This window comes from Haliotis cracherodii, unplaced genomic scaffold (genome assembly GCF_022045235.1).
Source record: "Haliotis cracherodii isolate W230 unplaced genomic scaffold, xgHalCrac1.p SCAF_4, whole genome shotgun sequence".
Classification (NCBI taxonomy): Eukaryota; Metazoa; Mollusca; class Gastropoda; order Lepetellida; family Haliotidae; genus Haliotis; species Haliotis cracherodii.
In genome coordinates, this window is record NW_027266297.1 from 58,158,313 (window position 1) to 58,292,309 (window position 133,997).

At 43.4% G+C, this 133,997-nt stretch overlaps 6 protein-coding genes across 8 annotated transcripts; 5 read left to right on the forward strand and 1 right to left on the reverse strand.

Annotated features, from left to right (window-relative positions):
• Window positions 1-586: 586 nt before the first annotated feature.
• On the forward strand, window positions 587-2,131 carry LOC139480033 (uncharacterized). Of its 2 annotated transcripts, XM_071263006.1 has the most exons (3): window positions 587-1,304; window positions 1,403-1,635; window positions 1,984-2,131. In XM_071263006.1, exons 1-3 carry the CDS (start codon window positions 826-828, stop codon window positions 1,992-1,994), a joined length of 723 nt encoding a protein of 240 aa, XP_071119107.1. In that variant the 5' UTR covers window positions 587-825; the 3' UTR covers window positions 1,995-2,131. The 2 variants fall into 2 exon arrangements, with proteins under 2 accessions (XP_071119107.1, XP_071119106.1); XM_071263005.1 differs by having other exon boundaries at window positions 1,403-2,131.
• Window positions 2,132-3,691: 1,560 nt separating this feature from the next.
• LOC139478231 (ATP-dependent RNA helicase glh-2-like) lies at window positions 3,692-4,294 on the forward strand. Its single transcript, XM_071260635.1, has one exon. The coding sequence runs from the start codon at window positions 3,692-3,694 to the stop codon at window positions 4,292-4,294; it is 603 nt and encodes a 200-aa protein (XP_071116736.1).
• Window positions 4,295-8,019: 3,725 nt separating this feature from the next.
• On the forward strand, window positions 8,020-50,495 carry LOC139479524 (uncharacterized). Its single transcript, XM_071262368.1, has 11 exons — window positions 8,020-8,046; window positions 9,205-9,408; window positions 13,617-13,820; window positions 18,050-18,253; window positions 25,558-25,761; window positions 29,904-30,137; window positions 34,262-34,465; window positions 38,666-38,869; window positions 43,102-43,305; window positions 47,498-47,701; window positions 50,421-50,495. The coding sequence occupies exons 1-11, from the start codon at window positions 8,020-8,022 to the stop codon at window positions 50,493-50,495; spliced, it is 1,968 nt and encodes a 655-aa protein (XP_071118469.1).
• A 5,718-nt stretch (window positions 50,496-56,213) lies between these two features.
• On the reverse strand, window positions 56,214-61,563 carry LOC139480318 (diisopropyl-fluorophosphatase-like). Its single transcript, XM_071263371.1, has 6 exons — window positions 61,499-61,563; window positions 60,512-60,704; window positions 58,990-59,130; window positions 57,932-58,063; window positions 57,006-57,222; window positions 56,214-56,476 (listed from the first exon to the last, which is right to left on the reverse strand). Exons 1-6 carry the CDS (start codon window positions 61,561-61,563, stop codon window positions 56,214-56,216), a joined length of 1,011 nt encoding a protein of 336 aa, XP_071119472.1.
• Window positions 61,564-61,747: 184 nt separating this feature from the next.
• Window positions 61,748-120,939, forward strand: LOC139478488 (rapamycin-insensitive companion of mTOR-like). 2 transcript variants are annotated; one of them, XM_071260972.1, is made up of 35 exons: window positions 61,748-61,803; window positions 61,895-61,945; window positions 67,758-67,917; window positions 69,822-69,953; window positions 72,667-72,857; window positions 73,368-73,540; window positions 75,621-75,685; window positions 76,735-76,802; window positions 77,778-77,860; window positions 79,287-79,374; window positions 79,864-79,954; window positions 81,728-81,794; window positions 82,559-82,639; window positions 84,196-84,296; window positions 85,726-85,903; window positions 86,523-86,627; window positions 87,493-87,539; window positions 87,655-87,790; window positions 88,578-88,637; window positions 90,249-90,397; window positions 91,163-91,289; window positions 91,957-92,121; window positions 99,354-99,509; window positions 99,639-99,745; window positions 105,203-105,290; window positions 107,543-107,635; window positions 108,371-108,477; window positions 109,286-110,533; window positions 111,979-112,138; window positions 113,386-113,461; window positions 114,013-114,144; window positions 114,355-114,513; window positions 115,567-115,690; window positions 117,417-117,555; window positions 120,591-120,939. In XM_071260972.1, exons 1-35 carry the CDS (start codon window positions 61,749-61,751, stop codon window positions 120,708-120,710), a joined length of 5,082 nt encoding a protein of 1,693 aa, XP_071117073.1. In that variant the 5' UTR covers window position 61,748; the 3' UTR covers window positions 120,711-120,939. The 2 variants fall into 2 exon arrangements, with proteins under 2 accessions (XP_071117073.1, XP_071117075.1); XM_071260974.1 differs by lacking the exons at window positions 61,748-61,803; window positions 61,895-61,945; window positions 67,758-67,917; window positions 69,822-69,953 and adding an exon at window positions 70,154-70,206.
• On the forward strand, window positions 107,697-108,341 carry LOC139478317 (uncharacterized; the record flags this gene model as incomplete). The annotated part of the gene is made up of 1 exon (XM_071260742.1): window positions 107,697-108,341. A coding segment is annotated over one exon (645 nt), but the record flags the coding sequence as incomplete, so codon positions are not given.
• Window positions 120,940-133,997: the final 13,058 nt, after the last annotated feature.

A 133,997-nucleotide genomic window follows, 5' to 3' on the forward strand; every position in this document is an offset into this window, starting at 1 on the left:
ACCCCAGACCCGATGGAACGCGCACGACCTGCAAAGTGCGAGGGTTCACTTTGAATTACCGAAACCAACGCCATCTCAACTTTGACACCATGAAAGGACTGATACTGGGACAACGGTCTGGGAAAGAGGAGGAAGAGAAAATCAGTTTGGATTACCCTCATCAGATCATTCGAAAAGGACCTCGGCACGAAAACGCACTCGTGACCCGTCCCACCCGAAAAGACTATCGTACCGTGTACGACAAGCGACGTGTCGTCTACGACGAAACCACAGGCCTACCTGTAGACACGCTCCCCTTTGGGTACAGAGACGACTTTCTATAATTTTTTTGCATGACAAGGGGATCGAAACTGAATCGACATGAACCTCTTACAGAAAAAAAAAAAAAACGGATCGAAATCGGACCAATCCGAAGCCTGGGTTGTCGACCAATCAGAGACCGTGCTCGAGCCATGGTGGGCTCTGATTGGTCGAACCGAGGTTGTGCTTTCTCTCTCACGCTACAAGCCTAACCCTATGGAAAAGAAACACAAGGGTCGGTCCAGTTTGGAAAAATGGAGACTCAGACCAGACACAGGAACGGACCAATCAGAAAGCAGGACCTCCGTGGCTTTTAATACGCCCGATGCTCTCCGGTCATCACTTTTCACTGAACGGACCAAGCAACCACATCGCCCCCCTCTGATTGATGTTCCTCACGTTGTGTTGGTTGTTGGCGTTTTATCTGGAAGAAACACGTGTTTGGAGAGAGTACCATCAAGTGTTGACACACCTCCGTGAAGACTTGGAAAGAAACAACAACGAACAGAACATCCGGACAACATCATGTCGAAACGATTGAATGACAAGACACGAAGCGACATGAGTGGCCAAGGAAGCAGTGGAGATGGGAACGGTGACATGACTGCTGAACTATGGGGTGAAGTGTACGACTTGCTGTGTTTAAAGATGAAGACCGACGACGCGTACGCCAAGTTACGTGCGAAGGGCGACAACCTGATGTGCGAACAGATACGTTCAAAGATGAGGAAGCTGACTGAACCCGAGAAAGGCACATCGAAGAAGACGATAAAGAAGATCCAGAAGAAAAAGACAAGCAAGCCCACAGTCGTTGTGGTCCCCACAGCAGCAGCAACACCCACCACCACCACCACCACCACCACCACCACAGCAGCAACAGCAACAACGGCTGCAGCGACCACAGACATCGAAACGATGGGGACATCCTTTTTGAAACCTGCAACGCCTGCAAAAAGACGATCACGGAAGAAATTATCTCTGAAGATCTCTCCTCAAGAACAGCTGTAAGTACCCTTGCTCTTCTTTGTCTCAGTCATTCTTGATGTGATTCATATTCATGACCTATTCCTATGATAAATGGACTCTGTCCTATGATTGACAGGACCCCTGATGTCAGTTCAGTCCAGGGCGTGCTAGAACAGTGGTGGGAACAAACCCCTCGGGAGCCCACCTATTCACCGAATGCCCCTGCTGTGACGATGGCGACGGGTGACCGTGAGGATCATGAAGCGCTCAAGCTGGCCACTCTCCCTTCCATGGATCTGGACACGCTCCCCCTGCTTGAGGCTTCTTGGTCACCAACATCCCCGGAAGATGTTCATGTCTACTCCTCAGGTACGCCCCTGGTTTGCGATGATAATGAAGATGACAACGACGTTGACCCGGATCCTTATGGAGAAGCTCAACTCACTCCCCTACAACGCGGATGTCATATTTGCCGACACAACAACATGTTAAGATACATCAGTTGCAACAGCGGGCAAGTGATGTGTCATACCTGTGGTCTGGAGCTCATAGACTGTACTTGTAGTATGTTGACCTATGACCGCATAATGACACATGATGACATGCCTATCACATCTGCTGAGGATCACATCTTATGGTGATCCTCCTCTTCACTCGAAGAACTTGTCAACACGTAAGCTGCAACCGTGATCAAGTGATGTGTCATGTCTGTTTCAGGGAGACCATAGACTGTACGTGTTGAACGGATGGACCTCTCACAGGGTTGAGGGAGGACCACCTCTTATGGGCTTGAAGATGGAAGAGGAAAACGTTGTCGCGTTATTGTTGTTGTTGTTGTGGTTGTTGTAGGGACATGCAAAGCACTCCCTCCTCCATTGACTTTTCGTATTTCCATTGTATCTGGTTGTGATTGGGTTTTTTCATGATTAAACAGTGATTGATTGAACTGACTCTTTGTGTCTTGATTGATCTCAACTCCAATAGAGTGCCGAACCGAGGGTAGAGGTTGAGTTGAGATGTCGTTGACGTTGTCTGTCCGTCTGTCTGTGCATCTGTCATGTCAGTGCACACCCAAGTGTAAAATTAAAATAAAAAATAGATAAAAGAGAAAGGCCATGCTTGAAAGATCAGCTGCCTGGTGTCGGTCATTCCAGTACGCATCGATCCCCACACCCCCTCCCCGTGTACCATGTCATGTCATGGATCGTGTCACGAATCATGCCGTGTGTCCGTCAACCCAAACACAGGATGACGTCACGTGATGAGGTGAAGGAGGTGGAGGAGGTGGAAGCTAAGGTCATGACCTTCCGTGGAAGGGAGTAGGGTGGAGAGTTTCATAAAAGCAGGCGAACCCTCAGACCTTCTTTCAGTGAAGTCACCGTCATCATGGAGCAAAGACGTTCTATGAATGCCATGTCATCCTCCCGAGATGTCGTCACCGATTCCGAGTGGGTGTCTGAAAAGGCGAGAGAACAAGAAGCGAGAAAACGTTCCCTCTTTAGGGACGACACGTGGCGACTCAGTGACATTCTGGAGGGACCTTTTCCTTCTTACACCCTGTGTCATCCTTCTCATCCTCACTATGATTCATTTCAAGAACGTCTGAGATCTTTTAAAACGTGGCCTCAACAGATGACCCAGACCCCGTATGACATGGCCATGGCTGGCTATTTCTATCCAGGACAAGGTGATTGTGTGACCTGTTATTGCTGCGGTGTGGCACTCCGCCAATGGGAAGCCACAGACCAACCCTGGAAAGAACATCTGAAGCACGCCAAAGTGCCCTGCGAATACTTGTGTGTGTTTTGTCCTGATGGAGAAGTGAACGAAAAATACAGACGTTTGGTGTCCCAAGAAGCACGGAAGAGAAGAGTCGAGTGTCTTGTTCACCCCAAGTGACAACGTTTCTTTTTTCAAAGTGTACAGACGTTCATACCCCCAGTGTTCACAAAAGTCACAGGGACGGCCCCCCTCATCCTGTGACTTTTTGTTTTGTGGTGTTGGTTCATGTGAGCGAGGGGATTAAATTTTTTTTAAAAACTCATAGTCGTGTTCTGTGGTCTGTAGGATGAAGAAAAACAAAACAGGATCGAAATGCACACCCCGATAAAAAAAAACCGGATCGAAATTGGACCAATCCGAAGCCTGGGTTGTCGACCAATCAGAGACCGTGCTCGGGTCATGCGGGACTCTGAATGGTCGAACCAGGGGTTGTGCTTTCTCTCCCATGGTAAAATCCATTTCCTATGGAAAAGAAACACAGGGGTCGGTCCGTTTTGGAAAACCGAGGTGCAGACCAGGCCCCGAAACGAACCAATCGGGGGCGCGGCCTGGGGAACCAATCAGGAGGGTGGGTGTCAGTGACTCTCCTATAAAAAACAAAACAAGAGCGAAGCCACTCACACACACACACACACTGCATTCTATGAAACCCATCATGCCAGCTCGATACAGTTGTATGAAGTGCCAGACCGACAGTCACAGTTACCTGTACTGCCCTGAAGTGACATGCCTCGAGTGTGGCACTCAAGGTCACCGTCACTATGTCTGTCCGAAGATGAACAGTCAAGAGAAGCAGGAGAATCGGAACCTGGGTCCCTGTTACAACTGTGAAGCCATGGGTCATTTCGCTGCAGATTGCCCAGAACCCAGTCGAAAGAAGACTCCCCATCGCCTGGACCACTGTTACAACTGTCAAGCCCTGGGTCATTTCGCTGCAGATTGCCCAGAACCCAGTCGAAAGAAAACGTCAGCAACACCGTCCACGTCGACACCCGTGGCACCCGTGACACCCGTGACACCCGTGACACAAGTGGTTCATCTCATCGAAGACGTGCACGTCGATGTCCTCGACCTAAAAGAATGCCTCGCACAACTCCGGGCGGACATCACACCTCTTGTAGAGAAAAGAAAACGGGCCAGAAGCCTCTCAAGAAAGCACGCTTCAAAGCGCCGACGACACCTTCAGTCCGAGGATGAGATGGAAGTAGAGGATGAAGAAGAGAGATCATCTGAACAAAGTGACTAACGCATGGGGTCATGCTACCCCACTGTTTTTTACCAGTGTCCCATCGTTTGCAGTTTTTCCAGTGTTCCAGTGTTCCAGTGTTCCTGACGTTTCCTGTCGTTTCCAGTTTCCAGTTTCCAGTTTGTTTTCCAACGGCCCTTTTCAGGGCCACCCATCTCTCCCGAAAGACAACTTTCCTCCTTTGCTTTGACGACCCTCCCACCCACACCATGAACCCGTCTCCTCCTCCTTTCCTCCCTCCCTCCCTCCCTCCCTCAATTCACCACCACCACCACCACCACCACCACCCTCCTCCCTCCCTCCCTCCACCACCGCCACCCCTGGAGGCGCGCGCCACCGGACACGGAAGCACCACCCTCTTGGAGGCGCGCGCCTCCGGACACGGAAGCGACGCCCTCTTGGAGGCGCGCGCCTCCGGACACGGAAGCGACGCCCTCTTGGAGGCGCACGCCACCGGACACGGAAGCGACGCCCTCTCGGAGGCGCACGCCACCGGAAACGGAAGCGACGCCATCTTGGATGCGCACGCGCAGAGTCCCATCATGCACTGCGCAGGTCACGTGACCGGAAGTGACGTCACAGAGGATGTGCCGCCATCTTGGTTCCATAATCCTGAGTGGTTCCATAATCCTGAGGGGGTTCCATACCGAGGTACTTAACTACTGACGAGGACGAGGATGATGACAGCTTCGTGGAGGACCGAGAGGTTCATCCTCTGAGGAAGGCGCTGAGGAGAGTGGCTGCCTTCTGGGGGAGAATCTTCTCGTAGATTTCTCATCCAGTGTGTGTGTGTGTGTGTGCGTGCGTGCGTGCGTGCGTGCGTGCGTGCATGCGTGCGTGCGTGCATGTGTGTGTGTGTGTGTGTGTGTGTGTGTGTGTGTGTGTGTGTGTGTGTGTGTGTGTGTGTGTGTACGAGTGTAAATGTGCAAATGTGTTAGGATGTTTTTTTGCATGTGTGATAGATAGTGTATGTGTGAGAGGATGTGTTTTTGCATATGTGGTTGAGTGTCAGTGTGTGTGTGTGTGTGTGAGAGAGAGAGAGAGGGAGGATGTGTTTTTGCATGTGTGACAGAAAGTGTAAGTTTGTGATGTGTGTGAGTGTGTGTTTTGAATGTGTGGTTGGGTTTAAGTGTGTATGTATGAGTGTTCGTTTCACATGTGTGTTTGGGTGAGTGTATTCATGTGTGTATATGGGAGTTGGAGTGTTTGCATCTAGTAATGTGTGTAAGTGTGTATGTGTGACGGCATGTGTTTTGCATGTGTGTTTGATTTTAAGAGTTCATGTGCGACAGGATGTCTCTGGCGTGTGTTTTGAGTATATGCATAAGAGGATATGTTTTGCATGTGTGTTTGTGTGAGAGGGCGTGGTTTGGTGCCCCTGTAATAAAGCATTTCTCCCGTTTGGACTGTTTTGGCTACACCCTTTGGGTTTATGTTTGGACACACTCTTTCGATCTTCTTTTCATTTGTTTTGGCTCACCCTTTGACTGACATTTCTAAGTTGATTCCGTTCTCTGATATATGAGAACCGTTTTTGTGCTCACTTTTGGCCCTGCTTTAAATACTTTTTTGGACACAGAATATTCCATTTCTTAAATATATCTAAATAAAAATGGATTAATGGTATACTCATGAGTCTGTTTTCCTTCCTTGGATCTAACAACGACTGGGTGACAGCAACACAGCAGGAAAGGCAGGTGACCCGAGTCTGGTGTTAATATAATTTGAAGTTGTTATAGCGAGAATATTTATGATCAAGTTAAGATATTAAGGGGCCATTTGCCCTGAACCGTTGTGTTTCTGTCTTCTAGCCCAATTTCCCATGGAAAGTCCGAACTCCATACCCATGGATAGCTGTTATATAGCTTGGAAGCCGGTGTAGTAACGCTTGGTAGTTTACGATCACTTTTTCACTTACTGGTGGGTACATGTATGGCTGAAAGATCGAGAGTTATCTCCCTTCGCCGTCTGCCGATGTTTCTCCTATCATCGATTCTTCAGATATATCTACAGATATTCCCTTTCGTTTATGGGTAGCTGGTTGGAAAGTAAATATAGCAGTTTAGGCACACATGATCAGGAAAAAAATGGTGATAAAAAAAAATTGAAACGTAAGTTTCTTAGAAAACTAAGACTTAAAGGGCGACGTACTGCTCTTCTGTGTCTGGCGCCAGTTTCAGTTCAGGTCTACACGTTGTAAATAATGCTAATGGACACCTGGGTCAATCAGAGTACTCGTGAACTCTTACATTGATATAAATCATGAAATTGGAGTCAACAGACAAAGTGAGTTGTGTTTGAACGACCTGAACCAAACTTACCAAAGCAGCCAATCTGCCCGGGGATAGTCGCCCTTTAAATGTTGGAACTCGAAAATCGCATGGAACCCATATGAGGGTGAAGGACACCTTGCAGGAATGGACTTTAGGATAAGCGTTTATACCTGGAATGGAACCTGGGCCTTAGGCGCGATGAGCCAACGCCTTAGCCACTCAGTTACATCCTCGCCCCCTTATGTCATCTATATGCGAGGCCCGAGAAGATCGGGGCTGCAATAGGTCTTCAGCAACCCATGCTTGCCGTAAGAGGCGAATATGCTCGTCGTAAGAGGCGAATGCTGCTGAGTGCGGTGTTGAACAACAAACAACAAACAACAACATCTATGCAAAGTACGATACTAATATATAATCATTACTGCAACATGAACGGCTACCTTCATACCGATGCACAAGTACTTCATCTAAGTGTTCATTTCTCCACCCACACTGACAAGATACACATTGTTTGTGTCTTTGTTGTTTAACGCCGCACTCGGCAATATTCCAGCTTTATGACAGCGGTCTGTAAACAATCGAGTCTGAACCAGACAATCCAGTGATTGGCATCATGGAGCATCGATCTACGCAATTGGGATACGATGATATGCATCATTCAAATCAGCGAGCCTGACCGCCCGATCCCATTAGTCGACTAGCTCTTACGACAAGCATAGTCGCCTTTTACGGCAAGCATGGGATGCTGAATACCTATTCTAACCCGAATCTTCACGGTCGCCTTGACACGTGGAGGAGCTTGGATGTATATGCTTGCTGACTTGTACATATTATAATTATGTGTGTGTATGATGCAGTGATGTATGTTCTCTGCATGTGTCACTGTGATTTTTTAGAATAAAATTGTGTTCTGTTCTGATATATAGCTTGGGTTATGCTGTGGGGCCGGCGTTAATTTCTTACTCACATCATGTAAATAATAAACAAAAAAACACACTGATTGAACAAGCAGCCAAGACGGCTTTTATCTTCCGTGTATGTGAGGGGAATGGGCTTCATTTCTACCAATGAACAAAGGGAGACCACCCATGTCAGACTATTTCTTCGAGTGTATCAGTGGCGATGCTAGCACGGGATTTCCAAGGCGACTTGCGCAGCCTGTCGTTCCGCGGCAATAAAGTGCGGACGACCCGCCAACAACACACATCGTGCCTTATACACACCAGCAAACAGTCCCCAGTAAGACGAACGGTCTTTTCCAGCAAACATTTTCATAATTAATCCAGAGAATGCTCAGGGACAAAACAAACTGAACCTGCCCTTCTTTTTATCAACGACGGTAACCACGGCAACGACCACCACAACTTTATCTGCTTCCCCTTTTTAACATGTTTAAGTCTTTGGCACCCACGACATGCAGCCGTACAGATTCAGCTTTGCCGGAAATGGACGATGACGCCTCGTTCTGACTTCGTCTCCGTAACGTGGTTACCGTTGTCGTGGCCAACGTCCCCTCTGTTTTGAACAGATTCACTATCGCTCTTGCTCCATATCGCTCTGCATTTCGTTGACTACAGCATCGTTTCAAGATCTTCAACTGACAAGATGTTTACAAGGCTGCATATTCAGGGTATTTAAGAATGCAATTATTGTATTTTAAAGTGTTTAGAACGTAGATAAGTACTGAAATTGGCCGTAGTTTGACAGCAGTACCGATGGTGATGACACTGGCCGCCATTTGCAATTGTTTTGATTCAGAAATGGGTGTCTTCTGAATCTCTTGTCTGCTCTGAAATGAGAGCGGGCCGGATATAAATATGACGGACGATGTTGTTCAAACATTATAGATCAAATGTGTGACATTGTATAACTTTGATATCTATTTAAACGTAAACTACACTTTCAAACGAACGGGCTTGAAATGACATGACTAAAACACATGAACACAATGATGAAATGCTCATAGTATCGATAGCACTCTCTACTCCTAATCCACCTGTCTGTCTGTCCGTCCGTCCGTCAATCCATTCAGGTTCTGAAGAGTAAATAAGAGCTGTACAAGTTTTTGTAGAGATGTGTTGCAAAATATCTACATCTATATTTGTTGACTAGAGGCTGGGCGATGTCTTTTATCAAAGTTGTACAGTGTAACCTCGTTAACTCGAACTCCTTAACTCGATATATTCATTGAACATGTATTTTAATGTATTATTAAACTTGTTTATTTTTCTTTTCAGCACGGGAAGACATGATCCGGTATCATGTCACTCCTGCTGCGAGTTTATGGCCGTCGCTGGATGAGGAATCCGACTGTGTATGTAGTTTATCTACATCTGTTTCGGATTTGGCCGCCGAATAGATCACTTAAGTGCTTTTGTCGATGTCCCCCACGCACACTATTGACATTGCCCATTTTCTCTGTGTGTTATTGTGTCCTGAAAAATAACTGCATGATCCCCCTCCTCTAATTGCATGATTCAAACAGTCGATCAGAATTTCTGTCTTGTTGTAGCGCCTTATTGCATGTGTAACCTGTGTGTCACACTGACTTTCTTTTCCACATTGTTATTTGAAAACCGCCTATATACCTCGCCCACTGACCCTCCTTTCTCCCTCCCTCCCCACTCGCTGATGTAGCATCCCCAGGCTGCGTCCCCGACCCCCTCTCCCAACCCTCTGAGTGTTTTCACCCCCTTCTGGGCCCGCCCTGACCACGGTGAGACGCTCCCCGCCCCAGTCACCATCACCTACGTCGACCATTATCCTGCCCCTAGTGATGACGACAGTGACTACTGGGTCGACGAGGACGAGGATGATGACAGCTTCGTGGAGGACCGAGAGGTTCATCCTCTGAGGAAGGCGCTGAGGAGAGTGGCTGCCTTCTGGGGGAGAATCTTCTCGTAGATTTCTCATCCAGTGTGTGTGTGTGTGTGTGTGTGTGTGCGTGCGTGCGTGCGTGCGTGCGTGCATGCGTGCATGCGTGTGTGTGTGTGTGTGTGTGTGTGTGTGTGTGTGTGTGTGTGTGTGTGTGTGTGTGTGTGTGTGTGTGTGTGTGTGTGTGTGTGTGTGTGTGTGTGTGTACGAGTGTAAATGTGCAAATGTGTTAGGATGTTTTTTTGCATGTGTGATAGATAGTGTATGTGTGAGAGGATGTGTTTTTGCATATGTGGTTGAGTGTCAGTGTGTGTGTGTGTGAGAGAGAGAGAGAGAGGGAGGATGTGTTTTTGCATGTGTGACAGAAAGTGTAAGTTTGTGATGTGTGTGAGTGTGTGTTTTGAATGTGTGGTTGGGTTTAAGTGTGTATGTATGAGTGTTCGTTTCACATGTGTGTTTGGGTGAGTGTATTCATGTGTGTATATGGGAGTTGGAGTGTTTACATCTAGTAATGTGTGTAAGTGTGTATGTGTGACGGCATGTGTTTTGCATGTGTGTTTGATTTTAAGAGTTCATGTGCGACAGGATGTCTCTGGCGTGTGTTTTGAGTATATGCATAAGAGGATATGTTTTGCATGTGTGTTTGTGTGAGAGGGCGTGGTTTGGTGCCCCTGTAATAAAGCATTTCTCCCGTTTGGACTGTTTTGGCTACACCCTTTGGGTTTATGTTTGGACACACTCTTTCGATCTTCTTTTCATTTGTTTTGGCTCACCCTTTGACTGACATTTCTAAGTTGATTCCGTTCTCTGATATATGAGAACCGTTTTTGTGCTCACTTTTGGCCCTGCTTTAAATACTTTTTTGGACACATACTATTCCATTTCTTAAATATATCTAAATAAAAATGGATTAATGGTATACACATGAGTCTGTTTTCCTTCCTTGGATCTAACAACGACTGGGTGACAGCAACACAGCAGGAAAGGCAGGTGACCCGAGTCTGGTGTTAATATAATTTGAAGTTGTTATAGCGAGAATATTTATGATCAAGTTAAGATATTAAGGGGCCATTTGCCCTGAACCGTTGTGTTTCTGTCTTCTAGCCCAATTTCCCATGGAAAGTCCGAACTCCATACCCATGGATAGCTGTTATATAGCTTGGAAGCCGGTGTAGTAACGCTTGGTAGTTTACGATCACTTTTTCACTTACTGGTGGGTACATGTATGGCTGAAAGATCGAGAGTTATCTCCCTTCGCCGTCTGCCGATGTTTCTCCTATCATCGATTCTTCAGATATATCTACAGATATTCCCTTTCGTTTATGGGTAGCTGGTTGGAAAGTAAATATAGCAGTTTAGGCACACATGATCAGGAAAAAAATGGTGATAAAAAAAATTGAAACGTAAGTTTCTTAGAAAACTAAGACTTAAAGGGCGACGTACTGCTCTTCTGTGTCTGGCGCCAGTTTCAGTTCAGGTCTACACGTTGTAAATAATGCTAATGGACACCTGGGTCAATCAGAGTACTCGTGAACTCTTACATTGATATAAATCATGAAATTGGAGTCAACAGACAAAGAGAGTTGTGTTTGAACGACCTGAACCAAACTTACCAAAGCAGCCAATCTGCCCGGGGATAGTCGCCCTTTAAATGTTGGAACTCGAAAATCGCATGGAACCCATAGGAGGGTGAAGGACACCTTGCAGGAATGGACTTTAGGATAAGCGTTTATACCTGGAATGGAACCTGGGCCTTAGGCGCGATGAGCCAACGCCTTAGCCACTCAGTTACATCCTCGCCCCCTTATGTCATCTATATGCGAGGCCCGTGAAGATCGGGGCTGCAATAGGTCTTCAGCAACCCATGCTTGCCTTAAGAGGCGAATGCTGCTGAGTGCGGTGTTGAACAACAAACAACAAACAACAACATCTATGCAAAGTACGATACTAATATATAATCATTACTGCAACATGAACGGCTACCTTCATACCGATGCACAAGTACATTCATCTAAGTGTTCATTTCTCCACCCACACTGACAAGATACACATTGTTTGTGTCTTAATTTGTTGTTTAACGCCGCACTCAGCAATAATCCAGCTTTATGACAGCGGCCTGTAAACAATCGAGTCTGAACCAGACAATCCAGTGATTGGCATCATGGAGCATCGATCTACGCAATTGGGATACGATGACATGCATCAATCAAATCAGCGAGCCTGACCGCCCGATCCCATTAGTCGACTAGCTCTTACGACAAGCATAGTCGCCTTTTACGGCAAGCATGGGATGCTGAATACCTATTCTAACCCGAATCTTCACGGTCGCCTTGACACGTGGAAGAGCTTGGATGTATATGCTTGCTGACTTGTACATATTATATGTGTGTGTATGATGCAATGATGTATGTTCTCTGCATGTGTCACTGTGATTTTTTAGAATAAAATTGTGTTCTGTTCTGATATATAGCTTGGGTTATGCTGTGGGGCCGGCGTTAATTTCTTACTCACATCATGTAAACAATAAACAAACAAACACACTGATTGAACAAGCAGCCAAGACGGCTTTTATCTTCCGTGTATGTGAGGGGAATGGGCTTCATTTCTACCAATGAACAAAGGGAGACCACCCATGTCAGACTATTTCTTTGAGTGTATCAGTGGCGATGCTAGCACGGGATTTCCAAGGCGACTTGCGCAGCCTGTCGTTCCGCGGCAATAAAGTGCGGACGACCCGCCAACAACACACATCGTGCCTTATACACACCAGCAAACAGTCCCCAATAAGACGAACGGTCTTTTCCAGCAAACATTTTCATAGTTAATCTAGAGAATGCTCAGGGACAAAACAAACTGAACCTGCCCTTCTTTTTAGCAACGACGGTAACCACGGCAACGACCACCACAACTTTATCTGCTTCCCCTTTTTAACATGTTTAAGTCTTTGGCACCCACGACATGCAGCCATACAGATTCAGCTTTGCCGGAAATGGACGATGACGCCTCGTTCTGACTTCGTCTCCGTAACGTGGTTACCGTTGTCGTGGCCAACGTCCCCTCTGTTTTGAACAGATTCACTATCGCTCTTGCTCCATATCGCTCTGCATTTCGTTGACTACAGCATCGTTTCAAGATCTTCAACTGACAAGATGTTTACAAGGCTGCATATTCAAGGTATTTAAGAATGCAATTATTGTATTTTAAAGTGTTTAGAACGTAGATAAGTACTGAAATTGGCCGTAGTTTGACAGCAGTACCGATGGTGATGACACTGGCCGCCATTTGCAATTGTTTGGATTCAGAAATGGGTGTCTTCTAAATCTCTTGTCTGCTCTGAAATGAGAGCGGGCCGGATATAAATATGACGGACGATGTTGTTCAAACATTATAGATCAAATGTGTGACATTGTATAACTTTGATATCTATTTAAACGTAAACTACAGTTTCAAACGAACGGGCTTGAAATGACATGACTAAAACACATGAACACAATGATGAAATGCTCATAGTATCGATAGTACTCTCTACTCCTAATCCACCTGTCTGTCTGTCCGTCCGTCCGTCAATCCATTCAGGTTCTGAAGAGTAAATAAGAGCTGTACAAGTTTTTGTAGAGATGTGTTGCAAAATATCTAGATCTATATTTGTTGACTAGAGGCTGGGCGATGTCTTTTATCAAAGTTGTACAGTGTAACCTCGTTAACTCGAACTCCTTAACTCGATATATTCATTGAACATGTATTTTAATGTATTATTAAACTTGTTTATTTTTCTTTTCAGCACGGGAAGACATGATCCGGTATCATGTCACTCCTGCTGCGAGTTTATGGCCGTCGCTGGATGAGGAATCCGACTGTGTATGTAGTTTATCTAAATCTGTTTCGGATTTGGCCGCCGAATAGATCACTTAAGTGCTTTTGTCGATGTCCCCCACGCACACTATTGACATTGCCCATTTTCTCTGTGTGTTATTGTGTCCTGAAAAATAACTGCATGATCCCCCTCCTCTAATTGCATGATTCAAACAGTCGATCTTTGTCTTGTTGTAGCGCCTTATTGCATGTTTAACCTGTGTGTCACACTGACTTTCTTTTCCACATTGTTATTTGAAAACCGCCTATATACCTCGCCCACTGACCCTCCTTTCTCCCTCCCTCCCCACTCACTGATGTAGCATCCCCAGGCTGCGTCCCCGACCCCCTCTCCCAACCCTCTGAGTGTTTTCACCCCCTTCTGGGCCCGCCCTGACCACGGTGAGACGCTCCCCGCCCCAGTCACCATCACCTACGTCGACCATTATCCTGCCCCTAGTGATGACGACAGTGACTACTGGGTCTACGAGGACGAGGATGACGACAGCTTCGTGGAGGACCGAGAGGTTCATCCTCTGAGGAAGGCGCTGAGGAGAGTGGCTGCCTTCTGGAGGAGAATCTTCTCGTAGATTTCTCATCAAGTGTGTGTGTGTGTGTGTGCGTACGTGCGTGCGTGCGTGCGTGCGTGCATGCGTGCATGTGTGTGTGTGTGTGCGTGCGTGCGTGCGTGCGTGTGTTCGTGCGTGCGTGCATGTGTGTGTGTGTTCGCGCATGTATGTGTGTGTGTGTGTGTGTGTGTGTGTGTGTGTGTGTGTACGAGTGTAAATGTGCAAATGTGTTAGGATGTTTTTTTGCATGTGTGATAGATAGTGTATGTGTGAGAGGATGTGTTTTTGCATATGTGGTTAAGTGTCAGTGTGTGTGTGTGTGTGTGTGTGAGAGAGAGAGAGGGAGGATGTGTTTTTGCATGTGTGACAGAAAGTGTAAGTTTGTGATGTGTGTGAGTGTGTGTTTTGAATGTGTGGTTGGGTTTAAGTGTGTATGTATGAGTGTTCGTTTCACATGTGTGTTTGGGTGAGTGTATTCATGTGTGTATATATGGGAGTTGGAGTGTTTGCATCTAGTAATGTGTGTAAGTGTGTATGTGTGACGGCATGTGTTTTGCATGTGTGTTTGATTTTAAGAGTTCATGTGCGACAGGATGTCTCTGGCGTGTGTTTTGAGTATATGCATAAGAGGATATGTTTTGCATGTGTGTTTGTGTGAGAGGGTGTGGTTTGGTGCCCCTGTAATGAAGCATTTCTCCCGTTTGGACTGTTTTGGCTACACCCTTTGGGTTTATGTTTGGACACACTCTTTCGATCTTCTTTTCATTTGTTTTGGCTCACCCTTTGACTGACATTTCTAAGTTGATTCCGTTCTCTGATATATGAGAACCGTTTTTGTGCTCACTTTTGGCCCTGCTTTAAATACTTTTTTGGACACATAATATTCCATTTCTTAAATATATCTAAATAAAAATGGATTAATGGTATACACATGAGTCTGTTTTCCTTCCTTGGATCTAACAACGACTGGGTGACAGCAACACAGCAGGAAAGGCAGGTGACCCGAGTCTGGTGTTAATATAATTTGAAGTTGTTATATGGAGAATATTTATGATCAAGTTAAGATATTAAGGGGCCATTTGCCCTGAACCGTTGTGTTTCTGTCTTCTAGCCCAATTTCCCATGGAAAGTCCGAACTCCATACCCATGGATAGCTGTTATATAGCTTGGAAGCCGGTGTAGTAACGCTTGGTATTTTACGATCACTTTTTCACTTACTGGTGGGTACATGTATGGCTGAAAGATCGAGAGTTATCTCCCTTCGCCGTCTGTCGATGTTTCTCCTATCATCGATTCTTCAGATATATCTACAGATATTCCCTTTCGTTTATGGGTAGCTGGTTGGAAAGTAAATATAACAGTTTAGGCACACATGATCAGGAAAAGAATGGTGATAAAAAAATTGAAACGTAAGTTTCTTAGAAAACTAAGACTTAAAGGGCGACGTACTGCTCTTCTGTGTCTGGCGCCAGTTTCAGTTCAGGTCTACACGTTGTAAATAATGCTAATGGACACCTGGGTCAATCAGAGTACTCGTGAACTCTTAGATTGATATAAATCATGAAATTGGAGTCAACAGACAAAGAGAGTTGTGTTTGAACGACCTGAACCAAACTTACCAAAGCAGCCAATGTGCCCGGGGATAGTCGCCCTTTAAATGTTGGAACTCGAAAATCGCATGGAACCCATATGAGGGTGAAGGACACCTTGCAGGAATGGACTTTAAGATAAGCGTTTATACCTGGAATGGAACCTGGGACTTAGACGCGATGAGCCAACGCCTTAGCCACTCAGTTACATCCTCGCCCCCTTATGTCATCTATATGCGAGGCCCGTGAAGATCGGGGCTGCAATAGGTCTTCAGCAACCCATGCTTGCCTTAAGAGGCGAATGCTGCTGAGTGCGGTGTTGAACAACAAACAACAAACAACAACATCTATGCAAAGTACGATACTAATATATAATCATTACTGCAACATGAACGGCTACCTTCGTACCGATGCACAAGTACATTCATCTAAGTGTTCATTTCTCCACCCACACTGACAAGATACACATTGTTTGTGTCTTAATTTGTTGTTTAACGCCGCACTCAGCAATATTCCAGCTTTATGACAGCGGCCTGTAAACAATCGAGTCTGAACCAGACAATCCAGTGATTGGCATCATGGAGCATCGATCTACGCAATTGGGATACGATGACATGCATCAATCAAATCAGCGAGCCTGACCGCCCGATCCCATTAGTCGACTAGCTCTTACGACAAGCATAGTCGCCTTTTACGGCAAGCATGGGATGCTGAATACCTATTCTAACCCGAATCTTCACGGTCGCCTTGACACGTGGAAGAGCTTGGATGTATATATGCTTGCTGACTTGTACATATTATATGTGTGTGTATGATGCAATGATGTATGTTCTCTGCATGTGTCAATGTGATTTTTTAGAATAAAATTGTGTTCTGTTCTGATATATAGCTTGGGTTATGCTGTGGGGCCGGCGTTAATTTCTTACTCACATCATGTAAACAATAAACAAACAAACACACTGATTGAACAAGCAGCCAAGACGGCTTTTATCTTCCGTGTATGTGAGGGGAATGGGCTTCATTTCTACCAATGAACAAAGGGAGACCACCCATGTCAGACTATTTCTTTGAGTGTATCAGTGGCGATGCTAGCACGGGATTTCCAAGGCGACTTGCGCAGCCTGTCGTTCCGCGGCAATAAAGTGCGGACGACCCGCCAACAACACACATCGTGCCTTATACACACCAGCAAACAGTCCCCAGTAAGACGAACGGTCTTTTCCAGCAAACATTTTCAAAATTAATCTAGAGAATGCTCAGGGACAAAACAAACTGAACCTGCCCTTCTTTTAAGCAACGACGGTAACCACGGTAACGACCACCACAACTTTATCTGCTTCCCCTTTTTAACATGTTTAAGTCTTTGGCACCCACGACATGCAGCCTTACAGATTCAGCTTTGCCGGAAATGGACGATGACGCCTCGTTCTGACTTCGTCTCCGTAACGTGGTTACCGTTGTCGTGGCCAACGTCCCCTCTGTTTTGAACAGATTCACTATCGCTCTTGCTCCATATCGCTCTGCATTTCGTTGACTACAGCATCGTTTCAAGATCTTCTACTGACAAGATGTTTACAAGGCTGCATATTCAAGGTATTTAAGAATGCAATTATTGTATTTTAAAGTGTTTAGAACGTAGATAAGTACTGAAATTGGCCGTAGTTTGACAGCAGTACCGATGGTGATGACACTGGCCGCCATTTGCAATTGTTTTGATTCAGAAATGGGTGTCTTCTAAATCTCTTGTCTGCTCTGAAATGAGAGCGGGCCGGATATAAATATGACGGACGATGTTGTTCAAACATTATAGATCAAATGTGTGACATTGTATAACTTTGATATCTATTTAAACGTAAACTACACTTTCAAACGAACGGGCTTGAAATGACATGACTAAAACACATGAACACAATGATGAAATGCTCATAGTCTCGATAGTACTCTCTACTCCTAATCCACCTGTCTGTCTGTCCGTCCGTCCGTCCGTCAATCCATTCAGGTTCTGAAGAGTAAATAAGAGCTGTACAAGTTTTTGTAGAGATGTGTTGCAAAATATCTAGATCTATATTTGTTGACTAGAGGCTGGGCGATGTCTTTTATCAAAGTTGTACAGTGTAACCTCGTTAACTCGAACTCCTTAACTCGATATATTCATTGAACATGTATTTTAATGTATTATTAAATTTGTTTATTTTTCTTTTCAGCACGGGAAGACATGATCCGGTATCATGTCACTCCTGCTGCGAGTTTATGGCCGTCGCTGGATGAGGAATCCGACTGTGTATGTAGTTTATCTACATCTGTTTCGGATTTGGCCGCCGAATAGATCACTTAAGTGCTTTTGTCGATGTCCCCCACGCACACTATTGACATTGCCCATTTTCTCTGTGTGTTATTGTGTCCTGAAAAATAACTGCATGATCCCCCTCCTCTAATTGCATGATTCAAACAGTCGATCTTTGTCTTGTTGTAGTGCCTTATTGCATGTGTAACCTGTGTGTCACACTGACTTTCTTTTCCACATTGTTATTTGAAAACCGCCTATATACCTCGCCCACTGACCCTCCTTTCTCCCTCCCTCCCCACTCACTGATGTAGCATCCCCAGGCTGCGTCCCCGACCCCCTCTCCCAACCCTCTGAGTGTTTTCACCCCCTTCTGGGCCCGCCCTGACCACGGTGAGACGCTCCCCGCCCCAGTCACCATCACCTACGTCGACCATTATCCTGCCCCTAGTGATGACGACAGTGACTACTGGGTCTACGAGGACGAGGATGACGACAGCTTCGTGGAGGACAGAGAGGTTCATCCTCTGAGGAAGGCGCTGAGGAGAGTGGCTGCCTTCTGGGGGAGAATCTTCTCGTAGATTTCTCATCCAGTGTGTGTGTGTGTGTGTGTGCGTGCGTATGTGCGTGCGTGCGTGCGTGCGTGCGTGCGTGCGTGCATGTGCATGTGTGTGTGTGTGTACGAGTGTAAATGTGCAAATGTGTTAGGATGGTTTTTTGCATGTGTGATAGATAGTGTATGTGTGAGAGGATGTGTTTTTGCATATGTGTTTGAGTGTCAGTGTGTGTGTGTGTGTGTGTGTGAGAGAGAGAGAGAGGGAGGATGTGTTTTTGCATGTGTGACAGAAAGTGTAAGTTTGTGATGTGTGTGAGTGTGTGTTTTGAATGTGTGGTTGGGTTTAAGTGTGTATGTATGAGTGTTCGTTTCACATGTGTGTTTGGGTGAGTGTAATCATGTGTGTATATATGGGAGTTGGAGTGTTTGCATCTAGTAATGTGTGTAAGTGTGTATGTGTGACGGCATGTGTTTTGCATGTGTGTTTGATTTTAAGAGTTCATGTGCGACAGGATGTCTCTGGCGTGTGTTTTGAGTATATGCATAAGAGGATATGTTTTGCATGTGTGTTTGTGTGAGAGGGCGTGGTTTGGTGCCCCTGTAATAAAGCATTTCTCCCGTTTGGACTGTTTTGGCTACACCCTTTGGGTTTATGTTTGGACACACTCTTTCGATCTTCTTTTCATTTGTTTTGGCTCACCCTTTGACTGACATTTCTAAGTTGATTCCGTTCTCTGATATAGGAGAACCGTTTTTGTGCTCACTTTTGGCCCTGCTTTAAATACTTTTTTGGACACATAATATTCCATTTCTTAAATATATCTAAATAAAAATGGATTAATGGTATACACATGAGTCTGTTTTCCTTCCTTGGATCTAACAACGACTGGGTGACAGCAACACAGCAGGAAAGGCAGGTGACCCGAGTCTGGTGTTAATATAATTTGAAGTTGTTATAGCGAGAATATTTATGATCAAGTTAAGATATTAAGGGGCCATTTGCCCTGAACCGTTGTGTTTCTGTCTTCAAGCCCAATCTCCCATGGAAAGTCCGAACTCCATACCCATGGATAGCTGTTATATAGCTTGGAAGCCGGTGTAGTAACGCTTGGTATTTTACGATCACTTTTTCACTTACTGGTGGGTATATGTATGGCTGAAAGATCGAGAGTTATCTCCCTTCGCGGGTCTGCCGATGTTTCTCCTATCATCGATTCTTCAGATATATCTACAGATATTCCCTTTCGTTTATGGGTAGCTGGTTGGAAAGTAAATATAGCAGTTTAGGCACACATGATCAGGAAAAGAATGGTGATAAAAAAAATTGAAACGTAAGTTTCTTAGAAAACTAAGACTTAAAGGGCGACGTACTGCTCTTCTGTGTCTGGCGCCAGTTTCAGTTCAGGTCTACACGTTGTAAATAATGCTAATGGACACCTGGGTCAATCAGAGTACTCGTGAACTCTTAGATTGATATAAATCATGAAATTGGAGTCAACAGACAAAGAGAGTTGTGTTTGAACGACCTGAACCAAACTTACCAAAGCAGCCAATCTGCCCGGGGATAGTCGCCCTTTAAATGTTGGAACTCGAAAATCGCATGGAACCCATATGAGGGTGAAGGACACCTTGCAGGAATGGACTTTAAGATAAGCGTTTATACCTGGAATGGAACCTGGGCCTTAGGCGCGATGAGCCAACGCCTTAGCCACTCAGTTACATCCTCGCCCCCTTATGTCATCTATATGCGAGGCCCGTGAAGATCGGGGCTGCAATAGGTCTTCAGCAACCCATGCTTGCCGTAAGAGGCGAATATGCTCGTCGTAAGAGGCGAATGCTGCTGAGTGCGGTGTTGAACAACAAACAACAAACAACAACATCTATGCGAAATACGGTACAAATAAATAATCATTACTGCAACATGAACGGCTACCTTCATACCGATGCACAAGTACATTCATCTAAGTGTTCATTTCTCCACCCACACTGACAAGATACACATTGTTTGTTTGTTTGTTTGTTGTTTAACGCCGCACTCAGCAATATTCCAGCTTTATGACAGCGGTCTGTAAACAATCGAGTCTGAACCAGACAATCCAGTGATTGGCATCATGGAGCATCGTTCTACGCAATTGGGATACGATGACATGCATCAATCAAATCAGCGAGCCTGACCGCCCGATCCCATTAGTCGACTAGCTCTTACGACAAGCATAGTCGCCTTTTACGGCAAGCATGGGATGCTGAATACCTATTCTAACCCGAATCTTCACGGTCGCCTTGACACGTGGAGGAGCTTGGATGTATATGCTTGCTGACTTGTACATATTATATGTGTGTGTATGATGCAATGATGTATGTTCTCTGCATGTGTCACTGTGATTTTTTAGAATAAAATTGTGTTCTGTTCTGATATATAGCTTGGGTTATGCTGTGGGGCCGGCGTTAATTTCTTACTCACATCATGTAAACAATAAACAAACAAACACACTGATTGAACAAGCAGCCAAGACGGCTTTTATCTTCCGTGTATATGAGGGGAATGGGCTTCATTTCTACCAATGAACAAAGGGAGACCACCCATGTCAGACTATGTCTTTGAGTGTATCAGTGGCGATGCTAGCACGGGATTTCCAAGGCGACTTGCGCAGCCTGTCGTTCCTCGGCAATAAAGTGCGGACGACCCGCCAACAACACACATCGTGCCTTATACACACCAGCAAACAGTCCCCAGTAAGACGAACGGTCTTTTCCAGCAAACATTTTCATAGTTAATCTAGAGAATGCTCTGGGACAAAACAAACTGAACCTGCCCTTCTTTTTAGCAACGACGGTAACCACGGCAACGACCACCACAACTTTATCTGCTTCCCCTTTTTAACATGTTTAAGTCTTTGGCACCCACGACATGCAGCCGTACAGATTCAGCTTTGCCGGAAATGGACGATGACGCCTCGTTCTGACTTCGTCTCCGTAACGTGGTTACCGTTGTCGTGGCCAACGTCCCCTCTGTTTTGAACAGATTCACTATCGCTCTTGCTCCATATCGCTCTGCATTTCGTTGACTACAGCATCGTTTCAAGATCTTCAACTGACAAGATGTTTACAAGGCTGCATATTCAAGGTATTTAAGAATGCAATTATTGTATTTTAAAGTGTTTAGAACGTAGATAAGTACTGAAATTGGCCGTAGTTTGACAGCAGTACCGATGGTGATGACACTGGCCGCCATTTGCAATTGTTTTGATTCAGAAATGGGTGTCTTCTAAATCTCTTGTCTGCTCTGAAATGAGAGCGGGCCGGATATAAATATGACGGACGATGTTGTTCAAACATTATAGATCAAATGTGTGACATTGTATAACTTTGATATCTATTTAAACGTAAACTACACTTTCAAACGAACGGGCTTGAAATGACATGACTATAAAACACATGAACACAATGATGAAATGCTCATAGTATCGTTAGTACTCTCTACTCCTAATCCACCTGTCTGTCTGTCCGTCCGTCCGTCAATCCATTCAGGTTCTGAAGAGTAAATAAGAGCTGTACAAGTTTTTGTAGAGATGTGTTGCAAAATATCTAGATCTATATTTGTTGACTAGAGGCTGGGCGATGTCTTTTATCAAAGTTGTACAGTGTAACCTCGTTAACCCCCTGGATGCCAGAGGGACATATATGTCCCTCCTCTACAGCCCTCACTTTGAAGTCGAATAAAATTCAAAATACATCACCCACACAACTACACTTTACAGTTCTAAATAAGGTGTGAAATTCCCTGTTCTGTGATATCATCCACTGGTATTTTAGGCCAAGCAAAAGTACTGAACATGACCTCTGAAAATTAGGTACATCGTAAATGTCGCCATTTTTTACACATTACTAAATCACCACTCACGGCGTTATTTACAGCATGTTTTGAAATCTAAATTTCGCATATTTAGTCGGAGAAATGAATTTCAAAAATAGCATATTAGTGATCACGGGTTTTTGTCTTTTATGAAATCACCAATGATCATTCCAAACCGTCCCCGATAACCCTAGAATCGTTTAGAATGTTTTGGAAAAAACGAAAACACGAACGCCGAAGTGAACTTTCCGCCATATTGGATAGTGTTTACAAAATCACGTTTCAGGTGCACCGGTTATGAGACGCCTGTAACATCAAGTATATTTCAAACTTATCTGCGATACCTACATCCTTGAATTCCTCATACATTTTAGAATCAAATGACCAGTGGTCTTTGTCACCAATACGAAGTGGCTAGATGAAATTAAGCAAAATAATTTAGGTGTGAAAACGAACGCTGTGCTCGAAAAACTGCACATGGTTGCAATGTAAACAAAGCAAAATTCAGATTTTACACAGTGTAGCATATTCTCCTATTTTGAGCTATCCATTCGTCTATTCGTTCAAGATATTGGCTCAACATTTTCAGAATATGCATGGGAAGAGAATCGGAGGAAGAATTGGGGAATTTCAAATAGATACATTGCAATGATTTGATATTTTCAACAGAAGTTGTCAAAGTCACCATTCTGGTTGACGCCATGACTGACGCAAAATCACGCACAACGACAACGGTATTTATCGGAATTTCTGACTATTTCCGTTTGTTTCAATGAAAATTATGACAACAAATAACAGTACATAGATTGTCAGAATGTTTCTGATTACTTACATGTCACATTTATGTTTATACGATCCCTGAATCAACGAAAGTCCCCTCGTACAATCCCGCGGACTGTTGAAAGTGTACACGCCATTTTGTAAAAGTGGGTCACAGGTAGTGATGTCATACGTCAACATTGTTGTACATATTTGGTAATTTCTTTGAGGTGAAGGTCCTTGAATGAGAGTGCACACGATCACTGTATCATGCTGTTTACAGTCTCAGTGATGATGTATATTTTGCCTGTCTTTTATAAAAAAATTCACACAATTAATTTCACTTTGGATATTTGTCAATGTTCAAAATGAAATCATACGTACATATAGGCCACAACATGTATGAACGAACCTTTGATAATCTCCTGTTTGTTTGAACATTGTTTACATAACAATGTGATAGGTTTATAGTGTCGACTACGATATTTCTTTCCTTTGGACAAGTGTTACAAGATGAAGTGTAAATGTAACTGTAGCATGTACGTATTTCTTGGGATATGTAATAAGTCAATATTATAAGTTCATATAACCAATGTCCATGAATAGCCGTTTCATTTTATTTTATAACTAAAACTGAATATATTACTTTAACAAAATGGATAATATTTTTCGGTAAAATATATACACACATTCCTGAAATGTCTTAGTCTTGGATTTGTTTTTTATGTCGTTGAATACAGAGAACAGTGATATCTAACGATTCGCCAGGTGCGCGTTAGTCTCGTTTTGCATTATATAATCAATGGTTACATTATTTTTTCAATATTGTGATCACAGGATAGTAAACAGTTTACTTTATTCCTCCAGGAATTGTAAAATGATTAAAGATACCCCCGTTGGTTCAAACGTATACGGTTATCCTGATAATTCTATACCAATAGAGCTTTCTTTGCATCTTTTATTGTGTAAGAAAAAATAACATAATCATGAACAAATATATGTCCCATATTGAATATAATTTTGGTTGTTTTGAAATATTCTTTAGGGAATTTCATTACGTAAGCTGATGCCAAACAGGTGCGTGTCTTGTCCAATTAAGATACACGATAAACTATCTAATTGTTTACATATTCAAGACATTATTTACTTAGTGAGAGCAGTCATTTTATGTTGGGTCGAAAAAGCGTCAAATTCCGTTCCACACATCGATATTTTCCATACCATGAACGAAAATTAGGGGAGATATATATTAATCAAAATACCAGTGTCGTCTTTTTCCGACGTTATCAAAGACATAAAACCAACCATGACGTCAAAAGGAATCGTGTTATTTTTAGGGTATTTCATTACATTTGATGATAAGGCTTGTGCTCCATTAATAATGAAGCAACATTAGTCAAATTACACTTACACAATCAGGAGAATGTTGGAATGTAAGGACTAAGTTATAGCTTAGATAAGGCCATCCATTTCTCTATTACCTCCTTTTTATGAAGTACGATTTCATCATTTCTTACGGGTATATTTTATAACTAAACGTGTACAGTTTCAATATCGATATTTGTGTTGGAATAGTTTGGTTCCTCCAGAACAAAACACCACGAAAATATATTGTCCGTTCCCACAGCTAATTCTCACCAAGTGACCTGAGTTACAACAAAGTAGAGCTAAGCATAGCGGAGTTATGCCCCCTTTTCTTTGTACGTGTGTAACCTCTCTGTCACCTTTTGACGTCATAGAGAAAAATCAGTTTTCGTCATTTACGGCGTGCTATTTTTGGAATTGAATGTATGTCTTTATACATACGTATATAACTCCATTTGATATGTAGTTATGTCGTTCAGATATCAGGCAGTATTTTGTTCGCTCACAGTTTCCGTAAAGGTTCTTAATAAAAAAATTTGTCGCACAGTACTTTTATCGGTGTACGATAAAAAGCGGAGAAATTTACTGATTTTCGACGCAGAATAAATTCTCGGACAACACTTAGGAGTGTCTTTTTTAAAAACCGGTTTGATATTTACAGTTATATTTACACCATCAAATAAGAAATTTAATATTCTCCACTTCTGCATAATTTTATAGCTAGAGGTAGATCCAGTGCCGCGTGAGCGCAATTCTCGCACAACCTTCACTTTTCCGATCATAGGAAAATGTGCGTCAGAAAAAGGAATAACTCGAACTCCTTAACTCGATATATTCATTGAACATGTATTTTAATGTATTATTAAACTTGTTTATTTTTCTTTTCAGCACGGGAAGACATGATCCGGTATCATGTCACTCCTGCTGCGAGTTTATGGCCGTCGCTGGATGAGGAATCCGACTGTGTATGTAGTTTATCTACATCTGTTTCGGATTTGGCCGCCGAATAAGATCACTTAAGTGCTTTTGTCGATGTCCCCCACGCACACTATTGACATTGCCCATTTTCTCTGTGTGTTATTGTGTCCTGAAAAATAACTGCATGATCCCCCTCCTCTAATTGCATGATTCAAACAGTCGATCAGAATTTCTGTCTTGTTGTAGCGCCTTTTTGCATGTGTAACCTGTGCGTCACACTGACTTTCTTTTCCACATTGTTATTTGAAAACCGCCGATATACCTCGCCCACTGACCCTCCTTTCTCCCTCCCTCCCCACTCACTGATGTAGCATCCCCAGGCTGCGTCCCCGACCCCCTCTCCCAACCCTCTGAGTGTTTTCACCCCCTTCTGGGCCCGCCCTGACCACGGTGAGACGCTCCCCGCCCCAGTCACCATCACCTACGTCGACCATTATCCTGCCCCTAGTGATGACGACAGTGACTACTGGGTCTACGAGGACGAGGATGACGACAGCTTCGTGGAGGACAGAGAGGTTCATCCTCTGAGGAAGGCGCTGAGGAGAGTGGCTGCCTTCTGGGGGAGAATCTTCTCGTAGATTTCTCATCCAGTGTGTGTGTATGTGTGTGTGCGTGCGTACGTGCGTGCGTGCGTGCGTGCGTGCATGTGTGTGTGTGTGTGTTTGTGTGTGTGTACGAGTGTAAATGTGGAAATGTGTTAGGATGTTTTTTTGCATGTGTGATAGATAGTGTATGTGTGAGAGGATGTGTTTTTGCATATGTGGTTGAGTGTCAGTTTGTGTGTGTGTGTGTGTGTGTGAGAGAGAGAGAGAGGGAGGATGTGTTTTTGCATGTGTGACAGAAATTGTAAGTTTGTGATGTGTGTGAGTGTGTGTTTTGAATGTGTGGTTGGGTTTAAGTGTGTATGTATGAGTGTTCGTTTCACATGTGTGTTTGGGTGAGTGTAATCATGTGTGTATATATGGGAGTTGGAGTGTTTGCATCTAGTAATGTGTGTAAGTGTGTATGTGTGACGGCATGTGTTTTGCATGTGTGTTTGATTTTAAGAGTTCATGTGCGACAGGATGTCTCTGGCGTGTGTTTTGAGTATATGCATAAGAGGATGTGTTTTGCATGTGTGTTTGTGTGAGAGGGCGTGGTTTGGTGCCCCTGTAATAAAGCATTTCTCCCGTTTCGACTGTTTTGGCTACACCCTTTGGGTTTATGTTTGGACACACTCTTTCGATCTTCTTTTCATTTGTTTTGGCTCACCCTTTGACTGACATTTCTAAGTTGATTCCGTTCTCTGATATATGAGAACCGTTTTTGTGCTCACTTTTGGCCCTGCTTTAAATACTTTTTTGGACACATAATATTCCATTTCTTAAATATATCTAAATAAAAATGGATTAATGGTATACACATGAGTCTGTTTTCCTTCCTTGGATCTAACAACGACTGGGTGACAGCAACACAGCAGGAAAGGCAGGTGACCCGAGTCTGGTGTTAATATAATTTGAAGTTGTTATAGGGAGAATATTTATGATCAAGTTAAGATATTAAGGGGCCATTTGCCCTGAACCGTTGTGTTTCTGTCTTCTAGCCCAATTTCCCATGGAAAGTCCGAACTCCATACCCATGGATAGCTGTTATATAGCTTGGAAGCCGGTGTAGTAACGCTTGGTAGTTTACGATCACTTTTTCACTTACTGGTGGGTACATGTATGGCTGAAAGATCGAGAGTTATCTCCCTTCGCCGTCTGCCGATGTTTCTCCTATCATCGATTCTTCAGATATATCTACAGATATTCCCTTTCGTTTATGGGTAGCTGGTTGGAAAGTAAATATAACAGTTTAGGCACACATGATCACGAAAAAAATGGTGATAAAAAAATTGAAACGTAAGTTTCTTAGAAAACTAAGACTTAAAGGGCGACGTACTGCTCTTCTGTGTCTGGCGCCAGTTTCAGTTCAGGTCTACACGTTGTAAATAATGCTAATGGACACCTGGGTCAATCAGAGTACTCGTGAACTCTTACATTGATATAAATCATGAAATTGGAGTCAACAGACAAAGAGAGTTGTGTTTGAACGACCTGAACCAAACTTACCAAAGCAGCCAATCTGCCGGGGATAGTCGCCCTTTAAATGTTGGAACTCGAAAATCGCATGGAACCCATAGGAGGGTGAAGGACACCTTGCAGGAATGGACTTTAAGATAAGCGTTTATACCTGGAATGGAACCTGGGACTTAGACGCGATGAGCCAACGCCTTAGCCACTCAGTTACATCCTCGCCTCCTTATGTCATCTATATGCGAGGCCCGTGAAGATCGGGGCTGCAATAGGTCTTCAGCAACCCATGCTTGCCTTAAGAGGCGAATGCTGCTGAGTGCGGTGTTGAACAACAAACAACAAACAACAACATCTATGCAAAGTACGATACTAATATATAATCATTACTGCAACATGAACGGCTACCTTCATACCGATGCACAAGTACATTCACCTAAGTGTTCATTTCTCCACCCACACTGACAAGATACACATTGTTTGTGTCTTAATTTGTTGTTTAACGCCGCACTCAGCAATATTCCAGCTTTATGACAGCGGCCTGTAAACAATCGAGTCTGAACCAGACAATCAAGTGATTGGCATCATGGAGCATCGATCTACGCAATTGGGATACGATGACATGCATCAATCAAATCAGCGAGCCTGACCGCCCGATCCCATTAGTCGACTAGCTCTTACGACAAGCATAGTCGCCTTTTACGGCAAGCATGGGATGCTGAATACCTATTCTAACCCGAATCTTCACGGTCGCCTTGACACGTGGAGGAGCTTGGATGTATATGCTTGCTGACTTGTACATATTATATGTGTGTGTATGATGCAATGATGTATGTTCTCTGCATGTGTCACTGTGATTTTTTAGAATAAAATTGTGTTCTGTTCTGATATATAGCTTGGGTTATGCTGTGGGGCCGGCGTTAATTTCTTACTCACATCATGTAAACAATAAACAAACAAACACACTGATTGAACAAGCAGCCAAGACGGCTTTTATCTTCCGTGTATGTGAGGGGAATGGGCTTCATTTCTACCAATGAACAAAGGGAAACCACCCATGTCAGACTATTTCTTTGAGTGTATCAGTGGCGATGCTAGCACGGGATTTCCAAGGCGACTTGCGCAGCCTGTCGTTCCGCGGCAATAAAGTGCGGACGACCCGCCAACAACACACATCGTGCCTTATACACACCAGCAAACAGTCCCCAGTAAGACGAACGGTCTTTTCCAGCAAACATTTTCAAAATTAATCTAGAGAATGCTCAGGGACAAAACAAACTGAACCTGCCCTTCTTTTAAGCAACGACGGTTACCACGGTAACGACCACCACAACTTTATCTGCTTCCCCTTTTTAACATGTTTAAGTCTTTGGCACCCACGACATGCAGCCGTACAGATTCAGCTTTGCCGGAAATGGACGATGACGCCTCGTTCTGACTTCGTCTCCGTAACGTGGTTACCGTTGTCGTGGCCAACGTCCCCTCTGTTTTGAACAGATTCACTATCGCTCTTGCTCCATATCGCTCTGCATTTCGTTGACTACAGCATCGTTTCAAGATCTTCAACTGACAAGATGTTTACAAGGCTGCATATTCAAGGTATTTAAGAATGCAATTATTGTATTTTAAAGTGTTTAGAACGTAGATAAGTACTGAAATTGGCCGTAGTTTGACAGCAGTACCGATGGTGATGACACTGGCCGCCATTTGCAATTGTTTTGATTCAGAAATGGGTGTCTTCTAAATCTCTTGTCTGCTGTGAAATGAGAGCGGGCCGGATATAAATATGACGGACGATGTTGTTCAAACATTATAGATCAAATGTGTGACATTGTATAACTTTGATATCTATTTAAACGTAAACTGCACTTTCAAACGAACGGGCTTGAAATGACATGACTAAAACACATGAACACAATGATGAAATGCTCATAGTATCGATAGTACTCTCTACTCCTAATCCACCTGTCTGTCTGTCCGTCCGTCCGTCAATCCATTCAGGTTCTGAAGAGTAAATAAGAGCTGTACAAGTTTTTGTAGAGATGTGTTGCAAAATATCTAGATCTATATTTGTTGACTAGAGGCTGGGCGATGTCTTTTATCAAAGTTGTACAGTGTAACCTCGTTAACTCGAACTCCTTAACTCGATATATTCATTGAACATGTATTTTAATGTATTATTAAACTTGTTTATTTTTCTTTACAGCACGGGAAGACATGATCCGGTATCATGTCACTCCTGCTGCGAGTTTATGGCCGTCGCTGGATGAGGAATCCGACTGTGTATGTAGTTTATCTACATCTGTTTCGGATTTGGCCGCCGAATAGATCACTTAAGTGCTTTTGTCGATGTCCCCCACGCACACTTTTGACATTGCCCATTTTCTCTGTGTGTTATTGTGTCCTGAAAAATAACTGCATGATCCCCCTCCTCTAATTGCATGATTCAAACAGTCGATCAGAATTTCTGTCTTGTTGTAGCGCCTTATTGCATGTGTAACCTGTGTGTCACACTGACTTTCTTTTCCACATTGTTATTTGAAAACCGCCGATATACCTCGCCCACTGACCCTCCTTTCTCCCTCCCTCCCCACTCACTGATGTAGCATCCCCAGGCTGCGTCCCCGACCCCCTCTCCCAACCCTCTGAGTGTTTTCACCCCCTTCTGGGCCCGCCCTGACCACGGTGAGACGCTCCCCGCCCCAGTCACCATCACCTACGTCGACCATTATCCTGCCCCTAGTGATGACGACAGTGACTACTGGGTCTACGAGGACGAGGATGACGACAGCTTCGTGGAGGACCGAGAGGTTCATCCTCTGAGGAAGGCGCTGAGGAGAGTGGCTGCCTTCTGGGGGAGAATCTTTTCGTAGATTTCTAATCCAGTGTGTGTGTGTGTGTGTGTGTGTGCGTGCGTACGTGCGTGCGTGCGTGCGTGCGTGCGTGCGTGCGTGCATGTGTGTGTGTGTGTGTGTTTGTGTGTGTGTACGAGTGTAAATGTGGAAATGTGTTAGGATGTTTTTTTGCATGTGTGATAGATAGTGTATGTGTGAGAGGATGTGTTTTTGCATATGTGGTTGAGTGTCAGTGTGTGTGTGTGTGTGTGTGTGAGAGAGAGAGAGGGAGGATGTGTTTTTGCATGTGTGACAGAAAGTGTAAGTTTGTGATGTGTGTGAGTGTGTGTTTTGAATGTGTGGTTGGGTTTAAGTGTGTATGTATGAGTGTTCGTTTCACATGTGTGTTTGGGTGAGTGTAATCATGTGTGTATATATGGGAGTTTGAGTGTTTGCATCTATTAATGTGTTTAAGTGTGTATGTGTGACGGCATGTGTTTTGCATGTGTGTTTGATTTTAAGAGTTCATGTGCGACAGGATGTCTCTGGCGTGTGTTTTGAGTATATGCATAAGAGGATATGTTTTGCATGTGTGTTTGTGTGAGAGGGCGTGGTTTGGTGCCCCTGTAATAAAGCATTTCTCCCGTTTGGACTGTTTTGGCTACACCCTTTGGGTTTATGTTTGGACACACTCTTTCGATCTTCTTTTCATTTGTTTTGGCTCACCCTTTGACTGACATTTCTAAGTTGATTCCGTTCTCTGATATATGAGAACTGTTTTTGTGCTCACTTTTGGCCCTGCTTTAAATACTTTTTTTGGACACATACTACTCCATTTCTTAAATATATCTAAATAAAAATGGATTAATGGTATACACATGAGTCTGTTTTCCTTCCTTGGATCTAACAACGACTGGGTGACAGCAACACAGCAGGAAAGGCAGGTGACCCGAGTCTGGTGTTAATATAATTTGAAGTTGTTATAGGGAGAATATTTATGATCAAGTTAAGATATTAAGGGGCCATTTGCCCTGAACCGTTGTGTTTCTGTCTTCTAGCCCAATTTCCCATGGAAAGTCCGAACTCCATACCCATGGATAGCTGTTATATAGCTTGGAAGCCGGTGTAGTAACGCTTGGTATTTTACGATCACTTTTTCACTTACTGGTGGGTACATGTATGGCTGAAAGATCGAGAGTTATCTCCCTTCGCCGTCTGCCGATGTTTCTCCTATCATCGATTCTTCAGATATATCTACAGATATTCCCTTTCGTTTATGGGTAGCTGGTTGGAAAGTAAATATAACAGTTTAGGCACACATGATCACGAAAAAAATGGTGATAAAAAAATTGAAACGTAAGTTTCTTAGAAAACTAAGACTTAAAGGGCGACGTACTGCTCTTCTGTGTCTGGCGCCAGTTTCAGTTCAGGTCTACACGTTGTAAATAATGCTAATGGACACCTGGGTCAATCAGAGTACTCGTGAACTCTTAGATTGATATAAATCATGAAATTGGAGTCAACAGACAAAGAGAGTTGTGTTTGAACGACCTGAACCAAACTTACCAAAGCAGCCAATCTGCCCGGGGATAGTCGCCCTTTAAATGTTGGAACTCGAAAATCGCATGGAACCCATATGAGGGTGAAGGACACCTTGCAGGAATGGACTTTAAGATAAGCGTTTATACCTGGAATGGAACCTGGGACTTAGGCGCGATGAGCCAACGCCTTAGCCACTCAGTTACATCCTCGCCCCCTTATGTCATCTATATGCGAGGCCCGTGAAGATCGGGGCTGCAATAGGTCTTCAGCAACCCATGCTTGCCGTAAGAGGCGAATGCTGCTGAGTGCGGTGTTGAACAACAAACAACAAACAACAACATCTATGCAAAGTACGATACTAATATATTATCATTACTGCAACATGAACGGCTACCTTCATACCGATGCACAAGTACATTCATCTAAGTGTTCATTTCTCCACCCACACTGACAAGATACACATTGTTTGTGTCTTTGTTGTTTAACGCCGCACTCAGCAATATTCCAGCTTTATGACAGCGGTCTGTAAACAATCGAGTCTGAACCAGACAATCCAGTGATTGGCATCATGGAGCATCGATCTACGCAATTGGGATACGATGACATGCATCAATCAAATCAGCGAGCCTGACCGCCCGATCCCATTAGTCGACTAGCTCTTACGACAAGCATAGTCGCCTTTTACGGCAAGCATGGGATGCTGAATACCTATTCTAACCCGAATCTTCACGGTCACCTTGACACGTGGAGGAACTTGGATGTATATGCTTGCTGACTTGTACATATTATATGTGTGTGTATGATGCAATGATGTATGTTCTCTGCATGTGTCACTGTGATTTTTTAGAATAAAATTGTGTTCTGTTCTGATATATAGCTTGGGTTATGCTGTGGGGCCGGCGTTAATTTCTTACTCACATCATGTAAACAATAAACAAACAAACACACTGATTGAACAAGCAGCCAAGACGGCTTTTATCTTCCGTGTATGTGAGGGGAATGGGCTTCATTTCTACCAATGAACAAAGGGAGACCACCCATGTCAGACTATTTCTTTGAGCGTATCAGTGGCGATGCTAGCACGGGATTTCCAAGGCGACTTGCGCAGCCTGTCGTTCCGCGGCAATAAAGTGCGGACGACCCGCCAACAACACACATCGTGCCTTATACACACCAGCAAACAGTCCCCAGTAAGACGAACGGTCTTTTCCAGCAAACATTTTCATAATTAATCTAGAGAATGCTCAGGGACAAAACAAACTGAACCTGCCCTTCTTTTTAGCAACGACGGTAACCACGGCAACGACCACCACAACTTTATCTGCATCCCCTTTTTAACATGTTTAAGTCTTTGGCACCCACGACATGCAGCCGTACAGATTCAGCTTTGCCGGAAATGGACGATGACGCCTCGTTCTGACTTCGTCTCCGTAACGTGGTTACCGTTGTCGTGGCCAACGTCCCCTCTGTTTTGAACAGATTCACTATCGCTCTTGCTCCATATCGCTCTGCATTTCGTTGACTACAGCATCGTTTCAAGATCTTCAACTGACAAGATGTTTACAAGGCTGCATATTCAAGGTATTTAAGAATGCAATTATTGTATATTAAAGTGTTTAGAACGTCGATAAGTACTGAAATTGGCCGTAGTTTGACAGCAGTACCGATGGTGATGACGCCGGCCGCCATTTGCAATTGTTTTGATTCAGAAATGGGTGTCTTCTAAATCTCTTGTCTGCTCTGAAATGAGAGCGGGCCGGATATAAATATGACGGACGATGTTGTTCAAACATTATAGATCAAATGTGTGACATTGTATAACTTTGATATCTATTTAAACGTAAACTGCACTTTCAAACGAACGGGCTTGAAATGACATGACTAAAACACATGAACACAATGATGAAATGCTCATAGTATCGATAGTACTCTCTACTCCTAATCCACCTGTCTGTCTGTCCGTCCGTCCGTCAATCCATTCAGGTTCTGAAGAGTAAATACGAGCTGTACATGTTTTTGTAGAGATGTGTTGCAAAATATCTAGATCTATATTTGTTGACTAGAGGCTGGGCGATGTCTTTTATCAAAGTTGTACAGTGTAACCTCGTTAACTCGAACTCCTTAACTGGATATATTCATTGAACATGTATTTTAATGTATTATTAAACTTGTTTAATTTTCTTTTCAGCACGGGAAGACATGATCCGGTATCATGTCACTCCTGCTGCGAGTTTATGGCCGTCGCTGGATGAGGAATCCGACTGTGTATGTAGTTTATCTACATCTGTTTCGGATTTGGCCGCCAAATAGATCACTTAAGTGCTTTTGTCGATGTCCCCCACGCACACTATTGACATTGCCCATTTTCTCTGTGTGTTATTTTGTTTTGAAAAATAACTGCATGATCCCCCTCCTCTAATTGCATGATTCAAACAGTCGATCAGAATTTCTGTCTTCTTGTAGCGCCTTATTGCGTGTGTAACCTGTGTGTCACACTGACTTTCTTTTCCACATTGTTATTTGAAAACCGCCTATATACCTCGCCCACTGACCCTCCTTTCTCCCTCCTTCGCCACTCACTGATGTAGCATCCCCAGGCTGCGTCCCCGACCCCCTCTCCCAACCCTCTGAGTGTTTTCACCCCCTTCTGGGCCCGCCCTGACCACGGTGAGACGCTCCCCGCCCCAGTCACCATCACCTACGTCGACCATTATCCTGCCCCTAGTGATGACGACAGTGACTACTGGGTCTACGAGGACGAGGATGACGACAGCTTCGTGGAGGACCGAGAGGTTCATCCTCTGAGGAAGGCGCTGAGGAGAGTGGCTGCCTTCTGGGGGAGAATCTTCTCGTAGATTTCTCATCCAGTGTGTGTGTGTGTGTGCGTGCGTGCATGCGTGCGTGCGTGCGTGAGTGCGTGCGTGCGTGCGTGCATGCGTGTGTGCGTGCGTGCGTGCGTGTGTGTGTGTGTGTGTGTGTGTGTGTGTGTGTGTACGAGTGTAAATGTGCAAATGTGTTAGGATGTTTTTTTGCATGTGTGATAGATAGTGTATGTGTGAGAGGATGTGTTTTTGCATATGTGGTTGAGTGTCAGTGTGTGTGTGTGTGTGCGTGTGAGAGAGAGAGGGAGGATGTGTTTTTGCATGTGTGACAGAAAGTGTAAGTTTGTGATGTGTGTGAGTGTGTGTTTTGAATGTGTGGTTGGGTTTAAGTGTGTATGTATGAGTGTTCGTTTCACATGTGTGTTTTGGGTGAGTGTAATCATGTGTGTATATGGGAGTTGGAGTGTTTGCATCTAGTAATGTGTGTAAGTGTGTATGTGTGACGGCATGTGTTTTGCATGTGTGTTTGATTTTAAGAGTTCATGTGCGACAGGATGTCTCTGGCGTGTGTTTTGAGTATATGCATAAGAGGATATGTTTTGCATGTGTGTTTGTGTGAGAGGGCGTGGTTTGTTGCCCCTGTAATAAAGCATTTCTCCCGTTTGGACTGTTTTGGCTACACCCTTTGGGTTTATGTTTGGACACACTCTTTCGATCTTCTTTTCATTTGTTTTGGCTCACCCTTTGACTGACATTTCTAAGTTGATTCCGTTCTCTGATATAGGAGAACCGTTTTTGTGCTCACTTTTGGCCCTGCTTTAAATACTTTTTTGGACACATAATATTCCATTTCTTAAATATTTAAATAAAAATGGATTAATGGTATACACATGAGTCTGTTTTCCTTCCTTGGATCTAACAACGACTGGGTGACAGCAACACAGCAGGAAAGGCAGGTGACCCGAGTCTGGTGTTAATATAATTTGAAGTTGTTATAGGGAGAATATTTATGATCAAGTTAAGATATTAAGGGGCCATTTGCCCTGAACCGTTGTGTTTCTGTCTTCTAGCCCAATTTCCCATGGAAAGTCCGAACTCCATACCCATGGATAGCTGTTATATAGCTTGGAAGCCGGTGTAGTAACGCTTGGTATTTTACGATCACTTTTTCACTTACTGGTGGGTACATGTATGGCTGAAAGATCGAGAGTTATCTCCCTTCGCCGTCTGTCGATGTTTCTCCTATCATCGATTCTTCAGATATATCTACAGATATTCCCTTTCGTTTATGGGTAGCTGGTTGGAAAGTAAATATAGCAGTTTAGGCACACATGATCACGAAAAAAATGGTGATAAAAAAATTTGAAACGTAAGTTTCTTAGAAAACTAAGACTTAAAGGGCGACGTACTGCTCTTCTGTGTCTGGCGCCAGTTTCAGTTCAGGTCTCCACGTTGTAAATAATGCTAATGGACACCTGGGTCAATCAGAGTACTCGTGAACTCTTAGATTGATATAAATCATGAAATTGGAGTCAACAGACGAAGAGAGTTGTGTTTGAACGACCTGAACCAAACTTACCAAAGCAGCCAATCTGCCCGGGGATAGTCGCCCTTTAAATGTTGGAACTCGAAAATCGCATGGAACCCATATGAGGGTGAAGGACACCTTGCAGGAATGGACTTTAAGATAAGCGTTTATACCTGGAATGAAACCTGGGCCTTAGGCGCGATGAGCCAACGCCTTAGCCACTCAGTTACATCCTCGCCCCCTTATGTCATCTATATGCGAGGCCCGTGAAGATCGGGGCTGCAATAGGTCTTCAGCAACCCATGCTTGCCATAAGAGGCGAATATGCTCGTCGTAAGAGGCGAATGCTGCTGAGTGCGGTGTTGAACAACAAACAACAAACAACAACATCTATGCAAAGTACGATACTAATATATAATCATTACTGCAACATGAACGGCTACCTTCATACCGATGCACAAGTACATTCATCTAAGTGTTCATTTCTCCACCCACACTGACAAGATACACATTGTTTGTGTCTTTGTTGTTTAACGCCGCACTCAGCAATACTCCAGCTTTATGACAGCGGTCTGTAAACAATCGAGTCTGAACCAGACAATCCAGTGATTGGCATCATGGAGCATCGATCTACGCAATTAGGATACGATGACATGCATCATTCAAATCAGCGAGCCTGACCGCCCGATCCCATAAGTCGACTAGCTCTTACGACAAGCATAGTCGCCTTTTACGGCAAGCATGGGATGCTGAATACCTATTCTAACCCGAATCTTCACGGTCGCCTTGACACGTGGAGGAGCTTGGATGTATATGCTTGCTGACTTGTACATATTATAATTATGTGTGTGTATGATGCAATGATGTATGTTCTCTGCATGTGTCACTGTGATTTTTTAGAATAAAATTGTGTTCTGTTCTGATATATAGCTTGGGTTATGCTGTGGGGCCGGCGTTAATTTCTTACTCACATCATGTAAATAATAAACAAAAAAACACACTGATTGAACAAGCAGCCAAGACGGCTTTTATCTTCCGTGTATGTGAGGGGAATGGGCTTCATTTCTACCAATGAACAAAGGGAGACCACCCATGTCAGACTATTTCTTCGAGTGTATCAGTGGCGATGCTAGCACGGGATTTCCAAGGCGACTTGCGCAGCCTGTCGTTCCGGGGCAATAAAGTGCGGACGACCCGCCAACAACACACATCGTGCCTTATACACACCAGCAAACAGTCCCCAGTAAGACGAACGGTCTTTTCCAGCAAACATTTTCATAATTAATCCAGAGAATGCTCAGGGACAAAACAAACTGAACCTGCCCTTCTTTTTAGCAACGACGGTAACCACGGCAACGACCACCACAACTTTATCTGCTTCCCCTTTTTAACATGTTTAAGTCTTTGGCACCCACGACATGCAGCCGTACAGATTCAGCTTTGCCGCCGGAAATGGACGATGACGCCTCGTTCTGACTTCGTCTCCGTAACGTGGTTACCGTTGTCGTGGCCAACGTCCCCTCTGTTTTGAACAGATTCACTATCGCTCTTGCTCCATATCGCTCTGCATTTCGTTGACTACAGCATCGTTTCAAGATCTTCAACTGACAAGATGTTTACAAGGCTGCATATTCAAGGTATTTAAGAATGCAATTATTGTATTTTAAAGTGTTTAGAACGTAGATAAGTACTGAAATTGGCCGTAGTTTGACAGCAGTACCGATGGTGATGACACTGGCCGCCATTTGCAATTGTTTTGATTCAGAAATGGGTGTCTTCTAAATCTCTTGTCTGCTCTGAAATGAGAGCGGGCCGGATATAAATATGACGGACGATGTTGTTCAAACATTATAGATCAAATGTGTGACATTGTATAACTTTGATATCTATTTAAACGTAAACTACACTTTCAAACGAACGGGCTTGAAATGACATGACTAAAACACATGAACACAATGATGAAATGCTCATAGTATCGATAGTACTCTCTACTCCTATTCCACCTGTCTGTCTGTCCGTCCGTCCGTCCGTCAATCCATTCAGGTTCTGAAGAGTAAATAAGAGCTGTACAAGTTTTTGTAGAGATGTGTTGCCAAATATCTAGATCTATATTTGTTGACTAGAGGCATGGCGATGTCTTTTATCAAAGTTGTACAGTGTAACCTCGTTAACTCGAACTCCTTAACTCGATATATTCATTGAACATGTATTTTAATGTATTATTAAACTTGTTTATTTTTCTTTTCAGCACGGGAAGACATGATCCGGTATCATGTCACTCCTGCTGCGAGTTTATGGCCGTCGCTGGATGAGGAATCCGACTGTGTATGTAGTGTATCTACATCTGTTTCGGATTTGGCCGCCAAATAGATCACTTAAGTGCTTTTGTCGATGTCCCCCACGGAAACTATTGACATTGCCCATTTTCTCTGTGTGTTATTGTGTCCTGAAAAATAACTGCATGATCCCCCTCCTCTAATTGCATGATTCAAAAAGTCGATCTTTGTCTTGTTGTAGCGCCTTATTGCATGTTTAACCTGTGTGTCACACTGACTTTCTTTTCCACATTGTTATTTGAAAACCGCCTATATACCTCGCCCACTGACCCTCCTTTCTCCCTCCCTCCCCACTCACTGATGTAGCATCCCCAGGCTGCGTCCCCGACCCCCTCTCCCAACCCTCTGAGTGTTTTCACCCCCTTCTGGGCCCGCCCTGACCACGGTGAGACGCTCCCCGCCCCAGTCACCATCACCTACGTCGACCATTATCCTGCCCCTAGTGATGACGACAGTGACTACTGGGTCTACGAGGACGAGGATGACGACAGCTTCGTGGAGGACAGAGAGGTTCATCCTCTGAGGAAGGCGCTGAGGAGAGTGGCTGCCTTCTGGGGGAGAATCTTCTCGTAGATTTCTCATCCAGTGTGTGTGTGTGTGTGTGTGCATGCGTGCGTGCGTGCGTGCGTGCGTGTGCGTGTGTGCGTGCGTGTGTGCGTGCGTGCGTGTTTGTGTGTGTGTGTGTGTGTGTGTGTGTGTGTGTGTGTGTGTGTGTGTGTGTGTGTGTGTGTGTGTCTACGAGTGTAAATGTGCAAAGTGTTAGGATGTTTTTTTGCATGTGTGATAGATAGTGTATGTGTGAGAGGATGTGTTTTTGCATATGTGGTTGAGTGTCAGTGTGTGTGTGTGTGTGTGTGTGTGTGAGAGAGAGAGGGAGGATGTGTTTTTGCATGTGTGACAGAAAGTGTAAGTTTGTGATGTGTGTGAGTTTGTGTTTTGAATGTGTGGTTGGGTTTAAGTGTGTATGTATGAGTGTTCGTTTCACATGTGTGTTTGGGTGAGTGTAATCATGTGTGTATATGGGAGTTGGAGTGTTTGCATCTAGTAATGTGTGTAAGTGTGTATGTGTGACGGCATGTGTTTTGCATGTGTGTTTGATTTTAAGAGTTCATGTGCGACAGGATGTCTCTGGCGTGTGTTTTGAGTATATGCATAAGAGGATATGTTTTGCATGTGTGTTTGTGTGAGAGGGCGTGGTTTGGTGCCCCTGTAATAAAGCATTTCTCCCGTTTGGACTGTTTTGGCTACACCCTTTGGGTTTATGTTTGGACACACTCTTTCGATCTTCTTTTCATTTGTTTTGGCTCACCCTTTGACTGACATTTCTAAGTTGATTCCGTTCTCTGATATATGAGAACCGTTTTTGTGCTCACTTTTGGCCCTGCTTTAAATATTTTTTTGGACACATAATATTCCATTTCTTAAATATATCTAAATAAAAATGGATTAATGGTATACATATGAGTCTGTTTTCCTTCCTTGGATCTAACAACGACTGGGTGACAGCAACACAGCAGGAAAGGCAGGTGACCCGAGTCTGGTGTTAATATAATTTGAAGTTGTTATAGGGAGAATATTTATGATCAAGTTAAGATATTAAGGGGCCATTTGCCCTGAACCGTTGTGTTTCTGTCTTCTAGCCCAATTTCCCATGGAAAGTCCGAACTCCATACCCATGGATAGCTGTTATATAGCTTGGAAGCCGGTGTAGTAACGCTTGGTATTTTACGATCACTTTTTCACTTACTGGTGGGTACATGTATGGCTGAAAGATCGAGAGTTATCTCCCTTCGCCGTCTGCCGATGTTTCTCCTATCATCGATTCTTCAGATATATCTACAGATATTCCCTTTCGTTTATGGGTAGCTGGTTGGAAAGTAAATATAACAGTTTAGGCACACATGATCACGAAAAAAATGGTGATAAAAAAATTTGAAACGTAAGTTTCTTAGAAAACTAAGACTTAAAGGGCGACGTACTGCTCTTCTGTGTCTGGCGCCAGTTTCAGTTCAGGTCTACACGTTGTAAATAATGCTAATGGACACCTGGGTCAATCAGAGTACTCGTGAACTCTTAGATTGATATAAATCATGAAATTGGAGTCAACAGACAAAGAGAGTTGTGTTTGAACGACCTGAACCAAACTTACCAAAGCAGCCAATCTGCCCGGGGATAGTCGCCCTTTAAATGTTGGAACTCGAAAATCGCATGGAACCCATATGAGGGTGAAGGACACCTTGCAGGAATGGACTTTAAGATAAGCGTTTATACCTGGAATGGAACCTGGGCCTTAGGCGCGATGAGCCAACGCCTTAGCCACTCAGTTACATCCTCGCCCCCTTATGTCATCTATATGCGAGGCCCGTGAAGATCGGGGCTGCAATAGGTCTTCAGCAACCCATGCTTGCCGTAAGAGGCGAATATGCTCGTCGTAAGAGGCGAATGCTGCTGAGTGCGGTGTTGAACAACAAACAACAAACAACAACATCTATGCAAAGTACGATACTAATATATAATCATTACTGCAACATGAACGGCTACCTTCATACCGATGCACAAGTACATTCATCTAAGTGTTCATTTCTCCACCCACACTGACAAGATACACATTGTTTGTGTCTTTGTTGTTTAACGCCGCACTCAGCAATACTCCAGCTTTATGACAGCGGTCTGTAAACAATCGAGTCTGAACCAGACAATCCAGTGATTGGCATCATGGAGCATCGATCTACGCAATTAGGATACGATGACATGCATCATTCAAATCAGCGAGCCTGACCGCCCGATCCCATAAGTCGACTAGCTCTTACGACAAGCATAGTCGCCTTTTACGGCAAGCATGGGATGCTGAATACCTATTCTAACCCGAATCTTCACGGTCGCCTTGACACGTGGAGGAGCTTGGATGTATATGCTTGCTGACTTGTACATATTATAATTATGTGTGTGTATGATGCAATGATGTATGTTCTCTGCATGTGTCACTGTGATTTTTTAGAATAAAATTGTGTTCTGTTCTGATATATAGCTTGGGTTATGCTGTGGGACCGGCGTTAATTTCTTACTCACATCATGTAAATAATAAACAAACAAACACACTGATTGAACAAGCAGCCAAGACGGCTTTTATCTTCCGTGTATGTGAGGGGAATGGGCTTCATTTCTACCAATGAACAAAGGGAGACCACCCATGTCAGACTATTTCTTCGAGTGTATCAGTGGCGATGCTAGCACGGGATTTCCAAGGCGACTTGCGCAGCCTGTCGTTCCGGGGCAATAAAGTGCGGACGACCCGCCAACAACACACATATCGTGCCTTATACACACCAGCAAACAGTCCCCAGTAAGACGAACGGTCTTTTCCAGCAAACATTTTCATAATTAATCCAGAGAATGCTCAGGGACAAAACAAACTGAACCTGCCCTTCTTTTTAGCAACGACGGTAACCACGGCAACGACCACCACAACTTTATCTGCTTCCCCTTTTTAACATGTTTAAGTCTTTGGCACCCACGACATGCAGCCGTACAGATTCAGCTTTGCCGCCGGAAATGGACGATGACGCCTCGTTCTGACTTCGTCTCCGTAACGTGGTTACCGTTGTCGTGGCCAACGTCCCCTCTGTTTTGAACAGATTCACTATCGCTCTTGCTCCATATCGCTCTGCATTTCGTTGACTACAGCATCGTTTCAAGATCTTCAACTGACAAGATGTTTACAAGGCTGCATATTCAAGGTATTTAAGAATGCAATTATTGTATTTTAAAGTGTTTAGAACGTAGATAAGTACTGAAATTGGCCGTAGTTTGACAGCAGTACCGATGGTGATGACACTGGCCGCCATTTGCAATTGTTTTGATTCAGAAATGGGTGTCTTCTAAATCTCTTGTCTGCTCTGAAATGAGAGCGGGCCGGATATAAATATGACGGACGATGTTGTTCAAACATTATAGATCAAATGTGTGACATTGTATAACTTTGATATCTATTTAAACGTAAACTACACTTTCAAACGAACGGGCTTGAAATGACATGACTAAAACACATGAACACAATGATGAAATGCTCATAGTATCGATAGTACTCTCTACTCCTATTCCACCTGTCTGTCTGTCCGTCCGTCCGTCCGTCAATCCATTCAGGTTCTGAAGAGTAAATAAGAGCTGTACAAGTTTTTGTAGAGATGTGTTGCCAAATATCTAGATCTATATTTGTTGACTAGAGGCATGGCGATGTCTTTTATCAAAGTTGTACAGTGTAACCTCGTTAACTCGAACTCCTTAACTCGATATATTCATTGAACATGTATTTTAATGTATTATTAAACTTGTTTATTTTTCTTTTCAGCACGGGAAGACATGATCCGGTATCATGTCACTCCTGCTGCGAGTTTATGGCCGTCGCTGGATGAGGAATCCGACTGTGTATGTAGCGTATCTACATCTGTTTCGGATTTGGCCGCCAAATAGATCACTTAAGTGCTTTTGTCGATGTCCCCCACGCACACTATTGACATTGCCCATTTTCTCTGTGTGTTATTGTGTCCTGAAAAATAACTGCATGATCCCCCTCCTCTAATTGCATGATTCAAAAAGTCGATCTTTGTCTTGTTGTAGCGCCTTATTGCATGTTTAACCTGTGTGTCACACTGACTTTCTTTTCCACATTGTTATTTGAAAACCGCCTATATACCTCGCCCACTGACCCTCCTTTCTCCCTCCCTCCCCACTCACTGATGTAGCATCCCCAGGCTGCGTCCCCGACCCCCTCTCCCAACCCTCTGAGTGTTTTCATCCCCTTCTGGGCCCGCCCTGACCACGGTGAGACGCTCCCCGCCCCAGTCACCATCACCTACGTCGACCATTATCCTGCCCCTAGTGATGACGACAGTGACTACTGGGTCTACGAGGACGAGGATGACGACAGCTTCGTGGAGGACCGAGAGGTTCATCCTCTGAGGAAGGCGCTGAGGAGAGTGGCTGCCTTCTGGGGGAGAATCTTCTCGTAGATTTCTCATCCAGTGTGTGTGTGTGTGTGTGCATGCGTGCGTGCGTGCGTGCGTGCTTGTGCGTGCATGTGTGTGCGTGTGCGTGCGTGCGTGCGTGCGTGTGTGTGTGTGTGTGTTTGTGTGTGTGTGTACGAGTGTAAATGTGCAAAGTGTTAGGATGTTTTTTTGCATGTGTGATAGATAGTGTATGTGTGAGAGGATGTGTTTTTGCATATGTGGTTGAGTGTCAGTGTGTGTGTGTGTGTGTGTGTGTGTGAGAGAGAGAGGGAGGATGTGTTTTTGCATGTGTGACAGAAAGTGTAAGTTTGTGATGTGTGTGAGTTTGTGTTTTGAATGTGTGGTTGGGTTTAAGTGTGTATGTATGAGTGTTCGTTTCACATGTGTGTTTGGGTGAGTGTAATCATGTGTGTATATGGGAGTTGGAGTGTTTGCATCTAGTAATGTGTGTAAGTGTGTATGTGTGACGGCATGTGTTTTGCATGTGTGTTTGATTTTAAGAGTTCATGTGCGACAGGATGTCTCTGGCGTGTGTTTTGAGTATATGCATAAGAGGATATGTTTTGCATGTGTGTTTGTGTGAGAGGGCGTGGTTTGGTGCCCCTGTAATAAAGCATTTCTCCCGTTTGGACTGTTTTGGCTACACCCTTTGGGTTTATGTTTGGACACACTCTTTCGATCTTCTTTTCATTTGTTTTGGCTCACCCTTTGACTGACATTTCTAAGTTGATTCCGTTCTCTGATATATGAGAACCGTTTTTGTGCTCACTTTTGGCCCTGCTTTAAATATTTTTTTGGACACATAATATTCCATTTCTTAAATATATCTAAATAAAAATGGATTAATGGTATACACATGAGTCTGTTTTCCTTCCTTGGATCTAACAACGACTGGGTAACAGCAACACAGCAGGAAAGGCAGGTGACCCGAGTCTGGTGTTAATATAATTTGAAGTTGTTATAGGGAGAATATTTATGATCAAGTTAAGATATTAAGGGGCCATTTGCCCTGAACCGTTGTGTTTCTGTCTTCTAGCCCAATTTCCCATGGAAAGTCCGAACTCCATACCCATGGATAGCTGTTATATAGCTTGGAAGCCGGTGTAGTAACGCTTGGTATTTTACGATCACTTTTTCACTTACTGGTGGGTACATGTATAGCTGAAAGATCGAGAGTTATCTCCCTTCGCCGTCTGCCGATGTTTCTCCTATCATCGATTCTTCAGATATATCTACAGATATTCCCTTTCGTTTATGGGTAGCTGGTTGGAAAGTAAATATAACAGTTTAGGCACACATGATCACGAAAAAAATGGTGATAAAAAAATTTGAAACGTAAGTTTCTTAGAAAACTAAGACTTAAAGGGCGACGTACTGCTCTTCTGTGTCTGGCGCCAGTTTCAGTTCAGGTCTACACGTTGTAAATAATGCTAATGGACACCTGGGTCAATCAGAGTATTCGTGAACTCTTAGATTGATATAAATCATGAAATTGGAGTCAACAGACAAAGAGAGTTATGTTTGAACGACCTGAACCAAACTTACCAAAGCAGCCAATCTGCCCGGGGATAGTCGCCCTTTAAATGTTGGAACTCGAAAATCGCATGGAACCCATATGAGGGTGAAGGACACCTTGCAGGTATGGACTTTAGGATAAGCGTTTATACCTGGAATGGAACCTGGGCCTTAGGCGCGATGAGCCAACGCCTTAGCCACTCAGTTACATCCTCGCCCCCTTATGTCATCTATATGCGAGGCCCGTGAAGATCGGGGCTGCAATAGGTCTTCAGCAACCCATGCTTGCCGTAAGAGGCGAATATGCTCGTCGTAAGAGGCGAATGCTGCTGAGTGCGGTGTTGAACAACAAACAACAAACAACAACATCTATGCAAAGTACGATACTAATATATAATCATTACTGCAACATGAACGGCTACCTTCATACCGATGCACAAGTACATTCATCTAAGTTTTCATTTCTCCACCCACACTGACAAGATACACATTGTTTGTGCCTTTGTTGTTTAACGCCGCACTCAGCAATATTCCAGCTTTATGACAGCGGTCTGTAAACAATCGAGTCTGAACCAGACAATCCAGTGATTGGCATCATGGAGCCTCGATCTACGCAATTAGGATACAATGACATGCATCATTCAAATCAGCGAGCCTGACCGCCCGATCCCATTAGTCGACTAGCTCTTACGACAAGCATAGTCGCCTTTTACGGCAAGCATGGGATGCTGAATACCTATTCTAACCCGAATCTTCACGGTCGCCTTGACACGTGGAGGAGCTTGGATGTATATGCTTGCTGACTTGTACATATTATAATTATGTGTGTGTATGATGCAATGATGTATGTTCTCTGCATGTGTCACTGTGATTTTTTAGAATAAAATTGTGTTCTGTTCTGATATATAGCTTGGGTTATGCTGTGGGGCCGGCGTTAATTTCTTACTCACATCATGTAAATAATAAACAAAAAAACACACTGATTGAACAAGCAGCCAAGACGGCTTTTATCTTCCGTGTATGTGAGGGGAATGGGCTTCATTTCTACCAATGAACAAAGGGAGACCACCCATGTCAGACTATTTCTTCGAGTGTATCAGTGGCGATGCTAGCACGGGATTTCCAAGGCGACTTGCGCAGCCTGTCGTTCCGCGGCAATAAAGTGCGGACGACCCGCCAACAACACACATCGTGCCTTATACACACCAGCAAACAGTCCCCAGTAAGACGAACGGTCTTTTCCAGCAAACATTTTCATAATTAATCTAGAGAATGCTCAGGGACAAAACAAACTGAACCTGCCCTTCTTTTTAGCAACGACGGTAACCACGGCAACGACCACCACAACTTTATCTGCTTCCCCTTTTTAACATGTTTAAGTCTTTGGCACCCACGACATGCAGCCGTACAGATTCAGCTTTGCCGCCGGAAATGGACGATGACGCCTCGTTCTGACTTCGTCTCCGTAACGTGGTTACCGTTGTCGTGGCCAACGTCCCCTCTGTTTTGAACAGATTCACTATCGCTCTTGCTCCATATCGCTCTGCATTTCGTTGACTACAGCATCGTTTCAAGATCTTCAACTGACAAGATGTTTACAAGGCTGCATATTCAAGGTATTTAAGAATGCAATTATTGTATTTTAAAGTGTTTAGAACGTAGATAAGTACTGAAATTGGCCGTAGTTTGACAGCAGTACCGATGGTGATGACACTGGCCGCCATTTGCAATTGTTTTGATTCAGAAATGGGTGTCTTCTAAATCTCTTGTCTGCTCTGAAATGAGAGCGGGCCGGATATAAATATGACGGACGATGTTGTTCAAACATTATAGATCAAATGTGTGACATCGTATAACTTTGATATCTATTTAAACGTAAACTACACTTTCAAACGAACGGGCTTGAAATGACATGACTAAAACACATGAACACAATGATGAAATGCTCATAGTATCGATAGTACTCTCTACTCCTAATCCACCTGTCTGTCTGTCCGTCCGTCCGTCAATCCATTCAGGTTCTGAAGAGTAAATACGAGCTGTACACGTTTTTGTAGAGATGTGTTGCCAAATATCTAGATCTATATTTGTTGACTAGAGGCATGGCGATGTCTTTTATCAAAGTTGTACAGTGTAACCTCGTTAACTCGAACTCCTTAACTCGATATATTCATTGAACATGTATTTTAATGTATTATTAAACTTGTTTATTTTTCTTTTCAGCACGGGAAGACATGATCCGGTATCATGTCACTCCTGCTGCGAGTTTATGGCCGTCGCTGGATGAGGAATCCGACTGTGTATGTAGTGTATCTACATCTGTTTCGGATTTGGCCGTCGAATAGATCACTTAAGTGCTTTTGTCGATGTCCCCCACGCACACTATTGACATTGCCCATTTTCTCTGTGTGTTATTGTGTCCTGAAAAATAACTGCATGATCCCCCTCCTCTAATTGCATGATTCAAAAAGTCGATTTTTGTCTTGTTGTAGCGCCTTATTGCATGTTTAACCTGTGTGTCACACTGACTTTCTTTTCCACATTGTTATTTGAAAACCGCCTATATACCTCGCCCACTGACCCTCCTTTCTCCCTCCCTCCCCACTCACTGATGTAGCATCCCCAGGCTGCGTCCCCGACCCCCTCTCCCAACCCTCTGAGTGTTTTCACCCCCTTCTGGGCCCGCCCTGACCACGGTGAGACGCTCCCCGCCCCAGTCACCATCACCTACGTCGACCATTATCCTGCCCCTAGTGATGACGACAGTGACTACTGGGTCTACGAGGACGAGGATGACGACAGCTTCGTGGAGGACCGAGAGGTTCATCCTCTGAGGAAGGCGCTGAGGAGAGTGGCTGCCTTCTGGGGGAGAATCTTCTCGTAGATTTCTCATCCAGTGTGTGTGTGTGTGTGTGCATGCGTGCGTGCGTGCGTGCTTGTGCGTGCATGTGTGTGCGTGTGCGTGCGTGCGTGCGTGTGTGTGTGTGTTTGTGTGTGTGTGTACGAGTGTAAATGTGCAAAGTGTTAGGATGTTTTTTTGCATGTGTGATAGATAGTGTATGTGTGAGAGGATGTGTTTTTGCATATGTGGTTGAGTGTCAGTGTGTGTGTGTGTGTGTGTGTGTGTGAGAGAGAGGGAGGATGTGTTTTTGCATGTGTGACAGAAAGTGTAAGTTTGTGATGTGTGTGAGTTTGTGTTTTGAATGTGTGGTTGGGTTTAAGTGTGTATGTATGAGTGTTCGTTTCACATGTGTGTTTGGGTGAGTGTAATCATGTGTGTATATGGGAGTTGGAGTGTTTGCATCTAGTAATGTGTGTAAGTGTGTATGTGTGACGGCATGTGTTTTGCATGTGTGTTTGATTTTAAGAGTTCATGTGCGACAGGATGTCTCTGGCGTGTGTTTTGAGTATATGCATAAGAGGATATGTTTTGCATGTGTGTTTGTGTGAGAGGGCGTGGTTTGGTGCCCCTGTAATAAAGCATTTCTCCCGTTTGGACTGTTTTGGCTACACCCTTTGGGTTTATGTTTGGACACACTCTTTCGATCTTCTTTTCATTTGTTTTGGCTCACCCTTTGACTGACATTTCTAAGTTGATTCCGTTCTCTGATATATGAGAACCGTTTTTGTGCTCACTTTTGGCCCTGCTTTAAATATTTTTTTGGACACATAATATTCCATTTCTTAAATATATCTAAATAAAAATGGATTAATGGTATACACATGAGTCTGTTTTCCTTCCTTGGATCTAACAACGACTGGGTGACAGCAACACAGCAGGAAAGGCAGGTGACCCGAGTCTGGTGTTAATATAATTTGAAGTTGTTATAGGGAGAATATTTATGATCAAGTTAAGATATTAAGGGGCCATTTGCCCTGAACTGTTGTGTTTCTGTCTCCTAGCCCAATTTCCCATGGAAGGTCCGAACACCATACCCATGGATAGCTGTTATATAGCTTGGAAGCCGGTGTAGTAACGCTTGGTATTTTACGATCACTTTTTCACTTACTGGTGGGTACATGTATAGCTGAAAGATCGAGAGTTATCTCCCTTCACCGTCTGCCGATGTTTCTCCTATCATCGATTCTTCAGATATATCTACAGATATTCCCTTTCATTTATGGGTAGCTGGTTGGAAAGTAAATATAGCAGTTTAGGCACACATGATCACGAAAAAAATGGTGATAAAAAATTTGAAACGTAAGTTTCTTAGAAAACTAAGACTTAAAGGGCGACGTACTGCGCTTCTGTGTTCAGTTCCCAGTTCAGGTCTACACGTTGTAAATAATGCCTAATGGACACCTGGGTCAATCAGAGTACTCGTGAACTCTTAGATTGATATAAATCATGAAATTGGAGTCAACAGACAAAGAGAGTTGTGTTTGAACGACCTGAGCCAAACATACTGAAGCAGCCAATTTGCCCGGGGATAGTCGCCCCTTAAATGTTGGAACTCGAAAATCGCATGGAACCCATATGAGGGTGAAGGACACCTTGCAGGAATGGACTTTAAGATAAGCGTTTATGCCTGGAATTGAACCTGGGCCTTAGGCGCGATGAGCCAACGCCTTAGCCACTCAGCTACATCCTCGCCCCCTTATGTCATCTATATGCGAGGCCCGTGAAGATCCGGGCTGGAATAGGTCTTCAGCAACCCATGGAGGCATGCATAACTGAGGGGCCAACTCTGCACTGCGAGTTTTGTCACCTTAGTCCACTAGGCCACCCGTGCAACCGTAAAGGAAAAGAGCGTGGACTTTCTTTCTTGATACATATAACCTATTTTGCGACACTACATGTTATTTCAAGATATTCCAAATATAATAAAACAAATTTTCCAGAAGTAATAACAAAATCCAAGAACAGTCGATCAAAAGATGCAGATGCCTAGTGAATGTTTTTTAATCATCAGTGTGGAATATTAGCTATAAATCACGTGGTGGTCTGTACACGCCCACGATGTTACAACTAACATAAGATGTGGTATATTTCGTATATACATAAACAAAATGTTAAGCACACCCTGATATATTTCATTATTGTTTGGTTCCAGTATTTGTAACAGTTATGAAAGAAATATGTTTTCTCGAGATGATGTAATCAGTCATGCGTGACGAAAGCTCACGTGCCATGCACGGTATGCCCGTGCAGCTTGCTACCATCGAGTATCTCTAAAAGCAGAATATCCAAACGTTAAAATTGCTTTCTTAAGTTCGGTTTTAAACAGTTATCCCATGACATTGTGTGACCATGGCACGAAGGCGATTATCAAAAGCCACAAGATGGCAAATAATCGGCATGCATAACGCAGGAATATCTTGTAATGCCATTGGTCGGAATTTGAGGTATCATCACACTGTCGTAAGCCGTTTAGTCTAGAAACATGCTCAGACCGGTGATGTACGTGATCGTCCCAGATCCGGAAGACCTCCTGTGACGACACATCGCGAAGACAGGGACCTTCTTCGTCTCATAAGCCGAGAACCGTTTTAACAAGTACTCGTCTGAAACAGTTGTGGTTGCCCAATCGTCGTTTCAGCTCCAGAACCGCAAGGAACCGGCTGAGTCACAAAGCGTCCCTTGTCGAGAGATCACCATAAAGCTGCTCGTTTAGCATGGTGTATTGCGCGACTGGAATCTGAGAACTTGGAGACGAAAGTCGCTTTCTGCTCCAAGTCACTGATAGAAGAACGAGTTTGGAGGCAACGGAACACGGCCTACACCCCCCAGGAACATTAAAGCGACTGTTGCATACGGCGGGGGCTCGGTAATGGTTTGGGTGTATCTCTCATGATTGCAGGTCGGATTTGGTCACCATAAGGGGCAACTTAACAGGGGCTCAGTACATCGGGGACGTTTTGAGGCCAGTCGTTCCTCGTTTTGACAACCACCTTCTTGCTACTCGACTTCAGTACATGGATGACAATGCCAGGCCTCATCGTTCGCATGCAGTCGTGGATTACATGAGGGCCAAAGCAGTAACGACTCTACCCTGGCCAGCAATGAGCCCAGATTTGAACATGTTTGGGATATTCTGGGGCGGCGCATACAGGCACGAGATCCTCTTGTACAAGATTTACGCCAATTGGAAGCAGCATTGCACCAGGAGTGGTTGTTGTTGACCCATCAACAGATCCAACGTCTGACTGGAGGCATGAAACGTTGGATGGAATGCGTCATCAGGGCACGAGGCGGTTATACCCGCTACTGATCTGTTTCGCGTGTCATGTACATGTCTTTAAGGAAATTTTCACATGAAACATCAAACGTAACTCGTTTACTTTATCCTGCACCTCCATTCTTTTTTGGAGGTATTGTCTAAGGTCAAAAACAGTACCTGTGTTACAATGGTGTTTTTGTCTGTAAATTTCAATCACAACTTACCAATATCTTCTTTATTTGTTGTCCAGTGTTTGTTCCATCCGATGACATTGGTATCGCCCAGCTTCTGTGGTCAGTCATCCAATGCCATGATTTTTGCCATTTGTCATGGTTCAGAAATAGGGGTGTGCTTAACCTTTTTCTTTGTGTATATATACTTGTTCCATATAGGGTGAATGTTTCTGAAATACTATTGGATGACATTGAGGGTCAATGTTCCGCATGATGTGGGAGATCCAATAATATGGAGTGTCTATGACTAAATGAATATTGTTTTAGTGCACAGTCAGCAATATTCCGGCTACATCCCGGACCCACTGACCCTACATCACAGGCAGGCACGTTTGAACTGAGCTGATGAACGGGACAGTTGAACAGACCAGGGCTGGGATGTGTCGTGATACAGTCTGGACTTCACAGATTGATGTGCCCGAGAGCGGCTTAGACAAGAACATTTCAGGATTCCAACGTAGCTAAACATAACCGCTGTGGATGGGGTTCAGTCATGAGTGAGTGAGTGAGTTGGGTTTAACGCTGCTTTTAACAGTATTCCATTTATATCGCGGTGTGTCAGCTTAATGTGGGAGGAAAGCCCGAAGTGATGCAGGTATCAGACGTTTACCACTTCGGTGAAACCCACGAGCAAGGGTATGGTGCTGACAAACCTACAAACATAATCGGGGCGAACCGGGATTTGAACTCACAATCATAGGTTTCTGGCGTGCCCAAGGGACGCAACTCTGCACAGCCTTAGACGACTGGGCCACCCGTGTCCCCGGTTAAGTCATGATTTGGGGTGGGATCAGGACCGCTGTAAGAACCAATCTCTATGTCCTACACTGGGCACAATGTGCGCTACGGGGATGACATTCTAGATGTGTACGTGAGAACGTACTGGTGAAATCGGACTCGACTTCATCCTCATAAACGATAACGCACGACCTCATCGTGCCAGGGTCGTAGAGCAGGAGATCATTGTCCGCATGGAGTGGCCAGCCCCGTCACCAGACCTCAGCCCTATCCAACACATATGGAACAAGCTGCAGATAGCCCGCTTACGATCGCAACTCAAAAGGACCTGGGGAATGGACAGTGGAACAATCTTCCCTTGGCAACCATCCAGGCACCCATTGGGAGCATGAAACGACTGTGTTCTGTACATTTCAGATTTGGTCAGATACTCTCATTTTGAGGTGATGTGACTAATTCAAGGTCACAAGTTGTTTGTTGGCATTGTGTTGAACATGTTAACAGACTTTTGTTCATGAAACATGTCCGCGCAAAATTGTCTTTGGCTATTTCAACAGACACACACAATTTGACTTATTACCTTTTAAAGTGGTGATCCTCAGCAAACTTTGAGTAGTATATATACATTCACCCTTGAATCCATCTGAACTAGGGCTCTTTTCTTTCTAAAAGCTTCTAATATACTATTTTCGTAATCATCCTACATAATCCTTCTGGTGTAATATCTATCCTTGTGCCATTGAACTTGCCTAATGTCTCATTGAACCCGACATAGCATGAATTCTCTTGTTTTGTAAATAACTTTTTAAATGAATTCTTATCTTCGCCTGAATTTCTTCTGACAATATGTTGCCAACTGAGGTTTCCATATGCAGAATTCTTTATTACTAAATTATTCTTGTGGGGATTTGGGGTAAGAATATAGGCCCACAGCAACCTATGCTTGTGGTAAGAGACGATTGGTGCTGGTGGTCTCCAATTGGATGAAACTAAAGTGAGGCTCCCAGGGTTTTTCCAACAGGATGCAACTCAAGTGAGGCGGCTCCAAGAGATTTGTGAACAGGATGTAACTCAAGTGAGCACATACGGTGTCAACCACTGGATTACCTGGCCGTGATTACTTATGGCTGTCTCAATACAGCTAGAATATGGATGACTGACTTTTCTCTGAAGATGCAGATATTGGGAACATTGAAAATAATGACACTAACTAGTTCTCTGTCAATCATTTTATTCATGACTTGTAGGAAATCACAACAATCAATGGTTAACAATACATTTTCATTTGGTGAAAAAAACCAATGACAATAAAATTTCAACTTTCTCCCAAAGAACTTTCTAATTTGAAATGCCAAATAGAAAACCATTTAATGAAATCATGACTTTTTTGGTACTACACTACAACACACACACACACTACCCCTCAACCTCCTCGAAGTACTGTTGAAACTAAACTTCAGACATTGACATGACAAATACATCAGGCATCTTAATTGCTTGGTTTGTGAGCCTTTAACCGAACATTTAAAAAATCAGACCAAAACATATTTTATGAAACAATTTGTCTCCTTGTACAAGTGTGAGACTAAATTCAGAAAAGGAAACAGGTAGGTAACTCTTTGCCTTTTCAATCACAAAAACATTTTGTTTATTCAACCAAAAATTATTTTCATTCACCCAATAGACAGAATTGTTAAGAGAGCAAAATCTGCAACTTTAATAAAGTTAAGAGAGCAACAATCTCATTAAAATCAGGTTTATGTTCTCGCTGCCGCAAAACAAAGATCTGAGGACATCCCATTACGGGTCACATCAGAACGACCTTTCATCCAACCAAACAGAGAGTCGCTTACCAGATCATGAAAGTGACAGTCGGAATGTGTTCTTATCATGCAACCACGAAATATTTAACACGGGGTATTCCGAACGACAGTTATGGGTTTTATGATTATATCCATACAATCCAGGCCATCTATAAGCCATTCAAGAATGTTCTTCTTATCAGTTTCAAATTTTTTAATCAAGAATACGTCAAAATATGTTTGGAATTGAAGTCGCCAACTTGAAACTAGTGTCGTAAAGCTCGAGAAAGCTGCCTTCTGATTGGCTAATGTCGATTTCTTGTCAGTCATTTAATTGGTCGGTCAAAATTCGCGAAAGGTCATTCTGACGTGACCCATAATGGGATGTCCTTAGATCTTTGTTTAGCGTTAACAGTAAAAAAAGATATGATTTTAATGAGATTGAGAGAGCAAAATCTGAAACTTTTAATAAAGTTATACACTCTGAGTAAACCAAGAAATTAACAAAAGGCCTTCCAAGACATGACTACCAACTGAAGCATCTGACTTACCTGCATGTGTACTCACCTCTCCAGCAACTACATCACACACAACACTAACTCCATCATCTCCACCATCATGTCTCCAACAGCGGCCATGGATCCCTCATTCAAATCCCTGTTCAGCATATTCCTTTCAAAACAAGCATTTCAACATGCCTCATGTGTTAGTTGCATTGCTCCACATGCATGTGAGCCACATGCCTGCGTTACATATAAAGCTATGGTAATCACCGCCACCAGCAAACAGACCTGACCATGCTGATTCTTTAATGAAACATGCTTCCTTCTTGGATTCCCAGGCTCAAGCATGATTTCTTAAATTTGATATATGGAGAATCTCACCCAAGTGTCTTTTGATATCAAATATATCTACACGAGTCGACAAAAGTTTAAAACTCCGAGGCTTGCCGAGTGTTGAGTGTTAATATATTTGATATCAAAAGACACAAGGGTGAGATTCTATTTATAATCCAACATCATTTTTCCATCTTTTTCAGTTTGTAGACATTAATAAGCAGTGTCTAGAGTAAAAAGTACTGCTAACAGCTTCAGTAGCAGAGCCATTAGTGATGTCATTTGATTGTGATGTCATGAGTGGGTGAGTGAGTGAGTATGGTTTTGCGCCGCTTTTAGCAATATTCCAGCAATATCACGGCGGGGGACACCAGAAATGGGTTTCACACATTGTGCCCATGTCAGGAATCGAACCCGGGTCTTCGGCGTGACAAGGAATGCTTTAACCACTAGGCTACCCAACCGCTGTGATGTCATGGTAACCAATCACATCACAATGGTCTGCTAAGCATTGTGATGCAATTTCACTGTAGCGATATCAACAATGTCGATATCGCTTGATTTCACCCAAGCAACATCTCCTGTGGGAGCCAGTTTTGGATGATAAATGTTTTCTATGGTAGCCTGCCTATTGCAAAACAATTCTATTCAGTTTGAAGTGTAAGTGTTTGATACCATTAAGTTTGAGACTATGCATGGGACTACAATAATATATAGCACATACGAGCTGCTTACATTGACGCTCCAGTGCAACTCCATTAATCCAGACAGTACTGTTCCCAATGAAAATGTTCAGACCATCAAATCAACCAATCACAGGTACATAGCAGAGATGTTAACCCTAATGGAAGCTTTGGAGTAATCAGTGGGGTACAAAAGCATAATTTCATGAGAAAAAGTGAGTGAGTATAGTTTTACGCTGCTTTTAGCAATATTCCAGCAATATCACGGCAGGGGGACACCAGAAATGGGCTTCACACATTGTACCCATGCAGGTAGTTGAACCCAGATCTTTGGTGTGACGAGCGTACGCTTTAACCACAGGGCTACCTCCTGTGTTATGTTAAGAGTACCATGCCACGATGCTGGTTTCAATTCAACATTTTCCTTAGGCCTCTACGTACATGAAGCATGGTACATATGACGCCAGTGATGAAGCCACAAAGAATTATCAGTGTACATGTGATAAGCTTCCTGTAGAATGCTTCACATGCTCTCCATGATATTTTATACAAGTAATTCATTCCAGAAAAAAATTCAAAAAATCATAATTTGGGGAGGATAAGCACAAGAGCGTAATTTTAGGCTCAAAGCGTAATTATTACACCGAAAGTGTAATGTTTGGCATCTCTGCCTTGCAATAGCCTTCTAATCATAAATGGACACTTCCAACAGTTATTGTCCAGAAGAGGTTTGTGATCAACAGGGCCGTCATTAGCAAGGTTTCACATAATGGCAAGAAACTGGATTGTACTAATATTAATGTGACCTGTCACCAAAAGATATGATAAAAAGCAACATATGTTTGAATGATAAACTTTGCATGATATACATACTAAATAACTACACTTCAAAATACTGTGGTTTGCCCTTTCTTTCCCACTCAAACTTCCACAAGCCAAACGTGTCATGCTCAGTGACGTACACTGTGTTGCATTGTGGGTGGAAGTGCAGATTGCTGACTTTGGAGAACGGACACTTGATGCGCTTCTGTGGCAATCCACCCTCCGGACCGAACACTTCTATGTATCCACTGCCCCAGTGTGCCACCAGTAGATTGTTGTCCTCGTCAAAGTCCATCCCATCAGCCCCACCCTCATGGCCACCTGACATAAATAGCACAGAGTGAGTCGATGTTGTTTTATGCCACAGATCAACAAGTCTTTCATATGAGATGTAGATCACAACACAACAAACATGTTTATAAAGGTTGAAATATCAAAGTTTTCTCAAATACAATTAGCCATGATGCTATATTTGATTATGCAAAAGAAAGAAAAATGTCTAGTTTACATCATAATAACAACAACAACAACAACAATAATAGATATTTTATATTGTGCATACTTCCACACCACACGGGCTTGCTCAAACCGTTATTATTACCCGGGTCACTGGATCAGTTTGCACTCAACAATCATTCTCATCTCCCTGGGGAGTATACAACCCAAGCTTCCTATTAGTAAAATAAGTCAGTACACATGCCTGATAATGTTTTTAATGACCTTATGATCACAAAATAATAAAACAATGTTTCAAAATGGCTTCTAATAACATATTATCTCAGCATGCTCAGAAAGGACAACACAAAAAAATATAAAGCGTGTAAAGCATAATGGGATAGCAGTTTCCTACCAGGGAGTCTCCCCCACACTGTCTTGTTGGCCACCCTCCCAGGCTCCACAATGTCGTACCCCCACAGCAGTTTTGTTGGGGTCTCGGCTACAATCAGTTTCCTGGGCTGGCCGTCGTCGGAGTGGAGTACAGCCAGGCCGTTAGGGAATCGAATCCCTGTGTCCACTCTAATCACTTGACCATCTCTCAACATGCAGTACACAGAGCCGAAGGGATCCTGTGACAGACAACATCAACAATTAACTATCAACAATAATCATCTACAGAGCCATCTTCCCGAGGCAAGAGAGTTAACTGACTTTAAAAGTCCAGTTTCCACCCTTGCCGAACTAGGCTGGAATTCCTGGGCTCGATCGTAGCGCCACCAGTGGCTATTACCAGTTATGTCCTTTCTATGCCACTCCTATGGACCAATCAGATTCCACCTCTCGTATCACTTGCATTTGCTTCAAACAAAATGGTGGCGCCCAGTCAAGACGATCTGATCGATAATCAAGATCTATATTGTGATAAAACGAGTCTTACATCACGAAGTGCATCAAATCACGTGAGCACCTTGATTAAAAACAGGAGAAGATTGAGGGAAATATCTGTTGACAACGAGTTAGCGGTGCACATGCTTTGCAAATCCTGCAGTTGACCGAAATCTGCATGACACTTTACGAACCCGATTTTGATTTCGGTGCGCAATTTTGATTGGACTATGCATGGACTCGTTAGTCCAGCCAAAATGTAACTCCATAATACCTGCCTAGTTCGGCAAGGGTGGAAACTGTTCTTTTATAGTCAGTTAACTCTCTTGCCTCGGGAAGATGCTACAGAACATAATGGTGAGTGATCACATCAGGATCTGAATTCCAAAGTTTACACTTGCAATTTTATCAAAATTCATCAGTATTTTTTAAAGTTACTGTCCCCAGTCTGACCTGGAACGATCTTGTGTAAGGAGCTGGAGCTATCTCCCCTGCTGGCGCCGTCACCCACAGTGACCCCTGGTAGTCAAATATGCAGTCATTACAGCCCTGCATTGGACGTCCTTCGCTGTCATTTTTAGCCAGCTGAAATGCATATCATATATATTTTATAGGGCATTATCATTTGCAGAAACCTTCGGTCTGTATAAATAAATCGCTGGTATATCATGATGGCTTGAAATCAACAACTAATCAGGTGAAATTTAGGTCTAGTTAGAACAAGAATCATCGGTCAGTGAGTGAGGTGAGGTGAAATTGGGTTTAAAGTCGCGTCCAAGATTATTACACTGATATAATGATGTGCATGCATGTGTATGTGTGTGTGTGTGGCTGCTTGTATTAATCGGACTGAAGCCGATTTATAGTGCTAGCACGCTGAGATACCATGCTGCAGTTTAACATGAATACCCAACTCAGACACAGTACACGGACTCCGAGCCGACCAGTCCTTGTTTTAGCCCCTTAATGCCGAGCGCCAGACAGGGTAACAACAAGTACCATCTTTTACATCTTTTGGTATGACGCGGCTGGGGATCGAACCCAGGACCTTCCGGGCGGACGCTCTACCATTAGACCATGGAGGCGGTCCCGGTCAGTGAGTAAGTGAGTTGGGTTTTACAGTATGCCAGTTACATCACGACGTGTCAGCTTAATGTAGGGGGAAAGCCTGTACTGAGACAGGTCTTCGAAGTTTACCACTTTGGTGAAATCCATGAACACAGGTATGGTGTTGACAAAGCTAAAAGGTAAGGCAAACAAGTGGTTCACAACATCAGCAACACTCCACATCGTCTGGGCATGATGATGCCAAGGTCAACAAGGTCCCACAGGATTACCACCGGAGCCTCATTAATCATCTCTCACAATAAGCATAGCCTACTGAAGCTCCGGTACTGCAAGCTTGTAAGAGCCAACCAACGAGGATCAGATTCACACAACTTACAAATCTCAGAACTAGGTTAAAGTCGTCATAGTCTCTCTATTTTTTCTAGTATTCTACACACGTTTACCTGTGTCATGTGTCCATCAGGTGTGACTTTGAGAATCCCAAGTCGCATATCAGAAACTCGAAACGTTCCATCTTTACCAAACTGCATACCAGCCGGGATGCCGCCATAGCCATCAATAGATGGCTCCACAAGCACACTTGTCTGAAACAGATATAAAGAGGCTCTGTCATCACTGGTAAGAGTGAATTCAATCTCATTAAAATCAGACCTCAGTTCTCTCTACCGCTAAACAAAGATCTGAGGACATCCCATTAGGGGTCACGTCAGAACGACCTTTCATCCGACCAATCAGAGCATCGCTTACCAGATTATGAAAGTGACAGTCGGAATGTGAATTCTAATCATGCAACCTCCAAAAATTTAACTCTGAACGATAGTTACAGGTTTAACGACTGAATCCATACAGTCTAGACTATCTATTAGCCATTCCAGAATGTTCTTTTGTTTAGGTTTCAAATTTGTAATCGAGAATTTGTCAAAATATGTTTCGAAGCGTAGTCGCCACTTTGAAATTAGTGCCGTAAAGCATGAGAAAGCTGCCTTCTGATTGGTCATTCCATTGGTCGGGCAAAGTTCGTGCAAGGTCGATCTGACGTGACCTGTAATGGAATGTCCTCAGATCTTTGTTTAGCGGTAGCGAGAACTGAGATCTGATTTTAATGAGATTGGAGTGAATTTCATGATTTTGTTTCTTACGAACACATTAAAATACACATACAATAACCCTAATTCTAATTGTATGACTCATGTGTCAGTCAACTCCAAATCCATGTCTAATCCTTGTTGTTCCTGTCCATCCAAGGTTCATACAGATACGGAACACTAAATTCAAGGCCATTTCAAGGCTTTCAACTGTCATTTTCAAGGCTTTTTCAAGAGGGACCTTAAAGTTCAAGGCTTTTTCAAGCCTGTATGACCCCTGCCATGTGAAGAACCAACTTCATACCAGTATTTGGGAAGAGATTCTGAAGGTTCCTTTGAGTTAGTTACATCTGGAGCTGTGATGGACATTAATTCAATAATCTTATTTCATATGTAGAACTTAAAAGATTGTGGTGCAACATCACGTTGGTTGGTTTGTTGTTTAATGCAGCACTCAGCAATATCCCAGCTATATGACGGCGGTCTGTAAATAATCGAGTCTGGACCAGACAATTGGGATTGATGACATGCATCAACCAAGTCAGTGAGCCTGACCACCCGATCCCGTTAGTCGCCTCCTACGACAAGCATAGTCGCCTTTTGCGGCAAGCATGGGTTGCTGAAGACCTATTCTTCACGGGTTGCAACATCACGTACAAAATCAGACATTTCTGATTATTTTCTGATCCCAAACTGTCAATTTGCATCAGAGAGAATAATTACTTCTGTACATTTGCATGTATTTCAAAAGGTCCTAATGTGTATTGAGTGCCTATTAGTTGGGGGAAACATATTGTAGTTTTACCATTGCTTACTCATATTTTCAGCATGTTTAGTTGGGAATATAATTTTTAATACAACATTTTGTTCATAAAGATACCTGTTTCTTTTCCAAGTCAACTTTTAATACTTGTCCTGCATATTTTCCATTCTTTTCCACTTCTGGGGCAACCATGTAGAAGTGTGATCTGTTGTTGAACACAGGCCCTTCAGCGCCAGGAATCCCATCAAGAACATTGGTAAAGTTGAGCTCAACAATAACAGCTCCAGTGGTTCTACCATTGTTTTCAACTCTGAAAGAACTCTAAGCTATCAACTCATAATCCAAATCATGAACAAGTTTGTTAGTAAGTGAGTTGGATTTAACGCCGCTTTGACGTCTGACGCCTGGAGCCTTTTCCTCACCACCAGGTATCAAGATTTAAGATTACGAAATGGGATGGGTGTGCCAAATGGCATCAGGATCACTCGTAAAGGGTCCGTAGACTACATCCAAGCCTACCCGTAACCCTCTGGTTGCTTGTCTTAGTGACCTGACCTACAGCAGAGGTTGTCCTCACTAGAGTGAGTGAGTATGGTTTTACGCCGCTTTTAGCAATATTCCAGCAATATCACAGCGGGGGACACCAGAAATGGGCTTCACACATTGTACCCATGTCGGGAATCGAACCCGGGTCTTCGGCGTGACGAGCGAACGCCTTAACCACTAGGCTACCCGACCGCCCTGTCCTCACGAGAAGTTGTGGTGCTTTATTCCAAAGGTGCTCCGATATCTTATATAAGACATGTCAATACAACAAAGGGTAATATGCTAGAATAAGCATTGTAGAGGGGCCTCCACATCAGGGACATAAAGTGTGTCTACGGAACCTCTACAGGGTATTATCGTTTTAGTTTCAATTCACTTCAATGGCTGACCTAGTTAGGTTTGCGGTTTCTGTCAACAGTCAAAAGTAAACAAACCACAAATTTGAGTAATCATGGTAATAGACCTCAAGACAGCAAACACACACAAATCATTGTTTTCCATCGATACATGTTAGTTTGAATAAAAATTGAGAGATGTGAAGGATGTTCTGTAGCAAACCCATGAGAAAGAAATAGAAAACAGCTGAGAGCAGCAAGATGAACGATGTTTCCCAAGTCTGCCATGATTGTCGGTAACGAGTCGGCATCACTTACGACATACAAAATATCCTATACTTTATGAATATAAACAACATTGCGTGTAACATGAATATAGAGTAAATATTAAGCCGTTTACCTCATAGGGATACTGCAATGGTCGTTTTTATTTTTGCGACTTTCCAAAAATCGTCATTTTGGGAGCCACCAATATGGCGGCCTCGATGGTTCGCCCTGGCCGTAACATTCGAAGTAGCCGATTTCGAGGTAAGTGTATGCCATTGAGTGTACTGACTTGTGTTTTCATACATCGCATTTGCTGTAGGAGTGTTTTTACGTGTATGCATTCATTTTTCAGCTCGGCGCGAAAGCGGCAGTGAAGAAACAGTGAGGTTGGATTGGAGTAAAGGTTGGCAGTTTTGACTTCCCTACCCGAAATGTCATCTGAATAATATTTTAAATGTAGAGCATATTCGACACAGTACAACAGGTGATGTTTCTACGTGTAACAATGAAATTACTTGAGATCAAGACACAGGTATACCGGTAATGTATCACTCTAATGTTGGTTAGGTGGATAGGATATGACCTTACATCCATCACATTTCTAACACTATTTGAATACGATGATATGAATTTAAAGGGCAACGATGCTATATGGCGAGTTACCCATTTCCTGAAATTTTGATTAGGCCCTTGGTGAAACAAAAATGTTGTCTCTGTGAAATTACCTGATACATAACTGTTCTCAGTAAATGCATCCTTATATTGAGCTTGTAAACAAGAAGACATTTTTGAGAAAATAAAACTTTCTAGACTGACAACTGACTGGAGCCTACTCCCTCTTCCTTGATTATTCAAATGAGTAAGATAGCATTTAGCTTTCTTGGGTCTTGCTTGCCTTACAGCATAGAAATTACATATTGTTCATATTGAACTAAAGTGACCATGTTGATTGATTGTTATTTTAAATTTCAAAAACATTACAGAGATTCTTAGATTCTGAGATAATTAAAAGTAATTGCCAATGACCCAACACTGAACAATTGGTTAATGCCAGTATGTAATATGTATATACTTCATCTTCAGCTATGTACCTATCTTCCTTCATGGTATATACATAGAAATGTTCACACTGTTTTTGTCAGTAGTTATCTAACATTTTTGTGATTGCCACAAATCAAGTAACACCAAATAAGATCAAAGCTTAATGCTAAACATGCTAAAACCGTATCAGCTCTTTTTAGTTTGAGGTAAAACTTATATTTCAAGTTTCAAATACAAAAAGATCATTTATTCGCAATCTTAATGTTTTGTTCAAACGATTAGTGTTGCATGTACCGTAAATGACCGTAGATAAGCTGATCTCATATTTGAGCCAAGGTACTAACTTTGTCCTTGAAATCTGTATCAAAATGTTTGGGATGTAAGTCGGACCACCAACCTAAAACTATCTGTCGTCATGATCCGTCATCAGAAATAGAATATCAACAATCCATATTGAATTACTCAAATTAATCTTTACATAGGCCGAAACCTTTCAACAGAATCTTTTTTCTGGTCCTCAAAATTCGGTTTATCATCTACGGTCATATACAGTATCTGAAAACCAACTTACTTACAAATGACATTATACGTGTTGAGTGAAAATTTGGTACCACAAAACTCGCACAAAACACAGTCTTTTTTGTGTAATGTGTTTCAATGTTAATAAGTTTAGTCCCCAATGTTATGTTAAATAAATTGTAAGACATCGCTAAAATTTTGGTTAAATTGTCTCATTACTGGTCCCATAATTCCAGAAGTAACATGGTTAAAATTGATGAAAGCATTATGTTACAGGGATGTGAAATCTCCGCGGAAATGCAGATAATCACGTTTAAAAAAAAATCATCAAAGATAACTTTGAAATTTTAATTATTGAAGATTGAGATGGTGTTAATGTCCAAACTGCAAAAAACTGCTTATAGGGGAAGTGTACACGCAAAAATCACTTTCTTTCTTTTTCTAAACAAAACGCAATTTTAGAATTAGTTAGTATCTGTGTTTGAAAATATACACTCATTTTTTTTCACAGTGAAAGTAGTAAGCTCACAATAGTACGAAAGTGATATGCCGTTATGAGGCCTTCGTTTTACGAGCAAAATAGGCCTAAGTTATCCCCCTTAGATTATGACGTAATTGGTGCCAATTCAACTGGGTCCCTGTCTATTCTCAGCGCAAAAGATATCAAGGACCAGTTTGCGGTAAAACAACATGGTCTACGACACACTCCGGCGCAGTGGTGACTCAGCATAACACAATTCTGGCTGGCATCTGAGATGCTAGAATCACAAAACTGTACCTACACCACGTGAAGCGGCTCTAACAAAGCATAATGACGTCATAATGTTTATCAATTGACACCAATGACGTCATATTGCAAGGGGCATAAGCCATGGTGTTTTTGTCATGGAAATAGAACACTTGGTAAATGTGAAAAATATAAATCGTTTTAGTGCAAAAAATATGTTAATTAAAAATGATGTTTTCATATTTTTGTCTATGACACTTCTATGTTAACACTTTTAATGTGGAACAAGTACAAGAAAAAATGGTTCATTTCCGTGTGAACTTGCCCTTTAAAATGCAATCAAAGGTTTAAAAAACAACCTTGAGTTTACCTCTTTTGTTGGGAGAACCTGCTTACATCCCTAATGTTAACATAGTCATGATCTCAATATTATGTTTTACACAACGAAAACGTTGCATTGGAAAATGACATGTTATATTATACTTTTCAAACACACATGGTATGAGTTTTATTTAAGAGTCATCTTGTAGAGAAATGACAAGCAGTTATGCCATGTATGCAGAGATGTCAACAGTTGCGCTTATACAATGTACATCGTGAAGATATGGGTTAGAATCGGTCTTCAGCAACCTATACTTTCTGTAAAAGGCATCCGACAGGATCGGATGGTCAGGCTTGCTGACTTGGTTGATGCATGTGATTGTATCCCAATTGCTTGAATCTATGCACATGATGTCAATCACTGGATTGTCTGGTCGAGACTCAATTATTTACAGACCACTGTCATATAGCTGGAATATTGCTGAGTGCAGCATTTAGAAACAAACATTGCCCTTTTGGCATAATAATTACGGTTTTGAGCCTAAAATTACACTATTCCGATTGTCCTGCCAAAATTATGCTTTTTGTATTTATTTATTTTTTCATGAATTATTTACATTTACAAAATATCACATAGAAAATTGTCAGTGTACTGGTGATGTGAAGCATTCTACAGGGAACTAATTGCATGCACACAGATCACCAATAGAACCTAACTGTTTTAGTTCACTTGTCCTTGTGATGATCACATATAGCAAAACCCTAATAATGGCAAATTTATACTAGTCTTTATGATACCATTACTATTGGACAGTTTGGCAACGAGTGCCAATTTCCTACGCTGCCGATACTTATTGTAAGCTTTTTCTCCCTATTTGTTAAATAGTGAGGCTGTCGTGTGTGGCTATATTACTAACAGCAATGTGTGTACCTGTGTTCCATGTACGTCAAGGCCTAACAACAAAATGTCAAAGCAAAGACCTGCATATGGTACTCTTAACATTACTCGTTTTTACATGAAATTACACTTTTTTACCCCACTGATTACCAAGGCTTCAATTAGGGTTAGTGTCTCTGGTTCCAGTCCCACACTCACAGTTTTGTCACTGTGTCTAATGCTGTTAGTGCTGTGGTGTTCCAACTGCTAATAGCGTGTATGTGTAGGTTTGCGCCCTCCTCGAGGGTGATATAGGTCATCACCGTAGAGGTGGCGCCAGCTGACTTGTACCACATGGGCTACGACTGAGATGCGTTTCACATGATAATGCAAAACTGTGAACCAAGGCTTGTTTGTCTCTCGTCTAAATCAAATCATGCAACGTCTGCATGTTGCATGCATGAGGTTGTTCTTTTTGTTGGGGGGCGTTCAGGTATCCTAGTGGTTAAAGCGCTCGCTCGTCACCCCGAAGAGCCGGGTTCGAATCCCGACATGGGTACAATGTGTGAAGGCCATTACTGGTGTCCCCCGTCGTGATATTGCTGGAATATTGCTAAAAGCGGCGTAAAACCAAACTCACTCACTCATTTGGTTGGGAAGAATAACATCTTGCCAAAACAATGGACACACATGGCATAACAATCTGTAGTAACTTCTTTTACCCTTGGGCACTCACACCCATCCTCTTTCCTGATTTTCCCTTTGCTATATTCATCAACTTTGGGTTGGTAGTTTTAAGTTCTGGTACTTGTAGCATGCTAGAATGTGCAATTGTCATCGGGGTATGATTCCAGTGTTAGAAATTGGCCTGTAGTCCTTGCGAAACTGCCCAATAGTTAAGGTATCATAAGGACTAGTAGAAATTTTCTATTATTAAGGGTTTTGCTTTGTGTTATCATGATAAGGACTAGTGAACTAAAAATGTTATTTTGTACTGCTGTACTCACTACTTCTTCTGGGGCGGTCGGTAGCCTAGTGGTTAAAGCGTTTGCTCGTTACGCTGACCTGACATGGGTACAATGTGTGAAGCCCATTTCTGGTGTCCCCTCACACTCACTCACTCACTCACTCACTCACTCACTCACTCACTCACTACACAGATAGTTATTGTTGTTTGCTTGTTGTTTTACGCGACACACAGCAATGTTGCAGCTGTATGACAGCAGTTTGTAAATAATTGAGTCTGGACCAGACAATCAAGTGACTGACAACCTGTGATCTGTGAAATAAAAGTAAAAATAATAGACTAAAGTACTTTGCAAAACTAAAACTCATTGTTATCATTAGTGTTACCGGTAATTGCAATAACCTGGATAAGAAAGTTTAACTCAAATTTGTTGATATTGACCACTTGAGGACACCTAAATAAATCTATGATTTTATCCTTTGTTGCTTCAATGAATAACGTATCATGATAAAAAAACAAGGTTATGCTTTCATGCTGATAATTATAAGACAAATACAGAATTAGAAATTAAAACCAATAGTTGACTATGTCTGCTGTAGCCTAGTAGTGGCACTGTAAACCTTTAGCTTTTTTCAGTTGTTGTTCATGCTTCATTACGAGCATTGAACAATGGTGAACAATGGTGAAGTATTTTGGATGAATTAGAACTGTTCATACCACCATAATGTGTTGTGAGTGCTGGCGTGGACAGTATTCTGCTGGACTGGCTGACCCATCATTGTTGACTTGGTGGAACTGTAGCATAAGAATTTGTTTATACAAAAGTACACTTTGAAATAGTTTGTTTTGAAAACATTGACATGGTGACTACAATATCCGATTATGTTTGTGTGGTGGAGAATCACTCTGTGATCCATAACCATGATAGCATCAAGGTCATGGTGACATCCTACTTAAAGGTGGACCAACAGTAGTCATTGTGATTGTTTTCTTCTTTTGGGGCATGGGTGGACCTGTAGTTGAGGTGCTGCACATCACTGCAGAGTTGCATCCCTTAGTTGTGCCAGGATCTGGGTTCTCAATCCCAGATTATCCTCCTTGGTATGCCAACTCAATATATTTTGTTTATGGGTTTCATAACAGTGATTTTTCTTGCACATAAACATGACACACCGTACCCGTCCTTGTTGGTTTCACCGAAGTGATAAACGTCTGTGACCTGCATCTTACTATGCTTGTCGTAAAAGGTGACTAACAGGATCTGGTGGTCAGGCTTGCTGACATGGGTGATGCATGTCATCAATCCCAATTGCTTGGATCGATGCTCATGATATCAATCACTGGATTGTCTGGTCCAGACTCCATTATTTACAGACAGCCATCATATAGCTGGAATATTGCTGAGTGTGGCGTTAAACAACAACCCAACAACAACAACAACTTCTCGCTTTCCACCCACGTCAAGCTGACACTCCGTGATATAACTGGAATACTGTTAAAAGCAGTGTTAAACCCTCCTGACTCGCTCACTCAAAGTGATGTTAACATGGGTAAGCCCAGCTCACTCTTCCTCATTCCACAATTCCAATGCAAAATTACAAGATACAAAGGTCATATCTGTAAATTTTACTTCATAATTGAAAGGCAAGTGTAATTTACTGATTTGTATAATGAAGGCATGTATGTTGTGCTTGTGAATATTATAAAAAGTAGATTTATTAATCTGTGATTTATAGTGTCATATGTGCCGTTACTTCTTCCAGATGTGTCGGAAAACGTCAAAGAAATACTTCGTCACATTGTACAGCAAAACAATGTCAGCAAAGGGAAGAAGCTGGGCTATTTGAACTGTTTTGTCAAACTCATTCACAAGTATGGGAAGGATAAAGGCCTGGGTCTCAAAAGCAGAGACATTCTTATTTGGTAAGTGGATGATGAGGATCTAGTCCAATATGTCAGTCATCCTGATTGAGGAAGTTGGTTTTGCTGTTTAGGGTGGCTGAGTTGTCCCAGGCAACACAACTTGCTGTGCAGAGTTGCGTCCCTTGGGCACCCCAGAAACTTATGATTGTGGGTTCAAATCCTTATTCGTCCTGATTATGTTTCGAGGTCTGTTAGCACCATACCCATGCATTGTGGATTTCACCAAAGTGGTAAACATCCAAGACTGCCTTGTCTTTCCATCTAGACTATCTAGTCGCCAGGTGAGACCATAGACATGACACCTGTTGCGGATCGGTGACATTCTAGACACTGCTTTGTCTTTACATCTAGACTATCTAGTCGCTAGGTGAGACCTTAGACATGACACCTGTTGCCGATCGGTGACATTCTAGACACTACCTTGTCTTTCCATCTGGACTACCTTGTCGCTAGGTGAGACCTTACACATGACACCTGTTGTCAATCCATTTCGAGGTCTGTTAGCACCATACCCATGCCTGTGGGTTTCACCAAAGTGGTAAACATCCAAGACATGCATCACTACAGGCGTTCCTCCACATGAAGCTGACACACAGTGATGTAACTGGAATACTGTTCAAAGCGGGCTTGAAGCCAACTCACTCATAGTGCAATCTTGAGGGAGAGCATGAGTCTGCAGTATTTCACTATATCACAGTAACCCAAAAATAATCATACAAATAAGTGGTTGATAAAGTAAACATCCCACTGCCAACAAAGTAGCCTGACTAAACAATCCCCCATCTTATAATAGTTACCTCTTTCTACAAGCATTGGTTACTTTCAAGCAACTCTATCCCGAAATCCCTGTGGAAAAGTTTCGCAGTCTTCAGTTTATCTAGTCCTTTAAGAACATTCAGTAGAACAGTTTCCAAGGACGTTATTGTTTTCTCAGTATGCAGGGCGGTCGGGTAGCCTAGTGGTTAAAGCGTTCGCTCGTCACGCCGAAGATCCGGGTTCGATTCCCGACATGGGTACAATGTGTGAAGCCCATATTGGTGTCCCCCGTCGTGATATTGCTGGAATATTGCTAAAAGCGGCGTAAAACCAAACTCACTCACTCACTCTCAGTATGCAGAAAATTAAAACTCAATAAATCCATGGTGGCACAGATCAGGCAAGGAAAGATAACTCTGTTAAAATGCAGATAATATTGACATTCATTGAAGTATTATTATGATTAGTTGTTTTGCTCAATAAAAAAACTGAAAATTGATGATTACCTAAACAGGGTTGTTTGAACACATTTTTAACTGATCCACAGTATGGGGAGGAATATTCTTGTCACATTTCTTGGCCTTATGTGTCAACAGATAAGATACAAACTTTTATCATACCTCCATGTCAGAATGATGAGACCTGATTGATCCACATTATCTTGATAAAATATGATGTATCCTGCCTCAGGGGAATACATTTCACAGCGGGCAATTAAATCCAATATTACCTGCCATGAGCATGTCAGGCTGCACATGGATTTCTGAGAGGTGGAATAAATTCTTTATACCAGTTTCCAAGCTGTTTTCTTTCAATTTCTAACTTGTTTTAATTTTTTTAAAAACCCGTGAAGGGTTGACTAGGGATTCAAGGCGACTATGCTTGTTGTAAGAGGTAACTAATGGTCAGACTCGCTGACATGGATGATACATGTCATGTATTCCATCGTATCATGTCATCGTAGAATTACAAATGTGTGTTGGGTATTGCTATTTGTTGTCACTATTGGGGAAAGTAGAAGTTCTTGGCTACTTTTTATCCCTTAACATTGTGAGCTATGACACCTTCCTTAGGGTTGGGAAAACCTTCAGAGAGAGGATTAGAGAATAATTGGACTCATTGTAATTAAATTTTGTTTGTTTTTTCAGTTTGCGAGTTGGACTTTTGCATGAAGCTAAGGAAGTACGAGCTGCCACCTTGAGAGTATTTCGGCACCTGTTGCCGATCGGTGACATTCTAGACACTGCCTTGTCTTTACATCTAGACTATCTAGTCGCTAGGTGAGACCTTAGACATGACACCTGTTGCCGATCAGTGACATTCCAGACACTGCCTTGTCTTTACATCTAGACCATCTAGTCGCTAGGTGAGACCTTAGACATGACACCTGTTGCCGATCAGTGACATTCCAGACACTGCCTTTACATCTAGACTATCTAGTCGCTAGGTGAGACCATAGACATGACACATGTTGCCGATATGTGACTTTCCAGACACTGCCTTGTCTTTACATCTAGACTATCTAGTCGCTAGGTGAGACCATAGACATGACACCTGTTGCCATGACATTCTAGAGACTGCCTTTACATCTGGGCAATCTAGTCGCCAGTTGAGACCATAGACATGACACCTGTTGCCAATCCACAACATTCTACATGTTCTAGACACAGCCTTTCATCTGGTCAATCTCGATGCTACATGAAACCACAGATGTGACAATTTTGATGACAAGTGACTTTCTACATGTTCCAGACATTGCTGTTTTTCTGGTCAATATAGTTGCCAGTTGAGACCATAGACATGACACCTGTTGCAATGACATTCTAGAGACTGCCTTTACATCTGGGCTATCTAGTCAACAGTTGAGACCATAGACATGACACCTGTTGCCATGACATTCTAGAGACTGCCTTTACATCTGGGCTATCTAGTCGCCAGTTGAGACCATAGACATGACACCTGTTGCCATGACATTCTAGAGACTGCCTTTACATCTGGGCTATCTAGTCGCCAGCTGAGACCATAGACATGACACTTGTTGCCATGACATTCTAGAGACTGCCTTTACATCTGGGCTATCTAGTCAACAGTTGAGACCATAGACATGACACCTGTTGCCATGACATTCTAGAGACTGCTTACACATCTGGGCTATCTAGTCGCCAGTTGAGACCATAGACATGACACCTGTTGCCATGACATTCTAGAGACTGCCTTTACATCTGGGCTATCTAGTCCCCAGTTGAGACCATAGACATGACACCTGTTGCAATGACATTCTAGAGACTGCCTTTACATCTGGGCTATCTAGTCACCAGTTGAGACCATAGACATGACACCTGTTGCCATGACATTCTAGAGACTGCCTTTACATCTGGGCTATCTAGTCCCCAGTTGAGACCATAGACATGACACCTGTTGCCAATCATTGACATTCTAGAGACTGTCTTTACATCTAGGCTATCTAGTCCCCAGTTGAGACCATAGACATGACACCTGTTGCCAATCATTGACATTCTAGAGACTGTCTTTACATCTAGGCTATCTAGTCCCCAGTTAAGACCATAGACATGACACCTGTTGCCATGACATTCTAGAGACTGCCTTTACATCTAGGCTATCTAGTCCCCAGTTGAGACCATAGACATGACACCTGTTGCCATGACATTCTAGAGACTGCTTACACATCTAGGCTATCTAGTCGCCAGTTGAGACCATAGACATGACACCTGTTGCCATGACATTCTAGAGACTGCCTTTACATCTGGGCTATCTAGTCCCCAGTTGAGACCATAGACATGACACCTGTTGCCAATCATTGATATTCTAGAGACTGCCTTTACATCTAGGCTATCTAGTCCCCAGTTGAGACCATAGACATGACACCTGTTTCCAATCAATGACATTATAGAGACTGTCTTTACATCTGGGCTATCTAGTCGCCAGTTGAGATGACACCTGTTGCCATGACATTGTAGAGACTGCCTTTACATCTGGGCTATCTAGTCGCCAGTTAAGACCATAGACATGACACCTGTTGCCAATCAATGACATTCTAGAGACTGTCTTTACATCTGGGCTATCTAGTCACCAGTTGAGACCATAGACATGACACCTGTTGCCATGACACTCTAGAGACTGCCTTTACATCTGGGCTATCTAGTCACCAGCTGAGACCATAGACATGACACCTGTTGCCATGACACTCTAGAGACTGCCTTTACATCTGGGCTATCTAGTCGCCAGTTGAGACCATAGACATGACACCTGTTGCCATGACATTCAAGAGACTGCCTTTACATCTGGGCTATCTAGTCGCCAATTGAGACCATAGACATGACACCTGTTGCCAATCCACAATTCTACATGTTCTAGACACAGCCTTTCATCTGGTCAATCTCGATGGTACATAAAACCACAGATGTGACAATTTTGACTACCAGTGACTTTCTACATGTTCCAGACATTGCCGTTTTTCTGGTCAATATAGTTGCCAGTTGAGACCATAGATGTGACACCTGTTGCCGACCAACGACATTCTACATGTTGTAGACACTGCCTATTATCTGGTCTTTCTAGTTGGTAGGAGAGTCGACTGTGAAGATCTGGGGTAGAATACGTCTTCAGCAACCCATCCTTGCCATAAAAGGCAATGGAATCGGGTGGTCAGACTCGCTGACTTGGTTTAGACATGTCATCATATCCCAATTGCGTGGATCGATGCTCATGATATCAATCACTGGATTGTCTGGTCCAGGCTCCATTATTTACAGACCGCCGTCATAGAGCTGGAATATTGCTGAGTGCGGCGTTAAACAACAAACAAAACAAACACACAAATGGTAGGTGAGACCATAGTCTTGACACCTGTTGCCAATCAGCAGCATTCTAGACACTGCCTTTACGTCTAGTCTCTCTTGTCTAACTAGCCATCTGTATTTTGTATGATGGACAGAAGTAGTCGTCATGTTATTTTATTCGACCACTTTTCAGATCTTTAGACATATGTATGGACAATGAGATAGAGCGTGTCCATGCCATCAAGTTGATCCGAAACATCTGCCAGCTGTCCCCCCAAAAGCTCTGCCCCTCCCTGCTGTATCCACTTATAGCTGTCGCCAACGATGGGGCCAGCGAGCGCGACCGACTGCTGCGAGTATGTCTGGCTAGTGTGTGTGAAATAGGTATGTCAAACTGGCAACCATTGCTAACTGTTGTTAGTTATGTGGATTAAGAGGGACGTTTTATTATGATTTGTATCCCTGTAAGGAACCTCAATTGGAATAGGTGCAAGGAATCTATATATATTGGTATTGTGCGGAAATCGAAAGGCAGTAACAGAGAAAAAAAACATAGAAAAAAGTCACAAATTTGCCCGTGGAAAAAAACACAGGAGAAACAACTATTTTGTATAGGAGAGTTTATTGCGGTTCAAACTTGACAATCATGATACAAAACAATATAAATAGATATTAACACAATAAGATTGAAAATATGAAGGTATGATAACATCAGTTGTATTTCTTGTGGGAGAGTAATTTATAAGTAGAAAATAGACAAATCCGTGGATTCAGCTTCTTGTTTTGGGTAATGTTTGACTGCTCTTTACCTGCCTGACCAGGAGAGTATCTGCCATTGTGAACATCAACAAATTATGATATTAGGACTAAAGTGAGGTTTCTTTACTATTTCAGCTTTCCACAATACCAGTGTTTTGTACAAATGCGGTGGAGTGAGTTCAATTCTCAGGAACATATTGGCGTGTCACCAATACCCTCGCCTCAACGAGTCTCTAGTCTGTACTGTGTTGTACCTCCTCAACCATCCTCGCACCCGACACTACATCAAAGCCAACACCGACCTGGAGGTAAGCCCCACTGTGTGCCACTCACATTCATGTCTCACATTCATGTCTCACATTCATGTCTCACATCCATGTCTCACATTCATGTCTCACATACATGTCTCACATACATGTCTCACATCCATGTCTCACATTCATGTCTCACATACATGTCTCACATCCATGTCTCACATACATGTCTCACATTCATGTCTCACATTCATGTCTCACATTCATGTCTCACATCCATGCCTCACATCCATGTCTCACATACATGTCTCACATACATGTCTCACATTCATGTCTCACATACATGTCTCACATTCATGTCTCACATACATGTCTCACATTCATGTCTCACATACATGTCTCACATTCATGTCTCACATACATGTCTCACATTCATGTCTCACATTCATGTCTCACATACATGCCTCACATTCATGTCTCACATTCATGTCTCACATTGTGGAGGCTCGAGAATACAGCTCCATGAGACCATTGCTTACGGTTGGAAATTAATTTGTATTTGTACTAGTCAGAAAAATGGCCTACTGCAGAGTTGTCATCTACCTTATGGTAAAAGTGGCAGTCAGCAAATAATGTGACATCTCCTTACTGCATTTTACCATTCTCAGACCTGCAGACTTATGTTAATTTTGAGCCCTGTTGCTTGTCATAAAAGGTTGAAACACTGTTGGTGGTCAGGTTGATTGGCTGAGCATGTGTTATACGATTTGTCTGCGTGTGTTCGGAGGTCTATATTTGGCCTTGAGATTTTCACATCAGTTCTGTAGATATTCATTTACTAGGTGGTAGATATTATTCAGTAACTAGGTGGTAGATATGATTCAGTAATTAGGTGGTAGATATGATTCAGTTACTTGGTGGTAGATATTATTCAGTAGCTAGATGGTAGATATTATTCAGTAACTAGGTGGTAGATATGATTCAGTAACTAGGTGGTAGATATGATTCAGTAACTAGGTGGTAGATATGATTCAGTTACTTGGTGGTAGATATTATTCAGTAACTAGGTGGTAGATATGATTCAGTTACTAGGTGGTAGATATGATTCAGCAGCTAGATGAGAGATATGATTCAGTAACTAGGTGGTAGATATGATTCAGTAACTAGGTGGTAGATATGATTCAGTTACTTGGTGGTAGATATGATTCAGTAACTAGGTGGTAGATATGATTCAGTAACTATGTTGTAGATATGATTCAGCAACTAGATGAGAGATATGATTCAGTAACTAGGTGGTAGATATGATTCAGCAACTAGATGAGAGATATGATTCAGTAACTAGGTGGTAGATATGATTGTGTAACTAGGTGGTAGATATGATTCAGTAACTAGGTGGTAGATATGATTCAGCAGCTAGATGAGAGATATGATTCAGTAACTAGGTGGTAGATATGATTCAGCAACTAGATGAGAGATATGATTCAGTAACTAGGTGGTAGATATGATTGAGTAACTAGGTGGTAGATATGATTCAGTAACTAGGTGGTAGATATGATTCAGTAACTAGGTGGTAGATATGATTCAGTAACTAGGTGGTAGATATGATTCAGCAACTAGATGAGAGATATGATTCAGTAACTAGGTGGTAGATATGATTGTGTAACTAGGTGGTAGATATGATTCAGTAACTAGGTGGTAGATATGATTCAGTAACTAGGTGGTAGATATTATTGAGTAACAAGGCTATTTCAGTACTTAGTGTTACATTATTGAGTTGGATAGGATGCAATGCTCCAATACTTCTGAATTTCAGACAAATAAGGATTTTCCAAACGTTCCCAAATTTGGACCATATATTGATTTCTTTTCACATGGTCAGTTGGTTGAATTTGTAGAGCCATAAAGAAAATCTTTTCTGTTTATCATGTTTATACCTCCCTCACATTTTTATATTTTCCTTTAATGATTGGTGCTTGAAGAATGCAAAACAAGTTACTTTAAAGTCTTTTTGATATCCCTGCTTCCATGCAGTAGCGGTAATTGTGTGATTACAAGATTCATAACAACCCTGTAGCATGTGTTCAGAGCCTTCTTTGATGATTAAGATCATGGGTATATTTTGACTCACTTTCAGCAACTCTTGGCACCTTTCACAGACTGTCATTTCAAATACAGCGGAGAATCGGAACATTCCCATCAGTGAGTGTGCTCTCAGTACTGTGGATGTACATGATACGCTGTTATACTCATGTGATGTGTATCGCAACACTTTGTTTACCATACAATATAGGGATATATAGGCTAAAATGAATAATAGTCTTGGTTCTCAGGCACCGCCCACATCATCATGATCATCATAAAGTCTGCCGCACATTTCGTTTTTATTTCCATATTAAAAAAAAATTAATTAGAAAATAAGTATCCTTAAAAGAACTTAAAACAATGCGATCCTATATAGCATGCAGTTACTTCCCTTTTCATGCGCATTGCTTTACTGCACATCTCATGTTGTGGTCATGGCGGCAATAGGAGTTTGTGTGCTTGTTGATGTAGGGAGGCCCTTTCCCAGGTTGATGGTACACAACTGTTTATTTGGTTACATACTAGTTTGAACAAGCAACAACAAAAAATACCACAATCGCCCGCACTATTATTTCAAAAGTCATTGCCTGAGAACCAATTCTTTTAATTATTTTAAGCCTTCTTGATCTAAGCCTCACTGTTATGAGGAAGGGTCTGTGAATAGGTTCTAATTTGGATATGGCAAAGGATACAAAAGCTGAGTTGTATTCCATTTATTATGTTGGATTTTTATGTTGTTTTGACCAGTACCTGATGAGACTGAATAATGGATGGGTTCCAATGATGCAAAGTTAGGATAATGATCTCACTTCAATGTTTTGGGGCTTCAGCAACCCATGCTTGCCATAAAAGGCGACTATGCTTGTCGTAAGAGGTGACTAACGGGATCGGGTGGTCAGGCTCACTGACTTGGTTGATGCACGTCATCCTATCCCACATTGTGTGGATTGATGCTCATGATGTCAATCACTGGATTGTCTGGTCCAGATTTGATTATTTACAGACCACCGTCATATAGCTGGAATATTGCTGAGTGCGGCGTTAAACAACAAACAAACATGATAAAGATGTCTATGTTTCCAATAAACAAACAAACAAACAATGTCACTTGTAATGGTAATCTAATGATGAATTCTGTATAAAGTTCCGTCTGTCTGTTGTTTCAGTGACAGCCAAGAAGCCCGGTTTAGTGCCAGCAGGATGGCTCTCATCACTGTCATCAGGTCGTGGCCAGGTCAGAAGGCAATATTGCCACACACCGTGCAGAGTGGAACCCTGTTAGTCTGGACCCTGCAGTTTCGGAAACCCTTTTTTGAAATTGTTTGTTAAACTAAAATCACTACATACCAATAAATAAAGAAGTTGTTATCCATAAATTGTGTCTACATAGTCATCCGTCAACTTCTAAGTAATGCCTCTCAAACAATACATACCAGTAATTTGATAATCCAGAAATTGGTTAAACTGGACAATTTCCTTGGCAACGGTACATCTGGATGAACAGGGTTTCACTGTATAGAAGTTGTACAGAATTACATTCAAATTTTTAGCATCTATGTGGAGGTGAAAACAAATCTCCTGCTCACTCCAGCACATCTTTAGCATAACTGGTATTAGGGTTGTCAAGATACAGGGACCTCACGATACGATACATATCTCGATTTGGAGGTCAAGATACGATACGTATCTCGATACAGCAATACCGACCTTTTATGCTTGAAATTTAAAAGCAAACTTTTTAATTACATATCACATTCACAATTATGTATCCTAATCACTATCAGTAGATTGTTTTGTAAAATAATAATACTTAGAAAAGGATGATTCTGTATATTCAAACAAGTGTCAGACACTTACAAGTTTTCGTATACGTGTGTCAAATTCAGAAAATATGATGACATTTCAATTCGAAAAGAAAAATCAATCAATACGCGAACAAATGGATACCGATTTCAACAATGTTTCGTATTGATATAAATTTACAGGTATCTCATATCGTATCGTGAGAATTATATACCGATGCATCGGTACAATCGGTGAATCGTTGACATCCCTAACTGGTATCATATTTTGAAACTTAGAAATAATGTATGGGAAATATGAAGGTCAATGTCAGTTGACCAATGTTTAATGATTCTTATTTTCTTTCCTACAAAGTTTTCCATTCATTGTTTTTGTTTGCTAAGCCATCATGTTTGTTTGTGTGCAGGTCTGATTCGCTTGTGTCACCCTGAGGGCTCAGGCCTCCAGTCCCTTATCGGTATCTTGTACCTGCCGTTTGCGGAGATCAGGGTAAGACTCAGTTGCTGGTATTTATGTATGGGATAAAACGTCCGAGGGTTGTTATGATATTTAAAACTCGCATCCCGAGGGATTTTCCCGAGGGAAAGGGTTTAAATATCATAACAACCCGAGGTAAGTGTTTTATCTTACTTATAAACAGATTTTGAACCTTAAAACAAAATTTATCAACATTTTTATGTTTCGAACATACTTTCCATGAACCTTAGGATACGGGCGTAAAATATCTGTTGCTGGCATATGGATCTTGAAAAGGGCATTCTAAAAAGCATTGTGGCTTATCAATACCTCTGTAGCCTTGTGGTAGACTCACTGGGCTACAGATATGAGGGTTGTGAGTTCGATCCTCGGGAATATAAAGAAAACATTTGTCATTTGATTTTACATTTCATTACATGTTACAATCTGAACAGAAGTTATATCAATAAAATACCCAGGACATTATATAAAATCCCTGTGAAATTATAACACATTATATAGCAAATATGACTTGAATATCCTATAAAATCCCGGGGATATTATATAAAATCCCAGGGACATTACAACGACCCTGTTTATGAGATTTAACCCGACTGGAGAACAATAGGATGACGTCACAGGAGGTTTATAAAGGTGTGGTGCAGAGTAGTATTATCAGGTGGAACCAGGAGGAGTGGAACCCAGAAGCAGTCCAGGGTAGAACTTGTCCACAGTTAAATATGCTTGTCGTTAGAGTCGACTATGGGGCCTGGGTTAGAATGTGTCCCCCTGGGTTAGAATGTGTCCCCAGCATCCTCCTGCTTGCCGCAAGAGGCAACACCCGTGAAGATCGGGGGTAGAATAGGTCTTCGGGTACCAATGCTTGCCGTAAAAGGCGACTATGCTTGTCGTAAGAGGCGAATAATGGGATCGGGTGGTCAGGCTCGCTGACTTGGTTGATACATGTCATCGTATTCCAATTGCATGGATCGATGCTCATGAAGTCAATCACTGGATTGTCTGGTCCAGACTCGATTATTTACAGCTGGAATATTGCTGAGTGCGGCGTTAAACAACAAATCAACCAACCAACCAACCAACCAACCAACCAACCAACCAACATATGAGTCGATTAAATTGGGAACCTGTGTGGATTCCGAGTTAGAATTGGTAACTCAACTTTGTTGGTCATGAGACGTGACTTCATGGATTGGGTGGTCAGACATGGTGACTTCAGTGATTGCATGTCAACATACTTTGACGAGGATCATTGTTTACTCTAATATATCTATCATTGGAATGACAGGCTTCAGTCATATTGCTGAAATATTTCTGAGTGCGGCGTGAAACAATATACACACCCAGCCATTAATTATGGATTGGATGGTCTAGCTCAGTTGCTTGAATGATTGTGTGTCGTCATGCCCTGATATGTTATGACACTGAATGTGTTTTTCAGAAAAGTATCCTGGAGTTGATATTTGACCTGTTTCGGTTGACATTGCCCCAATGGACGGAGGACTTTGCTACTGCTCTTGTCAGTGTTGGTAAGTGATGCTGTACCCAACATGGAACAGTCTTCCATTTGTCTGTCTCTGATTAATCATGTTAGGTCAAAATACTAAAATGAAATGTTGTCGTGATAATCTGGCTATTGCTGTTTTAGGCATGGCCCTACCATTCTTATGAACCCCTGGTCATAATATCAAACACTGGATTGTCTGGTCCAGAGTTGAATATTTCCAGGCTGCTGTCATGAAAAAAATAGGAAATCCATCATAGGGTACATCATACGCGTATTTTGCTCTTCAGTTGTATACTGACAAAGTGGACCCTTGGTCATAATATCAAACACGGGATTGTCTGGTCCAGAGTTGAATCTTTCCAGGCTGCTGTCGTGGAAAAATAGGAAACAAACAGCTTCATTGTCTTTTGAGAAGATGCTTGAAGAAAAACCTTGCGTAATCTGAACGTCTGCTGGTAAAGACCTTTGTATTGACTTCACTGTGTCTGAATGAGTGACACTAAATTTTCAGACCCCAGTGAGATGCAAGATGGCTGGAGACTGACGGAAGGCTTCGTGGCGGAAGAGGGTCGGACTGTCCTCCCACACATGGCCAAGACAAGGTAGAGTAGAATGTTTGGTCAAGCACTAGATGTGTTGTGCACGAATGTCTTGTTGCTTACATATACTGCTCAAAAGAAGTTAAGGACCAATGATTCGTTCATATTACTGTATAGTCTGGAAGGTAATTTAAGGTACCGACGTTTACTACAATATCTGAAAAACTATTGAACCAATCAACTCAACTCGAAAGAGTGCACGGGAATCACGCATGCACGAATACGGTGTTAGCGTTGGTCGTCTCAATGTGCGTGATTCCCGTGCACCCTTTCGAGTTGAGTTGATTGGTTCAACTGTGTCACATGGCCCTGTGACGCAGGGGTAGCATTATGCAAATGGCTGTTTCAGTGAATGCTCGTTCCACCCGTGACGAAGAGGTCTGGTTGTTGATGAAATATAGTGATAGCTAAATAGACAGATTTTATTCATGCACCGATTGTCTTTGAATGTAATATCCAGTTATGTATGACTGTTTAATAATCTCATACCAACTTTGACTGGAGTAGGTCCAATAGTTTTTCGGATATTGTAGTAAACATCGGTACCTTAAATTACCTTCCAGACTATAGTTAATCTGCCATGCTGGCAGTAACATGAAAGAATCAGGTGGTTCTTTGCCCCTTTTGAGTTGTTTACATAGAACATGGATTCAGCAGTTTAAATGTCTCTTTCTCTTTAAAGTGGGGTTTTCACACATGAGTCCAGTCATCTAACTTGCAACAATTGGCTGTGCAGGGTTGCATCCCTTAGTTGTGACAGAATCCAATAATCATGGGGTCAGATCCCATATCCATGATTGTGTTTAACGTCTTACAACTGTATCAATTTGGGTTTGTCATGCACTTGGTGGACCCCACCACCTTCTGTGGGATTCAAGCAATAAGTATAAGTCAGGTTAAGGTAAAATCAAGCTCCTCACAGCAATAGCCCGTTCGTGGAGCTCTCTATACTTTCGCTGCCACCAGTCAAAACTCCCCACTGTGATAGGTGGCCCCAACCATGCTTGGAGTTGAACTCACAATCGGATGACTGTTATGTTTTCAAACAAGTGGCGACTGTCGTGATGCCGAATACACCTACCGCTGATAAATTGCTTTCTTTGTTTGTCAATTTGAATTTCTATTTCATGAAAACTATCATCTTTAATTGATATAGTAAGAATGTAAGGGGGAAGTTGGTTGATTTTCTGTTTGTCTGCAATCTCAAACCAATCTGATTATTAAAACAACAAAGTAAATTCATCTGGAAAACATGGTCAGTCGTAAACCTTTTCAAAATGAATATGATGGCATTCCCAAAGACATAAACAAAAGTATAAACGTTACTACATATGGGGTTAGAGGGCAAATTTCAAGATTCTTGTAATGGCCACGCCAACACTGGTGGCAGCGATGTTACCGAGAGTGTAACGAAGGTGTCACGCGCTGCGAAGGAGCTTGAGGTAAAATATGTATTTTTCGAGATTATTAACATCATTTATACTTATTCGCTATATCGCCCACCCAGCCTCCCCCTTCAATCTGTGTTTCGGCCATTAGGTAAGCGAAATGAGAGAGTGACGAGTATTCTTGCTTAGACACATGTTTACAATGCGCACTCTAGGAGTGTGTTTGGGTGAAGTGTTTTTTCTGTTCTCTGGGAACACAGTTCAGGAAGTTTACCACTACCTTTCAGAAATGAGTTGAGGTAAGCAATTGATATGAGTCAGGATAAGTAGAAATGATATTTTACTCCCAAAAATGCATATTCCACATTTTCTCTTTTTGATGTTTCAGACCCAACCTGGTAGAAAACCATCTTGCCTTGATTCTATGTGCTTGGATTCATGCAGGAATCTTGGAGGTAGGAATCAGTTGGCTCTAGCTGATATTTTTTCTCACAGATTCATAATTCTATATACACCGATTCACAAAATGGCGCTTCGTTGTTGATGGCAACATGTAACGATCATTACGAGATTAAAAAAAGACGAGAAACAGCTTCCCACATTACGAGAGTGGATGACTGGTTTGTTTGTCTGCGGTCATATACGGTAACAACCACCATTGTGGTCTAGTGGATAGAGTGTCTGTACTGAGTGCGGAAGTCAGTGGTTTGATCCCCAGCCGCCATATCAAAAGATGTTATCAGATGGTACTTGTTTTCCCTCATGATAAGACATGGACTGGTTGGTTTGGAGTCTGTACACTGTGTGTGTGTGGGATATCCATAATAAACTGCAGCATGGTATCTCAGTGTGCAAGCATTATGAAACCAGTATAAGTCCAAACTAACAGGGGCGTTCGGGTAGCCTAGTGGTCGGGTAAAGCGTTCGCTCGTGACGCCGAAGACCCGGGTTCGATTCCCAACATGGGTACAATGTGTAAAGCCCATTTCTCTCACTCACTCACTCACTCACTCACTCACTCACTCACACTCACTCACTCACTCACTCACTCACTCACTCACTCACTCACTCACTCATTGCAAACAGCCACATGCACCGCAAACAAAACAAAATGGAATAAGATAAGTTTAATGAGTATACAGATCATATAAAACTGATACAAATTCTGGTACCATGACGAAGTTTGAAGTTGTTGCTGAAGATGTGATTGTGGTATCAGGCCCTGGTCGAGGTGATCTGCAGCAGCGAAGGCCCTCTCTTCGTACGAGGAGTGATTCTAGTCGGAGAACTCTTACATATGGTGAGTACAGCTTGCTTTAACGCAGCGTTAGAAATTGGCACTAGTCCTGTAGTCCTTGCCAAACTGCCCAATAGTTAAGGTATCATAAGGACCAGTAGAAATTTGCCATTTTTAAGGGTTTTGCTGTATGTTATCATTATAAGGAGTAGTAGACAAAAACAGTTAGCTTCTATCACTGTTCGAGTACTGTTCAACTACTTAGTGTGACACCAGGGACAGGCTGTGCACCAACGACATTGCGCCATGTTTTCAGACGAAGCAAGGTTTTGTTTCTGATTCACATAAGGCAGAAAACGTTTTTGGAGACATAGCGACGTGTGGTATGTCAGGGCAACCATTCTTGACCGTGATCGGTATGTGAGCAGTAGTGTCATGGTGTTGGGCAGTATCGAACATGACAGGCGAACTGGTTTGGTTATTGTGAACTGACATTTGACTGACCCGCTAGGTACCCTATAGAGCATCTGTGGGATGTCCTTGGGCAAAGTAGTGGTTGAAGCGTTCGCTCGTCAAGCCGAAGACGCCGGGGTTCGATTCCCGACATGGGTACAGTGTGTAAAGCCCATTTCTGGTGTCCCCCGCCATGATCTTGCTGGAATATCGCTAAAAGCGGCGTAAAACCATACTCACTCACTCACTCTTGGGCGAAGAGTGTACACCAGAGACCCACCACCTGCCAAAGTGGACCAGCTTGGGGTAGCTCTTCAGGCAGAATGGCTGGCAATACCAAGGGCAACCACACACTATTAAGTCAACAGTACCATCAAGGTGTCACGCATGTATTGCCCAGCATGGTGGACACACCAGATATTGATCTTTACGCCTGAAATTAATTTTACAGACATTTATTGTCTTTCCACTTTTACTATCATTTCCTCAGTTTCCTCAGTTTTTTTTAACCAAAAGACGTTAAAAGATGATACTTGTTGTTACCCTGTCTGGCACTCGGCATTACTGGTCACGTCAGACCGACCTTTCGCGAACTTTGACCGACCAAAGGAATGACTGACAAGAAGTCGACATTATCCAGTCAGAAGGCAGCTTTCTCAGGCTTTACGGCACTAATTTCAAATTGGCGACTACACTTCGAAACATATTTTGACAAATTCTCGCTTAAACATTTGAAACCTGAACAAAGGAACATTCTGGAATGACTTATATATGGTCTAGATTGTATGGATTCAGTCATTTAGCCCATAACAATCGTTTGGAATACCCCGTGTTTTAAAGTTAAAGTTTTCGATGTTGCATGATTAGAAATCACATTCCAACTGTCACTTTCATGATCTGGTAAGCGAAGCTCTGATTGGTCGGACGAAAGGTCGTTCTGACATGACCTCTAATGGGATGTCCTCAGATCTTTGTTTTGCGGTAGCGAGAACTAAGATCTTATTTTAATGAGATTGTGTCAGTACCATGTACTCCACAAACTGACCAGGAACATTATTAATACCATTCTTATTGTAAACGCTTTGAGCATACACTACGATGTGGATAAAGCGCTCTATATATGTTCCTCTTGTTGTTGAATGATCCTGTTATAACGTACTGTTCAGGCAAACCAGCTACTTCCCACCGAGTGCAGCAACCACAGCCAGTGTCTGCCAACTCTCATTTCCATGGCATCCTCCTTTGATGTTCCCCTCGCAAAAAGACAGTAAGTAACTATGACATGCTGGAGTTAGATGACATTGCTTTACACCACATCAGCAAGTAGTAGCTAAAAGCAGCTCAACCAGAACATAAATGGATCGGGTGGTCAGGCTCGGTGACTTTGTTCATGCATGTCAGACCGCCTCTGTGGTCTAATGGTAGAGTGTCCGCCCGGAGAGTGGAAGGTCCAGGATTCGATCCCCAGCCTCGTCATACCAAAAGATGTTAAAAGATGGTACTTGTTGTTACCCTGTCTGGCACTCGGCATTAAGGGGCTAAAACAAGGACTGGTCGGTTCGGAGTCAGTATACTGTGTCTGAGTGGGGTATTTATGTTAAACTGCGGCATAGTATCTCAGTGTGCTAGCACTATAAATCGGCATCAGTCCGGACTAGTACAAGCAGCCACACAAACACACACACGAACATGCACGTCGCTATATGAGTGCAATAATCTTGGAGGCGACGTTAAACCCCACTTCACCTCACCTCATGTATGTCATCTTTTTCCAATTGCATGGGGCTGTCGGGTAGCCTAGTGGTTAAAGTGTTTGCTCGTCACGTCAAAGACCCGGGTTCGATTCCCGACATGGGTACAATGTGTGGAGCCCATTTCTGGTGTCCCCCGCCATGACATTGCTGGAATATTGCTAAAAGCGGCGTAAAACCATATTCACTCACTCACTCAATTTTCCAATTGCATAGATGGATGTTCTTGATGTCAATCATTGGCTTGTCTCGTCCAGACTATTATTTGTCATATAGCTGGACTATTGCTGAATGTGGCATTAAACAACGTGCATCTTATAGTCTTTTTAATTATTTATTTGATACTAAAATTTAATAACAGCTAGAATCCTATTGTCATGAGTTTGAATCCCCGAATTATGCTGACATGCTGTGATATGACTGTAATACTACTGAAAATTTAAACCCAACTCACTCACTCATGTAGCAAAAACGCAACAGTAAAACAATGCGCCAAAACGCACCCAAACATGAAAATGTTGTGTTTCACGTGCAAGAGGCACTTAACATGTTACGCGACTGTGGTTTTGGGTTTATAGTTGTGGAAAAGTTGTCAGGTGGCAACATGTGCTTGTCAAAATGTCAGTTTCGTCCCAATACGAAAAATTTAGGATAGAAACGTTCTTATAAAAAATAACATAGTAACTGAGTTCACATTTAGAGTCAACTTATCCACAATTAGTGGAGAAACATTGTTCATTATAAAAAATAGTGTATTTGATTAGATACATTAAAAGTTTGAACTTGTTTCAATAGTTTATTGTTTTGAATTTAGGGGTTATCTTCACTCCACTGAAAATGGCGGCGGTGCTCGTTTCGGAAGAAATCTTGAAAACCGTACAGTGTTTGTATGGACATGCCCTATTGGTGGGGGATATAAATATTACATGCTAGTTTTCGTTTCAGTCAGGCTAGTCTAGCTGTCACCTATCTAAGTCACTTCCACGCCATGAAGAAACGGGGGGCCGTCCCATGCAGTCTCTACCTAGATCAACTCCTGCAGCATGCGGGCAAGTTTGTGGAGTATATAGGACGGCACTGGCATCTACGACGGGACAAACTAGCTGAGACATACTTCACCAAGGTACTCCCAGTTTTCAGAATTCAGTTGCTCTGTTTCCATTGTTTCTTGTACACAGTATATTTCATGTAGAAATCCTATTAGTTTCTTCTGTTGCTATTTAACAATTGTTTGTACATTAGAACACACACACACAGTCACATAATGTGCTGTGAGCTGTATGGTTGGTTGGTTGGTTTGTGGTTAAACGCTGCACTCAGCAATATTCCAGCTATATGACAGCAGTCGAGTAATCGAGTCTGGACCAGACAATCCAGTGATTAATATCATGAGCATCGATCCATGCAATTGGTGATGACATGTATCAGTGAGCCTGACCGCAGATCCTGTTAGTCGCCTTTTATGGCAAGCATAGTCGCCGTTAACGGCAAGCATAGTCGGCGTTAACGGCAAGCATAGTCGCCTTTTACGGCAAGCGCAGTCGCCTTTTACGGCAAGCGCAGTCGCCTTTTACGGCAAGCATAATCACCTTTTACGGCAAGCATAGTCGCCTTTTAGGCAAGCATAGTCGTCTGTTACGGCAAGCACGGGTTGCTGAAGAGCTGTATGATTATCAGGATATATGTCATGTGGTCAGCTGATTGCTTTCTTCTGAATTGTACCTGTGATGTATTTATTGCAGTACCTGTCTGAGGATCTGCTGTCTCAAGCGGTCAAGGACTCGCAGGTTCTCATCACCAAGGAGAATACCAACTGGGACTGGGATCTTATATGTGCTCTGCTCAAGGTCAGTTAGCTCCCTTTGAATTTCAGCCATTTTCTGCATCATCATTATGGCGTCATTTTTGAATGATTTGTATTTCATTTCTGAGGAAATTCAAGAAAGAAAACCAGAGAATGTAAAGTATGTTAGCTACATTCATCAGATATAGTTTTTGGGTGGTTGTCTTGAAGGCTTGTCTTACTGTGGTGAATCAAGGGCGGAATAGGTCCTCAGTGCCCAATGCTTGTCTCACTATGGTGATTTAAGGACGGAATAGGACCTCAGTGACTAATGCCTGTCTTACTGTGGTGAAATAAGGACGGAATAGGACCTCAGTGACTAATGCCTGTCTCACTGTGGTGAATCAAGGGCGGAATAGGTCCTCAGTGTCCAATGCTTGTCTCACTATGGTGATTTAAGGACGGAATAGGACCTCAGTGACTAATGCCTGTCTCACTGTGTCGATGCCATGACATATAACTATAGTAATTGGAAATAATCCGGTGGTCCTCATCTACTTTTGAGTAGTAAACTAAAACTTGATTCCCCAGTGCAACATTAATTAAGGGCAGTAACCTTTGTACGTAGGCCTTGTCAACTAACTAGTTGGATTCTCAACCACGACATGGTACCATATGACAGAGAATGGGCTTCACACATAATGGCTGTTTGAAAACAGGAACCTGCATGTTTTAGTCTGAGGAGAGTACAGCTAGGTTTCCAGACTGCCCCTTCCTTATTGTTGAGGCTGGTATGATGCAAAGCAAGTCATTCTCTTGTCTCTGCTAGAATTACAGCTTCAGATCTAAAGTAGTCCAACAGATCTTATAATATACTGTAGTGTGTGACGTGTATTTGAGTGACGTGTTTCTGGCAATCACTGTTTCAGTGGCCAGATGAAAAGCTGCGGAAATTAGATGACCAAATTCATATCAGGTAAGTTGATTTGTTTCGTCATGTTATGTTCAGAATATTCATGTTAGGGAATGTTATTCATGAATTTTATACAATATGTTTTCCCATCCTTCACCTCCTAAATGTTGTGTTGCAGATTTGTCAAACGTCTCGTGTTCTTCTACAAACCGACCAATGATATGTTCTCTCGGATGGAGTTAACCAATGAAAATGCTCGTAAACTATGTGATATTGGATGTCATCTGATAGACTTCCTCATAAAGTCAAATCAGGTGAGTAAGATATGTGCAGAAATGTCCATGTTATCTTGCATGTATATCGTATGGATGTGTATGAATATATCATGTAGCACATTAGGAAGTAGAGAGATGGAAGACAATGGACCTGAACTTCATCAATGTGTCGTAATTGTCTACACCTTCTTATTCCTTGGTTTCGGGTGGTCAAGTTGTCTAGGACTTTTCCATGAATGTTGCGTCTTACCAGGATCGGATGTGTTTAAGAAATAAACGAAGAGTGGGAGTTGTCTTTTGTACAATAAAACACTGCAGAGAGAATAAACCATGAGGGGGTGCAGCTTGTATTCAGTTGACATATAAGGTGGCAGTTTCCTTCAAGATAATTAGCATGATTAGTATGGATTCTACCATGAATTACAAAATACTTGATTTTGATTGGCCAATCAGACGTATCAAATCAATAAACCCCCTCTGATTGAAACAAGCAATTTGATGGCCGCCACAACGCATAAGCTAATATCTTTAGAATATTATTCTTTTGAAGTAATTTTTGGTAGGCATATTTTGTTTGAGCATGTTGTCAATAATTCTGTAAGTCCTGATCAACAAAGCACTGGACAGAATTCATGCTGCTTCACTCAATATATTTGCTTACACCCAAGAGTTTGCGTTGTATTTAGTCAGGGTAGCATTCGGTTCCAGATTCAATTTAGCGTGGTTAAATCTACAGGTAACCCAGCTCTACATTGAAAATACAATTTTCTCTGAACTAAATGTTGAGAAAGCTATGTTCCTACCATGATGTATCATGTATTTTCAGGATGAAGCTCAGAAACACATTACAGATTGGCTTACTGACATTGCCCAGTGTCTTGGTGAGGTGAGTCAAGGAGAGTAGATCCGGGGTAGAATAGGTCTAAGGCAAACTAAGGGCATCAGGTTGTCAGGCTCGCTGACTTGGTTGATGCATGTCATCGATCCCAATTGCATGCATCGACGATCATGATGTCAATCACTGAATTGTCTGGTCCAGACTCGAGTATTTTTCAGACCGCCTTCATATAGCTTGAATATTGCTGAGTGCGGCGTGAACAACAAACAAACAAATCAAGGAGATTAAACTTTCAGTAAATTATTCACCGTATATCAACAGGGTCATGTTCATGTCTGACACATTTAGCAACAGGAACGTGTATATGTTTGACATATTTAGCATCAGGATCATGTATATGTCGGACACATTCAGCAACAGGAACATGTATATGTCGGACACATTTAGCAACAGGAACATGTATATGTCAGACACATTTAGCATCAGGATCATGTATATGTCAGACACATTTAGCAACAGGAATGTGTATATGTCGGACACATTTAGCAACAGGAACGTGTATATGTCGGACACATTTAGCAACAGGAACATGTGTATGTCGGACACATTCATCAACAGGAACATGTATATGTCGAACACATTTAGCAACAGGAACATGTATATGTCGGACACATTTAGCAACAGGAACATGTGTATGTCGGACACATTCAGCAACAGGAACATGTATATGTCGGACACATTCAGCAACAGGAACATGTATATGTCGGACACATTTAGCAACAGGAACATGTATATGTCAGACACATTTAGCAACAGGAACGTGTATATGTCGGACACATTTAGCAACAGGAACATGTATATGTCAGACACATTTAGCAACAGGAACATGTGTATGTCGGACACATTTAGCAACAGGAACATGTATATGTCGGACACATTTAGCAACAGGAGCGTGTGTATGTCAGACACATTTAGCAACAGGAACGTATATAAGTCGGACACATTTAGCAAAAGGAACGTGTATATGTCAGACACATTTAGCAACAGGAACGTGTATAAGTCGGACACATGTAGCAACAGGAACGTGTATATGTCGGACACATTTAGCAACAGGAACATGTATATGTCAGACACATTTAGCAATAGGAACGTGTATATGTCGGACACATTTAGCAACAGGAACATGTATATGTCGGACACAATCAGCAACAGGAACATGTATACGTTGGACACATTTAGCAACAGGAACGTGTATAAGTTGGACACATTTAGCAACAGGAACATGGATATGTTCGACACATTTAGCAACAGGAACGTGTATAAGTCGGACACATTTAGCAACAGGAACATGTATATGTCAGACACATTCAGCAACAGGAATATGTATATGTTAGATGCATTTAGCAACAGGAACTTATATGTGTCAGACACATTTCTTGACTTCAACACAAGACAGTGATGGATGTTAACCTAGAATTATGCTGACCCAAATTTTGATAACATTTAATAACACTGTAACAAATGTTGAAATATCTATTAGCGCTCCGGATACCTATACCATTCCACAAAGGAGGGCTTGTGCTGATGTCTCTCACTGTAGATGTAAGTTCCAGTACATCTGCAGCCCATGAACTACTGAGGTCCTCCACTTTGTTGCAGCTGTCCACTCAACACTCCGCCCCTGAAGCCGTCCTCTCCCTCACCAGTATTCACTCCACCCTGAGCCAGTATTACTTCCTGTTCGTGGGCCGCTTCTCCCTCACACCCAGAGGGGACAGGTACCTGGAGAAAACAGGGGTCTATCAGAAGTAAGTACCCCCATCCAGCCTTGTTCTTCATGTCAATCCCTGTGGGGATTCTGGGTTGGAATTGGTCCCCATCAACCTTCACTGGGGACTTAATGGATCCGGTGGTCAGAATCTCTACTTGGTTGATAGCATGCCATCATAGAAAGAGAAAACTATTGATTACATTTGAAATATTTCTTCAGTGTCATTTAGATCATGTGGTCTCAATGAAAATATGATTGAGTTTATTTCAACTTCTTTTTATCGTAGAAAGTTGACATCATTAACTCCTTAAGCCTTCAATGTTTCAAAAACTTGCATGTCATACGATCCCACGAAGGAGGAATGATAGATCGTGGCTTGGTTCATTGTGTGGTATCATAATAATAATAATAATAATAATAATAATAATAATGATAATAATAGGCCATTTATATTGCACCTATTTCCTCACTACACGGGGATGCTCACAGCACTATTATTACCCAGGACACTGGATCAGTGCACTCAATAATCATTCTCAGCTCCCTGGGGAGTATACAACCCAAGCTGCCTTTTAGGTGCTAGAAGGTTAACAACCACATTGCCTTCAGATCCTACTGGGTACCCATTCACTGCTGTCCTATGTCAAAGGCATGAATTGTTGCTCAGGAGGTTATTCACAGGTTGTCTGCTCCAGACTTGATTGTTCACAGACTGTTGTGATATTGCTGACTGGTCCAAAACAACATTTCCCCTCTCGTTCAGTGCCTTGTGTATTTACTGCAACTTGTCTCCCCCTGACAGTCTGCTGGAGCTGGTCAGTCCCCCCACACAGGAGTTGTACATCAAACTGACCATCTCGAGTCTCAACTACTCCCGAGACGGCACCGCAAGGACCATCCTGTCTAAAGCTCTCACGTCGGCTGTAGAGGTAAGCAGTGATGCCACATCTTCACCCACATAAGTGGCTGTGTCATCTTAGGCACTGCAAGTGCTGTTTCTCAGTTACCTATCACTGTGACGTGTGGCTAAGCTATCCTGTAATCTATCACTGTGATGTGTGCCTTAGCTATCCAGTAGTCTATCACTGTGACATGTGGCTAAGCTATCCTGTAATCTATCACTGTGATGTGTATCTATGCAATCTCATTAAAATCAGATCTGAGTTCATGCTACCGCAATCTTTCATCTGACCAATCAGATCGTCGCTTACCACATCAGAAAGATGACAGCCAGAATGTGTTGAAATCATACACCCTCCGGAAGGTTACAAAGGGGTATTCTGAACCACATCTACGGACTCTATGACTGATTCTGTCTCTTACAACAATGGGATCAACATTTGTAATGGAAGAGACCTTCCATAGCATGTGGGAAGTACTGCCATACAGTCTTGGCCATCTATTAGACATTCCAGAATGTTCTTTTGTCCAGTTTTCAAATTTCTAATATCGACCTCACGTTAGTCATTTTATTGGTCGGACAAAGTTCGCGAAAGTTCGTTCTGATGTGAACTGGATGTCCTCAGATGTAGTGATCTGTAGCTGTAGTGATCACTAAGATCAGATGTGAATGAGATTGTGTGCCTATGTTTCCAGGGTGCCAGAGTGTATGCTACAAAGCTGCTGCGGGTGTTGTTGAGGACGGGGGTCGCAGGATTTAGTTCGTGGGGCATTGAACTTCTCATCAGTCAGTTGTATGACCAGTGTCAGGCTGTTGCTATGGCAGCGATCAACATCCTTGATGAAGCCTGTGATGTTCAGGTAAGGCTTTTTTACCATTTTACGTTCATCAAGTTTTTATTCCTAAGTTTGAAGTTTTAAGTGAAGTCGAAATATGAACCACAGGTTTGTCTAGCCCCTTCTCGATTACTTTCATGCAGCTGTGATAGCTGAAATATTGCTGAAGAAAAATAGATACCGTATTCGGCGTAATAAGCGCCCAGGGCGCTCCCAAACTTAGAAATAGGGGGCTCTTATTAGAATTATATTTTGGTGAAAAAAACAGAGTCAGAGTTGAAAGATAAATTTTGTGTTCTCTTTCTGATTAAATCCTCCTTGGGGCACTTATTGCATTTTCCTTGCTCAAGAAAATCTACATGACATAGTTGTAACCATTTTCCTTAATAAAAAATGTTACCACACAAAAAACTTCGTTTTTGTATGATATACGACCACCCTTACGGGGCCTCACCACCAACGGCGCCTCACGCCAGGGGGAGCAACTCTCACCCAAATCACTTTCCTTATGTCATCTGTAAGAGACAGACGTGTTGATTTTTCACACAAGACAAAATAAGAGAAATCTATCGTTCGACAAGAACCATGGCTGACCAAACTGTATGTATGGTACATTTCTTTCATTGCAAAGGCGTAATACCTCGCATTGTGAAGTTATAGAGTTGTAATTGACGCCACGTGCACGGTACCTTTGAATTCAAATGGCCGTAATGGCGTCCATATTGTAGTTCCACGGGCTGATACATGTAACACCAAGGCCATTAAGAAACGGCTTGGGGTTTTGTTATATCATACAGCATTGGTCTACAATTTTTTCCTTTACAAAACCCATGGTGGTGTGTTAATTTATAAACTACACTTACCTTTTTTACGGGTTTTACACCTTAGCGCGTAACACGCCCCTTTGGTGTTCTAATTAAACTACGACATTGGCTATTAGTATCGCGTTACAAATCGCATTCTACATTACGCCTTTGCTTCTAGTTTCACAATTTAAGCACGTATCTTTCCAATCTTTATATCGCACTGATACACGTTATACCCTTCCCGCCCACCTCAGAAATTACGGTCTTGTTTACAAAGACCTTCAAACTGTGTACGGGTTGTTCTAAGACAGGCACGAACGCTGCCTGATATGTCTGGCAGAGGACATTGCCTTTACCCCCCAAAAGAGACAAGTTGACTTGTTCCACTTTAAAGAGGTCTATAAAGGCTGGGGTAGATATCAGATCTACTAAGACATCCCCCCTCCCCATCTAAAAAGGGTAAAAAAGCTGCCGAGATTGTCTCCCCCGCTCCCTCTCCGGGGGCCGGGGGAGAAGGCTAGAGGGTCCCCGTAGTAAGCACTGCACCCTCTCCTGCACTGTCTTTGGCAGACTGTTCTGCGTTACTTAAGTCGCCGATGGCGTCGATGATTGAGGAGGTGAAGTCTCGGCTCCGGCAGCAGCTACGGGCTGAGCCTTCCCCGTTGTCGGCGCCGGACGCGGCTTCGAGATCTGTGTTATGCCCGGCGTCGGCCGAGGCAGGCCACTTGATCTCGGGGACGATCCGAGACCGGGCTTCGGCTCCGGCTCGAGGTCGCTCCCCAGCGGAGGGGTGGCGGGCGCCGGCCCGTGCACTACCGACGCACAATTTTCCCTAGCGGAGCCAGACGCCTCTTCCGAGGCCGAGGCTTTCACTAGTGGATTCGTAGCCGGGAGCCAGGGGGGTTCCCTTTGTCTCGGGGACGATCCGAGACCGAGCTTCGGCTCCGGCTCGAGGTCGCTCCCAAGCGTAGTGGTGGCGGGCGCCGGCCCGTGCACCACCGACGCACAATTTTCCCTAGCGGAGCCAGACGCCTCTTCCTAGGCCGAGGCTTCCACAAGTGGATACCTGCCCCGGAGCAAGGTTGGTTCCCTTTGTCTCGGGGACGATCCGAGACCGAGCTTCGGCTCTGGCTCGCGGTCGATCCCCAGCGTAGTGGTGGCGGGCGCCGGCTCGGCCCGTGCACTACCGACGCACAATTTTCCCTAGCGGAGCCAGACGCCTCTTCCGAGGCCGAGGCTTCCACTAGTGGATACCTAGCCCGGTGCCAGGTGGGTTCCCTTGAACCTCCGGCACCTCGGCACCGGGACTCGGCATCGGGCCGGGTGCAGAGGCACGTGCGGGACAGGATTGTCCAGGTACAGCCTCAGGTGGCTGCGCCCATGCCAGAGTCGGAGACACCCAACTTGACTAAGGTCAAGCAGGGCCGGCTGTTGCCCCCCCTTTCCCGCGTGCGGTGCGGAGTTGAAGGCTGCTAACATATGCTTCGAGGAGCAATATCATAATGCATGCCAACAGCTCCGTGTGTCCGTACACTCCGTGTATCTGTCGGCTGTACAGAGGGAGTTAGCGGGAGAGGGGGCCGGTCGACTCTTCGGAGTTGGCCGCGCAACTAACAGAAGTTCAGTTATCTTACGCGGGACGCTATTCGTAGCTGTCCCTCGCAGATGATGTGCGCTGTAATGGGCATGCGCAGGCGGTGGATGTCAGTATCTAAATACTCGACTTACACACGCCAAGACTTACTTGCTTTGCCGTATAAGAGGGTGCCACCCTCTTCCCTGGGGCTCAGCAGGTGGTCCGAGAGGCCGCTCAATTGTATACTTCCATCAAAGACTCATGAGGCCATGTTGGAGGTATCAAGCGTTAAAACCGCATAAGCGGGCCTCTCCAATTGTCCCCTCCTACGCTAACGCACAGGTCATACGTCCACACCTGCTTGGAAGCCGCCGCTTCCTTCAGGTATAAGGGCGCCGGGAGGAGCAAGAGAGGCACGGGCCGGGGCAAGGCAGCTGGTCGAGACCAACAGCTTATTCGCGGGGCTGGGAACGATGGGTTCCCATTAGCGCCCGAAGAGCCCCGGGTGAACCCACAGTCGCAAGTTATCGAACTGCCGACAGCCGGGGTCCACTGCCTCCAGCCGGATGTCTCCGTAGGCGGCCGACTGGCTCTATTCCTGAAGGAATCGGAGACAGTTACATCACAATCCCCGGACCCCGTCCATTTTAAGGGATGGCCATTTGCCTCGGTGGAAACATCATCCGCCCCTCCCCTTCTCCGGGATAAAGCACACTCCGGTGCCTGCTACCCGAGAGAAGGCGGAATTCCTCCGTGCCGAGGTCGACGCACTTATGAAAGCTGCGATCGAACCGGGTCCCGAGGGACAGGAAAGCGAGGGCTTCTACTCGACTTGTTTCCTAGTCACCAAACAGTGACCTCACCTGTCGAGACAGGAGAATGGCTAACGTCAATAGACTTAAATACGCCTATCTCCACATACCAATACACCCCGAGTTCAAGAAATACCTGAGGTTTTCTTTCGACGGGAGGTGTTATCAGTTCAGGGTTCTACCATTCGGGATCTTCACGGCCCCGAGGGTGTTCACCAAGCTGATGTTGATTGCCGCCCAAGTGGCCAGGTCAAAAGGTCGGTTCTGCCATCCGTACCTCGACGACTGGTTACTAAGAGCTCTATCGCAATCCCTGAGTCAGATAGCTACACAACAAGTGATAGATATTCTGATCACTCTAGGGTGGATGGTCAGTCTCAAGAAGTCAGATCTGAGCCCCACTCAGGATCTAGTCTTCCTAGTGGCTAATTTCAACACGGTGAGAGGACGTGTATCTCTGTCACAAGATATCAAGTCCCTTAAGCGCAAGTCACACTGCTCGTACATAGCTCCAGTTACTGGACAACATGGCGGCGACAGTGGATTTGACCTGGCGGGGCGCTTGAGAATGAGTCCCATTCAACAAGCACTCTGTCGACTTTGGGCGAACTTGGAAGATCTCGAGACTCCGTAGTGGCTCATAACACACCTCCAGTGGTGGACCGAGGTCGGGAATCTGTCCCGGGGGCTCCCCCTCGACACTCCCGTTCCGTCTCTCACAGTTCAAACAGACGCGTCACTCTCCGGCTGGGGAGGCGTTCTGAATGATCACACTGCCTCGGGACTATGGTCCCAGCAGGAGATCAAACTGCATATCAATGTGCTAGAACTGAGAGCGGTCAGGTTGGTGTTCCAACGCTTCCCGGGTCTGCTTCGTGGCCAAGTGGTTCGTCTAGAGATGGACAACCAAACGGCGATGACTTACATCCGGAAGCAGGGGGGAACGGCGTCTCCGTCGCTTCGACGAAAGACGTGGCAGTTCCTACTATAGTGCGACTCTCACGATATCAGGGTGCTACCTGTTTATCTCCCGGGGGTGGACAACGTCCGTACGGACGCTCTGTCTCGCTCCTCACGAGTGGAGGCTCGACCCGGGGATATTCGGGATTTTCTCCCTGTTATACAGGCCGTTACAGGTGGATCTGTTTGCGTCTGTGATGAATCACCAGACACCAACGTTCTGCTCCCGAGTCCACGACCCGAGGTCGGTGGCACCGGACGCCTTCCAGCTAGATTGGACGGACAGAATTCTGTGGGCATTCCCCCCAGTACCTCTGATTTCCAAGGTCCTGTCTCAGCTAAGCACTCAGCCTGCGCGACTAATTGTGCTCCTGGCACCTCTTTGTCGGCGCAGAGTGGGTTTCAAGTAATACTCAGGTTTCTGGCTCAGCCTCCTGTTATATTACCTTTATGACCGGACCTCCTATCCCAGAACGGGGCCCTCCACCCGAATCCCAGGATTCAATGGGTGGCTTGGCCACTGTCAGGAATCGCCTCCAGAAGAGCGGTATTCCTGCACGAGTTGCAGACACAATACTGGCTTCGCGGAGAGATTCGACAAACGTTCAGTACGATAGATAGGCCTGCTATGCGCCCTGGTGTGTCGATAGAGGGATTGCAGATCTTTTTTCTGCAGATCTCGTATCCGTGCTTGAGTTTCTCCAGTCGCGACTAGATGACGGCCTGGCCGCATCAACAGTCCGGGGGTACTCTACAGCTATCGCAGCTTTTCACGTCACTGTCGACGGGGCACTTCTGGGTGCACACCCATTAGTGCAGCGCTTTTTAGCAGGTGTGGACAGGATCCGACCGCCAGTCCGGCGGATCAGTCCCCCTTGGGACTTGTCAATCATTCTCGATTGGCTGTCCGGTCCTTCCTTTCGGGATCTGTCGTCTCTCTCTCTTCAGCTGTTGAGCTGGGAGACGGCGTTCCTTGTGGTGGTAACGTCCGGCAGACGGGTAGGCGACATTCGTGTTATGTCAGCCGATCCCGAAATAACTGTCTTCCATGCGGTCGATAAATATCACCGGGACAGTCAGTTTTCGACTACCGGACTCTTACCGTCAAAGGGTCGCACACGCTTCCACGTGAACGGCTCCTATGATTGAGCTACCTGCTCTTTCACAGCCTTCCTCGTCGGGGACCACTGCAAGACATGCTCATGTCTTGGATGTCCGCACGACTCTCAAGGCCTATATCAGCAGAAATATTGGTGTCCGTAAGGATAACCAACTATTTTGCTGTTACGGCGGTAGGAAGGTTGGCTCACCTGCGAGTAAACAATCTATCTCGAGGTGGATAGTTTCAACCATTTGTACAGCGTATACGCTTACAGGCAGGGACCCCCCTACCAGGTTGAAGGCTCATTAGGTTAGAGCAGTGGCTGCGTCAAAAGCGTACGCCGCGGCTCTGCACATTGAGCAGATCTGCTCCGCGGCTATTTGGAGCCAGCCGAGCACGATTCATCAAACCTTACCAACTCGACAAACACTCAAGCGAGCGTACTCGGTTTGGTCAGTCAGTTCTCCGAACGGGGCAAAGTTCTAATCTCTAGCCGATTGAGCATTCGAGATTTTAGACAGTCCTCCGGTTATACTGCTCGGTAATGGTCCGGATTTTATCTTCTGCGGTCGATAAATATCAGTCCGTACTACTCGATAATACTCGTATTTTGCGCACGCGCTCCTTCGATCCTCGGGGACCCTCTGGCCTAGCTCAGCGCTGGTTATGGTCTCTCGTGATCTACGCCCCTATATCACTTGTTCAAAAAAAAGTGTGGGGGTGGGAGGTGTTTCGAGTTCTCAACTTATGACAAGCCGCAAAAACAGGCTTTATCATAATATATGGTCGACCACGCCCTGTCTCTAGCCCCCGCCTTTCGACGGTGGTGCCTCACGATAAGGTTGGTTCCATTTATTGAACTCAATATTTTATTCTGTTGAATAATCAAATACGATGTATTTATTTACGCCTGTTGCTGACGGATGCCACTTCCTAGATTATCTTTGGGAGTCTGTCCTGATGCAATAAGTGCCCCAAGGAGGATTTAATCAGAAAGAGAATTTTACAAACCTGTAGAGGTTATGAATTCTCTGATGAAATCCTCCTTTGGGCACGGCCACCCACCTCCCCACATTCCGTCAGCATTTGACATATGGAAAGTGATTTGGGTGAGAGTTGCTCCCCCTGGCGTGAGGCGCCGTTGGTGGTGAGGCCCCGTAAGGGTGGTCGTATATCATACAAAAACGAAGTTTTTTGTGTGGTAACATTTTTTATTAAGGAAAATGGTTACAACTATGTCATGTAGATTTTCTTGAGCAAGGAAAATGCAATAAGTGCCCCAAGGAGGATTTCATCAGAGAATTCATAACCTCTACAGGTTTGTAAAAGTTTATGCTGACAGCCTGAAATGTTTATGTACGACAGATATATTTTTCCAGAATTTAATTGTCCTTAATTAAGGGTGCATATATCACTTGAGTGCGTATTGTATGCGAATAAATAAGTCTTGTGTACATTGATCAATCGGAAGGGGTGCTAATTAGGATTGTTCACTAGGCAATAAATTCTCAAATATCGCCATGGGCACATATTAGAGCAGGGCGCTTATTACGTCGAATACGTTAATAACTGTGCTCATCTGTTACAAGACAGGTATCAGTTTGGGCTGTTCTGCCATATTAGAAAGTTTGATCTATTTTCCAACAATGGGACTATGAAGATCTGGGGTAGAATAGGTCTTCAGCAACCAACACTTGCCGTAAAAGGCGACTAAGCTTGTCATAAGAAGCGACTAACGGGATCGGGTGGTCAGGCTCGCTGACTTGGTTGATTCATGTCACCATTTCTCAATTGCGTGGATCGATGCTCATGATGTCAATCACTGGATTATCTGGTCCAGACTTGATTATTTACAGACTGCCGTCATGTAGCTGGAATATTGCTGAGTGCGGCGTTAAACAACAAACAAACAAACTAATAATGCAATAATGAAGATGGCATTGTTTCCCATATATAGTTCGGCGTTAAAACAACAAATCTAACAATGGGATCTGTTCCAGGCTAACCTGGACTCCCTCGTGAAGTTGCGTCCTACATTACTCCACCTTGGCCATCGTGGCGTGATGGTCCTGTGTCGTTTTCTCTCCACTCATAAGGGCTTCAAGGCCCTCATGGATGCCAACTTCGTCACCAATGAATTACAGAGGTGGGAGAAGGTGAGTGGAAATATCCCAGTCTGCAGTTTATGCCACTAGTCCGAAGCTCCGGTCTTGTTTAATTCTGTTTGCTCCAGTAAGCTCATCTAATAATAGTTCACATAACAATGAGCCCGTTGTTTCTGCCAGACGTACAACCTGCGGTATGTCAAGATTGTGGAGGAACAGTTGAATGAGGCGCTGACCACGTACGAGAAGACGTACCAGGGGCAGTTCACTCGGCGGTCAATACAGAAGTGAGTACACCACACACAGCAGCAGGACAGTGCGGGGCGGGGAAGTTGACTTGGCGGTCAATACAGAAGTGAGTACACCACACACAGCAGCAGGACAGTGCGGGGCGGGGCAGTTCATTCGGCGGTCAATACAGAAGTGAGTACACCACACACAGCAGCAGGGCGGGGCAGGACAGTGCGGGGCGGGGCAGTTCACTCGGCGGTCAATACAGAAGTGAGTACACCACACACAGCAGCAGGGCGGGGCGGGGCAGTTCACTTGGCGGTCAATACAGACGTGAGTACACTACACACAGCAGCAGGGCAGGATGGGGCGGGACAGTGCGGGGCGGGGCAGTTGACTCGGCGGTCAATACAGAAGTGAGTACACTACACACAGCAGCAGGACAGGGCGGGGCGGGGCGGGGCAGTTCACTCGGCGGTCAATACAGAAGTGAATACACCACACACAGCAGCAGGATGGGGCGGGGCAGTTCACTCGGCGGTCAATACAGAAGTGAGTACACCACACACAGCAGCAGGACAGGCCGGGGCGGGGCGGGGCAGTTCACTCGGCGGTCAATACAGAAGTGAGTAGACTACACACAGCAGCAGGACAGGCCGGGGCGGGGCGGGGCAGTTCACTCGGCGGTCAATACAGAAGTGAGTACACCACACACAGCAGCAGGGCAGGATGGGGCTGGGCAGTGCGGGGCGGGGCAGTTCACTTGGCGGTCAATACAAAAGTGAGTACACCACACACAGCAGCAGGGCGGGGCAGGACAGTGCGGGGTGGGGCAGTTCACTTGGCGGTCAATACAGAAGTGAGTACACCACACACAGCAGCTGGGCAGGATGGGGCTGGGCAGTGCGGGGTGGGGCAGTTCACTCGGCAGTCAATACAGAAGTGAGTACACCACACACAGCAGCAGGGCAGTGGGGGGCGGGGCAGTTCACTCGGCGGTCAATACAGAAGTGAGTACACCACACACAGCAGCAGGACAGTGCGGGGCGGGGCAGTTCACTCGGCGGTCAATACAGAAGTGAGTACACCACACACAGCAGCAGGACAGGGCGGGGCGGGGCAGTTGACATGGCGGTCAATACAGAAGTGAGTACACCACACACAGCAGCAGGGCAGTGGGGGGCGGGGCAGTTCACTCGGCGGTCAATACAGAAGTGAGTACACCACACACAGCAGCAGGACAGGGCGGGGCGGGGCAGTTGACTTGGCGGTCAATACAGAAGTGAGTACACCACACACAGCAGCAGGGCAGTGGGGGGCGGGGCAGTTCATTCGGCGGTCAATACAGAAGTGAGTACACCACACACAGCAGCAGGGCGGGGCAGGACAGTGCGGGGCGGGGCAGTTCACTCGGCGGTCAATACAGAAGTGAGTACACCACACACAGCAGCAGGGCGGGGCGGGGCAGTTCACTTGGCGGTCAATACAGACGTGAGTACACTACACACAGCAGCAGGGCAGGATGGGGCGGGACAGTGCGGGGCGGGGCAGTTGACTCGGCGGTCAATACAGAAGTGAGTACACTACACACAGCAGCAGGACAGGGCGGGGCGGGGCGGGGCAGTTCACTCGGCGGTCAATACAGAAGTGAATACACCACACACAGCAGCAGGATGGGGCGGGGCAGTTCACTCGGCGGTCAATACAGAAGTGAGCACACCACACACAGCAGCAGGACAGGCCGGGGCGGGGCGGGGCAGTTCACTCGGCGGTCAATACAGAAGTGAGTACACTACACACAGCAGCAGGACAGGCCGGGGCGGGGCGGGGCAGTTCACTCGGCGGTCAATACAGAAGTGAGTACACCACACACAGCAGCAGGGCAGGATGGGGCTGGGCAGTGCGGGGCGGGGCAGTTCACTTGGCGGTCAATACAAAAGTGAGTACACCACACACAGCAGCAGGGCGGGGCAGGACAGTGCGGGGTGGGGCAGTTCACTTGGCGGTCAATACAGAAGTGAGTACACCACACACAGCAGCTGGGCAGGATGGGGCTGGGCAGTGCGGGGTGGGGCAGTTCACTCGGCAGTCAATACAGAAGTGAGTACACCACACACAGCAGCAGGGCAGTGGGGGGCGGGGCAGTTCACTCGGCGGTCAATACAGAAGTGAGTACACCACACACAGCAGCAGGACAGTGCGGGGCGGGGCAGTTCACTCGGCGGTCAATACAGAAGTGAGTACACCACACACAGCAGCAGGACAGGGCGGGGCGGGGCAGTTGACATGGCGGTCAATACAGAAGTGAGTACACCACACACAGCAGCAGGGCAGTGGGGGGCGGGGCAGTTCACTCGGCGGTCAATACAGAAGTGAGTACACCACACACAGCAGCAGGACAGGGCGGGGCGGGGCAGTTGACTTGGCGGTCAATACAGAAGTGAGTACACCACACACAGCAGCAGGGCAGTGGGGGGCGGGGCAGTTGACTTGGCAGTCAATACAGAAGTGAGTACACCACACACAGCAGCAGGACAGGGCGGGGCAGTTCACTCGGCGGTCAATACAGAAGTGAGTACACCACACTCAGCAGCAGGACAGGGCGGGGCGGGGCAGTTGACTTGGCGGTCAATACAGAAGTGAGTACACCACACACAGCAGCAGGACAGGGCGGGGCGGGGCAGTTGACTTGGCGGTCAATACAGAAGTGAGTACACCACACACAGCAGCAGGGCAGTGGGGGGCGGGGCAGTTCACTCGGCAGTCAATACAGAAGTGAGTACACCACACACAGCAGCAGGGCAGTGGGGGGCGGGGCAGTTCACTCGGCAGTCAATACAGAAGTGAGTACACCACACACAGCAGCAGTACAGGGCGGGGCGGGGCAGTTGACTTGGCGGTCAATACAGAAGTGAGTACACCACACACAGCAGCAGGACAGGGCGGGGCGGGGCGGGGCAGTTGACTTGGCGGTCAATACAGAAGTGAGTACACCACACACAGCAGCAGGGCAGTGGGGGGCGGGGCAGTTCACTCGGCAGTCAATACAGAAGTGAGTACACCACACACAGCAGCAGGACAGGGCGGGGCAGTTCACTCGGCGGTCAATACAGAAGTGAGTACACCACACACAGCAGCAGGACAGGGCGGGGCAGTTCACTCGGCGGTCAATACAGAAGTGAGTACACCACACACAGCAGCAGGACAGGGCGGGGCGGGGCAGTTGACTTGGCGGTCAATACACAAGTGAGTACACCACACACAGCAGCAGGACAGGGCGGGGCGGGGCAGTTGACTTGGCGGTCAATACAGAAGTGAGTACACCACACACAGCAGCAGGGCAGTGGGGGGCGGGGCAGTTCACTCGGCAGTCAATACAGAAGTGAGTACACCACACACAGCAGCAGGGCAGTGGGGGGCGGGGCAGTTCACTCGGCAGTCAATACAGAAGTGAGTACACCACACACAGCAGCAGGACAGGGCGGGGCGGGGCAGTTGACTTGGCGGTCAATACAGAAGTGAGTACACCACACACAGCAGCAGGACAGGGCGGGGCGGGGCAGTTGACTTGGCGGTCAATACAGAAGTGAGTACACCACACACAGCAGCAGGGCAGTGGGGGGCGGGGCAGTTCACTCGGCAGTCAATACAGAAGTGAGTACACCACACACAGCAGCAGGACAGGGCGGGGCAGTTCACTCGGCGGTCAATACAGAAGTGAGTACACCACACACAGCAGCAGGACAGGGCGGGGCGGGGCAGTTGACTTGGCGGTCAATACAGAAGTGAGTACACCACACACAGCAGCAGGACAGGGCGGGGCGGGGCAGTTGACTTGGCGGTCAATACAGAAGTGAGTACACCACACACAGCAGCAGGACAGGGCGGGGCAGTTCACTCGGCGGTCAATACAGAAGTGAGTACACCACACACAGCAGCAGGACAGGGCGGGGCGGGGCAGTTGACTTGGCGGTCAATACAGAAGTGAGTACACCACACACAGCAGCAGGACAGGGCGGGGCGGGGCAGTTCACTCGGCAGTCAATACAGAAGTGAGTACACCACACACAGCAGCAGGACAGGGCGGGGCGGGGCAGTTGACTTGGCGGTCAATACAGAAGTGAGTACACCACACACAGCAGCAGGGCAGTGGGGGGCGGGGCAGTTCACTCGGCAGTCAATACAGAAGTGAGTACACCACACACAGCAGCAGGACAGGGCGGGGCAGTTCACTCGGCGGTCAATACAGAAGTGAGTACACCACACACAGCAGCAGGACAGGGCGGGGCGGGGCAGTTGACTTGGCGGTCAATACAGAAGTGAGTACACCACACACAGCAGCAGGGCAGTGGGGGGCGGGGCAGTTCACTCGGCAGTCAATACAGAAGTGAGTACACCACACACAGCAGCAGGACAGGGCGGGGCAGTTCACTCGGCGGTCAATACAGAAGTGAGTACACCACACACAGCAGCAAGGCGGGGCAGGGCGGGGCGGGGCGGGGCAGTTCACTTGGCGGTCAATACAGAAGTGAGTACACTACACACAGCAGCAGGGCAGGATTGGGCGGGACAGTGCGGGGCGGGGCAGTTCACTCGGCGGTCAATACAGAAGTGAGTACACTACACACAGCAGCAGGGCAGGATTGGGCGGGACAGTGCGGGGCGGGGCAGTTCACTCGGCGGTCAATACAGAAGTGAGTACACCACACACAGCAGCAGGGCGGGGCAAGACAGGGAGGGGCGGGGCAGTTCACTTGGCGGTCAATACAGTACTCATAGACAGCAGGGCGGGGCAAGATGGCCTCGTGGTTCAAGCCTTAGCTTGTCATGGTTAGTACTTGGTTTAATTCCAAGAGTGTGAAGCCCACATCAGGCTTCTGTCATGATATTGCAAGGATATTGCTAAATGTATTGCTAAGTAGGTGCCTACTCATTTATTCTGTTTGAGGAAATATCTTAAAACTAAGAAATTAAGTATTCATGCCTTACCTTGCACTTTGGAAGCTTTTATCATCCAAATGGCAGGATTTAGTTTTAATATTGGATGTATTGTATAGGATAAGAGGTGCGTTTCTATTTGACTTCACTGATTGTATGGCATTGTTTTTCATCATTGTTCAGGGGGCCACCATTCGCCGTGCAGAGTTGCGTCCCTTGGGCACGCCAGAAACATATGATTGTGGGTTCGAATCCCGCTTCTCCCAGATTATGTTTCTAGGTTTGTCAGCACCATACCCGTGCTCGTGGGTTTCACCGAAGTGGTAAACGTCTGAGACCTGCATCACTTCAGGCTTTCCTCCAAAATTAAGCTGACACGCCATGATATAACTGAAATACTGTTAAAAGCGGTGTTTAACCCAACTAACTCTCACCAACTCACTGATCATTGTTCATGCTGTCAACTCGGTTGCCTGGCCGTGATTCATTTATTTGCATGCTAACATGTTAAACATGGAATAGCACTGACTGCAGTGTGAAACTACATTCCCTCACTAGCTCACTGACTGTTGCAGACGTCCGAAGAAGGATGTGTTCCTTCCTGTCCACCTGTATGGCCAACTGTGTCAGCATGACGACGGCCTTGACCTGCTGAGGAAAGAGGTCAGTGATCATGTAGCTACTGATAAACTGGGATGTGAAATTTTTGTTTCACATGCATCATGACTTTTGTTTCTGTGTCGGCTGAAAATACAGTCAGGTGCCGTCAGTATTAGAAATTAGCATTGGTCATCTCTTCCCAACCAAAGCTTTTAATCATGAAGGTATCTGTAGGTCATGTAGACGTTCATCAAATTTGTAAGGTTATCGTTTTTGTATCAGGACCTGCATCACTTTAGACTACTGAAATACCAATCAAAGCAGGAATAAACCAAACTTTACATCACCATTACAGTCCTGTGATACCTGAAATAATAATAATAATGATAATGATAATAATAGTCTTCACATTCTCTGAAAAGTTCTGGGTTGGTTTGACTAGGCAGCACTCGTTTGATAGGCATTACTTAGAAGTTGGCGGATGACAAGATAAACACAATTTTTATGGATAACAACTTCTTTAATACTGTAAAAAGCGACGTTTCGGTATAGATCCTTATACCTTTGTCAAGCAAGGCAGCACTCCCTGGGAGAAGTCCCATTCGCTGTCTGGGCTGCCTGTAGACTGGGCAAGGGCCCTCAGCTGATGATGAGCCTACCCAGGCTGACTGTTCTAGGATCACTCAAACCCTCGTTGATGATTTTTTTTTTTAATCTAATAATGATAATAATAATACCATGCCATTTATATGGCACCATACCTCCACACTACGAAAGGGGAATGCTCAAGGCACATACAGAAAAAAGTGACATGAGAGGCGTAGGAGCAAGTTGTATGTACAGGGCTATGTACCGGTGTATGTACAGGGCTATGTACAGGTGTATGTACAGGTGTATGTACAGGTCTATGTACAGGACTATGTACAGGTGTATGTACAGGTCTATGTACAGGTGTATGTACAGGTCTATGTACAGGTGTATGTACAGGTGTATGGACAGGTGTATGTACAGGTGTATGTACAGGTCTATGTACAGGTGTATGTACAGGTCTATGTACAGGTCTATGTACAGGTGTATGTACAGGTCTATGTACAGGTCTATGTACAGGTGTATGTACAGGTCTATGTACAGGTGTATGTACAGGTGTATGTACAGGTCTATGTACAGGTGTATGTACAGGTCTATGTACAGGTCTATGTACAGGTCTATGTACAGGTGTATGTACAGGTGTATGTACAGGTGTATGTACAGGTCTATGTACAGGTGTATGTACAGGTGTATGTACAGGTGTATGTACAGGTCTATGTACAGGTCTATGTACAGGTGTATGTACAGGGCTATGTACAGGTGTATGTACAGGTGTATGTACAGGTGTATGTACAGGGCTATGTACAGGTGTATGTACAGGGCTATGTACAGGTGTATGTACAGGGCTATGTACAGGTGTATGTACAGGTGTATGTACAGGGCTATGTACAGGTGTATGTACAGGGCTATGTACAGGTGTATGTACAGGGCTATGTACAGGTGTATGTACAGGGCTATGTACAGGTGTATGTACAGGTGTATGTACAGGTGTATGTACAGGGCTATGTACAGGTGTATGTACAGGGCTATGTAAAGGTGTATGTACAGGTGTATGTACAGGGCTATGTAAAGGTGTATGTACAGGTGTATGTACAGGGCTATGTACAGGTGTATGTACAGGGCTATGTACAGGTGTATGGACAGGGCTATGTACAGGTGTATGTACAGGGCTATGTACAGGTGTATGTACAGGTGTATGTACAGGGCTATGTACAGGTGTATGTACAGGGCTATGTACAGGTGTATGTACAGGTGTATGTACAGGTGTATGTACAGGTCTATGTACAGGTGTATGTACAGGGCTATGTACAGGTGTATGTACAGGGCTATGTACAGGTGTATGTACAGGGCTATGTACAGGTGTATGTACAGGTGTATGTACAGGGCTATGTACAGGTGTATGTACAGGTGTATGTACAGGGCTATGTACAGGTGTATGTACAGGTGTATGTACAGGGCTATGTACAGGTGTATGTACAGGTGTATGTACAGGGCTATGTACAGGTGTATGTACAGGGCTATGTACAGGTGTATGTACAGGTCTATGTACAGGTGTATGTACAGGGCTATGTACAGGTGTATGTACAGGGCTATGTACAGGTGTATGTACAGGGCTATGTACAGGTGTATGTACAGGTCTATGTACAGGTGTATGTACAGGTGTATGTACAGGGCTATGTACAGGTGTATGTACAGGTGTATGTGTAAGGTTGCGTGCTGTGTTGCAGGAGTGTGTGAAGGAATACATCCAACACATCCACAGTCTGGAACTCCTCAACGACCAAGACGTCCTCAAGCTGAAGATTGCTCTTTGGGCAGTGGTTAGTGTTCCTTGCAAACTATATGTAGTTCCTCTTTATTAACCCTTGGTCTTTAACCATAATTCCAGGGAACAATAGGTCCCCAGTGCCCCATGCTTGTCTCCCTGTTGTCATACCAGGGAAGAATAGGTCCCCAGTGCCCCATGCTTGTCTCCCTGTTGTCATACCAGGGAAGAATAAGTCCCCACTGCCCCATGCTTGTCTCTCTGTTGTCATACCAGGGAAGAATAGGTCTCCAGTGCCCCATGCTTGTCTCTCTGTTGTCATACCAGGGAAGAATAGGTCTCCAGTGCCCCATGCTTGTCTCTCTGTTGTCATACAAGGGAAGAATAGGTCCCCAGTGCCCCATGCTTGTCTCTCTGTTGTCATACCAGGGAAGAATAAGTCCCCAGTGCCCCATGCTTGTCTCCCTGTTGTCATACCAGGGAAGAATAAGTCCCCAGTGCCCCATGCTTGTCTCCCTGTTGTCATACCAGGGAAGAATAAGTCCCCACTGCCCCATGCTTGTCTCTCTGTTGTCATACCAGGGAAGAATAGGTCCCCAGTGCCCCATGCTTGTCTCCCTGTTGTCATACCAGGGAAGAATAGGTCCCCAGTGCCCCATGCTTGTCTCTCTGTTGTCATACCAGGGAAGAATAAATCCCCAGTCCCCCATGCTTGTCTCCCTGTTATAATGCCAGGGAAGAATAAGTCTCTCCCTGACTACCTAATTTTAACTCTCGCGGACTGTCACAGGGCCATGTCGGAACTTCAGCAGATGGGGTGACGTGGCTGGACGAGGAAAATGTTATCCCAGAGATCATCCGACTGGCCGAGGAGTGTGGAGTGTTCTCTGTCCGAGGGTAGGTCTTACAGTAGTGACCATGGAACATGAGATGTGTTTGTGATAGCCTTGATGATAGCCTGTGTAGTATTTGAGGCTGTAAGGTGATCTTTGAAACATCTGGCAGTGTGTTCACCAAGTAACCTCCTATGTTCTTACTGCATGGTTCTCAGCACTTTCAGAAAACAGAATCATCTTCTCCTTCAGCATTTCAGACATCACTGTGGTTACTTCAATGTAATGGTGATACAATTTCTATTTCAAGAGGCACATGTCCTGCCCATTTGTCTGAGGCACTTCAATCCACTGCAGAGTTGTGTAGCGTAGGTGGACCAGGATCGTTTCATCATATTCCCCCAAATTATGATCCTTGGTGTGTCAGCCTCATACCCAGGCTGAGGTTTTTACCAAAAATGGTAGACTTGCACCTTTTCTGGCTTTCCTCCCACACTTGATCTGCTGTGATTTTAACAGAAAACCAACCTCATTCTACCCTGAAAAAAAATTGCCCCCATATACAGGATGAAGTTGTAAAAGTTTTTAATGGACCCGTGAAGATTCGGGGTAGAATATGTCTTCAGCAACCCATGCTTGCCGTAACAGGCGACAAACGGGATCGGATGGTCAGGCTCGCTGACTTGGTTGATGCATGTGATCGATCCCAATTGCGTGGATTGATGCGCATGATGTCAATCACTGGATTGTGTGGTCAAGACTCGATTATTTACAGACCGCTGTCATATAGCTGGAATATTGCTGAGTGCAGCGTTAAACAACAAACATACAAACAAACAAAAGTTATTTATGATGCTGTGTGTTTGTTTCAGGACTGCATTCTATGTACTGGGGTTGTTTGCATGTACCAGGAAGGGAACGGAGATTCTGGCCCAGTACGGCTGGGAGTCACTGTGTTTTGTCCGGGGGGACAAGTGGCCGGTAACACTAGAACAGGGCTACTTCCCCCAGACTCTAGGTGAGGCCGGCAGTGTAAGCAATGTGAGTCTACTTAGTGCTTTCAAGCCAGAAGCCGACCGCAGCCAGGTGTCCACAAACACACAGCTGTCTTTCATTCAAGAAGAGGGCAAAGGGGATATATCTGATCAGTCTTTCACTTGTGATAAGTCAGACACTCAATCTGTGACAAACATTCCAACAAGCATGGAGAAGCTTAATGGTACGAATTCAAATGGACATTCGCTTGGGAGTATACCAAAGAGTCGAACTTTGCCTCTTGAATCAGGGGACTTCAGTAGATATCAAAGCATGCCTGTGAGATCACTTGCCAACGGACAGCCTCACCCAATGGTGCGTGTCCGAGCTGCAAGTGATGACGGTGATGTGTATGTAAAAAACAGTTCGTCCATGGACTCGTCAGTGATAGAGACATTTAGTGAGACGTTCAAGGAGAAAGCTATTATAGGTGATAAGTTACTTACAGCGACGACCGACTCCGAGAGGCTGGAAACGGCAAGTGATCCTGGCCTGCCTGATAACTGTGATGAGAAGGCAAAAGAAAAAGAGATTGTTTTTAAAATAGGGGGGTCAAATATACTCCGTGATGATCGCAGTAGTAGTGAGAGCTCCCACAAAAGTAAAAGCCGGACTAGTAGTTTTAACACAGACTCGACAACAAGTGGAGTGAGCTCATGTGACTCGGGAGCTCTGATTGGTGGCCTGGGGCTCACTTCTCTAAGTCCGATTGCAAGTACGTCTTCTCTCAATACAATAGCATCAAGTCAAGTAGCTGGGCAACCAGATCCCAAAGAACCAGTCCACCCTTCATCTGTTCAGCGTCGACTTGCAAAGTTGACCCGAGTTCCTAGTCTGCGGAGACGTTCCGCCGCTCCAGCGCTCGGTATCTACCCAGCTAGCCATTCCACCGACCCCTCCACATTCACAAGCCACAGAGATGCAGTTGGGTATGCCACCTTGAGAATAATCAAACGAAAACGGACGTACAGCTCTGAAGGTGAATCCGATCCAGGTCCTGGGGTGCCTGCTTTTGGTGACGGATTGATTAACAGAACATACAGCACAGAGTCTGATAGCAGTGTTGACAGCAGTATCTGGCTCAGGTTAGTTGGTGTCTTCTTTGTATTTGCTTTTTAAAAAAAACTTTGGGAGAATTACACTGCATTCATGAGAAGATGTGCAGAAAGGATATGAATATTGTTAAATGGGATTTGAAGTGTGTCCCTTTGGCATGCCAGAAACCTATGAGTGGTTCGAATCCCTGTTCTCCCTGATTATATTTCTAGCTTTGTCAGCACCATACCCATGCTTGTGGGCTACACCAAAGTGGTAAGCATCTGAGACATGCATCACTTCAGGCTTTCCTCCCACATCACGCCAGGATGTAACTGGAACACTGTTCAAAGCAGTGTTAAACCAGACTCACTCTCTCACTCACTAAATGACATTTGAAGCACACCAAAAAAATTGCTGACCTAATCACGGCAATGAATACTTTCTTGCTTATTATCTCGTTTTATTAACTGTTAAGTATATTAAGTCTGTGAAAGGCATTTAAAAGCTATACACATGAGGAAGAGAATTTATGAATGACAACATTTTGGCGTATATACTTACTCCTTCATCAGATGAAGGAGTAAGTATCTACTCCAAAGTGTTGTGTTCCTCATAATAAAGAAGCTGACATTCATAAATTCTCTTCCTTATTTTAACCGTGAAGATCCAGGGTAGAATAGGTCTTCAGCAACCCATGCTTGCTGTAAAAGGCCACTATGCTTGTCTTTAGAGGCGTCTAGCAGGATCGGGTGGTCAGGCTCGCTGACTTGGTTAAAGCATGTCATCGATCCCAATTGCGTGGATTGATGCTCATGATACCAATCACTGGATTGTCTGGTCCAGACTCGATTATTTAGAGACTGCCGTCATATAGCTGGAATATTGCTGAGTGGGGTGTAAAACAACAAAGAAAACCAAATCAAAACCTTATGTTAAGTATGTTAGTTAACATGGAGTCTTGGATGGCCTATTTTATTATCCCCCGCCCAACAAAGTTGGCGGGGGATATAGAAACGGTCGCCGTCCATCCATCTATCACGTTTCGTTTCCGGAGCATAACTCAGAAACCGTTCAATATTTCTTCATCAAACTTTGCGGGTCTGTCAGGTACCTGCTGAACTGGTGCCTTTTGCTATTTAGAAATTTTAGAAATCTTTATTTTTTACGTTTCCATGGCAACAAGATGGACTTAGGTTCCAAAGTCTTCTTTTTTTCACAATTTCCATGACAAGTTCCACCTTGGTTAAAAAAGGTTAGGGTTTGTTTAGATTTAATTATGTCATAAATTCTGCAACAGGGGCGTGGGATATAGCCACGTTAGTGGCAAACTCTTGTTTGTTACTGAATTAGCAGACTGGTACATATAAACTATGTATTTTCGCAAATGTGAAGTTGCTGAGTCTGTAAAGCAAGCAATGAACAGCGTGTTTGATGATTTACTCCCCTGCTCATCTGATGCTGTTCTTGACACATGTTCCCCTGCATCTTGCAGCAGTATACGGAGGAACATCAGTAGTGCATCCCTGCCCGACTACGAGGGCCAGCAGTCAAGTCCATACAACACTCTCAACAAGGCCATCATCCATCCCCACACCTCCACGTCAAGCTTTGTGGGGCTGTGTCTGCCTGTGGATATCTACATGGTGTTCGAGGTGAGTCGCTGTCCTGGTACTCCGGCGTCTACAACTTGGTGATTGTTTGTTTGTCTCAAATGTGGCTACTTTTTTTGTCTGTCATAATTTGGTGATTTAAACATTGTGACCATATTTTGCACAACTTTTTAAGAGGCGTTTAGAAGTTGGAGAACTAAGTAAGGATAAGAGTATATCGATGAACAACTTCTTCGTTTTTCTTTTTTTTTAAATATTTTTTATTAAATTCAGTAAATGACATTACAGAGTTATACATGGAGTAGCACGTCTTGTAGCATACTTGTTAGGTATAGGTTACCTATACAGCAGACAGCAGGTCAGCAAGTTTAAGTTCGCTACAGGTGTCCATCAAAGTTTACAAATGGTGAAAACGGGCAAATATTTGCCATATTTATTAACTAAGTGTGAAGCTAAATCCTTACCAATTGGTTGTGTAAAAAAAAATTAAAAAAAAAAAATATATTAAAAAAATAAAAAAAATAAAATTAAAATAGATAAATAAATAAAAAAAACAACAATAATGAACAACTTCTTTATTACAATTAGGAGCGACGTTTCAGGGTTGGTTCTAACTTGCTTGATATGGTGTTAGTCTGTACACCGAAACGTCGCTCCTAATTGTAATAAAGAAGTTGTTCATCCATATATTCTTATCCCTATCCTTATTGTTATCCTTCTTTGGAGAACTGCTGCCATATTCCAGACAAAATGTTTTGGATAGGGGAGGGATGATTTTAAATGTTTTCAATTATTTTATTGATATGTGTATGACTATAAACTCTGCTCTGGGAAAAGCCTGCCTACCATGATTCTGAAAAAGGCAAAACGAAGCCAATCTCTGTGGTTAATGAACTGTGTTATAGCCCACAATAGGCTGGGCAATAAACATCTTAATACATGTAGATCAACCTGGAGAAATGACTTTCTGCCTCTATTTAGGTTGGTGTTGTTATGAGTTTGTTTAGGTTTGCAAGGAGTATATTCACATACAGAGTATTGATGGTGTTGTTATGAGTATATTCACATACAGAGTATTGATGGTGTTGTTATGAGTATATTCACATACAGAGTATTGATGGTGTTGTTATGAGTATATTCACATACAGAGTATTGATGGTGTTGTTATGAGTATATTCACATACAGAGTATTGATGGTGTTGTTATGAGTATATTCACATACAGAGTATTGATGGTGTTGTTATGAGTATATTCACATACAGAGTATTGATGGTGTTTTTTGCTGGCAGGTTATTGAGGGTGAGGATCACCGGTCATCTGTGTCTCTACATCGCAGGGACAGCTACATCATGGACAGGGTACAGGGTAAGTCTCACCATCATGGACAGGGTACAGGGTAAGTCTCACCATCATGGACAGGGTACAGGGTAAGTCTCACCATCATTGACAGGGTACAGGGTAAGTCTCACCATCATGGACAGGGTACAGGGTAAGTCTCACCATCATGGACAGGGTACAGGGTAAGTCTCACCGTCATGGACAGGGTACAGGGTAAGTCTCACCATCATGGACAGGGTACAGGATAAATCTCACCATCATGGACAGGATAAGTCTCACCATCATGGACAGGGTACATGGTAAGTCTCACCATCATGGACAGGGTAAGTCTTGTCATGGACAAGGAAAGTCCCTCCATTTTGAACAGGTTAAGTTTCACCATTATGTTCAGGGAAAATCTCACTATTATGGAAACAGGAATGGATTAGCACACCACAAATGTGTCTCCATGTGAGTTGAACACCAAATGTTTATAGGCCATTATTTATGTGATGCCAGTTCCTGAGGTACAGAGTTAATAATTAAATGTTGGAATCCAAAGTACGTCTCACCTTGATGTTGATCGCGTTGTGTTCCAGAGCGCAAGCTGACCTACACTGTACCGCCTCTAAAACCAGATGTAGACTTGGAGCACTCCGCTGACGTCTGTATTGTCTGTGTTACCCACGAGTCACATAAATCTATCTCCCATGATGCACTGTCTCATGATGGTAAGTGTGCCATTAAACAGTTATAGCAATCTGTGAATGAATCTTCACCCTGTGATTTCTTAAACTCCTTCAAATTATTACTGTTGGAATATCTTTGTTCATTGAAATGGACATTTCTTGATATGCTTGTTATTCGCGGTTCATGAAGTCCAGAATTCTTAAATCCAGACATGAACACATTGTGTGAATTACCGTAACCTTGGCCTTCAGATATCCCATCAATAGACGCGGACGCAGAGCAGAAGATGGACCTGGCGGCAGGTCAGAGTTCACAGGGGCTGAAGACAGGACGGCCAAGAGTGGAGAGCGTCAACGATACGTCTTCAGCGACTCCTGGAAGCGTCACCAGCACAAACAGCACAGACTCAGGTATTCTATACCCCTTGGGGTCGGTCGGGTAGCCTAGTGGTTAAGGCGTTCGCTTGTCACGCCGAAGATCATATCTCTGAAACTGATAGGTATTCTTTGTTGCAACTTTTCTTACACAAAGACCAAGTTGTCAACTGAAGCCTTTTGCTATTTAGGGATTTTTGAATTTACAATTTTTCCATTTTCAAAGCAACAAGTTTGACATTGACTCAGTTCACATTGGTGTGTACTTGACATAGAAATTCAAAGTTCTGAATCCCAATTCCATGGTATTGTTTTGATAGCTCAATAAATACTCTTGAATTGGACCGACAGATTAGATGGAAATTCTCTAATCAAGTTGGACTTAATGTTACAGTAAGATGATTTGGAATTTGTGGGGGCCGAGAGGATTTGTTGTCTTCTGCTGACTCTTGTTCATAAAATCAACATCTTTTTTGACATTAAGTAACACTTTAGAGTGTTTTTGTATCGCCTTGCAGGTTATCCTTACCATCTCATTTCTGATAATCAAGAAATCTTGGTGGTGCGCTACTTTTGACGAGGATTTTACTACAAACTGTGCAGCATTTCCTGTATTAACATTCTTCATGTTAATATTGTGGCCGCGATTCGCTGTGCAGAGTTGCGTGCCTTAGGCGCACCAGAAACCTATGATTGTGGGTTCGAATCCCGGTTCGCCCCGATTATGTTTCTAGGTTTGTCAGCACCATACCCGTGCCCATGGGTTTCACCGAAGTGGTAAATGTCCGAGACCTGCATCACTTCGGGCTTTCCTCCCACATTAAGCTGACACGATTTGATATAACTGGAATAATGTTAAAAGCGGCGTTAAACCCAACTCACTCACTAATACTGTGTCCATCTTTTTGGGAGATTTATGAACAGATAAATGACCCAGGTGGCCTTTTGATTTCCCTGAAACTCAATCAGTGTAGATTTGTATTCAGTGTGTAACTGGGAGGAAGGTGCTGGAAGTGAGATGCATGCTGTGATGGCCACCTGTTATAGTTTGACATGTGTGACTCTAAGTGGACCCTTGTGGACTTTCAGCCTCCAAGAAACTGAGCGAGGAAAGCCCCAAGGGACGTAATCTGATCCGGAAGGAGATCATGCGACTGGTCATTAACCTGGGCAGCTCTGTCGGGGCAAAGGGCACTGAGCAGGGGCTCCTCAGGTAAGTTGACATGACCTCAGTCCAGAATGACCGGTGAAGATTCCGGGGTAGAATAGGTCTTCAGCAAAACATGCTTGACGTAAAAGGCGACTATGCTTGTCGTAAAAGGCGACTAACGGGATCGGATGGTCAGGCTCGCTGACTTGGTTGATACATGTCATGGATCCCAATTGCGTGGATCAATGCTCATGATATCAATCACTGGATTGTCTGGTCCAGACTCGATTAATTACACACCGCTGTCATAAAGCTGGAATATTGCTGAGTGCGGCGTTAAACAACAAACCAACCAACCAACTCGGTCCAGAACACCTTTGTGGGGATTCCGGAATTGGTCCCCAGCAACCTATGCTGGTCGTAAGGGACCACTTTATGGATCAGGGTGGCATTGTTCAAAGTGATCTCAGTGCTAAGGTGATCGTAACTCGTATACCTTAACATATATAATTACGACAGTCGTGGTGCTAAGGTTTGTTTTGTACAACCGAACCCAGGTGGTCTGACTTGGTTGATTGCATATCATCGAACACCGATGGTGTGGATTGCTGCTCATAATTTAAATCTTCGGCAACCCATGCTTCCTGTAAATGGTGACTATGCTTGTCGTTAGTGGTGACCAATTGGATCGGGTGGTCAGGCTCGCTGACTTGGTTGATGCATGTCATCGATCCCAATTGCTTGGATCGATGCTCATGATATCAATAACTGGATTGTCTGGTCCAGACCGCCGTCATATAGCTGGAATATTGCCGAGTGCGGCGTAAAACAACAAACCAACCAACCAACCAATGATGCTCATGATGTCAATCACTGGATTGTGTGGTCCAGACTCGATTATATACGGACCCCTGCCATATAGCTGGAATAATGCTGAGTGAGGCATTAAACAACAAACAAACAAATCACTAGATTGTCTGGTCCAGACTCAATTATTTACAGGTCACTGTCATATTGCACTCAATATTGCTGAGGACATCTGTAAACAACTAACAAACATAATCCAGGATGGGCAAGGCCAGTGAGTGAGGGTCGGGTTATGCCAGCTATCGACATTGTAGCTGTATCACTGATGTCCTGGATTATGTAGTGTGAACCAAGACCTCAAGGATGTGTGTCTTTGTTTGTTTGTTGTTTAACGCCACACTTGGCAATATTCCAGCTATATGACAGCGGTCTGTAAGTAATCGAGTCTTGACCTGACAGTCCAGTGATTGATATCATGAACATCAATCCATGCAATTTAGATATGATGACATGCATCAAACAAGTCAGCGAGCCTGACCACCCGATCCCATTAGTCGCCTCTTACGACAAGCTTGGTTACATTTTACGGCAAGCATGGGTTGCTAAGAACCAATTCTACCCCGGATCTCCACGGGTCTCTCACAATTGGGATACGATGACATGCATCAAACAAGTCAGCGAGCCTGACCTACCGATCCTATTAGTCGCCTCTTACGACAAGTGTAGTTGCATTTTACAGCGGTAGAAAGTAACAGTTTCAGTCCACTGGTCCTTATAATGACAGCATATAGCAAAACCTTTACAAATGTCAAAATTCTACTAGTCCTTAGGATACCTTTACTATTGGGCAGTTTGGCAAGGACTATAGGACTAGTGCCAATTTCTAACCCTTTTTTACGGCAAGCATGGGTTGCTGAAGACCCATTCTACCCCGGATCATCAGGATCCAGGATGTATGTTAGTAAGACTGGTATCTTTTCAGCCTGAAGCAGAAGTTCCCCAAAGCCTTCTGCGACATGTGCTTCTACTCCGAGGTGTGTCATCTACTGGCGACCTACTCCTTCCGACTGGCCCCGCGACGCTTCATTCAGGAGCTGTTTGATGAGCTGGATGTGACAAAGGTAACAATATATCATATATCATCAGAACTTCATGAGCATCTGAAATATTAAAATGTTTTCCTATTTCTTATTTTGTATGGAATTGTTTTCAAACTCATCAGTGAAAAGGATTTATGTCTGAGAACTGTGACTGTTATCAATGTAATTGATGTGCTTGGCATTTACCAAAGGGGCACTAAGAATTGGTTTGTACCGACTCACAAGTCCCCGATTTCCTTCAAGACAGATGAGTTCAGTCTGATCTGCCAGTGGTTAATACGGTAAACTGATCACATAGATCTTGGAGGCACGGGTGGCCCAGTCGTCTAAGGTACCTTCCTTGGGTTGCGTCCCTTGGGCACGCCAGAAACCTATGATTGTGGGTTCGAATCCCGGTTCGCCCCAATTATGTTTCTAGGTTTGTCAGCACCATACCCGTGCTCATGGGTTTCACCGAAGTGGTAAACGCCTAAGACCTGCATCACCTCGGGCTTCCCTCCCACATTAAGCTGACATGCTGTGATATAACTGGAATAATGTTAAAAGCGGCGTTAAACCCAACTCACTCACTCACATAGACCTGAGTTATCTGTAGCTTATGGGACAACCATTGACACTGTTTGTTGATCTCTCAAACAATATCCACCTGTCATATTATGATCGCGCAAAACTTTTAACAGTGATTTGTCAAATTGTTCCATGCGAAAAAAGTAACCGATAATACACAAAAGTGCTACCGCATAACCCAGGTCATGGTCATCATTAGTTTAAAGATACGTAGTATAACCTACAATTAAAATACCATGATATCAGCATATAATATTCATAGTACATGTAAAATAGTAATTTAAGATATTATTTTTTCCGAACATTCCATCAAAATTCTTTTCCATTATATTATTATACCCCCGTTTACGAAGTAAATCGGGGGTATATAGCGTTCCGTTTGTCCGTCCGTCCGTCCGTCTGTCCGAGCTTTTGTACGGCCCATAACTTGTTAACCATGCACCCTAGCTTCACCAAACTTGCTACACACATTAACCACAATAAGTACTTGTGCCTTTTTCTAGTTTCTGATTTTTTTAATTTTTGCCTTTTCCATGGACACATTAAGAAACTTAAACTTTTAGGGTGGGTGTTTTGTACGGCCCATATCTTTTTAACTATGCATCCTAGCTTCATCAAGCTTGCTGCACACATTTACCACAATGAGTACTTCTGCCTTTTGCTAGTTTGAAGATTCTGATTTTTTTTATATTTTTGCTGTTTCCATGGAATCATGGTGAAACATAAATTTTGGGTAGAGTTTTTGTACGATCCATGTTTACAATATTATGTATCCTAGCTTCAGCAAACTTGCTACATTAACCACTATGATTGTTTTTTTATCTTTTATAAGATTCTGAAAGTTTTCTCTTTTGCTGTTTCATGGAAACATGATGGAATTTAGAAATTTTGATGACTGGTTTTGTATAGCTAATATATTTCCAAAATTGTTTCCACACATGTAGATCATCATAAGTATCTGTGCTTTGTGTCAGTTTGAATTTATGAATTCTTTACCATATCTGTTAAGGCTAGATGGAAATTATTAATTTATTGATTTTCTTATATGATATTGTTCCATTTTTTATGTGTTTTTATATCAACAATTTTTGGTCTTTTTGATAATTCTTCTTATGTAACTCCTCAATCAAATTTTTATTCAAAGGTGTTCATGGTGATCTACTTCCTCGTAGTGAACACTGGTAACATGGGAGATGGGGGGGGGGGGGAGGGGGGCAATTGTCACTGGAACTCAATCTTAGTTTTTCAAACATTGAAGTTAAAATCAGTTAGAAATATGTAATATTTCATTAATCAACAAACTATATACTATTTGTTGTTGACCAGCGGGGATAACGGGGGTATGTGAGCTTTGCTCACTTCTTTTTTGTCGGGTATGTTTTAACGTGATCATCGGTAGATTGGGAGATCACGTGTGTACAGCGGATTGCTATTTCCGGCCTAGTTTACGAGACAATACACACGGTAATCTTTTTGCCTGCATATAAAACAATGTCTGGCATAGCAATCACCATGCCTAGTGATGTTTAATTGCAAATTTCACATTTTCATTGACAAAGTTTGTTATAGCGTTGTTCATTCACCTGAAGCGATATGATGTAGTTCAATAAAAGTGTAACCCATATTTCAGCCAACCCCTTTCTACAGAATCTTTTTTCTGGTCCTTAAAATTCAAGTTATGTATGGCCGTATACGGTAGTGTGATCCTCCAGTTTTGTGGTTATGCTCTGAAAATGCTCTTTGCAATTTTAGTCATTTCTGTAAGTGATATGTCTTATTGCTGAAATGGCTTGTTTAAACTTTGAAAGTATTAGTATACATGCAGTGGTCTTCATTAACTGATGATAGTGGTATTTCGTGCTTCTATTTTACGTGGAAAGGACTATACACTCAAAACCGGTTTGCCTGGCATCGAGACAAAAAGAAAGAAAGGCTTTTGGTTTTGGTTTTCACATTAATATGGCTATCCTATAAACATCCTCCATCAGTGGAAGGAAGCTGTTCATCTGTAGACCGAAAACTCAGTCTCCTTGACTGCTGAAATAAAATGAAATTAAATTAAATTTAATTAAATTTAATTAAATTTAATTAAATAAATAAATGAATAAATAAATAAATAAAATGAGAACACTTTTTTTATGTCCCCTCGCCACCCAAATTTCTGAACTTCTTCTGGCGCTAAATAACTTCAAAATTGGTGAATAGTGGAAGGTTTGTTATTCTTTGGCTTTGGTTAATATTTTATGGCTTTTGTTTATGTGATTTTAAGAGGTGACTTGCAATATGGCCACTTATCCTAATGAATTTGGGGGAAAAACTCCTTTAACAAGATACTGAAAAAATGCCTTTAGTTCGTCTAGGATATGCTATAAGATGTATTAATTGCTGATGTAATAAGCCTATATTTTTTCCGAACATTCCATCAAAATTATTTTCCATTATATTATTATACCCCCGTTTACTTATCTGCCTGTTTCTTACATCATCAGCTACTGGAAGAGCCACGTGTACTGCTGGACATCACGGAGCCTGAGGAGGACGATGGCTACAAGCGCATGACACCGATACACCAGGGAAGTCTCGACACGTTCCCAGAGTCCACTGCATGACACTGGCACACTTCCTGTTTCCGTACAGTTCACCATAGACTGGACTAAATGGTCAACCCAGCAACAACATACCCACCCAAACACATGGACATCTGTTGGTGCCGCTAATACATGGAGGGGTCACTCGCAGCCATCCTTGGTGACATTGCTCAGTTATCTCCCTTGGAACCATGTCATAGTTCATGTATTTACATGAAACAGTATGAGAGATGCAATCTCATTAAAATCAGATCTTAGTTCTTGGAACCGCTAAACAAAGATCTGAAGACATCCCATTTGGGGTCAGGTCAGAACGACCTTTCATCCAACCAATCAGAGCTTCACCTACCAGATCATGAATGTGACAGTCGGAATGTGATTTCTAATCATGCAACCTCTAAAACTTTAACATTATTACGATATTCCGAACGATAGTTACGGGTTTAACGACTGAATCCATACAATCTAGACCATCTATTAGCAGAATGTTCTTTTGTTCAGGTTTCAAATTTGTAATCGAGAATTTGTCAAAATATGTTTCGAAGCGCAGTCACCAATTTGAAATTAGTGCCATAAAGCACGAGAAAGCTCCCTTCTGATTGGTCACTCCATTGGTCGGTCAGAGTTCGCGCAAGGTCGGTCTGACGTGACCCGTAATGGGATGTCCTCAGATCTTTGTTTAGCAGTTGCGAGAACAAAGATATGATTTTAATGAGATTGTGAGAGATGGTGATTGTGATGATGGTGATGATTAGTTGTTACTGTTAACCGCTGCTAATGCTGCTCTTACATGAAATTACCTGAAGCGACAAAAGCGGCCATGTCACTCTCAAAACTGAACCAATCTTCGAGGGTGGCCTGTGGGATGAAGTGTTCATCTGGGTTTGATTCCCAACTTTGGGACAAGACAACAAGACCGTTGTTGGTGTGTCCCAGTGCTGCAATGGTGCAGTGGTGACATTGCTGAAATCAGTGTTTACTTCTGTGAACCCACTTAGCACGTCCTACACAGAATCAAAATACATCGCCCTTCGTATGATTTCATTTTACATGTCCTAACTATGTAGACGGGGACAGGTTGTAATAATCCTGATGATGTTGGCTGTAGATATCTGATGATTAACATTCAGTAGGTTACCACGGTTACTGGTAATAGTGTCTGTGATAAGGTGTACGATAATGTCAATCTCATGAGGGCGATAGTTGATGCAGTTGATGCGTTTCTGTGATGCTTCTATGATTAATGATGCAGATTCAGAAAATATTAACATGAACACTATTTAACTATTTTGTCACATCTATGTCTTTATTACACAAAACTTTGGATATGTTCATGCTCTGACAAGAGACTGATAATCCTTTCACTGTGTGAATACCTTTTTATTCATTTTAGAATTGCAATAATTTATTTTACGATTATCAAATTTTTAGAGGTTCCTATATTATGATTAAGTTTCATATGATAATTATCATGATACATGATGCTCAGTATAATGGCGCTGTTGGTTCTGCGAGAGATATTCCAATGTTAAACAACAAGGATATAACTGAATATTTGTGCCATAATCCCTTGACCAAACTGAAAGTTCGATGTGATGACGGTTTGGCGTGACGTCTTTAAACAAGCACCATTCACAAGGCAATAGAAGAGTGCAGGGATAGTGAAAGTAGATCTTCCTATGCTGACCTGGTCATCCAGATTCAGATATCATGGACTCAACAATAACTTTCTATTTGTATGTGCTGGAATCTTTGTGTAGGATAGAGGGACAAAACGTTCATTGCACTGTGATGGTCGTATAATACTATAATACAATTAAGATAATTGTAGACAAGATGGCTTTGTTTGTAGCGATCCGGGGCTGGTCTTTGCAAGTTAAGATAGAAGGATATAATTGGTTTGGGGGGACTTGTTCCTGTTGTAGAATCATGGGACCCTGAATCTTTAACTTTTAGCATTAGGGCCCGTGATGTTCTGTTCATGCAACGTTTTAAACACTGAATATATAAATATTTATCTTCATCTGAAGTCATTGAATTGACCTAAAGATTGTTTTCTCTCTTATCACTTTTAACACTGTTCGAACCTAACATGAAATGGAAACTTTTATGCACATTTTATTGTCACTGTGTCTGTCCGAGTGAAGTCTTCTTGTGTTTGTGATTTCCTTGTGGAAAGTGTCATGTGTTTGATCATGGTTTGAAACTAAATGAAATATCACAACTATGTAAGCGCAGCACTCAACGAGAATGGACTTATGTATTGAGCATCGATGTGTTTGATCAGCTTCCTTCAGTTGACCTGTACTCAATCCTACTTCCTTGTATCCGTCAGCAAATAGATTCAAAGATTTATCACCATACTTTGTATGCAGGCTACTGTTTGTTCGTTAAGCTCAACTTACATCTGCACTTCCGTTTCAAGAGGCGGGTAGCCTAGTGGTTAAAACGTTGGCTCATCACGCCGACGACCTGGGTTTGATTCCCGACATAGGTACAATGTGTGAAGCCCATTTCTGGTGTACCCGCCGTGATATTGCTGTAATATTGCGAAAGGTAGTGGTGTAAATCGATATTCACTCACTCAATTCTGTTACAAGGGGGTTTAACTGGTGTCCGATATTCGGCTTGCAGCAAATGTCAGGTACTATTCGCAAATTGGAATATGAAATGTCCCAACTCATGATATGGCTTTGCAGGGGTAACTTGTATGTTGCTGATGACATAACCAATAAAGAGGAAGAATTTGACACTGTTGCACTGAATGTAATGTTAAAACACCTCAGAATGTAGGGAATTACAAACTTTAGAGATAAATCCCTGGTACTTGATGAGTGGTGTCTATATCTGATGGAATCTACAGCTTTGTCAGCTGGCCATCTGCAGATGAGGGATGGAAACTTAAGTTGGTGGTGCATTCCAATGGCGCATTCTCCTTGTGCATTCTCCTTGTGCATTCTCATGATGTCTCTTTGTGCACTCTCATGATGTCTCTTTGTGCACTCTCATGATGTCTCATGGTGCATTCTCATGATGTCTCATGGTGCATTCTCATGATGTCTCATGGTGCATTCTCATGATGTCTCCTTGTGCATTCTCTTGATGTCTCTTTGTGCACTCTCATGATGTCTCCTTGTGCATTCTCATGATGTCTCTTTGTGCACTCTCATGATGTCTCATGGTGCATTCTCATGATGTCTCATGGTGCATTCTCATGATGTCTCCTGGTGCATTCTCATGATGTCTCCTGGTGCATTCTCATGATGTCTCCTGGTGCATTCTCATGATGTCTCATGGTGCATTCTCATGATGTCTCCTGGTGCATTCTCATGATGTCTCCTGGTGCATTCTCATGATGTCTCCTGGTGCATTCTCATGATGTCTCTTTGTGCACTCTCATGATGTCTCCTTGTGCATTCTCATGATGTCTCTTTGTGCACTCTCATGATGTCTCATGGTGCATTCTCATGATGTCTCATGGTGCATTCTCATGATGTCTCATGGTGCATTCGCATGATGTCTCATGGTGCATTCTCATGATACATTCTCATGACGTATTCTTGTGGTGCATTCTCGAAATGTCTCATAATGCATTCTCATGATGCATCCTCATGATTTATAAGGGTTTCTGATTAAAATTTATTGAACATAGCCATTTCAAAATGCTCTATTGACCAGGTACAGGACTTACAGTGTGAACCCCAGTTTTTGCCTTTATGCCTCATACACCTTATAAACACAAACAAATATTGGAAGTCAATAATTAAGTAAAAAACAATAACTTCACAGGCTACTTATTTAACCATTTACACAAACAACTGTAGACAACGATATAAAATCAATGACATCAATCAGCGCCATAATGCAACCCTATCCGCAAACAGTTGTCTGCTGGTGGGTGTGGCCTGATTGTCTTTACGTTTATGGAAGGAAACAAAACTTCAAATCATGTGCATGGTTAGCCAAGCAAATGCCATGGAATCTGGTGCAATTTTTTTATATTGTATTTAGTTCAATCTAGGTGTGACGTGTCACTTGAATATTGCTGAAAATGGTCAATAAAACCTTACTCACTCACTCACTCACTCACTCACTCACTCGAAAGGTTCATGTTTCATGCTGTGTATCAAACAATGATAAGTTAACATACTGTGTATCAAACAGTCATGAGTTAACATGCTGTGTATCAAACAGTGATGAATTTACATGCTGTGTATCAAACAGTCTTGAGTTAACATGCTGTGTATCAAACAGTCTTGAGTTAACATGCTGTGTATCAAACAGTCTTGAGTTAACATGCTGTGTATCAAACAGTCTTGAGTTAACATGCTGTGTATCAAACAGTCATGAGTTAACATGCTGTGTATCAAACAGTGATGAGTTTACATGCTGTGTATCAAACAGTCTTGAGTTAACATGCTGTGTATCAAACAGTCTTGAGTTAACATGCTGTGTATCAAACAGTCATGAGTTAACATGCTGTGTATCAAACAGTCATGAGTTAACATGCTGTGTATCAAACAGTCATGAGTTAACATGCTGTGTATCAAAGTCTTGAGTTAACATGCAGTGTATCAAACAGTGATGAGTTAACATGCTGTGTATCAAACAGTCATGAGTTAACATTTTACTTACTTAAATTGGGAATTTAACGTGCGCTTTCCGACATATGCATATTTCGCGCACGGGCCCGCCAGGCCATTTTGTGTTTGGTCGAAAAGAGGCAAGAGAGTTAACTAACTTTAAAAGTCCAGTTTCCACCCTTCCCGAACTAGGCTGGAATTCCTGGGCTCGATCGTTGCGCCACCAGTGGGTATTATGTCCCTCTCCTATGGACCAATCAGATTCCACCTCTCGCATCACTTCCATTTGCTTCAAAGTAAATGGTGTCACCCAGTCAAGACAATCTGATCGATAATCAAGGTCTATATTGTAATAAAACGGGTCTTACATCATGAAATGCATCAAATCACGTGAGCACCTTGATTAAAAACATGAAAAGATTTGGAAAATATCTGTTGTCAAAGAGTTGGCGATGCAAATGATGTGCAAACCCAGCAATCGACTGAAATCTGCACCACAGTTTACGAACTGGATTTCAATTTCGTTGCGCGATTGTGTTTGGACTGTGCATAAACTCGTTAGTCCAGCCAAAACGTAACTCCATAATACCAGCCTAGTTCTGCAAGGGTGGAAACTGGACTTTTAAAGTCAGTTTAACTCACTTGCCTTGGGAAGATGACAGAGGAATGCAGCAATGGTGATACCAAGGATTTATCCTGTAGGCAAGTCTTGTAAATTGACCAGTGCAGAATAGTTGCAATTTTTCTCTTTATTCCTAAATTTCTACGTCAATGTCTATGAGGATCCCTGTCTTGCATTGAAATGTTTTGCACAAAAGCTTATTATATTATTACTAATGCCAGCTGGCAGCTGTACCTGCATGTGTTCATGAATTAACACGCTGCCTGTCCTTGCCACTTCAAAAACAAAAACATGCTTATCATGATTTAACTAAAAGTTGGATGTCTGTTCTATTTTCATATGAATTTAATAGCTGTTGCATGTATAATTCTGTAAACATAAACTTTAAAAAGTGTGGCTTTGATGTGAAGAGTGACGTTACTAAAGGGGTATGACTTCTGAAAAAAGGCTGTCTTAAGGCTAGTGGGAATTATGTCAACTTTAGATAATTTGGTTTTTTTTTATCATCAATAAAGCACAGCCTCATCCAGTACTAATGGTATAGTGTTGAAATTTAAGGGTTTTTACACTATTTTCATAGTTTCAGTGTACAAAAGTATGTGTGTGTGTGTGTGTGTGTGTGTGTGTGTGTGTGTGTGTATATATTGCTAGTCAGTGAGTGTCACAGACCATGCTATTGTCACAGATCATGCTATAATTGTCACAGATCGTGTTATAATTGTCACAGATCATGCTATAATTGTCACAGACCATGATGTTATTGTCACAGACCATGATGTGATTGTCACAGACCATGATGTGATTGTCAGTCAATGTTATGATTGTCACAGACCATTGTGATGATTTAACAAGGAGATGGAATTTCAGTGTTTATACAATATTCACTGTCTCAGAGTAGGAGACAAAACCTGTATTGCTTCCAACTTACCCTTTATTCAGTGTTGAAGTAAGACTTGGGGTGTGGGGTAGCTTTATGGTATAAGCGTGGGCTTGTCATGCCCGAAGTCCGGGTTCGATTCCACTGTACATTGTATGAAGTCACTGTCCTTTTGGCGTCCCTCTGCCTGGCTGAACTAGGGTAACTCCCTCCTCACTAACTCACTAAAGTTATGACATGGAGAATGGAAAGATATCACTTTACATGTAAGACTTCAAACAAGAACATATGAATCATGCAAGTTTTTATATTCCTTTTTCCTGCTTCTGGTCTCTAGTCTGTCTTTGGGTACAATGTGTGAAACCCATTTCTGGTGTCCCCCGCCATGATATAGCTGGAATATTGCTAAAAGCAGCATAAAACCATACTCAATCACTCACTTAGAAAGCATGCTTAGTTCATAAATTGTCACCCTAGTAGTTTAGAAGTTTGGATATCTTTGAGTTCCTTCAAGAATAGTTTCTGAGGCAGACACCAGAGGTTCATACATTCATAATCAGTGGTCACACTCTCCTTCATGGTTATTCCCCCTGTGTAGAGTTATTTCCCCTGTGTAGAGTTATTTCCCCTGTGTAGTTATTCCCCCTGTGTAGAGTTATTTCCTACGTGTAGAGTTATTTCCCCTGTGTAGAGTTATTTCCCCTGTGTTGAGTTATTTCCCCTGTGTTGAGTTATTTCCTGTGTGTAGAGTTATTTCCCCTGTGCAGAGTTATTTCCCTTTGCAGTTACTTCCCCAAGCTCCTTCCCAGCGCGTGACACCTTCGTTACACTCTCGGTAACATCGCTGCCACCAGTGTGGGCGCGGCCATTACAAGAATCTTGAAATTTGCCCTCCAACCCCATATGTAGTAACGTTTATACTTTTGTTTATGTCTTTGGGAATGCCATCATATTTCAATTTGAAAAGGTTTACGACTGACCATGTTTTCCAGACGAATTTACTTTGTTGTTTTGATAATCAGATTGGTTCGAGATTGCAGACTAACGGAAAATCAACCTACTTCTTCCTTACATTCTTATTATATGAATAACACGATAGTTTTAATGAAACAGAAATTCAAACTGACAAACGGAGAAAGTAATTAAGCAGCGATAAGTGTATTCGGCGCACGACAGTCGACACTTGTTTGTAAACATAACGGTCATTCGGTTGCGAGTTCAACTCCAAGCATGGTTGTGGCCACCTATTCACAGTGGGGAGTTTTGACTGGTGGCAGCGATAGTATAGAGAGCTCCGGGAACGTACTATCGCTGTGAGGAGCTTGTTACTTCCCTTAACCTTTAAAGTCGAATACCTGCCTTAATTTGGGCTTTATCCCTAACATAACATTGACACAATGTCATGTAACTAAAATAATTGATAGTCTATTATTACTGAAGGGGGCATGGGTGGACCAGTCATCCAAGTCACTGCAATTCACTGTTCAGAGTTGATCCTGGGTTCGAATCCTGGTTTTCCCCAATTATGTTTCAAGGTAGGTTTGTCAGCACCATACTCGTGCTCGTGGGTTTCACCAAAGTGGTAAACGTCTAAGACCTGCATCACTTCAGGCTTTCCTCCCACATTAAGCTGACACGCCGTGATATAACTGGAAGCTTGTTTGAGGCGGCATGAAACACAAATTACACACTATTTTAGCTAAAAAATGTGATATTAAGCTCATTCTTGTAAACATGTCTATTTATGATAAATCAATGAAAAATAGTGCACCAACCTTCCATATAGGGCTTAGATAATGCTCAACAGGTTATTGTTTGATTTTATACAAAGATCTTTTTATTTATTTGTTTGCTTTGGATGCAGACGAAACAATGACTATTCAGTGTTTTATAGTTGACTGATTTTTGTGAAAAATAAGTTATTTCCTTGTCAGTTAGCTGTGGTTACTCTTCTGCTGCAACTGTTATGTTGATGTGACTGCAGTTTGTTGCTTGGTTTTAATGTATGTTGCAGGTATTTCATTATATACACCAGTACTACTTTATAAGATCTCATGGGGGGCACGGTTGGCCCAGTCGTCTAAGGCGCCGCGATTCGCTGTGCAGAGTTGCGTCCCTGGACACGGCAGAAACCTATGATTGTGGGTTCGAATCCCGGTTCGCCCCGATTATGTTTCTAGGTTTGTCAGCACCATACCCGTGCTCGTGGGTTTCACTGAAGTGGTAAACGTCTGAGACCTGCATCACTTCGGACTTTCCTCCAAAATTAAGCTGACACGCCGTGATATAACTGGAATAATGTTAAAAGCGGCGTTAAAACCAACTCACTCACTGACTATAACATCTCGTCTGTATCAATGAATACGAAACATAGCACACCTCATTTACCACTTTAAGAAATTCCAGGATCCCTATGAGTTTCAAAATATTAATAATTTTTACCAATCTACGATTAAAGAATCTTTAATCACATGCTGTATATTGTGGCATTGATGATCAAATCCTGTATATCAAATCATTTTTATAGAGAATAACAAAGATAACAGTATAGTATGTACTGCTTCAGCAAATAGCTGTACAAATTAATCAATTAATAATAATAATTATAATAAGTGCATTTATAATGCGCCAGATTCCTTTCACCAAGTGGATGTTCATAGCGCTTCACAATTATTACCCTGGTCAATGGATCAGTGAGCACTCAATTTTCATTCTCAGCTCCCTGGGGAGTATACAACTAGTATATGACTAGCATGCTATGTCTGTTTAGCTTCTGCCTTGATTCAACACCACGCTTATCATTATGTTTGGAGTTCACAAGGGCAGAGGGAATTAATTATTCAGATGCTATGAATTCATTTGTTCTGCTGGATTTTTTAACGGAATGATAAAGGGCTGAAATTGGTGAAACAATGAAAATGATAACATTTCTACTTTACTTAAAACTATACCTACCTGTACATTTTACACCTGTCATTAAGAGTTTGTTGGAGTAACATATATCTGCTTTGGAAGTTCACACTCTGTCCTTAAGCTTGTATTTCTGTAGTTACTGTTCTACAGAGTCCAGCGAGCTGCGAAGTGGATATCTTTCATGTTATGTTTTTTCTTTAGTTCTCTGTTACTTATGTTGTTTTTTCTGAGGGTTTGACAAAAGTAATTATTCATGATACTGTATTCATCGTAATAAGCACCTAGGGCACTCTCAAAATTAGAAATAGGGGCTCTTATTAGAATGGTACTTTGGGTAAAAAGAAAACAGTGTTAAAAGATAAATTTCGTGGTTTATGCTGACAGCCACGAGTGCGTATTATACACGAATAAATAAGTCTTGTGTACATTGATCAATCAGAAGGAGTGCTAATTGGGATTATTCATAAGCAAATATATATTAATAAATATCGCCGCGGGTGCTTATTAGAGCGGGGCGCTTATTACGTCGAATACAGTATATATATATATATATATATATATATATATATATATATATATATATATATATATATATGGGATAACACTTTCTCAGTAAATTACAAGTTCTGGTACTTTTTTGGGTGGAGTCTCATCTATGAATAACTCCACACTCTCAGAGTAAGGCAGCTAAATGCCAGCACACAAGTGTGGGTTCAAATACCTGATTCCACCCCCCAAAATACTAGAATTTGTATTTTACTTAGAAAGTTTAATCCCAAATATGATATATTTGACCACATTATAGGCATTGTTTATTTGTAGTAATTATTAAATAATAAAATTGTATGCATGTGATTTAGTGTGAGGCACTGAAATGGAAATATGCCTTATTCTACGTCTATATTAACCTTTAGTGGGGGCACGTGTGGCCCAGTCATCTAAAGCGCCGCGATTTGCTGTGCAGAGTTGCGTCCTTTGGCACACCAGAAACCTATGATTGTGGGTTCAAATCCTGGTTCACCCCGATTATGTTTCTAGGTTTGTCAGCACCATACCCGTACTCATGGGTTTCACCGAAGTGGTAAACGTCTGAGACCTGCATCACTTCGGGCTTTCCTCCCACATTAAGCTGACACGCCGCGATGTGACTGGAATACTGTTAAAAGCAGCGTTAAACCCAACTCACTAACTCACTCACTCTAACCTTTAGTTATCCTGCTTTCTTGGCTGCAATATGATATCCTTTTAGATATGTAAACACTGCAATTGCGTACTCAGATTGAAACAAATGTATTTATATTTGCACATGATCTTTTTCAGTGTATTACTCAGCCTGTTCATGTTAAAACCCTTCCCCATTGGCGTCTTAATGTGATGAAGTTAAGAGTGGCATGACACCTTTCTGACTGACCCAAGTGAACACATCTGGTCTAAGGTGCTGCAATTTTTCATACAGGGTTCCATCCCTTTGTTTTACTAGTATCCACTGATGCTGCATCCAAATCCCATATTTACATGAGTGAGAGAATTGTTTTTTCAACATTTTACCCATGTTTGTGAGTTTCATCAAAGTGGCAACCATCACTTTGGGCTTTCCACAAATACTGTGATATAACTGACATACTGTTTAAGGTGATAATACTTATAACTCACTCCAGACATATTATGTGTGTCAGTGGATTCCATAGGACTTGAAGTCTGTGTATTATGCTTGATGTCCCTGTGACGATCTGGGTAAGAATAGGTCTTCAGCAAACCATGCTTGCCGTAAGAGGCGACTAAGGGATCGGGTGGTCAGGCTTGCTGACTTGGTTGATGCATGTGATTGTAACCCAAATGCGTAGGTCGATGCTCATGACATCGATCATTGGACTGTCTGGTCCAGACTCGATTATTTATAGACCGTCATATAGCTGGAATATTGCGGTGTTAAACAACAAACAGACAAATAATATGCTTCATGACCTTTAATCCACATTGTTCCCCCCACAATGAAGTGACATGTCGTGATAACTTCTGTTCAAAAGGGCATTAAACTCACTTGCTCACTCACTTTGATAAACGTGACTATGCTTGTCGTAAAAGGCGACTATGCTTGTCGTAAAAGGCGACTATGCTTGTCGTAAGAGGCGACTAACGGGATCTGGTGGTCAGGCTCGCTGTTTTGGTTGATGCATGTCATCGATCCCAATTGCGTGGACCGATGCTCATGATATCAATCACTGGATTGTCTGGTCCAGACTCAGTTATTGACAGACCGCAGCATTAAACAACAAACAAACCAACCAAACCAACCACTTTGATAAACAATGAAGAGATAGCAGTGTTTCAAGACACTGTATTAGAGAAGGTAACAACACACAAGCAGTGATTGTGGGATTATCTCTTGGTTTGTCACATTTCCTGTGCTCTGGTTTCACTAAAGGGGTTAATATCAAAGACCTGCACAACTTTGTACTCTTGGACTGCTCCTGCCCTGAAGATTCAGGGTAGAAAAAGTCTTCAGCAACCCATGCTTGCTGTAAAAGGCAACTATGCTTGTTGTAAGAGGTGACTAACGGGATCGAAGGTTAGGCTTGCTGATTTGGTTTGATGCTTGTCATCGTAACCCAATTGAGTGGATTGATGCTCATGATGTCAATCACTGGATTGTCTGGTCCAGACTCGATTATTTACAGACTGACATCATATATCTGGAAAATTCCCGAGTGCGGCGTCATACAACAACAAACGTGATGTAACTCAAATACTTTAAGTGACGCTGAACTAAATTCACTCTGTCAATTTGGGGTAATTATGGATCCTATTGACCATCACAAGGCCCTATGCTGCTTAATATGTTAAATATGAACTTCATGTGTCTTTAGCATTGTCAGCAGTGTGTGTGCTAGTGACTTGCGTAAGTATTTCAGATACGTGATTATGTTGAATGTGGTATTATGTTTTGCAAAGTGGATAGGCTTCATCTGTGTGTAGTGAATCCATTTACTAATAATACTTTGTTCTGGAATATACCTGTTTGGATCTGTGGTCCATTTTTGAAATAAGTTTTCTTCGTCACATCCAGCATGCTTGTACATAATCACATCCTTGTCAGTAACCAAAGACTGTATATACGGAGATCTGTGTTCATGTACAATTCAAATCTATAACTACTGCAAGAATTGACAGAGTGATGTGAATGTGATCTAATGGTGATATGTGTACAGTCAGATTTTATATGCTCACAAGAGAAATGTCAATAAATTATGTAAATTATGAGCAAAGGCTGTTTTGTGAAGTCTTTTCGGATGGGCCAGCAGTTTCAGTGAATCAGTGACAGTTTCATGTTGACAAGGAAAGAGGAAGATGCATCCTCTCTGATGTCATTGTATACTTTCACTTTAAATACTGACTCACATGGAGCATGAGTTTCACAGCGGATAAAACAAGGTTTGTACACATTCAACTAGCAACAAGGGGCCACGGGTGGCCCAGTCATCTAAGGCGCCGCGATTCGCTGTGCAGAGTTGCGTCCCTTGGGCATACCAGAAACCTATGATTGTGGGTTCGAATCAGGTTTATGTTTCTAATCCCGATTATGTTTCTAGATTTGTCAGCACCATACCCGTGCTCGTGGGTTTCACCGAAGTGGTAAACGTCTCAGACCTGCATCACTTCGGGCTTTCCTCCCACATTAAGCTGACGCGATATAACTGGAATACTGTTAAAAGCGGCGTTAAACCCAACTCACTCGGACAAGCAACAGAATTGCCGGGAAAAGCCTGCATGATTGCAACCAGATGACACATGGAGACTGGTTTTGTGAATAACAGACCAGCAGGTTGATTGAAGACAGATCAGGTTGATTGCAAAGTAATAACGACCAATAGGGAGCTGGAAACAGTTGACCCTAGCAGAATATTTGTTTACAGTAGCAGGAAGAATGCAAACCATTTACACCAGGAGGATGGTTTCAAGCACATGACAGCAAGATTACTGCAGGCAGTTGACACTAGCAGGATGATTGCAAATGTTGACATGGTTATTGCAAGATAATGACACAAGCGGGATGCTTGCAATGTTAACACTCGCAGGATGCTTGCAAATGTTGACACTAGTAGTATGATTGCAAATGTTGACACAAGTAGTATGATTGCAAGAAGATGTCAGTTGTTGGATTACAAGCAGTGATGCTATCAGGGTGATTACATTTTGATTATGGCTGCAAAACGATGGCACTGGCAGGGTGTTGCAAGAAGTGCTGTAAGCAGGGTGATTGTAAGAAGTGATGTAAGCAGGGTGATTGTAAGAAGTGCTGTAAGCAGGGTGAT

What these genes read in the sequence shown, in the direction of transcription:
- LOC139479524 (XM_071262368.1), top strand. Translation starts at nt 8,020, where the DNA reads ATGACGCCTCGTTCTGACTTCGTCTCC. An exon ending in GCTTCGTGGAGGACAGAGAG is followed by an intron (nt 18,254 to 25,557) that starts GTTCATCCTCTG and finishes TCACTGATGTAG; the next exon opens with CATCCCCAGGCTGCGTCCCC. An exon ending in GCTTCGTGGAGGACCGAGAG is followed by an intron (nt 43,306 to 47,497) that starts GTTCATCCTCTG and finishes TCACTGATGTAG; the next exon opens with CATCCCCAGGCTGCGTCCCC.
- LOC139480033 (XM_071263005.1), top strand. Translation starts at nt 826, where the DNA reads ATGTCGAAACGATTGAATGACAAGACACGAAGCGACATGAGTGGCCAA. An exon ending in ATCTCTCCTCAAGAACAGCT is followed by an intron (nt 1,305 to 1,402) that starts GTAAGTACCCTT and finishes TATGATTGACAG; the next exon opens with GACCCCTGATGTCAGTTCAG.
- LOC139478488 (XM_071260972.1), top strand. Translation starts at nt 61,749, where the DNA reads ATGGCGGCCTCGATGGTTCGCCCTGGCCGTAACATTCGAAGTAGCCGA. An exon ending in GATGACCAAATTCATATCAG is followed by an intron (nt 87,540 to 87,654) that starts GTAAGTTGATTT and finishes GTTGTGTTGCAG; the next exon opens with ATTTGTCAAACGTCTCGTGT. An exon ending in AAAACAGGGGTCTATCAGAA is followed by an intron (nt 90,398 to 91,162) that starts GTAAGTACCCCC and finishes TCCCCCTGACAG; the next exon opens with TCTGCTGGAGCTGGTCAGTC.
- LOC139478231 (XM_071260635.1), top strand. Translation starts at nt 3,692, where the DNA reads ATGAAACCCATCATGCCAGCTCGATACAGTTGTATGAAGTGCCAGACC.
- LOC139480318 (XM_071263371.1), bottom strand. Translation starts at nt 61,563, where the DNA reads ATGGCAGACTTGGGAAACATCGTTCATCTTGCTGCTCTCAGCTGTTTT. An exon ending in TTTCTATTTCTTTCTCATGG is followed by an intron (nt 60,705 to 61,498) that starts GTTTGCTACAGA and finishes GAGTTCTTTCAG; the next exon opens with AGTTGAAAACAATGGTAGAA. An exon ending in CTTACACAAGATCGTTCCAG is followed by an intron (nt 57,223 to 57,931) that starts GTCAGACTGGGG and finishes TGTCTGTCACAG; the next exon opens with GATCCCTTCGGCTCTGTGTA.